The sequence below is a fragment of the Salmo salar genome, chromosome 12 (genome assembly GCF_965601325.2).
Source record: "Salmo salar chromosome 12, fSalSal1, whole genome shotgun sequence".
Taxonomy (NCBI): domain Eukaryota; kingdom Metazoa; phylum Chordata; class Actinopteri; order Salmoniformes; family Salmonidae; genus Salmo; species Salmo salar.
This window is the reverse complement of record NC_138302.1, coordinates 63,679,736-63,823,914: the sequence shown is the minus strand read 5'-3', so window position 1 is coordinate 63,823,914 and position 144,179 is coordinate 63,679,736. Positions and strand designations below refer to the sequence as shown.

General features: G+C 42.0%; 3 protein-coding genes and 1 pseudogene across 5 annotated transcripts in view; 2 read left to right on the top strand and 2 right to left on the bottom strand.

Moving 5' to 3' along the window:
• LOC106565449 (arf-GAP with GTPase, ANK repeat and PH domain-containing protein 1) overlaps positions 1 to 23,703 on the bottom strand; it is a 75,149-nt gene extending 51,446 nt beyond the window's left edge. For both annotated transcript variants that reach the window (XM_014132599.3, XM_014132600.3), the window contains exon 1: positions 23,304 to 23,703. In XM_014132599.3, coding sequence (XP_013988074.1) covers positions 23,304 to 23,508 — 205 coding nt within the window. In that variant the 5' untranslated portion in view covers positions 23,509 to 23,703. The remainder of the gene's footprint in view (positions 1 to 23,303) is intronic.
• A 24,560-nt stretch (positions 23,704 to 48,263) lies between these two features.
• Positions 48,264 to 59,264, bottom strand: LOC106565448 (cyclin-dependent kinase 4). Of its 2 annotated transcripts, XM_014132594.3 has the most exons (9): positions 58,984 to 59,264; positions 56,647 to 56,715; positions 56,159 to 56,379; positions 52,972 to 53,107; positions 52,554 to 52,721; positions 52,279 to 52,388; positions 51,670 to 51,720; positions 51,344 to 51,479; positions 48,264 to 51,114 (listed from the first exon to the last, which is right to left on the bottom strand). In XM_014132594.3, the coding sequence occupies exons 3-9, from the start codon at positions 56,374 to 56,376 to the stop codon at positions 51,016 to 51,018; spliced, it is 918 nt and encodes a 305-aa protein (XP_013988069.1). In that variant the 5' UTR covers positions 56,377 to 56,379; positions 56,647 to 56,715; positions 58,984 to 59,264; the 3' UTR covers positions 48,264 to 51,015. The 2 variants fall into 2 exon arrangements, with proteins under 2 accessions (XP_013988069.1, XP_013988070.1); XM_014132595.3 differs by lacking the exon at positions 56,647 to 56,715 and having other exon boundaries at positions 58,984 to 59,242.
• A 10,562-nt stretch (positions 59,265 to 69,826) lies between these two features.
• On the top strand, positions 69,827 to 102,678 carry LOC106565447 (E3 ubiquitin-protein ligase MARCHF9-like). The gene is made up of 4 exons (XM_014132593.3): positions 69,827 to 71,618; positions 98,847 to 99,002; positions 99,353 to 99,545; positions 101,547 to 102,678. The coding sequence occupies exons 1-4, from the start codon at positions 71,280 to 71,282 to the stop codon at positions 101,879 to 101,881; spliced, it is 1,023 nt and encodes a 340-aa protein (XP_013988068.2). The 5' UTR covers positions 69,827 to 71,279; the 3' UTR covers positions 101,882 to 102,678.
• A 7,286-nt stretch (positions 102,679 to 109,964) lies between these two features.
• Positions 109,965 to 127,668, top strand: LOC106565497 (tRNA (guanine-N(7)-)-methyltransferase B-like; annotated as a pseudogene).
• The last annotated feature ends 16,511 nt before the right edge of the window (positions 127,669 to 144,179 follow it).

Below are 144,179 nucleotides of genomic sequence, written 5' to 3'. Positions count from 1 at the left end.
GCTGCTTTGGCAGAACTAATGGGGATCCATAATTAATACAAATACTCTTAAGGAGCCTAACGTTACGGTCACGTCTACTCCCGCTCCGCGGCACACAACGTCGCTGGTCTAGTAACCCATCATTACGCACACCTGCGCCTCATCATTAGGCACATCTGGACTTCATTACTTCCCTGATTCCTCTCCCTTTATCTTGCACTCTGTTGTATCACCCATCAGGCAGTATTGTTTCTGTGTTCATGTTCAGACACTACGCTTGTTTGTTTATTCACTCTACGTTCGTTCTTATTAAACTCACCAACTGCACCTGCTTCCTGACTCCCTGCGTCTTCGTTACAAAATACTGCCTCACAAAATGGAAGCAGCAGCCAACCAAGACATCTCCCAGATGGTCGGCGAACAGGGAGACCTACTTCGCCAACACCACACGTTCTTCAACGTCTAGATCTTCCTCAAGGGGCAGAGGATCCTCTATCATGAGTCGACCCAGTGCCCCCACAACCAAGAGGTTCAAGGTTTCCACGGTTATTTCCCTGCTGACCAGGCGGGCGTTGGAGTGGGCTACGGCCGTCTGAGGAGGCGAGGAGGAACTGGGTTCCTATGATAGGTTCTTTGCTCTATTCAGAGGACTATTCGATAATCCACTGGAGGGCAGAGAGGGGGTGAGCGTCTACTCCAACTACGGCAGGAGGGCCAGACCACTACGGAGTACACCCTCACCTTCTGTACAGTGTCATCATCCAGAGGATGAAATGAGCTGGCACTCTGCACCTTATTCAGAAGAGGATTGCACGAAGAGGTCCAGACTGACTTGGCATGCCTAGACGACACCCTCTCATTGGACACACACCGCGATGGCCATCCGTCTGGATAACCTCCTTCAGGATGGTCGGCACCCCCATCAACTCTCCCTCCTTCGTTGACAGTTCTGAGTCAGAGCGTAACAGCCACTCAATGTTAGTGATGGCTGTTTAACAGTCTGATGGCCTTGAGATAGAAGTTGTTTTTCAGTCTCTCGGTTCCAGCTTTAATGCACCTGTACTGACCTCGCCTTCTGGATGATAGCGGGGTGAACAGGCAGTGGCTCGGGTGGTTGTTGTCCATGATAATCTTTTTGGCCTTCCTGTGATATTGGGTGGTGTAGGTGTCCTGGAGGGCAGGTAGTTAGCTCCCGGTGATGCGTTGTGCAGACCTCACTACCCTCTGGAGAGCCTTCCGGTTATGGGCGGAGCAGCTGCCGTACCAGGCGGTGATACAGCCCAACAGGATGCTCTCGATTGTGCATCCGTACAAGTTATTGAGTGTTTTTGGTGACAAGCCGAATTTCTTCAGCCTCCTGAGGTTGAAGAGGCGGTGCTGTGCCTTCTTCACCACGCTGTCTGTGTGGGTGGACCATTTCAGTTTGTCCATGATGTGAACGCCGAGGAACTTAAAACTCTCCACCCTCTCCACTACTTTCCTGTCAATGTAGATAGGGGCTGCTCCCTCTGCTGTTTCCTGAAGTCCACAATCATCTCCTTTGTTTTGTTGATGTTGAGTGTGAGGTTATTTTCCTGACACCACACTCCGAGGGCCCTCACCTCCTCCCTGTAGGCTGTCTCGTCGTTGTTGGTAATCAAGCCTACGACTGTAGTGTCGTCTGCAAACTTGATGATTGAGTTGGATGCGTGCATGGCCACACAGTCGTGGGTGAACAGAGAGTACAGGAGAGGGCTGAGAACGCACCCTTGTGGGGACCCAGTGTTGAGGATCAGCGGGGTGGAGATGTTGTTACCTACCTTCACCACCTGGGGGCGGCCCGTCAGGAAGTCCAGGACCCAGTTGCACAGGGCGGGGTGGAGACCCAGGGTCTCGAGCTTAATGACGAGTTTGGATGGTACTATAGTGTTAAATGCTGAGCTGTAATCGATGAACAGCATTCTTACATAGGTATTCCTCTTATCCAGATGGGTTAGGGCAGTGTTCAGTGTGATGGCGACTGCGTCGTCTGTGGACCTATTGGGTCGGTAAGCAAATTGGAGTGGGTCTAGGGTGTCAGGTAGGGTGGAGGTGATATGGTCCTTGACTAGTCTCTCAAAGCACTTCATGATGATGGAAGTGAGTGCTACAGGGCGGTAGTCATTTAGCTCAGTTACCTTAGCTTTCTTGGGAACAGGAACAATGGTGGCCCTCTTGAAGCATGTGGGGACAGCAGACTGGGATAAGGATTGATTGAATATGTCTGTAAACACATCAGCCAGCTGGTCTGCGCATGCTCTGAGGACTCGGCCGGGAATGCCGTCTGGGCCTGCAGCCTTGCGAGGGTTGACACGTTTAAATGTTTTACTCACGTTGGCTACAGTGAAGGAGAGCCCACAGGTTTTGGTAACGGGCCGTGTCAGTGGCGCTGTATTGTCCTCAAAGCGAGCAAAAAAGCTGTTTAAACCCGCACCCGTACACAAAGTCATACTTGGCCTCGTGTGGCTCCAACACCACGACCCCACCACCTCCTGGTCGAGGATGGAGATCACTGACTGGCTGGGCACGCCGCCCCTTGTCTGGTATGCATTTTTGTAAATAACAACTGGTGCACGATATCTAAGGAAGTCTCGAGGTATTACTCGCCTGAGGTAGAGTATCTCATGATCAACTGTAGACTACACTACCTACCTAGAGAGTTTATCTGTATTTCTCATAGCTGTTTATACATACCACCACAGTCAGAGGCTGGCACTAAGACAGCATTGAATGAGCTGTATTCCGCCATAAGCAAACAAGAAAACGCTCACCCGGAGGCGGCGCTGCTAGTAGCCGGGGACTTTAATGCAGGGAAACTTAAATCGGTCTTTATCAGCATGTTAAATGCGCAACAAGAAGGGAAAAAAATATATAAAAAATGAAAAAATAAACTCTGGACCACCTTTACTCCACACACAGAGACTGATTCAAAGCTCTCCATCTTGCAAATCTGACCATAATTCTATCCTGATTCCTGCTTACAAGCAGAAATTAAAGCAGGAAGCACCAGTGACTAGATCAATTAAAAAAAGTGGTCAGATGAAGCAGATGCTAAGCTACAGGACTGTTTTGCTAGCACAGACTGCAATATGTTCCGGGATTCCTCCGATGGAGTTGAGTACACCACAATAGTCAATGGCTTCATCAATAAGTGCATCGATGACATCGTCCCCACAGTGACCGTACGTATATACCTCAACCAGAAGCCATGGATTACAGGCAACATCCGCACTAGCTAAAGGCTAGAGCTGCTGCTTTCAAGGAGCGGGACTCTAACCCGAAGAAATCCTGCTATGCCCTCCGACGAACCATCAAACAGGCAAAGTGTCAATACAGGACTAAGATCGAATCATACTACACCGGCTCTGACCAACTGGCAAGTGTCTTCACTGACATTTTCAACCTCTCCCTGTCCAAGTCTGTAATACCAACATGTTTTAAGCAGCCCACCATAGTGCCTGTGCCCAAGAACACTAAAGGTAACCTGTCTAAACGACTACCGACCCGAAGCATTCACGTCTGTAGCCATGAAGTGCTTTGAATGGCTGGTCATGGCTCACATCAACACCATTATCCCAGAAATTCTAGACCCACTCCAATTTGCATACGGCCCCAACAGATGATGCAATCTCTATTGCACTCCACACTGCCCTTTTCCACCTGGACAAAAGGAACAACTATGTGAGAGTGCTATTCATTGACTACAGCTCAGCGTTCAATGCCATAGTGCCCTCAAAGCTCATCAATATGCTAAGGACCCTGGAACTAAACACCTCCCTCTGCAAATGTATCCTGGACTTCTTGACGGGCCGCCCCCAGGTGGTAAGGGTAGGTAACAACGCATCCGCCACGCTAATCCACAACACAGGCGCCTCTCAGGGGTGCGTGCTCAGTCCCCTCCTGTACTCCCTATTCACTCATGACTGCACGGGCAGGCACAACTCCAACACCATCATTAAGTTTGCCGATGACACAACAGTGGTAGGCCTGATCACCAACAACGGAGGACGTCAGAGACCTGGCCATGTGGTGCCAGGACAACAACCTCTCCCTCAACGTGATCAAGACTAAGGAGATGATCGTGGACTACAGGAAAAAGAGGACCGAGTACGCCCCCATTCTCATCGACGGGGCTGCAGTGGAGCAGGTTGAGAGCTTCAAGTTCCTTGGTGTCCACATCACCAACAAATTAACATGGTCCAAGCACACCCGAAGACAGTCGTGAAGAGGGCACAACAAAACTTATTGCCCCTCAGGAGACTGAAAAGATTTAACATGGGTCCTCAGATCCTCAAAAGGTTCTACAGTTGCACCATCAAGAGCATCCTGACTGGTTGCATCACTGCCTGGTATGGCAACTACTCGGCTTCCGACCGCAAGGCACTACAGAGGGTAGTGCGAACGGCCCAGTACATCACTGGGGCCAAGCTTTCTGCCATCCAGGACCTCTATATCAGGCGGTGTCAGAGGAAGGCCCTAAAAGTTGTCAAAGACTCAAGCAACTCTAGTCAGACTGTTCTCTCTGCTACTGCACAGCAAGCGGTACCGGAGCGCCAAGTCTAGGTCCAAGACGCTTCTAAACAGCTTCTACCCCCAAGCCATAAGACTCCTGAACTCCAAATGGCTACCCAGACTATTTGCATTGCCCCCCCCCCCCCCCTTTACAACACTGCTACTCTCTGTTGTTATCATCTATGCATATTAATATTAATAACTCTACCTACATGTACATATTACCTCTAACTAACCGGTGCCCCCGCACATTGACTCTGTACCAGTACCCCCCCGCATATAGTCTGGCTATTGTTATTTTACTGCTGCTCTTAAATTACTTGTTACTTTTATTTCTTATTTTTATCCATATTTTTTTAACTGCATTGTTGGTTTGGGGCTCGTAAGTAAGCATTTCACTGTAAGGTCTACACCTGTTGTATTCGGCGCATGTGACTAATAAAATTTGATTTGATGTTGGAAGACCTGCTTTCTCTTACCCTGTGGTTCCACGTCGATTAAGATTATTGTGGTTGCCCTCCAGGCCAACATCTCAGAGGTTTACCAGGATCTCCCGGAGGTTTTCGCCAAGACCCACTCCACCGGTCTCCCTCATTGCCCTCTGGGACTGTGCCATCGACTTGCTTACAGACTCTGCGCATCAAAGCTGATGCCCTGTCCTGTCTCCACGATTCGGGAGAGGTTCCTGTCCTGAGTGCGCCCATCATACTGCCCTCCCGAATCGCTGCCCCTGTGCTTTGGGACATAGACGTGGATATCCGCCAGGCTCTGGAGAGGGAACCCGCGCCTGCTACCTGTCCTCCGGTGCACACCTACGTTCTCATGGAGGTAAGGGATCGGCTATTGACCTGTCTAGCGGCAAGGGATCTCCAGCACCACTCAATCCATCTCCGTTAAGTACTGGTGGCCCACCTTGGTGCAGGACGTCGCCCGCTACGTCAACTCCTGCTCCATATGTGCCCAAACTAAATCTCCCCGGCACACTCCAGCAGGGAAACTCCTTTCCCCTCTCCTCAGCGGCCTTGGTCCCATCTGTCCATAGATTTTGTTACTTATATTCCCCCGTCTTATGGTTTCACCACTGTTATGGTTGTTGTGGACATATTCTCCAAATCCTGCCATTGTATCCCTCTCTGATCTCCCTACTGCTCTCCAGGTCGCTGAGGAACTGTTCCAGCAGGTCTTCTGGCACTATGGCCTTCTGGAGGACATTGTCTCTGACCGTGGTCCCAATTTCATGTCGCGGGTATGGAGACGGGCAGGTGGAGAGGACCAACCAGGAGCTGGGGATATTCCTGAGGAGTCACTGTCAGGACCAGCAAGGGGAGTGGGCCTGGTTCCATCCTTGGGCGTCCTGGGGTACCAGCCGGCCCTGGCCCCCTGGACCCCGATCCAGACCCTAGCCCCTGCGGTGGACTAGTGGTTCCGGCGCACAGAGGTGGCTTTGGACGCTACCCATGTGAGGCTTCAATGCACCATCTGCCACTAGAAGGAGCAGGCGGACCGCCACCGCAGTGAGGAAACAATATTCCATCCTGATGATCGCTTCTGGTTCTCCACCTGTAACCTCCCGCTCTGCCTGACCTGCTACATCTGAGCCCCTGGTATGTGGGGCCATTCAAAGTCCTCCAGAGGGTCAATGAGGTAACTTACCGATTACAACACCCCAGTAACTAACGGATCTCCCCCTCTTCATGTTTCTCTCCTTAGGCCAGTGGTTCCTGGTCCCCTGGCTGATGCCATCCAGTACCTGGTGGACTGGGAGGGGTACGGTCCAGAGGAGCGGTGTTGGGTTTCGGTGGACGACATTCTAGATCCCAATAGCATCAGAGATTTCTACTTTCGCCGTCTGGACCGGCCCGCTCCGTAGGAAGTCCACCTGGCCGGCGTCATCCTGTAGCTGAGGGACCATACAGATAATTGTATGTTTGGGGTACAGAGGTAGTCATTCAAAAATAATGTTAGACACTATTATTGCACACAGAGGGAGTCTTTTGTGACTTGTTAAGCAAATGTTTACTCCTGAACGTATTTAGACTTGCCATAACAAAGGGGTTGAATACTTATTGACTCAAGACATTTCAGCTTTTCATTTTTAAATAATTTGTAAAAATGTCTAAAAACATAATTCCACTTTGACATTACTGGGTATAGGCCAGTGACACAAATTTAGGATGCAACACAACAAAATGTGGAAAAAGTCAAGGGGTGTGAATACTTTGAAGGGATTATATACATACAGTACTAGTCAAAAGTTTGGACACATCTATTCATTCAAGGATTTTTCTTTATTTTTATATATTGTAGAATAATAGTGAAGACATAACAACTATGAAATAATACAAATGGAATCATGTAGTAACCAAAAAGTGTTAAATCAAAATATATTTTATATTCTTCAAAGTAGCCACCCTTTGCCTTGATGACAGCTTAGCACTCTTGGCATTCTCTCAACCAGATTTACCTGGAATGCTTTTCCGACAGTCTTGGAGTTCCCACATATGCTGAGCACTTGTTTGCTGCTTTTCCTTCACTCAGCGGTCCAACTCATCCCAAACCATCTCAATTGAGTTGAGGTCGGGTGATTGTGGAGGCCAGGTCATCTGATGCAGCACTCCATCACTCTCCTTGGTCAAATAGCCCTTACACAGCCTGGAGGTGTGTTGGGTCATTGTCCTGTTGAAAAACAAATGACACTGCCACTAAGACCAAACCAGATGTGATGGCATATCGCTGCAGAATGCTGTGGTAGCCATGCTGGTTAAGTGTTGCTTTAATTCTAAATAAATAATAGACAGTGTCACTAGCAAGCACCTCCTCCTCCATGCTTCACGGTGGGAATCACACATGCAGAGATCATCCGTTCACCAACTCTGCGTCTCACAAAGACACGGCGGTTGGAACCAAAAATCTAAAATTTGGACTCATCAGACCAGAAGGACAGATTTCCACCGGTCTAATGTCCATTGCTCATGTTTCTTGGCCCAAGCAGGTCTCATCTTATTGGTGTCCTTTAGTAGTGGTTTCTTTGCAGCAATTCGACCATGAAGGCCTGTTTCACGTAGTCTCCTCTGAACAGTTGATGTTGAGATGTGTCTGTTACTTGAAATCTGTGTAGCATTTATCTGGGCTGCAATTTCTGAGGCTGGAAACTCTAATGAACTTATCCTCTGCAGCAGGAGATAAAACTCTGGGTCATCCTTTCCTGTGGCGGACCTCATGAGAGCCAGTGTCATCATAGCGCTTGATGGTTTTTGCAACTGCACTTGAAGAAACTTTCAAAGTTCTTGAAATTTTCCGGATTGACTGAGCTTCATGTCTTGAAGTAATGATGGACTGTCGTTTCTCTTTGCTTATTTGAGCTTTTCTTGCCATAATATGGACTTGGTATTTTACCAAATAGGGCTATCTTCTGTATACCATCACACACGCGCGTTACAAGACAAGTGATTGGCTCAAACACATTAGGAATAAAATAAATTCCACAAATTGCTTAACAAGGCACTCATGTTAATTGAAATGCATTCCAGGTGACTACTTCATGAAGCTGGTTGAGAGAATGCCAAGAGTGTGCAAAGCTGTCATCAAGGCAAAGGGTGGCTACTTTGAAGAATCTCAAATATATTTAGATTTGTTTAACACTTTTTTGGTTACTACATGATTCCATGTGTTATTTCATAGTTTTGATGTCTTCACTATTATTCTACAATGTAGAAAATAGTAAAAATAAAGAAAAACCCTGGAATGAGTAGGTGTGTCCAAACTTTTGACTGGTACTGTATGTTTGCTGTTACACTTTTCAAAACAATCAATGTTCTGTTTAGTATGTTATTTGTCCAAAACGAATTACCTATGTAAATATGTCATTTGCAGTAAAAAGAATATAAATAAATCAAATGTCTGGTGATCCTTACTTTTTGAAGTTAGGAGCACCAGTGCTACCAATTAAAAAAGTTAATTATTTATATTGTTATTATTGACTGATGTACTGCATTGTTGCGGGAGCTAGCACATAATAATTTCGCTGCACATTTTATACCTGCTGTATACTGTGCGTTTGAAAATGTAAAATTTGACACACACACACACACACACACACACACACACACACACACACACACACACACACACACACACACACACACACACACACACACACACACACACACACACAACACACACCACACACACACACACACACACACACACGTGGTTCTGTTGAGTGTAAGGTACAGTACTTGAATGGTAAAGCATGCAAAAAACGATTTGTTAACAAAATAGATCAAAAATCCATTGAACACAACAATCAAGTGCAAACTGCACATCAAAGTTCAAAGAACTCATGAGACAAACAATCCAAACATTCCACTGAGGGGTGACGAAGCCATTGTCGTCATTCTTCTTTTATGCTGTTGTGACATTTATCAAGGCAACCACCAAGAAAGACTGCATTCCCTTTCCACTGGGGACCACGGCCCTGTGCGTTCCAACACACCATCTGCATAACTAAAATGCTGCTCTTGAGAGCCACACCACCACTCTAGTTTTGCTAATCTGATAGTTGACATGTTCTGCTTTCTGGTGTAATCGCCGGCATCAGAGTACATTCATTTTGGCCTGAGGTGTGACCTCTTTCTTAAAGGGACACATTTATATTTCTCCAGTTCTGGAAGGGAGGCTAGGCCCGGCTGTGTGACAAGGGCATTATGTGATCCTTCCATAGAGGAATTAAATCAACATTTAGCCTCCCCGGCCACATCATAATGACGATTAACATCCTCCTGCCATAAAGGGTGTGGGCGGTGTGTGTGTGTGTGTGTGTATGCAATGTTAAGTAGACAGGGGTTGGGTGGGACTTAGGAGACCCCTATGCAGGCAATCAGAAATTGGGCACATGCACATACAGAACTAATAACACTTGACTCGTCCGCAATGCAAATGGAATAATGGAAAACACATAAATGAGTGTGTAGAAATTATGTGCATACACGCCTTACACACAGACACTGCAGAATGAAACACACACACACACACACACACACACACACACACACACACACACACACACACACACACACACACACACACACACACACACACACACACACACACACACACACACACACACACACACACACACACACACAGAGAGAGAGAGAGGGTGAGTGGGTTCAGAAATCGAATCAGAGCTCTTGAGAGAAGATCCGGGGTGTTTCAAATTGTCCTAATTGCCTAGTAACTGCAAAATATGAGATCTGCAATAACACAAAGAAAGCAACTAGATGAGACTGACAAGTCTGCATCTGAATGATTAGGACTGGAGATAAGGATATCATCTAACTGCCACACCAGTGGAGAGAAACCAGGTGGTGTGTTGCAGTGAGCTGTGATCTCGGTCTCTTCCTCTGTGTCTCATAGAGATGGTGTTGAAGGTGAATAGTGTCCCTAATGAGGAGTGATACCTGCTGTGAGGAAAGGCTAACTGACAACACAAGGTGGAGGGACAGAAAAGATGAGATAGGATAGACGTAAGACAGAGGGGCGGGAGAGCATTTTTGAGGTGCTTGATTTAGGTTAAGTCCAGGGAGTGGTACTTGAGGAGACACTGTAAAAGTGTGTGATAAAATAAACATTGTGGGAGTAAGGCGAATTTTGAATTGTAAATTAAGTAGAGTACAGGGGAGGGAGAAAGCTGTACCAATACATGCTATGTCTGTCTCCTTGAGGAAGGAAGTGGCTTTGCAGAGAGACAGAGGAAATAGGGCCAACGATGACGAGACTCGCTGCCATGAAAACGTCTCAAGGGGCACGCTATTGGTAACCACAACGTGCATAAATGCACAATCAACCTGATTGCTCATTATATTGTCACGATTGTTAGTTCAGGGCATAGAGGTTTGTTTGACGTTAGATTCAGATACAATACTTGAATAGTAAATCCAACAACATCCTCTACCACATTTACAGTTTTACAGTTAGTAGAATTAAAGTAAACACGGGACTGGTACAGTTGAAGTTGTAAATTTGCATTCACCTTAGCCAAATACATTTAAACTCAGTTTTTCACAATTCCTGACATTTAATCCTAGTAAAAATTCCCTGTCTTAGGTGGCATCTTAGGTGGCACTTTATTTTAAGAATGTGAAATGTCAGAATAATAGTAGAGAGAATAATTTATTTCAGCATTAATTTCTTTCATCACATTCCCAGTCTGTCAGAAGTTTGCATACACTCAATTAGTATTTGGTAGCATTGCCATAAAATTGTTTAACTTGGGTCAAACGTTTTGGGTAGCCTTCCACAAGCTTCCCACAATAAGTTGGGTGAATTTTGGCCCATTCCTCCTGACAGAGCTGGTGTAACGGAGTCAGGTTTGTAGGCCTCCTTGCTCGTACACGCCTTTTTCAGTTCTGCCCACAAATTTTCTATAGGAGTGAGGTCAGGGCTTTGTGATGGCCACTCCAATACCTTGACTTTGTTGTCCTTAAGCCATTTTGCCACAACTTTGGAAGTATGCATGGGGTCATTGTTCATTTGGAAGACCCATTTGTGACCAAGCTTTAACTTCCCGACTGATGTCTTGAGATGTTGCTTCAATATATCTACATAATTGTCCTCCCTCATGATGCCATCTATTTTGTGAAACAGTTCTATTTTTGTTTCATCAGACCAGATGACATTTCTCCAAAAAGTACAATCTTTGTCACCATGTGCAGTTGCATGGCGGTGGCTATTTGCAAAGGGTGGTTATTTGAAGAATCTCAAATATATTTTGATTTGTTTAACACTTGTTTGGTTACTACATGATTCCATATGTGTTATTTCATAGTGTTGATGTCTTCAATATTACTCTACAATGTAGAAAATAGTAAAAATAAAGAAAAATCCTTGAATGAGTTGGTGTTCTAAAACTTTTGACCGGTAGTGTGTGCTGTTTTACTAATTCTGTTAAATGTGTATGTATGTATATGTATATATGTATATATATATAAACAGAATTAGTCAGGAGCCCGTAAAACAGCGCCATCTTTCATAACATACAGCATTGCGGTATGTATCGTCCAATCACAGAGCGGATACAAATCACGTGGTCTGATAATGTTGCATCTAGACGTTCCGCTAGAACGGAAGAGCGTTGCGCGAAATACAAAAACCTCAAAAATGCAATAATTTCAATTTTTCAAACATACGACTATTTTACACCATTTTAAAGATAAGACTCTCGTTAATCTAACCACATTGTCCGATTTCAAAAAGGCTTTACAGCGAAAGCAAAACATTAGATTATGTTAGGAGAGTACATAGACAAAAATAACCACACAGCCATTTTCCAAGCAAGGAGATATGTCACAAAAACCCAAAACACAGCTAAATGAAGCACTAACCTTTGACGATATTCATCAGATGACACTCCTAGGACATCATGTTACACAATACATGTATGTTTTATTCGATAAAGTTCATATTTATATCCAAAAACAGCATTTTACATTGGTGAGTGATGTTCAGAAAATGTATTCCCACCAAAACGTCTGGTGAATGACCATAACAATTTACAAAAATACTCATCATAAACAGCCATTTTCCAAGCAAGCATATATGTCACAAAAACCCAAAACACAGCTAAATGAAGCACTAACCTTTGACGATCTTCATCAGATGACACTCCTAGGACATTATGTTATATAATACATGCATGTTTTGTTCAATCAAGTTCATATTTATATAAAAAAACAGCGTTTTACATTGGCGTGTGATGCTCAGAAAATGTATTCCCACCGAAAACTTCCGGTGAATTTACTAAATTACTCATCATAAACGTTGACAAAATACATAACAATTATTGAAAAAAATTATAGATACAGAACTCCTTTGTGCAATCGCTATGTCAGATTTTAAAATAGCTTTTCGGCGTAAGCACATTCTGCAATATTCTGAGTACATAGCTCAGCCATCACGGTGAGCTATTCAGACACCCGCCAAGTTCGGGGCTCACTAAACTCAGAATTACTATTAGAAAAATTGTATTACCTTTGCTGATCTTCGTCAGAATGCACTCCCAGGACTACTACTTCCACAAGAAATGTTGTTTTTGTTCCAAATAATCCATAGTTATGTCCAAATACCTCCGTTTTGTTCGTGCGTTCAGGTCACTATCCAAAGCGCAATTCGAGATAAAAAATTCAAAATGTTCCATTACCGTACTTAGAAGCATGTCAAACGCTGTTTAAAATCATTTTTTATGGTATTTTTCTCGTAAAATAGAGATAATACTCCAACCGGACAATAGTGTATTCATTCAAAGAGGAAAAGAAAAAAACAGCGTGGTCGCGTGAATGCGCATATCCAATCTCTTTGTCACCAGGCAGACCACTGAGAAATTGAGCTACTATACTCTGCCCAGAGACAGGAGACGCCTCAATCCGCTTTCTGAAGGCTTTAGAGAGCCAATGGAAGCCTTAGAAAGTGCTACGTAACCCCACAGATACTGTAGTTTCGATAGAGAATCAAAAGAAGAACTACAAATTCTCAGACCGGCCACTTCCTGCTTGGAATTTTCTCAGGTTTTTGCCTGCCATATGAGTTCTGTTATACTCACAGACACCATTCAAACAGTTTTAGAAACTTCCGAGTGTTTTCTATCCAAATCTACTAATAATATGCATATTCTCGTTTCTGTGCAAGAGTAGTAACCACTTTAAATCGGGAACGTTTTTTCATCCGGCCGTGAAAATACTGCCCCCTATCCCAAAGAAGTTAACGAACACACGATGTCAATCGATAGCTGCCTTATCGTCCAATCACAGAGCAGATACAAGTCATGTGATCTGTGATACAAGTCATGTGATCCGCTAACAGATCACGTGACTTGTATCTGCTCTGTGATTGGACAATACAGACCGCGAGGCTCATGGTTAGCTTTGGTTTTGGTGCTCGATTTCTCAACACAAAGGTTGAAACATTCATAACCGACAGGCACTACATCAACATAGAATTGTTTTGCAATCTTGGTCTAAGTTACACAGTAATATTGCAATGAAATCACCACGGATTTTGAGGATTGAGAATCCACATCTGGAACCCCTGGTTGCAGTCCTATTCTAAAATCTTTGTCTGAATGCAACATATTGAAATGTAAATAGGGTCCCCTGGGAAACACTGACCAACACTTTGGTTCCTACCCTGTCATAACTCCTACCTGGCTTTTTCATTTTCTGCCATGCCAAACAACAATACCATAGAATTAGAATAATCATTATATGTGTATGCTTCCAACAATTCACTCAAGTGTTGATCTATATTGCAAGTCAAATTGCAATATTTGGTTTGAAAACGTAATTACATTTTCTTGCCCACATTGTGCAGCCCTACTAACCTGAAAACTTTACCACTATATCCTAACATTTGGTGGCACAGAAAGAAAGGAAAATGTATATATTATTCACTAGATGTGTTTCAAAAGTAAGTTGAATTCATATAGGCACAATGTAGGCTACATCTCAATCAATTAAAAAATGTATTTTTCTTGTGGTCCTACATTTTATGTGGAGCTCCTAACTTTTCTAAGTAAGGAGCACCAGTGCTACCAATGAAGCATGTTAATTTAGAACCCTGCACACAGAAGGTAGCAATAAAAGTTGCAAAGACATACTGTAGATGATGCTAGATATGAGGTGTTGTCTGCATTACTTTGAAGGAACATGAATGTCTGTCAACACCTCTGCAAATAGCGTTACATCTCTCTCTCTCTCAATCCGTTTGCTCTCATGTTAGTCTGAAAAAAGGAAGGCTAGTATGTATTGCTCTATGACTACTGGGTGTGCACAGGAGTGAAGCATTTTGGGTGAAGGTAAGCTAAGCAGTGAGCTGGGATATAGGAATTACACTTTCTCAGCAGAAGTGAGGAGACAATGAGATAAAGAGAGAATTAGTGTTCAGACAAGCCTGGGTCCTTCGATTTCTCTTAGTCAAAATAGCATCCCTCAAGGATGAACTATAAATAGAGCGTATCAGTTGATTCTTTGAAGCTGCGCTTCGAGTTCCTAACAGATATTGATAGAGCGTAACAACTACACGTCTCAATGCTTCATATTTATGATATATGAGCATCCATATGAGGGTATGAATATTGGGCGTGCATATTGCATATGCATTTGACTGTATAATATAAGTCCATACTTCCTTCCTTCCCTTTCGGTCAGTTTCTTCCTTAAGTCGATTTAATGGCTCGTCTGTGAATAATTTTTTTGAAAATGTCTAAAACACCATTTTCCACCACCATGCTTCCTGATGTTGCGGTGCGAGTTCAGCCGTGGTAAACAACATCACACGATGTGCAACATCTAGAAGATGTCAGAAAATGGTGATGGAAAATGTTGTTTTATTAAGACAGTACGCATATTTTCTGTGTTCTTTTCCACCGACGAGCCATTAAATCGAGTTAAGGAGGAAACTGACGCTTTTGCAGCCTGAATGGAGGATATTTTATGTATGAGCCGGTCCATGGGGAACACAATCATATTGCCGGCTGAATAACTTGAAGTCATGCCGCATTCAAAACAACTGGGAACTCGGAAATCTCAGACTTCCAACTTCAGTGCGTTCAAGACAACTGGGAACTTTTTTGCTTTGAGTGGGAAAAATTGTTTTGAACGGTCATTCAACAAACTCGGAATTCCAAATTGGAAACTCAAGCATCTTTCTAGAGGGCCTACTTTCTGACCTGAAGATCACTGACCTCATGATTTGACCTTGGAGTTCCCAGTTGTCTTGAAAGTACCATCAGACATTAAAGATGCACTATGCAGAAATCGCTCTGCCATTTTATAGTTAGCCTTATTTCAGTTTGTGACAAAACAAGCTAGTTTAGAGAATCATTATACCATCTAAACCACAGTTAAATACCTTTTCCATAACCAAAATTATTGTATTTTCAGCTGTTTGAAGCTGGTGTACAAAGCCGAAAGTAAAAGACGCAAAAACAAAACTTAAAAACGGGAAGCATAGCAATAGCGCAAATAGAACAGATATACCGCTTCTTAGAATTGCTTTCAATGAGAATGACAAAACTATAACCAGTGCTTGACTTGGACTGAAATTGGTTCCGGTACTCATTATTTGGGTGCTGGCACTGTTTATATTTAGGTGCAGGAGCTCAACAATAATTTTTAGGTAATATTCTATAAGAGGAACAGGAGCTATAGCAGTAGAAAATGTGAGGTCCCAGTACTCAGCTCCGGTGAGCTCCTGTCCAAGTCAAGCACTGTCTATAACTCACATTTCTATGTGAATTTTGTTGATTGACCATAAAGTTACATATTGCAGCTTTAAAGTCAGATGTAAGACGATCAACGACATAAAAGGAATAATAGCGTCAGGTTGGGCTATCCTTGGATTTGAGTTTAGTCGGTTAGGCCAGTGGTTCCTAAACTGTGAGGCGAGGCGTAGGCAGGGGGGGTGCGGGGGTCGTCCCAAGAGAATTCTCTCCGGTTATAGTCACAGCCGTGTATATTCCCCCTCAAGCCAATACCACTACGGCCCTCAAGGAACTACACTGGACTTTGTGCAAACTGGAAACCGCATTTATTGTAGCTGGGGATTTTAATTTAAAGCAAATTTGTGGAAAATGCTACCGAATTTCTATCAACACATTGCCTGTAGTACTCGCACTTCTAAAACTCTACCATTGTTACTCTCCCTTCCGGGATGGCGCAAAGGCCTTCCACCGCCCTCTATTAGGAAAATCAGATCATGACTCCATTCTGCTCCTCCCTTCCTATAGGCAGAAACTCAAACAGGAAGTACCCGTGCTAAGGTCTATTCAAAGCTGGTCTGACCAATCGGAATTCATGCTTCAAGATTGTTTTGACCACGCGGACTGAGATATGCTCCGGGGTGCCTCTGAAAATAACATTGACGTATACACGGACACAGTGACTGAGTTCATCAGGAAGTGTTTAGGTGATGTTGCTCCCACTGTGACTATGAAAACCTACCCAAACCATAAAGCCGTGGACAGATGGCAGCATTCGCGCAAAACTGAAAGCGCAAACCACCGCATTTAACCACTGCAAGATTACTGGGAATATGGTTGAATACAAAGTGTAGTTATTCCCCCCGTAAGGTAATCAAACAGGCAAAATGTCAGTAGAGACGAAGTGGAGTCGCAATTCAAAGGCTCAGACACGAGACATATGTAGCAGGGTCTACAGACAATTACGGACTACGAAGGGAAAACCAGCCACGTCGCAGACACCAAGGTCTTGCTCCCGGAAAACCTAAACACCTTTTTTGCGTGCTTTGAGGATAACACAGTGCTACCGACGCAGCTCGCTCCCAAGGACTGTGGGCTCTCGTTCTCCATGGCCGACATGAGTAATACATTTAAACGTGTTAACACTCTGGAGTGTTTACGGACATATTCAATCTCTCCCGATCCCAGTCGGATGTCCCCACTTGCTTTAAAATGTCCACCATTGTTCCTGTACCCAATAAAGCCAAGGTAACTGAACTAAATAACTATCGCCCGGGAGCACTCACTTCTGTCATCATGAAGTGCTTTGAGAGGCTAGTTAAGGATCACATCACCTCCACCTCAAAACATAGACCCACTTCAATTTGCATACCGCCTCAATAGATCCACAGACGATGCAATTGCCATGCAATTGCCACACTGCCCTATCCCACCTGGACAAGAGAAATACCTACAGTTGAAGTCGGAAGTTTACATACACTTAAGTTGGAGTCATTATAAAACTTGTTTTTCGACCACTCCACAAATTTCTTGTTAACAAACTATAGTTTTGGCAAGTCGGTGAGGACATCTACTTTGTGCATGACACAAGTCATTTTTCCAACAATTGTTTACAGACAGATTATTTCACTTATAATTCACTGTATCACAATTCCAGTGGGTCAGATGTTTACATACACTAAGTTGACTGTGCCTTTAAACAGCTTGGAAATTCCAGAAAATTATGACATGGCTTTAGAAGCTTCTGATAGGCTAATTGACATAATTTGAGTCAATTGGAAGTGTACCTGTGGACGTATTTCAAGGCCTACCTTCGAACTCAGTGCCTCTTTATTTGACATCATGGGAAAATCAAAAGAAATCAGCCAAGACCTCAGAAAAAACATTGTAGACCTCCACAAGTCTGGTTCATCCTTGGGAGCAATTTCCAAATGGCTGAAGGTACCACATTCATCTGTACAAACAATAGTACGCAAGTATAAACACCATGGGACCACGCAGCCGTCATACCGCTCAGGAAGGCGACGCGTTCTGTCTCCTAGAGATGAACGTACTTTGGTGCGAAAAGTGCAAATCAACCCCAGAACAACAGCAAAGGACCTTGTGAAGATGCTGGAGGAAACAGGTACAAAAGTATCTATATCCACAGTAAAACGAGTCCTATATCACCATAACCTGAAAGGCTGCTCAGCAAGGAAGAAGCCACTGCTCCAAAACCGCCATAAAAAGCCAGACTACAGTTTGCAACTGCACATGGGGACAAAGATCGTACTTTTTGGAGAAATGTCCTCTGGTCTGATGAAACAAAAATATAACTGTTTGGCCATAATGACCATCGTTATGTTTGGAGGAAAAAGGGTGACGCTTGCAAACCGAAGAACACCACCCCAACTGTGAAGGACGGGGGCGGCAGCATCATGTTGTGGGGGTGATTTGCTGCAGGAGGGACTGGTGCACTTCACAAAATAGATGGCATCATGAGGGAGGACAATTATGTGGACATATTGAAGCAACATCTCAAGACATCAGTCAGGGAGTTAAAGCTTGGTCACAAATGGGTCTTCCAAATGGACAATGACCCCAAGCATACTTCCAAAGTTGTGGAAAAATGGCTTAAGGACAACAAAGTCAAGGTATTGGAGTGGCCATCACAAAGCCCTGACCTCAATCCTGTAGAAAATATGTGGGCAGAAGTTAAAAAGTGTGTGCAAGCAAGGAGGTCTACAAACCTGATTCAGTTACAACAGCTCTGTCAGGAGGTATGGGCCAAAATTCACCCAACTTACTGTGGGAAGCTTGTGGAAGGCTACCCAAAATGTTTGACCCAAGTTAAACAATTTAAAGGCAATGCTACCAAATACTAATTGAGTGTATGTAAACTTCTGACAGACTGGGAATGTGATGAAAGAAATGAATGTTGAAATAAATAATTCTCTCTACTATTATTCTAACATTTCACATTCTTAAAATAAAATGGTGATCCTAACTGACCTAAGACAGGGAATTTTTACTAGGATTAAATGTCAGGAATTGTGAAAAACTGAGTTTAAATGTATTTTGCTAAGGTGTATGTAAACTTCCGACTTCAACTGTATGTAAGAATGCTGTTCATTGACTATAGCTCAGCATTCAACAGAATAGCACCCTCCAAGCTCATCATTCAGACCCACGGGGCCCTGGGTCTGAACCCCACTGTGCAACTGGTTCCTGCACTTCCTGACAGGCCGCCACCAGGTGGTGAAGGTAGGAAACAACACCTCCCTACGCTGATCCTCAACACAGGGGCCCTACAAGGGTGCGTGCTCAGCCTCCTCCTGTACTCCCTGTTCACCCATGACTGCGTGGCCACGCACGCCTCCAACTCAATCATCAAGTTTGCAGACGACATAATAGGTAGTATGCCTGATTACCAACAATGACGAGACAGCCTAGAGGGAGTAGGTGAGGGCCCTCGTGGAGTGCTGCCAGTGCTGCCAGGAAAATAACCTCTCCCTCAACAAAACGAAAGAGATGTTTGTGGACTTCGGGAGACAGCAGAGGGAGCACGCCCACATCCACAGGACCGCAGTGGAGAAGGTGAAAAGCTTCAAGTTCCTCGGCGTACACATCACTGACAATCTGAAATGGTCTACACACACACAGACAGCGTGGTGAAGAAGGTACAACAGCGCCTCTTCAACCTCAGGAGGCTGAAGAAATTTGTCTTGGCCCCTAAGACCCTCACAAACTTTTAAAGATGCACAATTGAGAGCATCCTGTCGGGCTGTATCACTGCCTGGTACAGCAACTGCATCACCCCCAACCGTAGGCCTCTCCAGAGGGTGGTACAGTCTGCCCAACGGATCACCGGGGACACACTGCCTGCCATCCAGGACACCTACAGCACCCGATGTCACAGGAAGGCTAAAAATATCATCAAGGGGGGGGGGGGGGCTAAATTAGTAAATAATGGTTACTTCTCAGAAAGTATTGAGCTTTTAAGAGGAGTAAAACAATGGCCATTGAAATGCTAGCTATTTAAAATGTATCCAACAAGATAATCAATGGTTTAGAAATCCAGGGGATAAAAACACAAGTGTCAATGTATGCTGATGACTCTAGTCTGCAATCAGGATCCCTGCACAGTCTCATTGAAAATCTTGATCACTTTTCTAGCCTCTCTGGATTAAAATCGAATTATTACAAGTGTACCATATTACGTATTGGATTGTTTAAAAAAAGAGTGTTTACACTACCTTGTAGTTTACCAATAAAATGGGTAAGTATGTGAATACTTGGTAGTCACATCTCAAAAAATATAAATAAACTTACCACAATCAATTTCAATAGAAAGTTAACAAAAATAGATAAGATTCTACAACCACGGAGAGGTAAATACTAGTCTATTTATGGAAAAATCACATTGATTAACTCTTTGGTCCTATCACAGTTTACTTACTTACTAATGGCACTGCCTACTCCAGACGACTCGTTTTTTTAATTCATATGAGCAAAAAATATTTAATTTTATTTGGAATGCTAAGCCAGACAAAATTAAACGTTCCTATTTATATAATGAATGTGAGTTTGGGGGGCAAAAATTATTAAATATTATAGCTTTAAAACCTCTCACTAAAAGCTTCACGCATACATAAGTTATACTTAAACCCAAAATGGTTCTCCAGTAATTATCAAGAAAGGCTCATCCTTTGTTAAAAAAATTGCCTTTATACAGATTACAACTTCTCATTTCCGACTAATTGAAAATGAAATTTTGTTTAAAGTATTGCCTTTTCTTAAAAAAGTCATTCAAAGCTGGTTACAATTTCAGTTTTATCCTCCAGAAAAGATAGAACAAATATTACAACATATGTTATGGTTAAACTCAAATATACTGATTAATAAAAAAAAAATCTTTATGGATTTTTAACATTTTTATTGTATTATATTTATTAATAATATTATGAATAGAAACGGAGGAGTTGTCACATATGCAACTATCAAAAATATATGGGAATATCTGCTCAATCCAAATTTACAACCAACTGATTGCAGCATTACCACAAAACTGGAGGAGGCAAGTGGAAAAGGGAGAAGGTAGGGAACTTGTTTGCCTGCGATATATTAAAAGACACAAATTGTCTGAAAGGAACTGGCATAAATAGAAAAACATACCAGTTTCATTTGAGGACAAAAATGTTAAACAGCTGTGCCATACTGTAAGGTGTGCATACTGGCGGCAGAGAAGTCAGACGCAGGAGAGCAAAAACTGTGTTTCCAACGGCGCAGTTTAATAATAAAAACCCACCGGAAAACAGAACAATCAATAAATGGGTACAAAACCCGACGCACACCAGACATAACGTGCACAAGCACTTACAATAAACAATACCGGACAAGGACATGGGGCGGAACAGAGGGTTAAATACACAACATGTAATTGATGGAATTGAAACCAGGTGTGTGGGAAGACAAGACAAAACAAATGGAAAATTAGAGGTGGATCGGCGATGGCTAGAAGACCGGTGACGTCGACCGCCGAATGTCGCCCGAACAAGAAGAGGGACTGACTTCGGAGGAAGTCGTGATACATACAGGTAGCAAAATAAATGGGAAGAGATATTCGATGTACCAATTCCATGACACATGGTTTATGAACTGGTACAAAAAACACTTGATTCAACACTTCAAGTGTTTCAATATAAATTATTATATAAAAATTCTTGCCACCAACAGAATTCTATATATGGGGCATACAACAATCTCAGCTCTGTAGATTTTGCTGAGAAGAGACAGAATCAATAGAAAATGTATTCTGGTATTGCCCCTATGTAGCTTGTTTCTGGTCACAGGTTCAGGAATGGTAAAAAAAAAAAAAAAGAAGTCACAACATGCACGTAAAATTAACCTTACAAATAACGGTGTTGGGCGATTTGGAAAGAATAGTCAGTCAATAAATAATATAATAATACTCGTAGGAAAGGTTTTCATCTATAGCTCACAATCTGTGGATACTATATGATTAGAATGGTTAAAAAATTATGGAAACATCACAGCTAAATTGAAAAATACATGGAACGTGGAAACCTATGGTTTATGGTGATAGGTGGGATGGGCTGAGAGTGGCTGAGGGTTGGGATTAAAGAGCTTATGTTTGGTAATGTATTATTATGTGACTGCTTTATATAAAAGTACCATGTATGTAAAAGTGTATGTAAAATGTGTATGTGAAATTAGATTTGATACCTATTTATACTTGTCAGAAATGTCCAGATCAACTAGACCAGGTTTCTCCGATCAAATAGCCTAACCTAAATGGCACTAAATCAAATTTTATAAAAATGCTGTCATGTTATAACAGAACACCATATCCTAAAAGCAGGACAGGTCAAAGTAAAATAGACAATACGGAATGGACAATCACAACTGTTGTGTAGGAGTTTCACCCCATTGTCATGATCAGTTGTTTAAAGTTGATCATAGCGAAAAATAAAATACTTCTGCATTTCCCGCTGTGTAAACACATTGCAAATAGGCTCACGATAACTCCTGATAAAGTTGGGTAAATTATATTAAATTACCAAATGGATTAGTCACAGGAATTAAGACTAATAAAGCCAATGCAATGGCCTGTTTTACAAATGGTGGGCCTATAACATGGATTAGCATTGATAAAATTCCATTGTGGCAGACATGGTAGGCTATACCCAAGTATGCACAAGCCAACGTCTATTTTTGGTCCTGTCCGGATATCGTTTCTTGGTGTTTTATAAACGGTAGACAACAAAACATTGATGGGCATTCATAAAATTCAATTTCAGACAACACTGTAGGCTACACCTCAGTAAGCATGTACCGATGCCTACACCTTTTGGACGTCTTTTTTTGTTGCAGTTCCGTACCGGCGTTGATTTCCACCGACATTGGTTTTTGTTCCGTCCAGACCAAATCTGAACCAATCATAGACGTCTATTTTTGGTTCAGATTTTGTCAGGTCTGACCAGCCTTGATTCGGCCCAAACATAGACGTCTACAAATGACTTATTTTCTACTTTTATTCAGAACCGAAAATGAACCCAATTTCAACATCTGGAAAATATGTACTTTCAACGTCCTGAAAATATGCCTTTTCAACATCCTGAAAAATAAGTATTTTAAACATACGGAAAATAGATTTTCACCTTTCATTCAGAACGTAAATTGATCTTAACTTAAACGTCTGAAAACGACACGTTTTAGAAGTCATTTCAAGTAATTTTGCTTACTGGGACTATTCTAGTTTTGCTGGGGGCGCAGGACGTTCTCCAGTGCTTGAAGGGGGACCCGAGTGAAAAGGTTTGGGAACCCTTGGACTAGGCTAAAGGGACATATATAGCCTATCAAGTTGCCAGCACTTTGAAATGACGTTTTAAAGTGGTGTATTTTAATTATAGGTTGGCTATAGTTTGATTTGAATGAAAATGCGCCCACTATTTGTAGGTTGTCAGGACAACTCCTTGCATGATAAACTGGGTTGGGAGCCAATGGCAGGCCATGGGGCTAGGCCTATTGAATTGCTTACCTTGGATGCTGTGAAGGTGAACGTTTAAACCAGAGCGAAGCTGTAGGTCGTCTACTCTCTCCAACTGCTTAAAAAGTTTGGCAAAGTTGTTCTTTACAGTTTCATGGCGCCGTACCTCGGTCCGAATTGCATTGGAAAGCGCTAACTTGTTGCTGCTGTTCATATTGACACCTGTCTCTGGTGAATACATGCGCGAGATTGACATTCGTTATCCATCTGCGCGCACTTCTCCAAACAGTTAAACCAAAGCTAATCGAACCTATGTATACAGTTTAAGAGCTTCTGTCTGCAAAGTAGCCTACATCATCAATCAAAAAATACTTTATTCATTTGAGCAAATTTCTTGTTCCGTTTGTGCCTGACAACGTCTACTTCCTTGTTTTAAAGAGCTGCAAGAAGAATGCTGATGAGTCGGTCTCGTTTTGTCCTCTGAAAAAAATATGACACCTCATGGAGACAGTGTTTCCCACTGGCCACAGACGTCAGTTCAACGTCTAATTTTGATGTACATTTGGTTGAGTTGTGAAATCTCCCCCCAAAAACACTACTAATCACTATATCAACAAAATGTCTTTGTTGTTGACTTTTTGACAATCCAATCTGTTTTCCACGTTGATTCAACATCATCACTTATTTTGGGGGTTTTAAATTACGTGGAAACAACTTTGATTCTACCAGTCTTTTCACAGTGGGTTGTGTGTGTTTTTGTAGCAATACAAGTGAAGTACACCCTACATTTATTTGGACATTGAAGCGAAAAGTTTCATTTGTCTCAATACTCCAGAATGATGGATTTGAGATCAAATGTTTTATATTAGGCGAAAGTACAGAATGTCACCTTTTATTTGAGGGTATTTTCATACATATCTGATTCACTGTTTAGAAACTAATGCGCTTTATATACTGTATCTAGTCCACCAATTTGAAGGTGTTATAGGTAATTATACAAATTCACTATTCCTAGCGCGCAATGATTACATCAAGCATGTGACTACAAACTTGTTGGATGCATTTGCAGTTTGTTTTGGTTGTGTTTAGAATTATGTTGGGCCCAATATAAATGAATCTTAAATAACTTTTACTGTAAATAAGAATAGGATATGTTTCTGAACACTTACATTTTACACCCCATGACAAAATGTATAGAGTTGCAGGAAATAAGCTTTAAGAGGTGTGTAAACAGTTTTTGTCATGAACAGTCATGGCCGGCCAACTCATTAGGCAGGATTAGACGGGTTCTTATGGCGGCAGATTGACGAGGGTGGCATTTTCTGAACTAAACTGGCCAAGACGCACCTCAAACAACAACACATAAAACCTCACTTAATTCTGCCCAAAAACAATGAACATTTTTCTCAACCAGTGGCATATGGGCTTTTTAGGTGAGTGCTGATGCCACCCTTTGATATACAGTGCCCACTTTGTCAAGGCAGAGGCGTAAAATATTTTGCTTGTCCATTCCCAGCGCGCCTCTCCAGGGTGCGCTGGGAATGAGGGGACCCCGATGTATGATATTAATGCCTCTGTAACTTTCTCAATCATAATTTTTCCCGATTCATTCATGATTACCCGTAATCATGGTAGCGTCCACATTAATCTAGAAGTGTTCAAAAACATATTCTATTCTTATTTACAATAAAAGTGGCTCCAAAATGACCCAATACATTATTTATCATAAATTTCTATTGGGCGCAACATAACCCGACTGACAACCAAAACAAACTGCAAATCCATCCAGCAAGTTTGTAGAGTCACAAGCTTGATGTAGTCATTGCGTGCTAGGAATATGGGCCCACAAATGTAACTTTTGACTAAATTGAATACACAGTAAGTGAATTTGTCCAAATACAGTGAACCCTTTGGAATTACCTGGATTTCGCTTCTAGCTAAATATTCTGTGGATAGATTAAACTAAGGTTGCGTTGTTTGGAAGGAACACTATGTGTGGAGAAAAAAGTCACAGCACAGAAACATCAAAACCTCATCCCAATGGTAAAATATGGATGGAGCGAGCATCATAGTTTGGGGCTACTTTGTTGCCTCAGGGCCTGGACAGCTTGCGATCATCAATGGAAAAATGAATTACCAAGTTTTATCAAGACATTTTGCTTGAGAATGTAAGGCTATCTGTCCGCCAATTGAAGCTCAACATAAGTTGGGTGATGCAACAGGACAACAACCAAAAACATAGAAGTAAATCAACAGCAGAAGAAAATACACCTTCTGGAGTGGCCAAGTCTGAGTCCTGACTTCAACCCGATTTAAAATGCTGTGGCGTGACCTCAAGAGCGGTTCACACCAGACATCCTAAGAATATTGCTGAACTGAAACAGTTTTGTAAAGATGAATGGTCCAAAATTCGTCCTGACGGTTGTGCAGGTCTGATCCGCAACTACAGAAAACGTTTGGTTGAGTTATTGCTGCCAAAGGAGGGTCAACCAGTTATTAAATCCAAGGGTTCACATATTCTTTCCACCCTATACTGTGAATGTTTATATGTTGTGTTCAATAAAGACATGAGAACATATAATTGTTTGTGTGCTATTAGTTTAAGCAGACTTTGTCTATTGTTGTGACTTAGAATTTGATCTGATCTTCATCTATGACCAATTTATGCAGAAATCCAGGTAATTCCAAAGGGTTCACATACTTTTTCTTGCCGCTGTACTTATAATACCTTGAAACGGGGGACCAGATACATAAAGTGCTTTCATTTATACACGGTAAAGCAGCAGTGGTGTAAAAATACTTGAAAGTACTAGTTAAGTAGTTTTTTGGGGGTATCTGTACTTTACTATTTATATTTTTGGCAACTTTACTTCACTACATTCCTAAAGAAAATGATGTACTTTTTACTTTATGTACATTTAATATTTCATTTTTAATACATTTGCAAACATTTCTAAAAACCTGTTTTTGCTGTCATTATGAGGTATTGTGTGTAGATGAGATTTTTTAAAATGTATTATCCATTTTAGAATAAGGCTGTAACGTAACAAAATGTGGAAAAAGTCAAGGGGTCTGAATACTTTCCGAATGCACTGTATCTATGAATTTGAGTGGTTACATTTCTCCAGGCCCATTTTTCAGCGTATTAACAAAGCAGAGACGGGGTGGCACTTTGTTATTGTTTCAGTTAAGTATTCTAGCTTTAACTGCTGCTAATTTACACATTTTTATGCTGTGTTCATAACATGGGAAGGTGGTCTTACCACAAATGACTGGGGAAAATCCAGCCCTCCAACGTAATTACTAGTGGGAAACTTGTTTATCATCCCTGATGTCCCGTTCAAGACAACTCAGAAACTCTGAATCTTTGAGTAAAAACGTGCATATGTTTTTACTGTCATGGGCGTTGTAAGGATTGGACCAAGGTGCAGCGGGAACGTGTATACTCATCTTCTTTATTTATTGAAAAGAAGGAAAAAACAAAAGAAACACGTATACAAAACAATGAATGACACTAAACAGTCCTGTCAGGTGCACAGACACAAAACAGGAGACAACTACCCACAAACCCCCATAGCACAATACCCCTATACATAGGACCTTCAATCAGAGGCAATGAGGAACAGCTGCCTCCAATTGAAGGTCAATCAACAAACCCTAAACATAGAACTAGAAAAACCAGACGGAACATAGAAAAACACTAATCTAGAATATAGACCAAAAACCCCGGAATACTCTAAACAAACACCCCTCTTACATAATAACATAGCCCAACAAACCCCGAAACACTCTAAACAAACACCCCCTGCCACATCCTGACCAAACTACAATAACAAATAACCCTTTTACTGGTCAGGACGTGACAGTACCCCCCCCCCCCCAAAAGGTGCAGACCCCGGATGCACCTAAAACAACAAAACATAATCCAATAACTCTAAACACAAACAAAAAATTATCCCCAACTAAAGGGAGGCAAGGGAGGGTGGCCACCGTCACCGACGGTTCTTGAGCTACACCCCCCCTCCCCAACCCACCTACTATGGAGGTGGATCAGGCTCCGGCCTAGGTCCCCAACCTAACCTGTCCACCCCCGTTGAAGGCTCCGGGCTAAGATGCGTCGCTGGAGACCTCGGGCTGATGTGCGACTCTGGGAGCTCCGGACTGGAGGGCGACTCTGGCTGCGCCGATTCCGGACTGGAGGGCGACTCTGGCTGCGCCGATTCCGAACTGGAGGGCGACTCTGGCTGCGCCGATTCCGGACTGGAGGGCGACTCTGGCTGCGCCGATTCCGGACTGGAGGGCGACTCTGGCTGCGCCGATTCCGGACTGGAGGGCGACTCTGGCTGCGCCGATTCCGGACAATAACGAATAACCCCTTTACTGGTCTCGACCCGCTCCACTACAGCCGTGTCGATATGAATGGGGTTGCGCTCTGCCCTCCATTTCCTGTAGTCCACAATCAGCTCCTTTGTCTGCTGATGTTGAGAGAGAGGTTGTTGTCCTGGTACCACACTGCCAGGTCTCTGTCCTCTTCCCTATAGACAGTCTCATTGTCATCTGGGATCAGGCCTACCACCGTCATGTCGTCTGCAAACTGCAAATGATGGTGTTGGAGTCGTGCGCGGCCATGCAGTCGTGGGTGAACAGGGAGCACAGGAGGGGACTAAGCACGCACCCTTGAGGGGCCCCCATGTTGAGGGTCAGCGTGGCGGATTTGTTGTTGCCTATCTTCACCACCTGGAGGCATCCTTTCAGGAAGTCCAGGATCCAGTTGCAGAAGGAGGTGTTCAGTCTCAGGGTCCTTAGCTAGGTGATGAGTTTTGAGGGCACCATGGTATTTAACGCTGAGCTGTGGTCAATGAACAGCATTCTCATGTAGGTGTTTCTTTTGTCCAAGTGGGAAAGGGCAGTGTGGAGTGCAATAGTGATTGCGTCATCTGTGGATCTGTTGGGGCGGTATGCGAGTTGGAGTGGCTCCAGGCTGTCTGGGATGATGGTGTTGATGTGATCCATGACCAGCCTTTCAAAGCATTTCATGGCTATAGATGTGAGTGCTATAGTCATTTAGACACGTTACATCGGCGTTCTTGGGCATAGGGACTATGGTGGTCTGCTTTAAACATGAACATGAAGGTATTACAGACTGGGTCAGGGAGAGGTTGAAAAGGTCAGTGAAGACACTTGCCAGCTGGTCAGCGCATGCTCCAAGTACGCGTACTGGTGATGCCTCTGGCCCTGCGGCCTTGTGAATGTTAACCTGTTTAAAGGTCTTAATCACATCGGCTACAGAGAGCGTGATTACACAGTCGTCTGGAACAGCTGATGCTCTCACGCATGGCTCAGTGTGCTTCGAGGCAAGGCATTTAGTATCACTGGGCAGCTCTCGGTTTGGTTTCCCATTGCAATCTGTGATAGTTTGTAAGCCCATGCCATATCCAACGACAGTCAGAGCTGGTGTAGTAGGATTCGAGCTTAGTCCTGTATTGATGCTTTGCCTGTTTGATGGTTCATCGACGCACTTATTAATGAAGCTAGTGACTGATGTGGTAAACTCCTCAATGCCATCGGATGAATCCCGGAGCATATTCCAGCCTGTGCTAGCAAAACAGTCTTGTAACTTAGTATCTGCCTTATTGGACCGCTTCCGTTTTGAGTGTGTCACTAATACTTGCTGTTTGAGTTTTTGCTTGTAAGCTGGAATCAGGAGGATAGAGCTGTGGTCAGATTTTTCAAATGAAGGGAGAGCTTTGTATGTGTCTGTAGTAAAGGTGATTTTGAGTTTTTTCGCTTTTAGTTGCACAGGAGATAAGGTAGCAAAAATTAGGTAAGACGAATTTCAGTTTTCCTGCATTAAAATCACTGGCCACTAGGAGCGTCAGCCTCTGGATGAGCACTATACAGCTTGTTGAGTGCGGTCTTAGTGCCAACATCGGTTTGTGGTGGTAAATAGACAGCTACGAAAAATAAATAGTGGTAAATTGTATGGTCTACAGCCCTCAAACTCAACTCTGGATCTCGAATTCAGTGCCACAGCATTTTTTAATTGTTCCCATCTAATCAGGGACTGATTTATACCTGGGACACCAGTTGTGTGCAATTAATTATCAGGTAAACCAGAAAACCGGCAGGCTCCCGACCTCGTAGTGTAAGAGTTAAATACCCCTAGTCTAAAGCTTGTCATTATGAATACTAACTCAATGTAGCTAGTTTGACCATATTGTCAATGTTAAGCAAGCTAGCTAACTGTATTAATAGCAATGTAAGCTAGCTTACAATTTCCCAGTTTCCCATGAGGAAGTGAAGCCAGCATATGGTTGACACAGTTTGTTTGACATTAGCCAATCAGCGTTTCTCAACAAGTTCAAAGCACGTGACTGCATTCAACTAATTTTACGACTTTCCAACTGGTAATTACCATCTTCCTACTTGGTTATGAATGCAGCATTAGCTACAACTTCAGAGTCCGTTGGAAAGGATCAGATAGAGCAAAGTGAGGTGTGCAATCATTGATCTACAAATCATATTCCCTGACAAATAATAGGTTTTGTGCGATTTAAGATTCGCAGAGCTACGGCTCCCCTGTCTCAGGCAATCCCCCAGCCATGCACACACACACAACCAGACATTGATTCTGTAACGGCCGTCGTATGAAGTGGACCAAGGCGCAGCGGGTTGAGTGCTCATTTTAAACTTTTATTGAACACCTAGTAAAGAAAACGAACGAACAGTAATGCAGGCTACACACAGCAGTGCAAAAAGAACTTCTCACAAATCCCATCAACTAAACATAGAAATAGAAAGACTAGACTAGAACATAGAAATATACTAACAGAACACTAACCAAAACCCCGGAACACTCTAAACAAACACCCATCTACGTAAACACATATCCCAACAAATCCCGAACCACATAAAACAAACACCCCCTGCCACGTCCTGACCAAACTACAATAACAAATAACCCCTTTACTGGTCAGAACGTGACAGATTAATTGATTGGAGACAGCTTGTGTCAATTACAGAACATTTCCGAGGATTTTCTACCTGCAGCAACACTGGTGGGTAATGCTGGAAAACGGTAAATGCACAGTGCCTCCATTTCCACACCAAAAAGCAGGGCCTAATGATATGTGAGTCAGTTAAAAATTCCAATGCAGCCATTTCTATCTCAATATCTAATAATTTCCAGGTGACAATGAAGTACATTACTGTGATTGTTTTAAAGAAACAAAAATACTTTTTTAGCAAAGAGAAATTTCTCAAGCAAGAATTTAGCTAGGACTGTCTGGGAGTGGTTTGAGTGTGGAGGGGAAAACTAGCCGTTATAGAGTACCACAGTATGAGTCATAATAACTATTAAACTTAACAGTCAAACAAGGAAATGGTTCCAATCCAACCATTCATTTTTCTCATAGGGGATTTAAAATAAGGGCTGTGTTTCGTGTAGGCTTACCCTGGTGTGACATTTTGATAACCGTGTAAATCTCTCTTGGACAAGGTGACTTTTCTCAATATATTTGCTTGTATTTACCACCCCAAATGAAATGCAAATTAGCAACTAATGTGGCTATCATAAAAGAACTACAAATGCCATGATGACTGGCCAAGACTGACGAACCGAGGTGAAGGTAAGAATCTCTGGATTAGCTATCTAAATTTAGTAATTAGTAAATTGTCAAAATGTCTTTAAATTGACCATTCGGTGAACTGTCTTGTGCACATTTTTAATTGACACAATACCTGTTAGCAAAGGTGTCAGCTTGAGATGATGTGCAGGGGCTTGCAGGGATTTGTAGTCTTGCATGATGTCTACTTTGCATTTTCAAATCTGAGAGTAAATAGAGCCGAATATATTGATAAAAGTCACCTTGTCCAAGAGAGATTTACATGGTTATCAAAATGTCAAGGGAGAGTAAGCCTACACGAAACACAGCCCTTACTTCAATAATGTTTTTAAAAAAACTATTGGAACCCTTTCCCTGTTTGACCGCTAGGTTTTCTGGGTATTATGACACCTCCACTGTGGGGCTCAATAAGCAGAGATGTTTGGAACTCTCTTTTGTATTGGTCTATTAACTAATTTACCGCCTGGTGTTGTCACAAGGCAGGCCAAAAATCCCTCCCACCAAAACAGGTGAAATTTCAGGCGGTGATATCAAACAGCTCCTACACTAAAATTGCATTATCATAACAGCCTCAATTTATCGGTGCGTGGACTCTACAAGGTGTCAAAAAGTTCCATGCTGGCCCATGTTGACTCCAATGCTTCCCACAGTTGTGTCACATTGGCAGGATGTCCTTTGGGTGGTGGACCATTGTTGATACACACAGGAAACTGTTGCGTGTGAAAAACCTAGCAGCGTTGCAGTTCTTGACACAAACCCTGGCACCTACTATACTACCATACCCCGTTCAAAGGCACTTAAATATTTAATCTTGCCCATTCACCCTCTGAATGGCACACATACACAATCCATGTCGCAAGGCTTAAAAATCCTCCACTTCATCAACACTGATTTGAAGTAGTTTTAACAAGTGACATCAATAAGAGAACATCGCTTTCACCTGGATTCACCCCGGTCAGTCTACAGTGCATTCGGAGAGTATTCCGACCCCTTAACTTTTTCCACATTTTGATACATTACAGCCATATTCTAAAATGTATTAAATTGTTATTTTTCCTCATCAATCTACACACAATACTCCATAATGACAAAGCAAAAACAGGTTTTTAGACATGTACAGTTGAAGTCAGAAGTTTACATACACCTTAGCCAAATACATTTAAACTCAGTTTCACAATTCCTGACATTTAATCCTAGTAAAAATTCACTGTCTTAGGTCAGTTAGGATCACAGCTTTATTTTAAGAATGTGAAATGTCAGAATAATAGTACAGTGATTTATTTCAGCTTTTATTTCATCACATTCCCACTGGGTCAGAAGTTTACATACGCTCAGTTAGTATTTGGTAGCATTGCCTTTAAATGGTTTAACTTGGATCAAACTTTTCGGGTAGCCTTCCACAAGCTTCCCACAATAAGTTGGGTGAATTTTGGCCCATTCCTCCTGACAGAGCTGGTGTAACTGAATCAGGTTTGTAGACCTCCTTGCTCGCACACGCTTTTTCAGTTCTGCCCAAACATTTTCTATAGGATTGAGGTCAGGGCTTTGTGATGGCCACTCCAATACCTTGACTTTGTTGTCCTAAATTCATTTTGCCACAACTTTGGAAGTATGCTTGGGGTCATTGTCCATTTGGTAGACCCATTTGCGACCAAGCTTTAACTCCCTGACTGATGTCTTGAGATGTTGCTTCAATATATCCACATAATTGTCCTCCCTCATGATGTCATCTATTTTGTGAAGTGCACCAGTCCCTCCGGTAGCAAAGCACCACACAACATGATGCTGCCACCCCCGTGCTTCACGGCTGGGATGGTGTTCTTCGGCTTGCAAGCCTCCCCCTTTTTCTTCCAAACATTTCTATTTTTGTTTCATCAGACCAAATGACATTTCTCCTAAAAGTACGATCTTTGTCCCCATGTGCAGTTGCAAACCGTAGTCTGGCTTTTTATGGCGGTTTTGGAGCAGTGGCTTCTTCCTTGCTGAGCGGCCTTTCGGGTTATGTCGATATAGTACTCGTTTTACTGTGGATATAGATACTTTTGTACCTGTTTCCTCCAGCATCTTCACAAGGTCCTTTGCTGTTGTTCTGGGATTGATTTGCACTTTTCGCACCAAAGTACGTTCATCTCTAGGAGACAGAACGCGTCTCCTTTCTGAGCAGTATGACGGCTGCGTGGTCCCATGGTGTTTATACTTGCGCACCATTGTTTGTACAGCTGAACGTTATACCTTCAGGCTTTTGGAAATTGCTCCCAAGAATGAACCAGACTTGTGGAGGTCTACAATTTTTTTCTGAGGTCTTGGCTGATTTCTTTTGATTTTCCCATGATGTCAAGCAAAGAGGCAGTGAGTTTGACGGTAGGCCTTGAAATACATCCACAGGTACACCTCCAATTGACTCAAATTATGTCAATTAGCCTATCAGAAGCTTCAAAAGCCGTGACATCATTTTCTGGAATTTTCCAAGCTGTTTAAAGGCACAGTCAACTTAGTGTATGTAAACTTCTGACCCACTGGAATTGTGATACAGTGAATTATAAGTGAAATATACTGTCTGTAAACAATTGTTGGAAAAATGACTTGTGTCATGCACAAAGTAGATGTCCTAACCGACTTGCCAAACTATAGTTTGTTAACAAGAAATTTGTGGAGTGGTTGAAAAACAAGTTTTAATTACTCCAACCTAAGTGTATGTAAACTTTCGACTTCAACTGTGTGTGTGTGTATATATGTGTGTATATATATATTTTATTCAAGTTTTACAAAATGTACATCAATGTAAATAGAAAGATTTCCCATATCCCAACCTTCCTTCCTTCCTGCTTTCAGACCCTTTACTCAGTACTTTGTTGAAGCACCTTTGGCAGTAGATACAGCCTTGTGTCTTCTTGGGTATGGCGCTACAAGCTTGGCATACCTGTATTTGGGGAGTTTCTCCCCATTCTTCTCTGCAGATCCTCTGCACAACTATTTTCAGGTCTCTCCAGAGATTGGGTTCAAGTCTAGGGTCTGGCTGGGCCACTCAAGGACATTCAGAGACTTGTCCCGAAGCCACTCCTGCCGTGTCTTGGCTGTGTGCTTAGGGTTGTTGTCCTGTTGGAAGGTGAACCACCCCATTCTGAGGTCCTGAGCGCTCTGGAGCATGTTTCATCAAGGATATCTCTGTACTTTGCTCCGTTCATCTTTCCATCAATCATGATTAGTCACCCAGTCCCTGCCTCTGAAAAACGGCATAATGCTACCATCACCATAGGGATGGTGCCAAGTTTCCTCCAGATGTGACGCTTGGCATTTAGGCCAAAGAGGAGTTCAATCAAATTGTATTGGTCACATACACATATTTAGCAGATGTTATTGCGAGGTGTAGCGAAATGCTTGTGTTCCTAGCTCCAACAGTGCAGTAGTATCTAACAGTGCAGTAGTATCTAAAAACAATTCACAACAATACACACATCTAAAAGTGAAAGAATGGAATTAAAAAATATATAAACATTAGATAGAGCAATGTCGGAGTGGCATTGACTAAAATACAGTAGAATAGAATACAGTATATACATATGAGATGAGTAAAGCAGTACGTAAACATTCTTTCGGATCAGTGTCCCTTCCACGGGACGGTTGGGCTAATGTAGGCTAATGCGATTAGCATTTGGTTGTAAGTAACAAGAACATTTCTCAGGACTTAGACATATCTGATATTGGCAGAAAGCTTAAATTCTTGTCAATCTAACTGCACTGTCCAATTTAGAGTAGCTATTAGAGAGAAAGAATACCATGTTATTGTTTGAGGAGAGTGTACATTTTGAACATAAAAAGATATTAATAAACATTAGGCACATTTGGGCAGTCTTGATACAAGATTTTGAAATGAAACGCAATGGTTCATTGGATCAGTCTAAAACTTTGTACATACACTGCTGCCATCTCGTAGCCAACATCTAAATTGCACCTGGGCTGGAATAATACATTTTGGCCTTTCTCTTGCATTTCAAAGATGACGGTACAAAAAAATACAAAAGAACAGTTTTTATTCTTTGTATTATCTTTTACCAGCTCTATTGTGTTATATTTTCCTACATTCCTTTCACATTTCCACAAACATCAAAGTGTTTCCTTTCAAATGGTACCAATAATATGCAGATCCTTGCTTCAGGACCTGAGCTACAGGCAGTTAGATTTGGGTATGTCATTTTAGGCGAAAATTGAAAAAAAGGGGTGGATCCTTAACCTGTTTGGGATAGGGGGCAGTATTTTCACGGCCGGATAAAAAACGTAACCGATTTTAATCTGGTTATTACTCCTGCCCAGAAACTAGAATATGCATATAATTAGTAGATTTGGATAGAAAACACCCTAAAGTTTCTAAAACTGTTTGAATGGTGTCTGTGAGTATAACAGAACTCATATAGCAGGCCAAAACCTGAGAAGATTCTATATGGGAAGTGCCCTGTCTGACCATTTCTTGGCCTTCTGTAGCCTCTTTATCGAAAATACAGGATCTCTGCTGTAACGTGACATTTTCTAAGGCTTTCAATGGCTCTCAGAAGGCGCCAGAACGTTGAATGAGATCTCTGCAGTCTCTGGGCGAAAAACAGCAGGGGTTTTGGAGAGTGGTACTTCTGAGAACAATGGCACTGGTGCGCGCGTGCATGTGATGACTCCATTTTCTTCTTTCAGTGTTTGAATGGATACAACGTCTCCCGGTTGGAATATTATCGCTATTTTACGAGAAAAATCGCATAAAAATTGATTTTAAACAGCGTTTGACATGCTTCGAAGTACGGTAATGGAATATTTTGATTTTTTTTGTCACGAAACGCGCCGGCGCTTCACCCTTCGGATAGTGACTTGAACGCACGAACAAAACGGAGCTATTTGGATATAACTATGGATTATTTGGAACCAAAACAACATTGGGTGTTGAAGTAGAAGTCCTGGGAGTGCATTCTGACGAAGAACAGCAAAGGTAATCCAATTTTTCTTATAGTAAATCTGACTTTGGTGAGGGCTAAACTTGGTGGGTGTCTAAATAGCTAGCCCGTGATGGCTGGGCTATCTACTCAGAATATTGCAAAATGTGCTTTCACCGAAAAGCTATTTTAAAATCGGACACCGCGATAGCATAAAGGAGTTCTGTATCTATAATTCTTAAAATAATTATGTTTTTTGTCAACGTTTATCGTGAGTAATTTAGTAAATTCACCGGAAGTTTTCGGTGGGTATGCTAGTTCTGAACAAAACATGCTAATGTAAAAAGCTGGTTTTTGATATAAATATGAACTTGATTGAACAAAACATCAATGTATTGTATAACATAAAGTCCTAGGATTGTCATCTGATGAAGATCATCAAAGGTTAGTGCTGCATTTAGCTGTGGTTTTGGTTTTTGTGACGTATATGCTAGCTTGAAAAATGGGTGTGGGATTATTTCTGGCTGGGTACTCTCCTGACATAATCTAATGTTTTGCTTTTGTTGTAAAGCCTTTTTGAAATCGGACAATGTGGTTAGATAAAGGAGAGTCTTGTCTTTAAAATGGTGTAAAATAGTCATATGTTTGAAAAATTGAAGTTTTTGCATTTTTTAGGTATTTGTAATTCGCGCCACTCTATACCATTGGATATTGGTGAGGCGTTCCGCTAGCGGAACGTCTGTCCCTAACAGGTTTAAGAGGTGACTAGTGTTCACTTATTAAAGTGGCCAGTGATTCCAAGTCTATGTATATACGGCAACAGCCTCTAAGGTGCAGGTTTGCGTAACCAGGTGGAAGCCGGCTAGTGATGGCTATTTAACAGACTGATGGCCTTGAGATGAGAAGCTGTTTTTCAATCTCTCAGTCCCAGCTTTGATGCACCTGTACTGAACTCGCCTTCTGGATGATAGCGAGGTGAACAGGCTGTGGCTCTGGTGGTTGATGATCTTTTTGGCCTTCCTGTGACATCGGGTGCTGTAGGTGTCCTGGAGGGGAGGTAGTTTGCCCCCGGTGATGCGTTGGGCAGACCGCACCAACCTCTGGAGAGCCCTACGGTTGTGGGCGATGCAGTTGTCGTACCAGGCGTTGATACTCTCAATTGTGCATCTGTGAAAGTTTGAGGGTTTTAGAGGCCAAGCCAAATTTCTTCAGCCTGCTGAGGTTGAAGAGGCACTGTTATGCCTTCTTCACCACACTGTCTGTGTTGGTGGGCCATTCCAGATCGTCATTGATGTGTACGCTGAGGAACTTGACGCTTTCCACCTTCTCCACTGCTGTCCCGTCGACGATGTTAGGGGCGTGCTCTCTCTGCTGTTTCCTGAAGTACCAGATCAGCTCCTTTGTTTTGTTGACGTTGAGTGAGATGTTATTTTCCTGGCACCACTCTCCCAGGATTTCATCAGATCAGAGAATCTTGTTTTTCATGGTCTGAGAGTACTTTAGGTGCTTTTCGTCAAACTCCAAGCGGGCTGTCATGTGCCTTACTGAGAAATGGCTTCCGTCTGGCCACTCTACCATAAAGGCCTGATTGGTGGAGTGCGGCAGAGATGGTTGTCCTTTTGGAAGGTTCTCCCATCTCCACAAAGGAACTCTGGAGCTCTGTCAGAGTGACCATCGGGTTCTTGGTCAGGGAGGTGACCAAGAACCCGATGGTCACTCTGACAGAGCTCCAGAGTTCCCCCGATTGCTCAGCTCTAGGAAAAGTCTTGGTGGTTCCAAACTTCTTCCATTTAAGAATGATGGAGGCCACTGTGTTCTTGGGGTCCTTCAATGCTGCAGAAATGTTTTGGTACCCTTCCCCAGATCTGTGCCTCAACACAATCCTGTCTCGGAGCTCTACAGACAATTCATTCGACCTCATGGCTAGGTTTTTGTTCTGACATGCACTGTCAACTGTGGGACCTTTTATATAGACAGGTGTGTGCCTTTCCAAATCATGTCCAATCAATTGAATTTACCACATGTGGTTGTTGAAACATCTCAAGGATGATCAATGAAAGCAGGATGCACCTGAGCTCAATTTCGAGTCTCATAGCAAAGGGTCTGGATACTTATGTAAACAAGGTATTTCTGTTTTTCATTTGTAATAAATGTGCAAACATTTCTAAAAACCTGTTTGTATATTGATTAGGAAAAAAGGTAATTTAATCCATGTTAGAGTAAGGCTGTAACGTAACAAAATTGGAAAAAGTCAAGTGGTCTGAATACTTTCCGAATGCATTGTACACTATGAACACAATAAGTGGGAGGTAGCCTAGTGGTTAAGAGTGTTGGGCCAGTAACCGAAAGGTCACTGGTTCAAATCCCAAGCCGACTGTGAGAAATTGTTTTGTGCCCTTGAGCGAGGCACTTTTCCCTAATTGCTCCTGTAAGTTATCTACTAAAATGTAAACAAATAGCTAAATTATGCATATCAGAGAGTGCAATGTGCAGTTCTGGGATGATAGTGCAGCATGAATAGTGGAAAGTCCATGGATGAGAGGACCAGGTGGAAGGTTTGGTGAGGCCATGCCACAGGGGAAGAAATGGTTCAGGTGGCAGGAGGTTTTGGGGCTGAAGGGGTCGGCGATTATCTTTCCTGCACGCTTCCTTGCCCTGAAGTCATGCAGGACTTCGGTGGAGAGCAGGTGGCAGCCAATGACCTTCTCAGCAGACCCGACAATCCGTTGCAGTGAGGATGGACTTGATGATGGTCGTTTAGAACTGTATCAGTACACATAGCATTCAAAGGAGGACTGAGGACAAAACAACACCATGCATTCACCAAACATTGTACTGAGGAAAACAGATTTGTTTTATAGAAATTGTCTGATTGGGAACTACCATCGTCTATCAATTACAGAATCCCAAATGAATAAACTGCTCACTGAGTGTATGGCTGTGTGGTTTTCCCTTGCCTTGTGTTTTGCTGTCTCTGCCATTCTGCAGCATTCCTGTCGCTGTCCTCAACTGTGTATGTTTAGTCTCCAACCCTGGTGACGCTTTTGAACGCTACCTGGGGGTTGATGTGCAATGACACGCGGGAGGTGGTGACCATGCTGAACACCATCCAGGAGGTGGTGACCTACTGAACACCACCCAGAGCCAGGAGCAGTTCAATGAGAACGTGAAGCTCTATCAAGCAGTGAGGGATACACACACACACACACACACACACACACATACATACCAGTATGTCACTCACCTCGTGTTTAATGGTCTTGGTCCAGGGAAGAGTTCCATCTTTTCTAGGCAGTGTGTATATACCAGCAGATTTCCTGTATCAAACTAAATACTTTGTTCATTTTCAAAGTCCATTAAGAAAGCATGTGTGGTTTCTGACCCTAAAATGTCCCTGCTCTCTCTGTTCTTAGCCTTTTTAAAGTCCTTTCTCTCTGCATGTGGTTTTAGACAATCTGGTTACTCTCTGCCCTCAACAACTCTCCCCACCCGTCTTAACCATTATGGGGCAAAGAGCAAAACCACCACTGCACTGCCTGTCATGGGTAAAAAGAAAGTAGATTTTAATATCCATTTGTATGTTTTTTTACCTTTATTTAACTAGGCAAGTCAGTTAACAAATTCTTATTTTCAATGACAACCCACTGTTCCTAGGCTAACTGCCTTGTTCAGGGGCAGAATGACAGATTTTTACCTTGTCAGCTCGGGGATTCGATCTTGCAACCTTTCGGTTACTAGTCCAAGGCTCTAACCACTAAGCTACCTGCCGCCCCATATGTATGTAATGTAGACTGTAATCTTATTGTTGGCCTTTTGCTCATTATGCAATTGTAGTTGTATGCGTGGTCTTCCTGGCTTTATGTTATTGAAGGCTTTCTTTCTCCGTGTGCGTTGGTGTTGTCCTGTAAGTTGACCGGTCCCTTTTTCAACTGTGGGGGCATGATGCTACAGCATGTTGCTGAGGTCCTGAAGATCCTGGGTGGAGGTGGACTCTTCAGCTTCACAGAGGTCAGGAAATACCCAGACTCCCTACAAGCAAATACACACAACACTCACTCATCCATAAATGCTCATATAGGTCAACACTACCACCTCATATCAGCATTCACGTACACACACGCGCACACACACACATTTCTCATGACTATTGTTCTGTTTCAGATCTTGGGTGTGTGGTTGGTGGCCTGTTACAGGAACCTAGAAGAAGAGTCAGTAACCGAAAGGTTGCTGGATCAAATCCCAGAGCTGACAAGGTAAAAATCTGTCAATCTGCCTGAGCAAAGCAGTTAACCCACTGTTCCCCAGGTGCCAATGATGTGGATGTTGATTAAGGCAGCCCCCCGCACCTCTCTGATTCAGAGGGGTTGGGTTAAATGAAGAAGACACATTTCAGTTGAATGCATTCAGTTGTACAACTGACTAGGCATCACCTTTTCCCTTCCCCATTCCTATAGAAGCTGAGAGTGAAGAGTCCCACAATGTAACGCAAGCATTATATAGACATACACCAGGGCACCAAACATACAAACAAAATACAACATTGAAGATACATGTACACATACACACAATGTGCCAGTATGAAAAGAAAAACACACTCCAGCCTGATGCTTCTGGTACCTTCTGGTTATTACATGTGAAGTCATACAAACTCACATCGTGCTGCACACACACACTAGAAAGCCCTGGGAAAGAGAAGGCAATGTTGGTCTGTACAGTTTCTTGTCTCATGTATGATAGGATGGTTCCACAGCTGTCTAACTCCATATAACTCTACTGTATGTCAGTGTGTCTCAACTTATGGTCTGTGCAGCACCTGCATTGCTTCCTGGGATAATGCTGACCGCTCCTTCAGACGCTATATGAATTCAATCTGTTCTCATTGGATTTTTTTAATCAACACAGTTCTCCAAAGAGGTATATCTGGGTTTATATTCACCAGGCACCAAATGGAAGAAAACAGACTGAAGCAGGGAGGGACTACCTGAACCTTTCCAATAAGAAACAGTTGTTTTCATTATCTGTTGCAAAACATTTTTCTGCTATGGGTACTAATGAATATGACCCTGTACTTGTTTGTCCCTGGGACCAAACTGGTTGAGAACCACCCCAGTGGTTCTGTCTGTCTGATGAGGGTAGATCAGAAACAGAACCCTGAGCACCAACTACCAGCATTGCACTGTGTGTGGTGACATACAGAGAATATTTATTTTTACAAAGAACAATCTTTTATAATTTAAGAGGTTTTGTCTATGCCACAGAAAGTGTTGCAGTTGTGCTGATTTTACAGCGAGGGGAAAAAAGTATTTGATCCCCTGTTGATTTTGTACGTTTGCCCACTGACAAAGAAATGATCAGTCTATAATTTTAATGGTAGGTTTATTTGAAAAGTGAGAGACAGAATAACAACAAAAAAATCCTGAAACCGCATGTCAAAAATGTTATAAATTGATTTGCATTTTAATGAGGGAAATAAGTATTTGACCCCCTCTCAATCAGAAAGGTTTCTGGCTTCCAGGTGTTTTTTATACAGGTAATGAGCTGAGATTAGGAGCACACTCTTAAAGGGAGTGCTCCTAATCTCAGCTTGTTACCTGTATAAAAGACCCATGTCCACAGAAGCAATCAATCAATCAGATTCCAAACTCTCCACCATGGCCAAGACCAAAGAGCTCTCCAAGGATGTCTGAGAAAAGATTGTAGACCTACACAAGGCTGGAATGGGCTACAAGACCATCGCCAAGCAGCTTGGTGAGAAGGTGATAACAGTTGGTGCGATTATTCGCAAATGGAAGAAACACAAAAGAACTGTCAATCTCCCTCGGCCTGGTGCTCCATGCAAGATCTCACCTCGTGGAGTTGCAATGATCATGAGAACGGTGAGGAATCAGCCCAGAACTACACGGGAGGATCTTGACAATGATCTCAAGGCAGCTGGGACCATAGTCACCAAGAAAACAATTGGTAACACAATACGCCGTGAAGGGCTGAAATCCTGCAGTGCCCGCAAGGTCCCCCTGCTCAAGAAAGCACATACAGTGGGGGGAAAGTATTTGATCCCCTGCTGATTTTGTACGTTTGCCCACTTACAAAGGATCAGTCTATAATTTGAATGGTAGGTTTATTTGAACAGTGAGAGACAGAATAACAACAAAAAAATCCAGAAAAACGCATGTCAAAAATGTTATAAATCAATCTGTGCAAAAAACCTGAGGTGAATTCTGTATTTATCTTTGTTCTAACTATTTTGTTTCCTTTATTGTTGTGTGTAATTGTTTTGTAAATAACTTGAAAAAGTGTTTTCCTAGTGACTTTTTTTTTGATTACCTTATTTATTTGTCTGTCATTGGAGGAAATGATTTGCTAATACCAATGGTGTAAAGTATTTAAGTAAAAATATTTTTAAATACTACTTAAAGTACAAGTTAAATAAATGTTAAAATACAAAAGTAGTTTTTTGGGATGTCAGTACTTTACTATTTATATTTTTTAAACATTCCTAAAGAAAATAATGTACTTTGTACTTCTAACATTTTCCCTGACACCCAAAAGTACTCCTAACATTTTGAATGCTTAGCAGGACAGGAAAATGTTCCAAATCACACACTTATCAAGAGAACATCACTGGTCATCCCTACTGCCTCTGATCTGGCTAAACACACATGCTTAATTTGTAAATTATGTCAAGAGTGTTGGAGGGTGACCCTGGCTATCCGCAAATTAAAAAAACAAGAATGGTGCTGTCTGGTTTGCTTAATATAAGGATTTTGAAATGATTTATACTTTTACTTTTGATACTTTAGTAAAGGTATTTGGTTTTAAATATACTTAAGTAGTATTTTAATGGATGACTTTCTCTTTAACTTGAGTAATTTTCTATTAAGATATCTTTACTTTTACTTAAGTATGACAATTGGGTACTTTCCTCCACCACTGTCTAAGTCAGCCTTTCTTAAAGATATGGGTCAGGACGTGTAAACATTTTGAAATAAATATAGGGCACTCATTAAGATATCATATTAACATGGCTTAAGTCATGGCAAAATGGGTAGAATTGTAGGAAATTTGCTGTAAAACTGAAGAAATAAATATCTCTGCGGGATGGCAAAATGAGTAGAATTGCATGAAATGTGATAAAATTGCTAAATGTTCTCTCCACCCAATGGCATGTGTAGAATTGCAGGAAATTAACACTTAAATGTATCTCCACTGTCAAGAGCAGTGCCACTAAAATGTTTTGCCCGCAAGGTGAAGAGGGCCTCCTCACCAAATCTCACATAGGGCCCCCAAATGAGGCATATTGTCATGAGCTTGAGTTCCAGTAAAACACTGAGTTTCTCATTTGGGTCCCAGGCTGAAAAAGTTTAAGAACCCCTGGTCTCATTGATCCTATCTTGGAGGAAGTTTCAAACTAAGGATATGGCTTTTAACCACCTGTCTAAATACTTAGCATACTGTTGATTTGTCACTTTCACAAAACAGCCAATAGGACACACATTTTAGAGCAAAGAGTTAAGGAACGAGTTCCATTCAGTATTAAGTACTGCACTTGATGGTAACCCTGCTAAAAGCCCTTGGTTGGACAGTACCTATGCACAGCAGTGGGTTGGAGTTAGTATGTTCAGACAGTCCCCTAGCTGTCACTTAGGCTGCGTTTACACAGGCAGCCCAATTCTGATGTTTTCTTTCTCCACTAATTGGTCTTTTGACCAATCACATATCTTTTTCAGAGCTGATCTGATTGGTCAAAAGACTAACGAGTTAAAAAGAAGATCAGAATTGGGCTGCCTGTCTAAACGCAGTCTAAGAATCAGTGACCCTAAGCTTCCAAAGGCTCCAAGACTGCTGCCACTTCACATCCTCTGACTCAACGCTCTCACTTCACTTGTTTTGACCTTAAACATTTGAAAGGTGTTACTTCCCCTGAAGTTTAAACATGATTGACAGAATGACTCACATCTGTCTTGATGAGGGTGGGCTCAGCCCTGGTATTGACTTCCTGTTCTAGATTGTGGCAATGTCTCAGCTTCCTGCTGCCTTTCTCTGACCCAAATGGCACCCTATTCCCTATATAGTGTACTACTTTTGACAAAGGCCCGGTTTCCCAAATGCATCTTAAGGCTAAATTCATCGTTAGAACCTTCATAGGCGCATCGTTATATCTCCTTGCCATTTCCCCAAAACCATCGTTATTAACATTGCACTTAAACGCTTGTAATCTAACGCCTGCCTCAGACCACTCGTAGAACAGCTAAGTGCGTCGTTAGATGCTTTTTTTTCCCTCCTGCGTCACTTTATACACAGAAGATCTATGCTAAACATAGAATCACATGGTTTATCCGTATCTGTGACCGCTGTTAACTTCAGAACAAAGTTGACTATAGTCGCCAATGTCTTTGCAATTGATACAAACAAGCGACGTATAAAACAATGCTTCAAATGAAAACCGAGGTGACTGTATTCAAATAAACAGTAGGCTATAGGCCTATTGCAATCCTATTGAAATACATTTAATGTTCAATCGAGTTCTATTTTGATAATTCTAGTCTGTCTATAATTTGTCTCAATATATTTAATGTGTAGCCTAACATGAGCAATGTTGTTCCAAATTAATATTTGCAGCCGTAGGCAGTAATATCTCTGTAGGAGCTGATCCTTCATCAGTATTGTGAAATCATTTAAATGTTAAGGAAAGATTTGAATGGAAAAAGCTGATCTGAGCACAGCGCTCCCTTTCTTTTGATCCTATCAGCATCGATACATGCTCCAACGACATTCTGTGTGGTATTTTGGGAAACGCATGTTACATCTTCGGCCGTTGTAGGAAAGATGCATTGTTAAAACACTAAAAGCCTAATGCCCCGTTTACATCGTGACACATTTCATTACGCCATCTTCAAGTAGTCTTTCCCTGCTACTGAACGGACAAGTGTAGTGTTTGTAACACAAGATGGAGGAGAGCCTGTCTCTTCATATATTGCATTTATTTTGGGAGATTGCTAAATATGACCTTTTCATTCAAGACAGAATAAATATGTTGTTTCAGGTGACAATAAACATGTTTTTGTTTAGTTACTTTTTCCTCAACTTGTTTCTCTAATTTTATAGCAAGTCAAGCTAGCTAGGCAAGGTTGAAGATAGCATTGTAGCTAGCGACCTCCATTAAATAATGATTAAACAAACATCATTAGCATCAAACTTAAACGGTAGGCAACAGTCATAATATAATTGGTTTAACAGCCAATGTGTATTATTTAACAAGCGGGCGTTGCGTTTCCACTCCGTTGTGGACATCCCCACTGAAATGCATGACATCTGGCGCAACGTAGTCGGAGTGCTTATTGGTAATGTGAAGAGGCTTTGGAATCGCAGCGCCCCCTTGCGGTTGAAGGTTCCGTTACGTCGTCTTTACTCCAGCCAGAGTCAGTCAAAGAACAGGAAGTTATCAAACACAGAAGATGAAAATGCGGTTTTCGGTCATGGCTTAATGGGATAGCTAGTAACTTGTAAACAATTACCCATTCCTATAAGTGAGTACTATTTTAATCATGTTAAATAAACATTGGCTGTTAAGCCAATTACAAACTCAGCAAAAAAAGAAACGTCCTCTCACTCTCAACTGCGTTTATTTTCAGCAAACTTAACATGTGCAAATATTTGTATGAACATAAGATTCAACAACTGAGACATAAACTGAATAGGTTCCACAGACATGTGACTAACAGAAGTTGAATAATGTGTCCCTGAACAAAGGGGGGGTCAAAATCAAAAGTAACAGTCAGTATCTGGTGTGGCCACCAGCTGCATTAAGTACTGCAGTGCATCTCCTCCTCATGGACTGCACCAGATTTGCCAGGTCTTGCTGTGAGATGTTACCCCACTATTCCACCAAGGCACCTGCAAGTTCCTGGACATTTCTGGGGGGAATGGCCCTAGCCTTCACCCTCCGATCCAACAGGTCCCAGACATGCTCAATGGGATTGAGATCCCGGCTCTTCAATGGCCATGGCAGAACACTGACATTCCTGAAATCACGCACAGAACGAGCAGTATGGCTGGTGGCATTGTCATGCTGGAGGGTCATGTCAGGATGAGCCTTCAGGAAGGGTACCACATGAGGGAGGAGGATGTCTTCCCTGTAACACACAGCGTTGAGATTGCCTGCAATGACAACAAGCTCAGTCCGATGATGCTGTGACACACTGATAAGGGAATTATATGCTTAAAGGTAATGATTAAAGGATTCCACCCTGAAACGTAACTATTAGTGATTATTAGTTTATGTAGCATGTATAATGAATGATTAAAGTACTAAACATAAGTCCAATAAGGTTTGGTAGAGACAGGTGAGGGATAGAAGTGTGTGTGTGTGTGTGTGTGTGTGTGTGTGTGTGTGTGTGTGTGTGGTGTGTGTCTAAGAAAATACAGAGCACAATTCAACTGTGTTTGACCCGACCTGGCTAGAACTCTGAGAAACTTATGATAGGGCAGGGAGTCCTTTCAAGGTTCCTCTAATCTCGGGGGAATGGAACTGTCGGCTTGGTAGTGATAAACAGTGGATACAACTCACCTACTGTTTGTGTGTATGTATGTGTGTAGGACATGTGATTAGGATATCTACTGTTCGTATGTATGTGCGTAAATAGGGAGTGAGTTATAAAATGGATGTCTTTGTATTATGGACTTCAGAACATTCTCTGAATTAACTGTACAGACCTTTTGCAGAAGCTGAGTCTTTGCCTAATTATTATTAAACCCAGGGTCTTACAAACCTCGGGGATTGGTCAAAGCTTATTGATTGTTAGTTATTATCATTGGGATTGAAAATTCTCGTGACACACACCGCCCCAGACCATGATGGACCCTGCACCTCCAAATCGATCCCGCTCCAGAGTAGAGGCCTTGGTGTAATGCTCATTCCTTCGACGATAAATGCGAATTTGACCATTACACCTGGTGAGACAAAACTGCGATTCGTCAGTGAAGAGCACTTTTTGTCAGTCCTGTCTGGTCCAGCGACGGTGGGTTTGGGGCCATAGGCAACGTTGTTGCCGGTGATGTCTGGTGGGACCTGCCTTACAACAGGCCTACAAGCCCTCAGTCCAACCTCTCAGCTTATTGCGGACAGTCTGAGCACTGATAGATGGATTGTGCTTTCCTGGTGTAACTCGGGCTGTTGTTGTTGCCAATCTGTACCTGTCCCGCAGGTGTGATGTTCGGATGTACCGATCCTGTGCAGGTGTTGTTACACATGGTCTGCCACTGCGAGGATGATCAGCTGTCCGTCCTGTAGCGCTGTCTTAGGCGTCTCACAGTACGGACATTGCAATTTATTGCCCTGGCCACATCTGCAGTGCTCATGCCTAAGTCACATTCACGCAGATGAGCAGGGATCCTGGGCATCGTTCTTTTGATGTTTTTCAGTCAGTAGAAAGGCCTCTTTAGTGTCCTAAGTTTTCATAACTATGACCTTATTTGCCTACCGTCTGTAAGCTGTTAGTGTCTTAATGACTGTTCCACAGGTGTATGTTCATTAATTGTTTATAGTTCATTGAACAAGCATGGAAACAGTGTTTAAATCCTTTACAATGAAGATCTGTGAAGCTATTTGGATTTTTACAAATTATCTTTGAAAGACAGGGTCCTGAAAAAGGCGTTTCTTTTTTTGCTGAGTTTATGACTGTTGCCTCTCGTTTAAGTTTGATGGTAATGACGTTTATTTTTTTATGATAATCATTAGGTGGAGGTCGCTAGCTACAGTGGCATCTAAAACTTAGCCTATCTAGCTAGCTGGCTGCTCTGCAGTGCAAGCTAGCTTGACTTGCTATAAAAGGTAAAGAAAGAAGTTGAGGAAAAAAATGTAACGTTACCACCCAAAACAATATATTGAATGAAAAGGTAATATTTTGCTATCTCTCCTCCATCTTGCGTTACAAACACCAAACGTGTCCGTTCAGTAGCGGGGCAAAATCGGAAGATGACATACCGTGTAATATGTCAGGATGTAAACAGTGGATCAGTTCCGTTGCTATTGTGAAACCGGGCCCAGAGCTCTATGGACCTTGGTCAAAAGTAGTGCACTGTACACAGAATAGGATGTCATTTGGGACTGTCTGACCTTATCTCTCACACTTGTTCCTTCTGCTGTTGTACCTGCCTTTCAACTCACTGTGGAATTGATTACTTGTTGAACCTTAATGCTTCCTTCTCCGCTACAACAACTTTCCTATTAAAATGTCATGATTCAAGAGCTTGGCTTATACTATACAGTCCTTTCATTCTTCACTTCTCCAAGTTGATGTGAACCTGTAGTCATTTCAGATAAAAGAAACAAAAACAAATTAGCGTACAAGAACGAGATTTCTTAAAACACACTTTGAATGATCCAAGAAACTGAAAACAAGGGATAGAAAATGTGTTTCCCAATTACACCTAGGGCATTTCTGGTATACAAAAGGTACGATTAGAAACGGCTGTTTTAGTTGATGATTGGAGCAGCTTTATTAGTCTTTGCAGCACTTAAACATTGCAAGGTGTTCTTGGAATGAAAGGGAGGGATACTTAGTACAGAACAACACATTATTTGGCCCGTAAACACGTAACAAATGCCACTTAGCTGCTGTGTCCTTCCATGTGCACTTTTTATTTAAGGCCCAGTACAGTCAGTGATTTTCCAGTGTTGTGTGCGTGTACACACACACACGAAAGTGTGTGAACCCTTTGGAATTACCTGGCGTTCTATATAAAAATTGGTCATCAAATTTGATCTGATCTTCATCCAAGTCACAACAGAGAAAAATAGTGCGCTTAAATTAACACAAATTGTATTTTTCTTGTCTATATTGAATACATAATTTAAACATTCACAGTGTAGGTTGGAAAAAGTATGTGAACCCCTTAGGCTAATGACTTCTCAAAGCTAATTGGAGGCCACTAACCTGGAGTCAAATCAATGAGACGAGATTGGAGATGTTGGTTAGGGCTGCCTTGCCCTATAAAAACCTCACAAAATTTGAGTTTGCTATTCACAAGAAGCATTGCCTAATGTGAACCATGCCTCAAACAAAAGAGATCTCAGAAGACCTAAGATTAAGAATGGTTGACTTCGATAAAGCTGGAAAGGGTTACAAAAGTATCTCTAAAAGCCTTGATGTTCATCAGTCCACGGTAAGACAAATTGTCTATAAATGGAGAAAGTTCAGCGCTGTTGCTACTCTCCCTAAGAGTGGACATCCTGCAAAGATGACTGCAAGAGCACAGTGCATAATGCTCAATGAGGTTAAGAAGAATCTTAGTGTCAGCTAAAGACTTACAGAAATCTCTGGAACATGTTAACATCTGACTAGTCTACGATACATAAAATACTAAACAAGAATGGTGTTCATGGGAGGACACCACGGAAGAAGCCACTGCTGTCCCCCCCCAAAAATACTCTGCAAACCACAGAGGTGCAGCAATGTGCACCTGGATGTTCCACAGTGCTACTGGCAAAATATTCTGTGGACAGATTAAACTACAGTTGAGTTGTTTGGAAGGAACACACAACACTGTGTGGAGAAAAAGGCACAGCACACCAACATCAAAACTTTATCCCAACTGTAAAGTATGGTGCAGGGAGCGTCATGGTTTGGGGCTGCTTTGCTGCCTCAGGGCCTGGACAGCTTGCTATCGTCGATGGAAAAATGAATTCCCAAGTTTATCAAGACATTTTGCAGGAATAACGTTAGGCTATCTGTCCACCAATTGAAGCTCAACAGAAGTTGGGTGATGCAACAGGATAATGACCCAAAACAGAAGTAAATCAACAACAGAATGGCTTCAACAGAAGAAAATACACCTTTTGGAGCAGCTCAGAGTCCTGACCGCAACCTGATTGAGACATCCCAAGAATATTGCTGAACTGAAACAGTTTTGTAAAGAGGAATGGTCCAAAATTCTTCCTGACCGTTGTGCATGTCTGATCAGCAACTATAGAAAACGTTTGGTTGAGGTTATTGCTGCCAAAGGAGGGTCAACCAGTTATTAAATCCAAGGGTTCACATACTTTTCCCACCCTGCACTGTGAATGTTTACACGGTATGTTCAATAAAGACATGAAAACGTATAATTGTGTGTTATTAGTTTAAGCAGCCTGTGTTTGTCTATTGTTGTGACCTAGATGAAGATCAGATCAAATTTTAAGACCAATTTATGCAGAAATCCAGGTATTTCCAAAGGGTTCGACATACTTTTTCTTGCCACTGTGTGTGTGTAAAAATATATTTCCACACAGAGGTTGGAATAATACTGTGAACGTGTGAAAATAATAATGCCCTTTTAGTGTAAGAGCTGTGAAAGTAAGAGCCTGAAATGTCAGCCTTTTTTGGTGGAATGGAATTTTGGCCTACCTGGTGACATCACTAAGAAGCTATTTTGGTAGAAAAATATCACAGCAAGGTACTTCAATTGTTAAACAGAAAAGACTTGATATTGTAATAAAAATGTATGCATTGGATCTTTAAACTATATTAAAATAACCACACAGGAGGACAGTTATTCCATGTTGTGTGTGTGTGTGTGTGTGTGTGTGCGCAACCTGGTCTCAGAGCATTTCTTATTATTCTGTACATAAAACCGAGACACTCCATTTAATATGATGAGTCACGTTTCGTATGGTATGAATTAATTTGTGGACTTCAAATGAAATGTTACGAATTGGAAAAATGTATGATATGTTAGGAATTCTATCTAGGTGGCTAATGTTAGCTCGGCTAGGGGTTAGGGTTAAGTTTAGGAGTTGGAGAAGGGTAGGTGGAAAGGTTAGCTAACATGCAAAGTAGCAAGGAGTTGAAAAGGTGCTAATTAGCTCAAAAGTTGTCGGTAACGAGATTTTAAATAACTATCGGTCTTATGTAACCATACCAAACGTAATATATTATACTAATTTGAGTGTCTCGTTTTTAAGTTTATTATGTTATGTCTAGTCTATGAGACCAGGCTGGGGAATTCATTTGAGGAATGCGAGGGGAGTCAAGCCTTCTTCAGGTTCATATCCATATTGGTCCTTGAACTCCACTTCTCTACTCCTATACATTCTCAAGGGGTGCAACTGGCTTCTGTAGTAACATTTTTAAAAAAGGAACCACAACAGGGATCTGGCCTGAAATGCACTGAATGACAATATACACCAAAATGGAGTCAGGGTTACCATTCCTCACGGTCCCATCCTTCAATGTCATTCACTGCATTTCAACCATTTGTCACTTCCTCCTCATCCTCCTGGAAGTAAGGATGTTCTTGAGCGTTTAGGGCAGAGATTCTTCTTAGAGGGTCAAAGGTTAGCATTTTCTGTGGGAACAAACAGAACGGCTAGGTTTACAAATGTGACTCAAGTAGAAATTAAAAGTAGGGTTTGTCCTATCTTTATCATAGCTTTTACAGGTGTTGGTCTGGGTAAATAAATACACTTTTAGCCAGGATTCACATATACAATTTTACCATTTAAACACTCCCAAAAAGTTATTTTTTGACCAAACAGAATACACCCCACAGCTGGTTAGAAAACCAAAAGTTTCACCAAAAGCAGCTCTGCCCCCTGCTCATTGATCTCAGGAACGTAGTCTGTGATTGGGCGGGGGCTGATAGGACTGAAGTTGTGTCGTGAGAGGGTGACATCAGCAGGCCACTCCTCCATGGGTGGCAGGCCAATCACACTGTGGAATGGCAGACAGGAAGGAACAAGCCAACCAGTCAGACAAGTGTTTCAGAAAGAATGAACAGAAGTTAGACTGATCCAAAGTGGCAAGGACTGAGTCCCGAAATGCCCTGGTCAAAAGTAGTACACTATATAGGGAATAGGGTGCCATTTGGGATACAGGAGTGGACATTTCTGCCCATACTCACTTGAATATCTTTCCCAGTTGGTCCATTTCAGAGTCTCCAGAGAACAACGGTCTACATGAGAAAGTTTGGATTTTGATTAATGTGATGTTGGCCAACTTCCCCTGCTGTGACAAGCAGTACCGTCTGTCTCTCTGCCCCCATATAGTCTTATTTTATTGTGCTGACCTACAGCCATGTCTGTGGGAGATTACAGGGGCCAGGGCTGACCCTCCCCTGTGTACACTGGTGTGGCCTGGCCGTTAGCGTGGAGCCATAATGATAAGAGAAGAATCCCTGAGTCCTAGTTAATTGGAGTGCCACAGCAGTAGACTGCTATACTTCGATTTGACCACCTGGTGGGAGCATAATCACAGAAATGAGAGCTCGGTCACACTACAGTCAGAAACAAATTAGGTTTTTCTTGCTCCGTTTCCAATGCGGTAACTTGCTGGGTGGGATATAATCTATTAATCCAGTGGGCATCTTTTAGAATATCAGACTCACACACACACACATATATATATATATATATACACATACACATATATAATTTATATTGCACAGAGAAAACTATTTAAAAATGAATGTCCCAGTATGTCAAATAAGCCTTCTCTAGCCCTGACCACTCACTTGCGTCGGAACATCTCAGCAAAGATGCAGCCCGTGCTCCAGATGTCCACCGGCGTGGCGTAGGTGGACTGGAGCAGGACCTCAGGAGGCCTGTACCACAGAGTCACCACCTAGGGCAGACATGGAGGAGACAGACGTCAATGGAGGGGCAGTTGAGAGAGGTATGAATATCTATGCCAACTGCAAAGCATAAGTAAGCATTATGGTGAATGCACAGAGACCCTTTCCATTCTCAACCAGTGTGTGTGTGTGTGTGTGTGTGTCTGTGTTCCTACCACAGGGGTAAGGGCCATGTGGCAACTGTAGATCCTGGCCAGTCCAAAGTCGGCCAGCTTCACCTGACCACGGCTGGTGACCAGGATGTTCTCTGGCTTCAGGTCCCGGTGCACCACACGGTTCGAGTGTAGGAATGACAGGCCGCACAGCAATTGACGCATCAGGTCCTAACACACAGGGGGACACATTTAACATGGGTACCAGGCTCGCTCCACACAACGGTCCAACATATCCAGCCAGATAGAGGGCGACCTGTAGACCTGCCAAACACTGAAGGGCAGGGGCCAGTCAAGTGACAACAGCCAAGGTAAGATCATTTAAAGGTTTGTTTTGGATGTACCTTCCCTTTAACATGGTTTACAGGGACCTACTATGTTTATTTAATGTGGTTTACAGGGACCTGAGGGGGCTTCTTACTCTGATGTGGCTGGGGGGCAGTCCTGGTGCGGGGGCCTTCTCTAGGTAGGTCTTCAGGTCCTGGTCCACGTGTTCAAATACCAGGGTGACTTTAGTCTCCTGATCTGTCCTCAGGGTGGCACACACGTCCATGAGCCTGATGTACAAACACACACACACACAGAATGAGCCTAGCGTACACATACAGTCAAACATCACACACAGACACGTCCATGAGCCCAGTGTACACAGAGTGTGTGTGATAATTCGTCTGAACGTTCCATGGTTGAATTTAGAATTCCTCAAGGTTCTGTGCTTGGACCCCTTTTTTTAATTCTTTATACATGCTACCCCTTGGTAATGACATGCACTTTCATTGCTATGCTGATGACACCCAATTGTTTTTATCTTTTAAACCAGACGAAACTTTAAAGTCAGCCCGCCTTGAGGTGTGCATCACAGACGTCAAATACAGTTATAGTGCACTGGCACTGTAGCGTTTTTGTACTTGTACATTTTATTTAATGATCTCGAGAATGGATGTGCTCATGATGGCATTTAATGTCTGTTTTTATGTGATGAAGCCAAACACAAATTTCCACGTTACGTTGACAATAAAGTTTCTAATTAGAAAACATTCTACTTCTTGCTTTTAAATTCTCGCAAGACTGAAATGATGGCACTTGGCCACAAGAAACTCAGTGTCAGACCTCACCCTCAACATTGATGGTTACCTCATTACACCAAACATGGTTGTTAAAAATCTTAGTGTCACCTTTGACCCCGGCCTCACTTTTGACAACTACATAAAAAGCATATCCAAAACAGCATCCTTCCATCTCAGGAACATTTCCAGAATGACACTATCTCTCAAACAGATGCAAAAAAATTGGTCCATGAATTTGTTTAATCTCCAGTTGCTCAGACTGCACTATTAAAAGCCTACAACTTGTACAGAACACTGCAGCTCGCATTTTAACCAACACTAGAAGGCACAACCACATCACTCCAGTTTTATCAGCACTACACTGGCTGCTTGTAAAGTATTGGTTTGATTTTAAGATCTTACTCTTAACATTTAAAGCACTGCATGGCCTTGCCCCCTCTTATCTGACAGACGTGCTCGTTCCACACAATCCAGTGAAGGTGCTCCGCTCCCAGGAAGCCAGTTTGAGTTGATGGATCTTGCACATCCCCAACTTTTAAATTAGTGCTCGTCCACAACAACACCGCTAAATTAATATAGGGGAAATACTGATGTGTGGGATCTCTTAATAATCAGTCAAACAGACAAGCTCATGGTCAATCACCATAATTTGAATGAGAGGTGAGGCATGCCATGGTGAGCCAGTCACTAGCTAATAACCTTTATAGAACCTGCTTATCACAGACATACCAGTCAGTTTTTAGGCATTGCAGAGTTCTTATGTAGGGTTTCACAAGATACAGGTGATCAGGTCAAAACTAATGTCACAGGCTACAAGTCACAACAAAAACAACACAATGTGTCAATGAAAGCGTTTGACTGTGTTTGTTCATGTTTGTGCATGTTTACGCATTTCAAAAGGTGCTATTATGTGTGAAGTAGAAACAATGAACGTGCATGCGTGTATTCCATTCGTTCCCTTTTTACCATTACAATTGTATGGTTGAAAGTGAGACTGTGCGGTTTTGTCAGTTAATCCTAGATCTACACAAAAGTTGGCGTGGGACGTGAACTAATCTCAAAACTAGACCTCTTTCCTGGCTGGAGAACATCTGACAATCTACGAACTATCACTATAAATAAAGGTTCAATGATTAAATGTGTTCTTCAAACCTCTTTAGAATGGCATGATTGCCAAAGTTTTTGTATGCATTTTCAGCAATACCAACTACCCACTGAAGACATTCTTTAAAAGATAAAAAATAAATAAAAAAGTACACTTGGTCATAAGACTTTATATGGGCAAATAAAATTCATAGAATGAACACACAACCCAACCCGTTTACTTGCGACATATAGTTAAATGCACTAAAGAGGAACAATGGGAACATATTAAAGACGTGCACGCTCATCCCCAGAATCTTTTCACGTGTCTATTTCCAAAGGATAAAGCTAAGAACATTAACAACTTCATAGTTAAGAACATTACTATAACAATATGGAAGAAAATAAACATATTCTACACAAACCAATATCACTTTCTAAAACCACAACCTTATGGAACAATCCTTGGATATCTTTTCAGAATTCACAGATAAAAATGGTCCACATGGAAAACTAAAGTCATAGAAACTGTAAATGACTTGGTAACAGGAAATACATTTATTTCCATAACAGAATTCAAAAGTAATTTTGGACTGACCAATGTAGATCATTTCAAATACATGCAACTTAAAAAGTTACATATCACTATTTTTTTCCCTTTTGGACATCAGAGCAACCTTGAGGGAATCTTATTTGAGTCAGAAAAAGGATGTTCATATGATAGGTTTTGTATATCTTCCCTTGCAGAGAGTATATCCAACTGACAATCTCTTAGGAAAAAAAATGAATTATTGGAACCAAGACTAAAGAACTGATGTTGGCACAAGATGGAGGGAAAGTTGGAGCATAACTAACAATCACAGTTAACGAAAATGTACGCCTAATCCAGTATAAACTAATCTATAGGATGTATTATACAAGAGACAAAATGAACAAATTCTACAACAACGGCAGAGTCATGTCTTAAGTGTAAAACTAATAATAACTCAATAATCCATGCTTTCTGGGAATGCTATAAAGTCCGGAAGTTGTGGGCAGAGCTAGAAAGTTTGTTGTCAGCAGTATTACAATGTAAACTTACTTTTAATCCGTCTGTCTGCATATTTCAAGACATGGCATATGGGGGTGTAGTGAGATACCCGATGGGTTGGACGATTCTCTTCTCATCACTCATCTTGAAAAAACATATACTAAAAACTTGGAAATCAATCAATCTGCCATCATTAACACAATGGAAAAATGGAATGATTTATTTAAATACTGAAAATGTGTGGGCTACGGAGAGAAACAAAATGGTGCAGTTTCAGGCCATGTGGCGGAAAGTTATGCGGGCGCTGGAGATGGGGGTGTGTGCTAGTGGGTCTGTGTAGGCGTGATGTAGTTGATGTTTGTATGATGTTGTCGTTTGTATTGTTTATAAAAAAATAGTACAAAAAAATTGAATAAATGTGTTCATACTTGACCACGTTGGGATGATCAAACTGCTCCAGTCTCTTCAGCAGGGCCACTTCTCGGACCGTGGAGATAGGGAGGCCATCTTGGTCCGTCTGGACGCGAACACTCTTCAGAGCAACAAACTGGCCGCTCTCCAGGTCCCGAGCCTTGTACACCGTTCCGTACGCACCCCCTCCAATCTCTGCCACTGGCTCGTACTGGACCCCACTGCCCTGGGCCATGTTCTGGTTGACAGACAGGCAGGCAGACAGAAAAATAGGTACGTATGACTACATTTTCCTTCTACAGTAAGACACTGTCCCCTCCAATCCCCTCTGTCACCGTGCTCTTCAAAATGGAGGTCCACCTGTCTTAGATCCAGGCCCCTCCTACGATCTTTCACCTTCTTGTGCACTAGACCTCATTAGCTGGGGTCACCTCTGCATTCCAGAGCGGAAGAGGCTGTCGGAAAGTGCGTGTGTGTATGTGACTGAATGGGGTTGGAATCTGACCTGATATTCAATGAGACAAGACTTCAGTCAACAAGACATTCCAGTGGTCAACCACACAGCACAGGCTCCCTGCAGACATAAGTTCGAGAGGGGGAGAGAGAATGACTCAGAGACATTAGACAGGAGACAGAATGATGCCAGCACCATGGCGCTTTGTATTCCATACAGAAATGAAGTAAGTTGTGATCAGTCTGCATACTGTACAAAGTATGTAAACAAGGAAGGAAGTAGGCTAAATGCAGGAAGAGTTGCCTAAGTCACCTTATAACTAATAATATATGGGTAATAATGTGGCCAATGTTATATTGACAGGGTGTATGCCATCTAAATTATGTTAAATAGGGGTGCAAACAGAGGTAGTTCCACTGAATGGAGCAAAATGGAGGTTGGTTTCTCAGACAGAGATTAAGACCAATCCTGGACTAAAAGGCAGATTCTCCACTGAGAATGAGTTAGGAAGACTAGGCTTGAATCCAGGATTAGTCTTAATCTGGGTCCGGGAAACCAGCCATAAATGCTTTTACCAAATTGCCATCCTTAGCTCCTCCCAGAGCCAGCAAGTACACAATAGGTGCATGCTCAGCCCCCTGCTGTACTCACTGTTCACATATGACTGTGTGGACATGCACGCCTCCAACTCAATCATCAAGTTCGCAGACAACAACAGTAGTAGGCTTGATTACCAACAACGACGAGACAGCCTACAGGGAGGAGGTGAGGGCCCTCGGAGTGTGGTGAAAGGAAAATAACCTCACACTCAACATCAACAAAACAAAGGAGATGATCGTGGACTTCAGGAAACAGCAGAGGGAGCACCCCCCTATCCTCATTGACGGGACAGCAGTGGAGAAGGTGGAAAGTTAAGTTCCTCAGCGTACATATCACTGACAAACTGAAATGTTCCACCCACACAGACAGTGTGGTGAAGAAGGCGTAACAGTGCCTCTTCAACCCCAGGAGGCTGAAGAAATTTGGCTTGTCACCTAAAACCCTCAAACCTTTACAGATGCACAATTGAGAGCATCCTGTCGGGCTGTATCACCGACTGGTACGGCAACTGCACCACCCACAACCGCAGGGCTCTCCAGATGGTGGTGCGCTCTGCATAACGCATCACCAGGGGCAAACTACCTGTCCTCCTGGAAACCTACAGCACCCGATGTCACAGGAAGGCCAAAAAGATCATCAAGGACAAGGACTACCTGTTCACCCCACTACCATCCAGAAGGTGAGGTCAGTACAGGTGCATCAAAGCTGGGACCGAGAGACTGAAAACAGCTATCTCAAGGCCATCAGACTGTTAAACAGACATCACTAGAACAGAGGCTGCTGCCAACATACAGACTTGAAATCATTGGCCACTTTAAAAAAAATGGAACACTAGTCACTTTAATAATGTTTACATATCTTCCACTACTTATCTCATATGTATATACTGTATTCTATACTATCTATTGCATCATCGCCTATGCTGCTCTGACATTGCTCATCCATATATTTATTATTATTACATTCCTTTCCTTAGATTTGGGTGTATTATGTATTTGTTGTTGACTTGTTAGATTACTTGTGGATATTGTTGCACTAGAAGCACAAGCATTTCGCTACACTCTCAATAACATCTGCTAACCATGTGTATGTGACCAATAAAATTTGATTTTGTTTAAAGGTGGTCAGTCACATGGTTCACAGGTGTATATTATCAATAGGCCATGATGGGGCATATGACAAATGTATATTGTTCTATATGCAACGCTACATCAAAGACCATCTGAAATTTGTTCTGAATTATTTACTGGTGTGGTCCTATATTCTACCCAAGAAAAAAAAGGTAGGACAACTTTCATTGTTAAATCTACATACCTCCAATAAACAATTTAATTATATGTAGTTGTCCTAGTATTTTCTCATCAAATAAACTTCTAAGCAAGCAAAATTAGCTAATGCTATCAAAATATTGGACAGAGCTCGTGGCATAAAGCATGAAAACGAAAGCACCCCCTCGACACGTGGTGTTCCTCCATAGTTCTATTCTCAGACAACACAGAGAACAGGCCACAACACTTTTCAAACGCAGTTTAACATCTGACGTGGCAAAAAGTCGTATATGTTAAAACATGGTTCTATGTTTATTTTTGGCATAGCAAAACATGGTTTTAGCGGCAATAGCAAATTCATGCAACAAGTTGTGTAGAACTTGTGTGATTATGACTTGATATGTAAACAGTGCCCCAAACTAGCAGGAATACATTGCAACAAGCGACATTTCTTTAAGAAGTATTTTACAAGATGATGTGAACATAATTTTAACTAAATTGTATGTAATAGGCTACTTACCACGTGTCTTTACGTTTTATTTAACGTTAGCAGGCTATACTGCTACATTTAGTGCATGAACGAAATCATGTTTTTCACTTGGTTCTTCTTACCAAACCACATTCGAGGTAGGTCACACAGACTTTACACCAAACTGGCAGAAACTGTTGCGGATGTCTTCGATCAAATCATTCGATTTAACTTCGGCCTTACTTCTTTTTTCTAAACACTCTGGCAAATCACTAGGTAAAGTGGAGGCGCTTCCTGTAGCCATGCAAGGCGGGGCCAAATATCCATATACCCTCTTAAAAAATCATGACAACTTTGCAGCATGTTTTTTATTTAGGTGGCCATCCACTAGTACATTACACTCTGTTGAATGATACATCTGCCAATTACATGTTAAAGTGTTCATAAACATTATGAATGAATGAGTGCACAGTGCAGAGAGAGGCAATAAGTGGATATTTTAAAGTATTGGATTCTATTATGTGCTAATTCTTAGTATTTTTCCTCATGTAAGACTAATAATTTGGTTTATTTCCTCCAAAGACAATGTATATTATATACATTGAAGAAGAGGGTGTGACTCCTTCGCCCCGGGCGCGCGCAGAGCTCCATGGCTTGGTGAATGAGGACCGTGCACCAAACCCCTCCCAGCTCTTTCTCACGCTGCGATTGGCGGGGAACTGCTGTTGCTAGGCTCATCCACCAGCCATGCATTCCAAATGAAGTATTCAGAATGAGTAATTTGACTTTTAGTTAAATAAAATTAATACTATACCGTATTAACAGAAACACAATTCATAGTAAAGGGATATAAATCATGCCCTAGGCCTTTAGCAATAAAGTTAATCATCATATAAAAAAAGAAACCTGAAATTACCAGGCTTGGGGATATTTTTATATACTAGGCTAGGCTATAATGCATACTGCAAGATGTTTTTAGTGAAAATCTTTCAATGCATAATTCTCCAGTCCATACAAATAATCACATTCTTTACCCATCTGCCACTGAAGTCAATGGTCATGTTCCTGCCCCACTATGCTGCGTTCAAGACAACTCGGAAACTCTGACATTTCCAACATGGAAACTTTTTATAGAAAGATGAGCTCTGAGTTTCCCACTTGGAAAGTATCAGAATCAACCAATAGGAAGCTCTACGCAAAAGAGTCACAAAAAATTGAAATCGGGAGGCTTTGAGTTTCCGAGTTGTTATGAAAGCACCACTAGAAGTTATATTGCATCAACCAATTGTTGTGCCACATCATCGACTGTGCAGTCGGCATCAGATTGCAATATCATATGATGGGTTTAGCTGATAGATACACGTATCCAAGCGTTGTGATATCTGGCAGGCATCTGCAATGTAGTTGGACAGGAAAACAACCAATGTCAGAGTCCCAGATTACTTTTTTTGTTCGATTGAGATGACTACTTCAAACTAAAGGTATTCCAGGGTCCAACCCGGACCCGATATGCATGTATACATTTTTACGTATAGAGACCTGTTCTGAACGGACCCGAAGACAACTAGACCCGGTCAGATCCAGACCCGATCCGATCAGAGTGAGGGAAGCAAAAGAAAATTAATTTTTATGCCTACTTTATTAACCGGGAACTGATAAAGTGTGAGAGGAGGGATAGAGGTGCCACTCTAGCAGCCAGGAGGGGCCGTACTGTGAGGTAGTGACAGGGTGAGCAGGGAGGGAGAGACGAGAGACACCAACCAACTAAGCCAACTCGCGCAATAGTAGACTAATAGCTAGGTTATTTATCATCAAATATGATTATGTAGTACCTGTCTTGACTGCATCAAACCGAGAGAAGATCGTTGAACTAGCTAACGTTAGCTAGCTAGGCTAATTGAGGCTACAGTACATGCACTTTCTCATCCTACAGTTACACATAACAACAACTCCATTCAGAATATTAAGTAGCAGCCTACCTGTTGACTCTTGGTCGTTGTTGCCTGTCCTTCTCCTTTAACTTTTAATTCCGTAATTTTTATTCCATCTTCCATTAATTAGTTACAGCGGTTAGAGTGTTTGGACAGTAACCGGAAAGTTGCTTGTTGGAATCCCCAAGGCAGCAAGGTGGAAAAATCTGCCGTTCTGCCCTTGAGCAAGGCAATGAACTCCCACAACAACTGATCGGTTGAATGCATTCAGTTGTGCAACTTACTAGGTATTCCCTTTCCCTAACAGTTTATAGGTTATTATAGGTAGTTGATTTCATCAATAGGCCTGATTGACAGTAAGCATTAAGTGATTCTCTTTATTTTGATAACATTGACATCTGAAAGGACCACGTCCATGTTATTCATACTCTTCTCATCCACCTCCTGTTTACTCATAAAAAGGACTTCCTTTCTCAGATTATCCAATAGTAAATCATCAGGGAAGTTGATCAATTGTAATAGTTCCCCCCTAAAGCCATTCATTCAGCACTGGAAGTTTTGGTGATACTGTAGACAAAGATGCAGGGAGGTACAGTATGCTTCTCCATTAACCTTTAACTGCAGTGAGCTAAATCAGGGTCACACAGAGTGTTTCTTGGTATTCTTAAGCAAATCTACTTTGAAACAAAAGTATACACCTCATACACATGGTTATGGGCTTCAAAAAAAGAAGACACCTGTTCCATGTCAGATATAGTATAGAGTTAACATGTATTACATTTTGAGTTTGCATCCCAACATTACGCTTTAAGTACAGTACCAGTCAAAAGTTTGGACATACCAACCCATTCAAGGGTTTTTCTTTATTTTACTATTTTCTACATTGTAGAATAATAGAGAAGACATCAAAACTGTGAAATAACACTTATGGAATCATGTAGTAACCAAAAAAGTGTTAAACAAATCAAAATATATTTTATATTTTGAGATTCTTCAAAGTAGCCACCCTTTGCCTTGATGACAGCTTTGCACACTCTTGGCACTCTCAACTGCGTCATGAGGTAGTCACCTGGAATGCATTTCAATTAACATGTGTGCCTTGTTAAAAGTTATTTTGTGGAATTTCTTTCCTTCTTAATGCGTTTGAGCTAATCAGTTGTGTTGTGACAAGGTAGGGTGGTATACAGAAGATAGCCCTATTTGGTAAAAGACCAAGTCCATAGTATGGCAAGAACAGCTCAAATAAGTAAAGAGAAACGACAGTTCATCATTACTTTAAGACATGAAGGTCAGTCAATCTGGAACATTTCAAGAACTTTGAAAGTTTCTTCAAGTGCAGTCGCAAAAACCATCAAGCGCTATGATGAAACTGGCTCTCAAGAGGACCGCCACAGGAAAGGAAGACCCAGCGTTACCTCTGCTGCATAGGATAAGTTCATTAGAGTTGAGTTTGGGGCAGCAGGTAGCCTAGTGGTTAGAGTGTTGGGCCAGTAACCGAAAGGTTGCTAGATCTAATCCCTAAGCTGACAAGGTAAAAATCTGTCGTTCTGCCCCAGAACAAGGCAGTTAACCCACTGTTCCTAGGCCATCATTGTAAATAAGAATTTGTTCTTAAGTGACTGCCTAGTTAAATAAAGGTTAAAAAAAAGAGTTCACTGCATATCAGATTGCATCCCAAATAAATGCTTCACAGAGTTTGAGTAACAGACACATCAAGGCACACTTAACCAGCATGGCTACCACAGCAATATGCCATCCCATCTGGTTTGTGCTTAGTGAAACTATAATTAGTTTTTCAACAGGACAATGACCCAAAACACACCTCCAGGCTCTGTAAGGGCTATTTGACCAAGAAGGAGAGTGATGGAGTGTTGCATCAGATGATCTGGCCTCCACAATCACCCGACCTCAAACCAATTGAGATGGTTTGGGATGAGTTGGACCGCAGAGTGAAGGAAAAGCAGCCAAAAGCAGCTCAGCATATTTGGGAACTCCTTTAAAACTATTGGAAAAGCATTCCATGTGACTACCTCATGAAGCTGGTTGAGAGAATGCCAAGAGCGTGCAAAGCTGTCATCAAGGCAAAGGGTGGCTACGACCCTGCCTCACACAGGAAGCGGCGCAGGTCCTAATCCAGGCACTTGTCATCTCCCGTCTGGATTACTGCAACTCGCTGTTGGTTGGGCTCCCTGCCTGTGCCATTAAACCCCTACAACTCATCCAGAACGCCGCAGCCCGTCTGGTGTTCAACCTTCCCAAGTTCTCTCACGTCACCCCGCTCCTCCGCTCTCTCCACTGGCTTCCAGTTGAAGCTCGCATCCGCTACAAGACCATGGTGCTTGCCTACGGAGCTGTGAGGGGAACGGCACCTCCGTACCTTCAGGCTCTGATCAGGCCCTACACCCAAACAAGGGCACTGCGTTCATCCACCTCTGGCCTCCTCGCCTCCCTACCTCTGAGGAAGCACAGTTCCCGCTCAGCCCAGTCAAAACTGTTCGCTGCTCTGGCACCCCAATGGTGGAACAAGCTCCCTCACGACGCCAGGACAGCGGAGTCAATCACCACCTTCCGGAGACACCTGAAACCCCACCTCTTTAAGGAATACCTGGGATAGGATAAAGTAATCCTTCTAACCCCCCCCCCCCCCCCTAAAAGATTTAGATGCACTATTGTAAAGTGGTTGTTCCACTGGATATTATAAGGTGAATGCACCAATTTGTAAGTCGCTCTGGATAAGAGCTTCTGGTAAATGACTTAAATGTAAATGTACTTTGAAGAATCTAAAATATAACGTGTTTTGATTTGTTTAACACTTTTTTGGTTACTACTTGATTCCATATGTGTTATTTCATAGTTTTGATGTCTTCACTATTAATCTACAATGTAGAAAATAGGAAAAAGATAGAAAAACCCTTGAATGGGTAGGTGTGTCCAAACTTTTGACTTTTGTGTATAATATATAATGTCTGTAATGTCTACGTTAGTGTTTTAATTGTATGTCAATTGTAAGGTACTTTTGTCTGTAATGTCTTTTTTCGTTATGTGTCGGACTCCAGGAAGACGAGCTTTCGCCATTGGTGTCGGCTAATGGGGATCCTGCACCTTCAGTGCTATTCTATTTGTACTTAACTGGGCTTCTGAATGGTCCCATTATATAGTTCATTATCACCCAGTTGGGTACGAACACCTATAACGGTTACATTCTAAAGGTGGCGAGCTCTTGTCTCAGTAAGTTTTTAGCACCATGGTAAAGTTGGACGCTCTCAGGCAAACGAATGCAGGACTCCATCCTGTCTGGTGCGTCCAGAGGGCTCTCTGCCAGGACCTTCCCCACGATGCGGGCGCATATGCCGGGTATATTTCACTCAGAATGGCTGGGTGCACTAACGGTAGCAGTAGAGCCACTGAGTTGGGATGACCATCTGTCCACCAGAGAGCTATCAGAGCCTAGACAGCCTGCAGCCTGTCGGCCACTAGAGCAGCGATCAGAAAGATCTCCACGATGTTTGAGGGGGCAAGATTTCCTTGCAATGGCTACTTTTAAGGAGACTTATAGGTCAGGGTTGTGGGGAAAACACCCTTATTAAGAACAACCTCGACCTCTTGTATCCTATTTTGTGTCACGGTCACTATTATAGTCGATTATTCCACCACTCTATGTGTCTGTTTCCGATGGCAATATCTCAAAACAGAAGCCAATGACAAAGTGGTTGGGCTAATTATTGATTTGTAAGGACTAAGGTTATTATAGTTTTTATTTTTATTCGTTTTTTGATTTTATTTTGAAATTCAATCTTAATGTGACTTGGATTTAAAATGAATAGCACAGAGACTGGTGCAAAAAAAAATATGGTGGAAGAAAACTATTTTGCTCATGTTTACATCAATCCAATGCTATTTAATTGTAATAGTACAGATGTTCTATCTTAAATTGACCAGTTTCTCACAGCAGGAAAATAATCCTGCTGCAACAGAAAATGGGAATTATTATGTGTATTATATTTGATGTACATTTTTGTAAGGGTTGATGCATTTTTCGTTAGTGCAAATCAAGTCTGAAATGTTAAAGTCGAAATTACAAACTTTAGAAGCCTTTTTAAAACTTGATTACATAGAAGTTTGCATTTCCTGCTGAGCAAGAAAATTCCCTGCCACAACAGAGTGATAAAATTAAGATATTATATCTGTACACATAAGAAGAATCAAGTTCGCTACCGAGACGATTTCCCACCCTGTTATTAGTGATAGCTTGTGATTGCGACGCACAAACTAGGCCTATTTGAAAAAGCGCCATCTCCTGGCAGCATTTACCCACACGATTCAGTAGTTTGAACACCCCCACCCCAAAAGCTTGAAAACCATTATTTTTTATGTGAAAAATAACTGTAACTGAACAAATGTTATTATGGTTCTTATTTTATTTTGAAGCCAAAGATAATACTTTCAGTATAGTTTTAGTTTTTCAAACGGGTTTGTTCATTATTTTATTTCAGTTTACTAAATAGTTTTTTCATGATTCGTTTTCGTTTCAGTTTTCTTTTACTATAATAACCTTGGTAAGGACCCAGTGTAATGGGGAAATTATTATTGGATGTGAACTTAATGACCAGGGGAAAACAAGTCTTGGTGAATGTAATATTTCTGGTAAACAAGCTAGACAGCTGAACTGAGAGAGTTCTCTTAGTTTAAACCAGATGCCTTGCCAGCACAATCTGTGTGCATTTGGTGTGGGTGACGTGGCTGAGTGCATAGACAGACTGTGCTCAGCCAGCGGGGGTGGTCATTGTGTATGTGTGCGTGTTTGTTTGAGTGTCTAAGTGTCTGTTTTTGTGTACCTGTGTTTGTACCGTGTCAGTGTGTGTGTGTGTGTGTGCATCTTTATGAGAATTTTAGTGTGTTGGTGTGTGTATGTATTTTGTCTTTGTGGGTTTTTGTAGATGTATTATTCAGACTGATGGTCACCAAAGCTGCTCAGCCCTCTGTAGATAACCAATGACACATATTGCTAATGTCTCAGTGACACAACCATGGCCCCCTTCCACCCTCTCTCTTTGTCCCTCTACCTTTGAATGCTACACCATCTTTCCCTCGTCTTTCTCTCTTAAGTTGCTTCTGCTTTCTCCTACAGTAGTTATCTCCCTCTTAGTTAGCTAACATTGTGTGCTGTAGTAGTGTCTCAGAGTTAGCATGCCTGGACAACCTGCTGGACGTTTCACAGAACATTACGTTTTACATTTACATTTTAGTAATTTAGCAGACGCTCTTATCCATAGCGACTAGTGACACAGTCCTGCCTAGCAGTTGTTTCTTCTTCTTTTTTCTTTTTTTTTACACTCGTACAGACAGATAGAGCAGTGGTTGTCAATTTACATTACCTAAATCTCTTTTTCTTTCATACATCTGGGCCTCACTGTCCTTTTGTGGCTCTTGTCCTCCACACAAATGATCTAATTTCAGTACTAATATGTCAGCAGATAATTGTACTGGTTACAATTCTATTCACAGTGCTGCACAATCTGACTGCTCATTTTTGCCTATACAGTTCCAGTCAAAAATGTGGACACCTACCCATTCAGGGGTTATTCTTTATTTTGTCTATTTTCTATATTGTAGAATAATAGAGAAGACATCAAAACTATGAAATAACACAAATGGAATCATGTAGTAACCAAAAGAAGTTTTAAACAAACCAAATACATATTATATTTTAGATTCTTCAAAGTAGCCACCCTTTGCCTTGATGATAGCTTTGCACACTCTTGGCATTCTCTCAAACAGCTTCATGAGGAATATTTTTCCAACAGTCTTGAAGGAGTTCCCACATGTGCTGAGCACTTGTTGGCTGCTTTTCCTTTACTCTGTGGTCCAACTCATCCCAAACCATTTCAATTGGGTTGAGGTTGGGTGATTGTGGAGGCCAGGTCATCTGATGCAGCACTCCATCACTCTCTTTGGTCAAATAGCCCTTACACAGCCTAGAGCTGTGTTTTGGGTCATTGTCCTGTTGAAAAACAAATGATAGTGGGACTAAGTGCAAACCAGATGGGATGGCGTATTGCTGCAGAATGATGTGGTAGCCATACTGGTTAAGTGTGCCTTGAATTCTAAATAAATCACTGACAGTGTCACCAGCAAAGCACCCCCACACCATCACACCTCCTCCTCCTCCATGCCGAGATCATCCATTCAACTACTCTGCGTCTTACAAAGACACGGCGGTTGGAACCAAAAATCTCAAATTTGGACTCATCAGACCAAAGGACAGATTTCCACCGGTCTAATGTCCATTACTCGTGTTTCTTGGCCCAAGCAAGTCTCTTCTTCTTATTGGGCCTTTAGTAGTGGTTTAGTAGTGGTTTATTTGCAGCAATTCGACCATGAAGGCCTGATTCACGCAGTCTCCTCTGACCAGTTGATGTTGAGATGTGTCTGTTACTTGAACTCTGTGAAGCATTTATTTGGACTGCAATCTGAGGTGCAGTTAACTCTAATGAACTTATCCTCTGCAGCAGAGGTAACTCTGGGTCTTCCTTTCCTGTGGCAGTCTTCATGAGAGCCAGTTTCATCACAGGGCTTGATGGTTTTTGCAACTGCACGTGTAGAAACTTTCAAAGTTCTTGAAATGTTCTGGATTGACTGATCTTCATGTCTTAAAGTAATGATGGACTGTCATTTCTCTTTTTTTATTTGAGCTGCTCTTGCTATAATATGGACTTGGTATTTTAACAAATAGGGCTATCTTCTGTATACCACCCCCACCTTGTCACAACACAACTGATTGGCTCAAACGCATTAAAAAGGAAAGAAATTCCACAAATGTACTTTTAACAAGGCACACCTGTTAATTGAAACGCATTCCAGGTGACTACCTCATGAAGCTGGTTGAGAGAATGCCAAGAGTGTGCAAAGCTGTCATCAAGGCAAAGAGCGGCTACTTTGAAGCGGGCCAGTGGCCATCGAAGGTGAGCATTTGCCCACAATAGTCGGTTACAATGCCAAACTGCAGGCAGGTCAAGACCCTGGTGAGGACGATGAACACGCAGATGAGTTTCCCTGACACGGTTTCTGACAGTTTGTGCAGAAATTCTTTGGTTATGCAAACCCACAGTTTCATCAGCTGTCCGGGTGGCTCATCTCAGACCATCCCGCAGCTGAAGAAGCTGGATGTGGAGGTCCTGGGGTGTCATGGTTACACATGGTCTCTGGTGGACATTCCTGCAGTCAGCATTCCAATTGTAGCATTGTGTGAAAAAAACTGCACATTTTAGAGTCACCTTTTATTGTCCCTAGCACCAGGTGCACGTATGTAATGATCGTGCTGTTTAATCAGCTTCTTGATACACCACACTTGTCAGGTGGATGGATTATCTTGGCAAAGGAGAAATGCTCACTAACAGGGATGTAAACAAATTTGTGCACAAAATTCGAGAGAAATAAGCGTTTTGTACGTATGGAACATTTCTGAGATCTTTTATTTCAGTTAATGAAACATGGGACCAACACTTTACATGTTGTGTTTATACCTTTGTTCAGTATGAATGGAAGAGGAAATACACCAAAAGGCCTAACATAAATCTCTCATGGATAATTGTTTGATTCCCTAAACAAATCTGCTGCTGAGATAAACAGTTTTCTTGTCATGTGATTATGGAAATCATGTGTCATGTGACCATATTTTCAATGCATTATTATTGTTTATTTTAAACGAGCTTATACTTGTTTGTTTCTTTCCTATCTCCGTAGGCTAGTTTAAGTATCCGCCCCTTTTTTCAATTTTCGCCTAAAATGACATACGCAAATCTAATTGCCTGTAGCTCAGGCCCTGAAGGAAGGATCTGCATATTCTTGGTACCAATTGAAAGGAAACACTTTGACGTTTGTGGAAATGTGAAAGGAATGTAGGAAAATATAACACAATAAATCTGGTAAAAGATAATACAAAGAAAAAACTAACCGTTCTTTTTTTTGTACCATGATCTTTAAAATGTAAGAGAAAGGCCATAATGTATTATTCCAGCCCAGGTGAAATGTAGATGTTGGCTACTAGATGGCAGCAGTGTATGTGCAAAGTTTTAGACTGATCCAATGAACCAATGCATTTCTGTTCAAACTTTTGTATCAAGACTGCCCAAATGTGCCTAATTTGTTTATTAATAACTTTTCATGTTCAAAATTGTGCCCTCTCCTCAAACAATAGCATGGTATTCTTTCACTCTAATAGCTACTGTAAATTGGACAGTGCAGTTAGATTAACAAGAATTTAAGCTTTCTGCCAATATCAGATATGTCTATGTCCTGGGAAATGTTCTTGTTACTTACAACCTCATGCTAATCGCATTAGCCTACGTTAGCTTAACCGTCCCGTGGAAGGAACACCGATCCTGAAGAATAATTATTTTTCGGCTCATTTATTATTGAGTGAAAATCTTCTGGCTGCTGCACGTGAAGCCGATAGAGCGCATCCGGCCCCTAGAGAGTTCGACCCAGGGTGACTCTCCGCGGGGGTCCGGCCGGGCCAGACAGCGTTCATAATACACACAAGGCTTTACCCTCGCTTCCATATCTCTATGACTAATGTTTTCATCTGGCTGTGATTAAACTCTAATCTAGTTATGGCATGATTAATCTATTCAGTCGTCTGATGCTGCTTGGCCGAGTTCTTTGAAATTTGTTAAACATTTTATTTGTGGCATCAAGTACCACCTGGCTGAACTTCATGAAAGAACACGCCAGTGGTGGGGTGGCCAGTGAAGCAATGCGCATCATTACAACATCCATGTAAGCCAAGACCCTGGTATCCGTTTAGGTGATAGGCCTAGACTTGTTTGAGAAAGCTTTGAATAAACGATGCATAGACACATGTTACAAGAGAGAGATATTTGATAGAAGACACACACCATTGCAGTGGCAGACTACTAATGTCCGTCCTTGTCCATACACCGTTTAGATTTCCCGGGATACTCTGACTAACACGTGGCCGCAACGTCACATGGAAATCAGCACCTCGGACAGCGGCTTCTGCCAACGCGCAGCAAAACGGTGAAGCTTTTTTCCTTTACCGATAGGAGGAAGGAATAATCATAAGAAAATGAGTGGACAACAACAATATAGATGAACACATCTGTGTTTCAATTCGGCTAGCATGCATTTCCATGGCAGGATCCTCCAGTTCTCAGATTTCGATGGAGGCACGTCTGCTGTCAGAAGCAAGTATTTCAGCGCAACCATGTAAATTAGCGTCTTATTGTTATTAATTGAACTGGTGTAATTAGTTATTGGTAGTAAACGAACCCGTTATTTGATGTCAAAGTTTAACTGGCATAGCGAAGTAATCGTTTTGCTTCGTTCGCCTATTCTGGGGGGTTCTTCCCTGGCATCTTCGTTCTTCCTGGTTTGTGTTGTGCAGGAATGATTGCAGAAAGAATAAAAAAGCAGCATGGAAATTCAATGGCAAAGTGATGTGCGTTTTTCTACACATTTTTGGTGTCTCGTCCGATCCTGTTTAAAATGTAAACACGTTGGATAGTAGTGTCTCTCGGACTTGTGTGGAGGGGGAACAGTGTGGACGTAACCTATTCTCTATCTATCAGCCAGAATAAACACGGTAAGGAAACTGGGGAAGAGAAAAACACGGTGATCTGATGGCTAGCATGCCATTGAGGGACAAACAAGAGAGATGATTGCCATCTCGTTTTAATTTCAACTGGCCTTTTTTTGTATGGACTAAACAGCTGAAAGCAACACCCAAAAATGACTCGGTGGAATTACTCATGCCATAGCATTAATAAAATGTTATATTATACCTGAGACTCCAAAGCTCCTCCTGCAATAGAATATCACATTTTCGCTCAGAACCATGTTAAAGGTTCCCCTTAAATACAGCTCCCGTTAAATTCAAGCTTTGGCATTGTCCCATGAGTGACTGGGTCGAAAATGAACGTGAGTGGATTTCGTTTGATCTTATTGCTGTTTGGAGATGGTAATCGCTCACACTGAAAGCCATCGTGATGATTTTATATTGGCATCCGTTGACTCCCGAAAGAAACAGTCTCTGCCCATCCATTAAAAAACTTCCGCATTGGCTATCATAGGCTACACCTGGTAACAGAGAAAATGTATCATGGCGAGATACAATCTATTTACATTGTCATATTTGGATTTCTATTGACCAAGATTTGTGCCCGGCAGCCATACTTTTTATAGACACCTCTGATATTTTGTTTTGATACCATAGCCAATAGCTAGAGAAGGCTACTTGAACCAAATAGGCTCGCACTTGGCAACAATAATAATAATACTAACAAAGCCACTTTTGGCTCCCAAATCATGCAAAGTAAATGCCTGATTCATCAAACTCCCTTTATTGATACCTTCTATTTAACCCTACAGCTGCATTGTGCCTATGTGGGCTAGTTCATGATGTTTAAGTACCGGATCCGTATGTTTTTCAATGAACTGAAAGTGCTGGTTTTCATGCGGTCTGACTCAAGACGGGGGACCGATTCAGACACAGACGGACAGACGAGCAGCATGCGAGGGCTCGGGGTAGGAGGCTGCGGGTGGCCACGCTTCGACTGCTCTACGCGGGACGATGAGGAGGAGTACTATGGCACCGATCCCCGGCCGCGCAGCCTGGCATTCGAGGAGAAGGATCCGAAGCTCCAAGCAGGCCTGGACGCTGTGTCGCTCACAAGCAGCTTGGACAGTGGCATGCGCTCGCCGCAGTGCCGGATCTGTTTCCAGGGCCCCGAACAGGTAGGCTCCCCTGTCCTGATCCGTAGCCCTGCACTTCATCTATCTATCCAAGTCTAGGCTACCCTTCCCCCTGCTCGTTGTGATTTACCCATTGTTTCCAGGGTTATTTCTATAAGTTTCTTCAAGGCTTATAAGTTGGTTCTTTGCATGTACTGTATTTCAGGTCTATACATAAGCACTCACTGCAGGGAAGCTCAGGTATCCCTCTACTAGGCTATGGCAAACAAGCATGTCTTTTATCAGTTCAAAGATCAAATTGTTTGGATCAAGCCAACCTTTGTCTCCAAAGACCCCATATTGGCAGGGCCTCCCGAGTGGCGCAGCGGTCTAAGGCACTGCCTCTCAGTGCTAGAGGCATTACTACAGATCTGGGGACATTCCTGGGCTGTGCCACAACTGGCCGTGGCCAGGAGTCCCATAGGACAGCGCACAATTGGCCTAGCGTCGCCCATGTTATGCGAGGGTTTGGCCGGGGGGGGGGGGCTTTACTTGACTCATCACGCTCTAGCAACTTCTAGTGGTGGGCCGGGTGCCTGCAGGCTGACCCCGGTTGCCAGTTGAGCGGTGTTTCCTTCGACACATCGGTGCGGCTGACTTCCGGGTTAAGCTGCCGGGTATTAAGGAGCGCAGTTAGTCGGGTCATGTTTCGGAGGACACATGACTCCACCTTTGCCTCTTCCGAACCCGTAGGGGAGTTGCAGCGATTAGACAAGATTGAAATTGGGGGGTAAAGTATATTTTTAAATAATAATAAATAATAATAATAACAATATAACTGTTACATTTTCCTGGAACCCAATTACTAAAGCGGATACAAACCTTTTAACTTAACTTTGTTGACACGTTTCTGCATCATCATGCTCCACATGCAGCCAAATCAGACAGTGAAACAGGTTCCTTCTATTGAGGAGTTTAAACAGGATTTTGGTTGAATTCAAACTTTGCCATTGTGACGCTATTAGGGTGCCAAAAGTCTAATTTCAGAAAGCAACACATAGAATATGGAAATGTCTCCAATGGGTAAAACATTGTTGTTTTGTTGTGTACATTGTTCCATACACATATTGTTCCATACATTGTTCCATACATACATCTTGTTCCAATACATTTTTCCATACACATGTTGTAAAAATAAAGGAAGGAATGCACTGCATGCCGAAACGTTGGTTACATTAAATGTTTGGGAGCATAATTAGGGTATGCGACTTACGTTCTTTATTTTTATAATTTACTCCTCATTAGTCAGCACCTCTATAACGTTTTTGGTGGGTGTGCGTCAGTTTGTCTTTTACTAGACCATACACATGTTGTTCCATACATTGTTCCATACGTACATGTTGTTCCATAAATTTTTCCATACGTACATTTTGTTCAAGACATTGTTCCATACACAATTTCAGGGTAAAACAGGCAGTGGTTTTACCACCAAGAACCAGATACAAATGAATACTGTAGGTACATACCATGATTTTAACAGAAGTGCTTTCAATATTAATCTGATTGTTGTGATTTGATTCAATGTCAGTCTGAACCTGACACTACTGTATGACATCAAAGGTTTTTCATCCATCGCAAACCTTTTCAGGATTTCATCACAGGCAAAAAGGAAAACACAAATAATGTGAAGAGGTGTACAACATGTTAGGGAGCAACAATGACATACAGTAGTTTTAACACAGTAGGACATACCTAGTCCGTTGCACAACTGAATGCATTCAACCGAAATGTGCTTCCGCATTTAACCCAACCCCTCTGGATCAGAGAGGTATGGGGGGCTGCCTTACTCAACGTCATAGGCGCCCAGGGATCAGTTGTTGTTTGGGGGTTAACTGCCTTGCTCAAGGGCAGAACAGACAATTTTTCAACCTTGCCAGCTCGGGGATTCAAACCAGCGACCTTTCGGTTACTGGCACAACACTCTTAACCACTAAGCTACCAGTAGATAAAGTGAAATACAGTTGTAAAGTGCATCCTGGGTAATGCATTTAATGACCTTTGCCCTTTTATAATGACATCCAATCACAATTAATCAACAAGGATTATTGTTTGCGCAAAATATTTTAAACATTGTTAAGAAATACTGTACGTATAAAAACAAGTCTAATTCAATCTATTAGTGATGGTAGAAAATGTCTGTTACTCTAGCAAATCAACTTCCTGTATTCTTGAGTAAATGAAAATATATTTTGTTTGAATTGGGCTATTTGTTAAAGAGCTCAAAAAAAAAAAAAAGGCCCAAGCTAAGTCTAGCTTTGGGCTGTAGTTTTATAGATAGGAACAGTCTCTGTTGCAGCACCATGTCCCGTGATATAGGGATCCACTGAGGGAATCAAATGAGACAGGACCCTTGAACACTTTTAATTAGGCTTGGTGGTATCCTTTGAAAGGAGGCACGTGGGTCCATTAATAGAGTGGAGATGACAACATTGCATGGAGTTGATTTATAGGAGTGTCGTGATGGGGACTTACTGTGCAGGAAAATAAGAGATGAAGAGAGGACTGTGGAGTCTGCAAGACAAAAACCATGTAGCTAGGGGTATAGTGCCCTAACCTTATCACACATCTACAGTCAAGTGTATTATTCCACCTTTGCACTGGGGAATGATATTCCTTCCAAACCTGTAACTGTACATGTATATTAAACGGGTCACATTTTCTCATTTAGCCGAAAGACTGCAGATAAAGAATAGCTTAGGAAATGGGTTTCGAATGGGAGGTCGAGGAGTCTTTTATCCTAGATGACAATTCATTTTCAAAGTGTAGCAAGTATGGTTCTAAGAATATCCTTGAAACGGCAGGCTATAGCTCTATGTTATTTGCAGTGAGGTAATGGTGGTGGTGCACGTGTATGGACCCAGGCTCTGCTGGTTGGAAAGTGCTGATGTGTAAGGCATTGGACTGCAGGCAGATTCTGACATTCATCCAACATCACTGGAGAGACATGCTCATGGAACCAAGAGTGCCCACAGTGGATTGTCTAGATGGACAACTCCCACATGCAATCCCAGGGTTTTAGCTGAAACACACCATGAACACTGTATTCCACTCCATTACATTAAAGATACAACTTGAGTCAGTTGAATCGCATTCTTCCATCTACCTGTGTATTTGTTCTCTGAATAGAAACTATACAGACAGTGGTCATTACCATATGGGTGAAAGAATCTGATCACCTTGTGCATGAATTCATATACGCTGTTTTTTCACACTGGTCTAGTCAGAGAGGAATGTTGTAAATCATGTCTGAGACCAGAGACGATAACAACCTATCTGTCACCGTCAGGTGTTTCTGGAGCACTAACTGTGCAATTGTGCACATGTCAACATATGTGTATGTGCGGTTGTGTCTGTGCACGCATGCGTGAGTCCGTGTGTGTGCGTGTGCGTGTATGTGTGTGTGTCTCATTATGTAGTACATCCTAAATGATATAAACCAAGCAGAGAGCAAGATCATAAAGGAGCGATGATAAGAGATGGAGAAAGACAGTGGGGGAGGGGAAAGAGACAAAGGAGAGCGAGGGATAGAGAGAGGGGGAATTGAGATGGACAGTTAGGTAAAGTGTAGTATGGTGGGAAAAGAACAATAGAGTGGGAAATAGGTGATGAAAATAAAATGCAGCTTTGAGGGATTCTGTTATCTCTTAAAACCACATGGTTAATTGAGAACGTTCATTTTTACATGTACCTTTCTAGCTTTTGAGGTTTTATTATGATGATTCTATGTAAGCTATTCACAAAAAGGCTATTCTTTGGCTTTGATATTGGTACAGTATGACATTTTCAATTTTCATACATCAGCCCTTTCTATAGCCAGATTATATTCAACTTGATAAACACTTGAATGCCAGTTGTGTTTTCAATTCAGTCAATTCAGAAGGTAAACTGGAATTCCAATTATCCATATCCAAATGTTTCTAATTGAATGCCATTGAGGAAAATATACACTACCGTTCAAAAGTTTGGAGTCACTTAGAAATGTCCTTGTTTTTGAAAGAAAAGCACATTTTTTGTCCATTAAAATAACATCAAATTGATCAGAAATACAGTGTAGACATTGTTAATGTTGTAAATGACTATTGTAGCTGGAAACGGCAGATTTTTTTATTTATGGAATATCTACATAGGCGTACAGAGGCCCATTATCAGCAATCATCACTCCTGTGTTCCAATGGCACGTTGTGTTAGCTAATCCAAGTTTATCATTTTAAAAGGCTAATTGATCATTAGAAAATCCTTTTGAAATGATATTAGCACAGCTGAAAACTGTTGTCCTGATTAAAGAAGCAATAAAACTGGCCTTCTTCAGACTAGTTGAGTATCTGGAGCATCAGCATTTGTGGGTTCGATTACAGGCTTAAAATGGCCAGAAACAAAGAATTATCTTCTGAAACTCGTCAGTCTATTCTTGTTCTGAGAAATGAAGGCTATTCCATGTGAGAAATTGCCAAGAAACTGAAGATCTCGTACAACGCTGTGTACTACACCCTTCACAGAACAGCGCAAACTGGCTCTAACCAGAATAGAAAGAGGAGTGGGAGGCCCAGGTGCACAACTGAGCAAGAGGACAAGTACATTAGGGTGTCTAGTTTGAGAAACAGACACCTCACAAGTCCTCAACTGGCAGCATCATTAAATAGTACCCGCAAAACACCAGTCTCAACGTCAACAGTGAAGAGGCGACTCCGGGATGCTGGCCTTCTAGGCAGAGTTCCTCTGTCCAGTGTCTGTGTTCTTTTGCCCATCTTAATCTTTTCTATTTATTGGCCAGTCTCCGCCATATGTCTTTTTCTTTGCAACTCTGCCTAGAAGGCCAGCATCCCAGTCGCCTCTTCACTGTTGACGTGAGTTTTATTGCTTCTTTAATCAGGACAACAGTTTTCAGCTGTGCTAACATAATTGCAAAAGGGTTTTCTAATGATCAATTAGCCTTTTAAAATGATAAACTTGGATTAGCTAACACACCGTGACATTGGAACACAGGAGCGATGGTTGCTGATAATGTGCCTCTGTATGCCTATGTAGATATTCCATTACAAGTCTGCCGTTTCCAGCTACAATAGTCATTTACAACATTAATAATGTCTACACTGTATTTCTGATCAATTTGATGTTATTTTAATGGACAAAAACTTTTGAACGGTAGTGTACATTTCAGTTAATGGGGGCAATTGAAATGGAATTGATCCCAACCATAGTTATGGTCAGCCGTTTACCCAAATGTAGTGAGAGGTAACTGTTGGCCTTGAAACCTCTTCAGGAAAAAGCTGAGGATTTTGAGGAGCACAACATTAATCACATACAGTACAATAGCACTACACCTATATCACACGTCTATCACAGTTTCTCTCTTCCGTCTCCTCATCGATTCTTCAGGTTAAGTGTCTCAACAGGTGATGGCCCGGCCTCCGTGGCGCTTGCCATTTATCTTCGACAAACACAATTAGCCACCTCGTCAGGAGGTATCAAATATTCATGATCATTAGCAGGCCGTCCTCCAGGGGCTCGGTGATGGGGGTGACTCCCTGTTGACATTGTCAACCTGAGATGGAGAGATGAACATGCTGTGTCACTGTGGGTCAACCGGCCTGGGCCTGTATTCACAAACTGTCTCAGAGTAGAAAATTGGTTGTAAGTGGTGAGAATAGAGACATTTTACTCCTACTGTTATGGGTAAAAATAAAAGCTATGCATGAAGCTTCTTTAGTCATTAGAGTCATACCTAGTCTAAATATATTTAGGAGACCTCATGAGCTGTCGTAACCAGTTAAGAGTTACCAGCAGGTGTCTTGATTAGGAACATGCAGCGAGTCAGTGATTCCTGCACCACATGCAATTGAATTGGAGTTGTTAAAATAATGTTTTGATATTTCTATGAGAACCATAAATAATCTAGACCTACATGCAATGGTATCATTTTCGCTTTGACAATGATTTCACACAAGGCCTATTTCACATCATATGCCTACATGTACCTATAACCCCTACCCACTGGGCACAGAAGTCAGTTCAACATCTAGTTTTGGAGTTGTCAACTAATGTGAATTGAATAAAAACATCACCTTGTCATTGGATTTAGGTTAAACGTTGGGTAAAAAATATGAAATGACCCTACGTTAATTACTTTTTTCAAATTCAATCAGTTTTCCAGGTTGATTAAACATCATAACAATATATTGTTTTGTTGAAATCAATCACATGGAAACAACGTTGATTTAACCTGTCTGGGATAGGGGGCAGTATTTTCACGGCCGGATGAAAAACGTACCCAATTTAAACAGGTTACTACTCTGGCCCAGAAACTAGAATATGCATATTATTAGTCGATTTGGATAGAAAACACTCTGAAGTTTCTAAAACTGTTTGAATGGTGTCTGTGAGTATAACAGATCTCATATGGCAGGCAAAAACCTGAGAAAAATCCAAGCAGGAAGTGAAAGTCTGAGAATTGTAGTTCTTCTTTTGATTCTCTATCGAAGCTACAGTGTCTGTGGGGGACGTTGCACTTCCTAAGGCTTCCATTGGCTGTCTAAAGCCTTCAGAAAGTGGTTTGAGCATTTTCCTGTCACTGGGCAGATAATAGGAGCTCAGTTACTGAGTGGTCTGCCTGGCAACAAAGGGATTGGATATGCGCAGTCACACTGTTCCTTCTTTTTCTTCTTGAATGAATATGCTATTGTCTGGTTGGAATATTATTGCAATTTTACGTTAAAAATACCATAAAGATTGATTTTAAACAGCGTTTGACATGCTTCTAAGTACGGTAATGGAACATTTTGACTTTTCGTCTCTCGTTCCGCGCTCGCGTGTTATGCATTTGGATAAATGATCTGTACGCACGAACAAAACGGAGGTATTTGTATATAAATATGGATTATTTCGAACAAAAACAACATTTGTTGTTGAAGTAGCAGACCTGGGAGTGCATTCTGACGAAGATCAGCAAATGTAAGAGAATATTTCTAATACTAATTCTGAGTTTAGGTTGCCCCGAACTTGGCGGGTGTCTGAATAGCTCACTGTGATGGCTGAGCTATGTACTCAGAATATTGAAAAATGTGCTTTCTCCGTAAAGCTATTTTAAAATCTGACACAGCGGTTGCATCCAGGGGTAGTCTATCTATAATTATTTTAATAATTGTTATATATTTTGTCAACGTTTATGATGAGTATTTTTGTAAATTGATGTGCACATTCACCGGACGTTTTGGTGGGAATACATTTTCTGAACATCACGCGCCAATGTAAAATGCTGTTTTTGGATATAAATATGAACTTTATCGAACAAAACATACATGTATTGTGTAACATAATGTCCTTGGAGTGTCATCTGATGAAGATCGTCAAAGGTTAGTGCTTCATTTAGCTGTGTTTTGGGTTTTATTGACACATGTCCTTGCTTGGAAAATGGCTGTGTGATTATTTTTGTCTATGTACTCTCCTAACATAATCTAATGTTTTGTTTTCGCTGTAAAGCCTTTTTGAAATCGGACAATGTGGTTAGATTAACGATAAGTTTATCTTTAAAATGATGTAAAATAGTTGTATGTTTGAGAAAGTTGAATTATGACATTTTGTTGTTTTTGAATTTTCCGCCCTGATATTTCACTGGCTGTGTCCCGCGTCCCACCTAGCCCATAGAAGTTTTAAGCAGTTTTTGCCAAGTGGGTAGGCTATAATAAATACGTTTTTCTTTTGATGATTTAATTACCTGCCTTCCAATCGTTTTTCCGCCATTCATTTTTCCCATAGGGGACTTTAGAAACACTTAAAATAAGGGCTGTGTTTCGTGTAGGCTTACCCTGGCATGACATTTTGATAACCATGTAAATCTCTCTCGAACAAGTTGAATATTACCAATATATTCATGTTTATTTACTCTCAGATTCGAAAATGTTCATTAGCGTCAAAGTAGACATCATGCAAAACTACAAATCCCTGCAAGGCCAGCTCCTGCATGTCATCACTAACTGAAACCTTTGCTAACAAGTATTGTGTCAATTGAAAACTTGCACAAGACAGATCGCAGAATTGTCAATTTTAAGAAATGTAGCCAATTTATTAATTACTAAATTTAGCTAATATTAGATAGTTAATCCAGAGATTCTGACCTTTGCCTCTATTGGCAGTCTTGTGTAGGTCATCATGGCATTTGTAGTTCTTTATGATAGCCACATTAGCAGTTAATTAGCATTTCATTTTGGGGGGGTAAATACTTGCGAATATATTGATATGGTCACCTTGTCCTAGAGAGATTTACACGGTTATCAAAACGTCACGCCAGGGTAAGCCTACATGAAACACAGCCCTTATTTTAAGTGTTTCTAAAATCTCCTATGGGAAAATTAATGGTGGAAAAATGATTGGAACCATTTCCCTGTTTGACTGCTAGGTTTTATGAGTATTATGACTGATACTGTGGTACTCTATGTCATCATTGGTTCACCTGTCTCTCTTTAACATCCCATTAACAAATAAATCATTGGTTACTTAGCTGTCTACATTATTTGATTCATAAGGTGTTATGTGCAAGGAGTAGATTCACTTACCCTTGAATTAGCCCATTTAATGTTGTTGGTTCTTTTCGGACCCAGCTACTTTGGTCCTTGCCAATTGAACCATCAACTGGTGTGGATATTTATATGCCCCGAAACAAATCTTATTTATATTAAGTTGTTGTGATGGGCACTCTGTGCGTGTTTTGGGATGGGAATCAAGTTTGGTCCCACCCATGCTCAATACTCCATACTTCATCCGCCAAAACATCATAGTGACAGAGAGGCAAAGATACAATCCAGCTAACAATTGTTGGCTCCCAGAATATTCCTAGGGTATTCCAATAATGTTCATGACAGACACATTCCATGAATTGTTCAGGAACGTTTTCAGTACTCTGTGGAGACATTCTTTCAACATTCAATTTGTATATGAAAATGTTTTGTCCATGTCTGTGATCATTAGCTGTTAGCTGAGAATAAGTATTGCTTGACGAGGAATTCACTGCTGCTCAGTTATTGCATCCAGATGTCTTACTTTATTCTTACTGAACATCAAGACTGAGATACTGTAACGGCCATCGTTAAAGGTAGACCAAGGCGCAGCGTGTTGAGTGCTCATACTTGTATTTATTATACTGAAACACTATAAACAAAACAAGAAAATGACAGCCAGCAGTTCTGTCAGGTTAACATGAACTAAAGAGAAAATAACCACCCACAAACACAATGAAAATAAAAAACCTACTTAAATATGGTCTCTAATCAGAGGCAACGAGATTCAGCTGCCTCCAATTGGAGACCAACCCCAAACAATTCCAAAATAGAAATAGATACCCTATAATAAACATAGAAATAGAAGAACATAGAACATAACCCCAAAACACACAGACAAACACCCCCTGCCACGCCCTGACCAAACTACAATAACAAATAACCCCTTTTACTGGTCAGGACGTGACAGATACACTTGGTTGCAGGATTCAAACACAATATAATGTTCATAGAATGAACTACAGAGACCAATAACACTACTCAATGTATAGAACAAAATCTAGGCAATAGGGGTGAGAGAAATTAGTCCTACTATTTTGGATGAATTAGGATGTATCACAGTGGAAAGAATCACTGTGATTGAATGAAGGAAAATACCAAATCAGAGCACCAGCACTGACTGACTGTGATTACTCCACATACAGTGCCATCAGAAAGTATTCACACCCCTTTACTTTTTCCACATTTTGTTCTGTTACAACCGGAATTTAAAATTGATTAAATTGAGATTTTGTGGCACTGATCTGTACACAATACCCCATAATGTCAAAGTGGAATTTTGTTTGTAGAATTTTTTTGGTCTCAGCTGGTAGAGCATGGTGCTTGCAAGGCCAGGGTTGTGGGTTCGATTCCCACGAGGGGACCAGTAGTAAAAAGTATGAAAATTAATGCACTCACTAACTTTAAGTCGCTCTGGATAAGAGTGTCTGCTAAATTACTAAAATGTAAATGTAATAAAACAAATAAAATCTGAAATGTCTTGAGTCAATAAGTATTCAACCCCTTTGTTATGGCAAGCCTAATAAGTTCAGGAGTAAAAATTGAAAGTATGTCCATGAAATGGACCGCATAAAAGCTCAAGAGTGTTTTGTAAGTGTGCGTAATTGTAAAGTGTTTTTATCCTAAGTGGACACTGGCACTACATAATTTCAACATGGAAAATTGGGTAACATTTGGTTGAGACATTGATCAATGAGATTACAACCTATATTCACCCACTTAAAAAGACATTTGAATTTCCAATGCTTATAACCACCTAAAAGCACAACCAAATTCCAATGGAAAAACAATGTCTGATATTTTTTGGTTAAGTTGTCACACAAACATCTTATCACTTCACTTTCAACCAATTAAAAGCACAGCAAAGTTCAAATGGGAACAAAATGTCATATATTTTGTTAATTTATACGGTACAAAAGAGGAATGGGATATCACTGTGCTTCAACTAATATGAAAAACAAATAACCTGTATTGCAGTTGAGATTACATTAAAAGTACATGGTGCAAGTGATCAATGCCGTTCAAGATTCTGCGTAGATTATTACAGCGATTTTGAAGATCTCCACAGACCTGCGATGACCTATGTATGCTATTTTGAACATGCATGCTTTATATGATCACTTAAGAAGAAATGTATAGTCACAGTAACCTCAAAATTTGCCCATGGATGTGTTACTCATTTTAAGGTCAAATGTTACATTAGTTTGCAAGATAGCCTTAACTTTTATAAGGGCACAAGGCGAGACCCAAATGCAGACACAGGAGGCAGACGGTTGAGCTCCGATATTTATTACACCAAAAGGGGTCGGCAAAAGGCAGGTCGGGGACAGGCGAGAGTTCATAAACCAGGTCAGAGTCCAAACAGTACCAGGCGATAGGCAGGCTCGAGGTCAGGACAGGCAGGTGTTCAGTGATCAGGTCCGAGTCCAAACAGTACAAGGGGATAGGGAGGCTCGAGGTCAGAACAGGCAGAGTGGTCAGGCAGGCGGGTTCGGCGTCAGGACAGGAAAGGGTCAAAACCAGGAGGACTAGGGAAAAATAGGAGCTAGGACAAACACTGGTTGACTTGGCAAAACAAGACAAACTGGCACAGAGAGACAGGAAACACAGGGATAAATACACCGCTGATAATAAGCGACACCTGGAGGGGGGTGGAGATAAGCACAAGGACAGGTGAAACAGATCAGGGTGTGACAACTTTAGGCTATTTACTGTATTACAAAATTAAAATTGAATTGTGCTTGCTTGTCAATGCAGCAAATAACAACATTTGAAGGAGATGCATCTTCTGCTTGGATTGTTCCGTCTGTGCCACTAACTTAGTCTGGCTTTAATTCTAGTTTGTCAACAAATTAATAATTGACATGTTGGATTCACGTCTCCATCTCAACCTAAATCAAATCAAACTTTAAATCACTTCAAATAAAGTTTGATTTGATTTAGTCCTATTCTTTAACTTTGATATGTTGGATTCATGTCTCCATCTCAAACAAACATTTAAGTTATAGAATAGGAATACATCAAATCAGACTTTAAATACACTTTAAATCAAGTTTGATTTGATTTCTTCCAATTCTTTAATTTAGATATTTGGTTGAGATGGAGATGAGAATCCAACATATAACTGTTTTATTTGTAGACAAACTGGAATTAAAGCCAGACTAAGTCAGTGGCACAGATGGAACTATCCAAGCAGAAGATACAGTTGAAGTCGGAAGTTTACATACACTTAGGTTCGAGTCATTAAAACTCGTTTTTCAACCACTCCACAAATTTCTTGTTAACAAACTATAGTTTTGGCAAGTCGGTTAGGACAACTACTTTGTGCATGACACAAGTAATTTTTCCAACAATTGTTTACAGACAGATTATTTCACTTCTAATTCACTGTATCACAATTCCAGTGGGTCAGAAGTTTACATGCACTAAGTTGACTGTGCCTTTAAACAGCTTAGAAAATTCCAGAAAATGATGTCATAGCTTTAGAAGCTTCTGATAGGCTAATTGACAACATTTGAGTCAATTGGAGGTGTACCTGTGGATGTATTTCAAGGCCTACCTTCAATCTCAGTACCTCTTTATTTGACATCATGGGAAAATCAAAATAAATCAGCCAAGACCTCTGGTTCATCCTTGGGAGCAATTTCCAAACGCCTGAAGGTACCACGTTCATCTGTACAAACAATAGTAAAGCAAGTATAAACACCATGGGACCATCATACCGCTCAGGAAGGAGACGCGTTCTGTCTCCTAGAAATGAACGCACTTTGGTGCGAAAAGTGCAAATCAATCCCAGGACAACAGCAAAGGACCTTGTGAAGATGCTGGAAGAAACTGGTACAAAAGTATCTATATCCACAGTAAAACGAGTCCTATATCAACATAACCTGAAAGGCCGCTCAGCAAGGAAGAAGCCACTGCTCCAAAACCGCCATAAAAAAAACAGACTACGGTTTGCAACTGCACAGATCGTACTTTTTGGAGATGAAACAAAAATAGAACTGTTTGGCCATAATGAACATCATTATGTTTGGAGGAAAAAGGGGGACGCTTGCAAGCCGAAGAACACCATCCCAACCGTGAAGCACGGGGGTGGCAGCATCATGTTGTGGGGGTGCTTTGCTGCAGGAGGGACTGGTGCACTTCACAAAATAGATGGCATCATGAGGATGGAAAATGATGTGGATATATTGAAGCAACATTTCAAGACATCAGTCAGGAAGTTAAAGCTTGGTTGCAAATGGGTCTTCCAAATGGACAATGACCCCAAGCATACTTCCAAAGTTGTGGCAAAATGGCTTAAGGACAACAAAGTCAAGGTATTGGAGACCTCAATCCTATAGAACATTTATGGGCTGAACTGAAAAAGTGAATGCGAGCAAGGAGGCCTACAAACCTGACTCAGTTACACCAGCTCTGCCAGGAGGAATGGGCCAGAATTCACTCAACTTATTGTGGGAAGCTTGTGGAAGGCTACCCAAAACGTTTGACCCAAGTTAAACAATTTTAAGGCAATGCTACCAAATACTAATTGAGTATATGTAAACTTCTGACCCACTGGGAATGTGATGAAAGAAATAAAAGCTGAAATAAATAATTCTCTACACTAAATTATTCTGACATTTCACATTCTTAAAATAAAGTGGTGATACTTACTGACCTAAGACAGGGAATTTTTACCAGGATTAAATGTCAGGAATTGTGAAAAACTGAGTTTAAATGTATTTGTCTAAGGTGTATGTAAACTTCCAACTTCAACTGTACATCTCCTTCAAATGTTGATATTTGGTTGCGTTGACAACCAAACACAATTCATTATCCATAAATATCATGACATTTTAAATCAACCGGAGCTTGAAACCCTAGGCCTACTGTATGGTATATTGTTTGTTGAATTCTGGGTTGAATTCAAACAATTGGTGTTGATGACTTATACAATATGCCTAGGGTTTCAAGCTCTGGTTGATTTAAAATGTCATGATATTTAGTGATATTGAATTGTGTTGTGGACTGTATAGCATCATTGATCATTGGTCACATTTCATTTGATCTGTTAAACCTACCCTTTGGAATTACTTTGATAACAACAAAGAATCTATTTTGTTTTTAAGTGGAGATCTCTCAACAATCATTCTAACGATAGCTTATTGGTAATAGTCAGTGACAAATACCTAAGCTGGGCTTGGTTAAAACCTTGGATGGGAGAACATGGGGTAGCTGTAGTTTGGTAAATTCTCCAGTAGGAGGTGCTGCCCAGCCTATTGTTTTTTTAAATGAACATAGTGGGTATAACCTTGAAAAACTATCATTGTTTTAAAGGTACAAATTCAAAATATTTTATACAAGGTCTGTCTATGTTGAAATTTGGTTACCATGAGGGAAAGGGGATACCTAGTCTGTTGCACAACTGAATGCGTTCAACCAAAATGTATCTTCCTCATTTAACCCAACCCCTCTGGATCAGAGAGGCGCAGGGGGCTGCCTTAATTGACGTCATCAGCGCCCAGGGAGCAGTTCTTCGAGGGTTAACTGCCTTGCTCAAGGGCAGAATGGCAGATTTTTCCACCCTACCAGCTCAGAGATTCAAACAGTGACCTTTCTGTAACTGGCCCAACGCTCTTAATTGCCAGGTTACCTGCCGCCCATGTGTGCAGATCAAATCCTGTCGTTGAAATTTCACCCTCAAAACAAGAGTTGACTACTTTTTTCAAATCCAATGCATTTTCCATGCAGATTCTAAATCACAATACATTGAAACAACGTTGATTTAACCAGTTTGTGCCCAGTGGGATGCCATTGGCTTTCTGGATGGCGATGCCATGCCGGCAAACAGGCAGTGAGACATCCGCTGACTCACCGTCCACCCCTCCTTCCCATCACCGTCCTCCCCTCCACTCCTCTTTCCTCTCCGTCTCTACAGCAGCCCTGTGGCTATCTGGAATCTGAGCACACAAAAACACATACGTATACTCTCTCTCTCTCTCACACACACACACACACACACACACACACACACACACACACACACACACACACACACACACACACACACACACACACACACACACACACACACACACACACACACACACACACACACTGCAAAGACAGAGCTTTAACTAAACTCACAACAACATAGGCTTGCCAGAGAGGAGAGGAGATATAGAGGAGAGAGAGAGAGTGTGAGAAAGGTAAACAATGTGAGGGGGGAACACAGCAAGCGAAAGAGAGAGAAACAAAGAGGAGAAGGAAATGGGCAGTGGGGAACCGTAAGGGCCGTCAGAGAAGGGTTAGGGTTATAATTGTTGTATTTTTTAAAAGTACATTTAGTTCCAATTTTTATTTAATTCCTATCTTTTCAATAATATTTAAATAAAATTCTGATTTAATGTCTTCAGTTTGTTTTGGAAAGAAAAGGGTTCATATTGAAGAGAAAAAAAGATCCAGTCAGGATTTTTATTTGGTGGTCTCTGGGGATATAAATCTAGCTATCTAGCTTAGCTGTTGGCTAGGCCTTCAGAAGCTAGACAGAAGGCCTCTGCAATTCAACTGTATTAGAGCAGAATTCGGAAGTCAAAGTGGAATCAACCAATCACATTTTGACTTGCAATAGTTGAGACTAAAAAAATGTAATAATTGGAAACGGATGCCATCTCGAAGGCCTAGAGACACGTCACTACCACATATTATCCATTATATTGACCAGATACTCAAGTGGCCGCTCTAACAATGGAAAGAAATGTATATATTTGTTTAAGTCAGTTGGGAGGAGACCATTCTAGCCAATGAGATCACTGCACCTGTACATAGCCAATCTGTAAACAGCCCATCCAACTACCTCATCCCCATACTGTATTTATTTATTTATCTTGCTCCTTTGCACCCCAGTATCTCTACTTGCACGTTCATCTTCTGCACATCTACCATTCCAGTGTTTAATTGCTATATTGTAATTACTTAGCCACCATGGCCTATTTATTGCCTTAACTCCCTTATCTTACCTCATTTGCACTCAGTGTATATAGACTTTTTGTTTTCTTTTTTTCTACTGTATTATTGACTGTATGTTTGTTTATCCCATGTGTAACTCTGTGTTGTATGTGTCGAACTGCTATGATTTATCTTGGCCAGGTCGCAGTTGCAAATGAGAACTTGTTCTCAACTAGGTTAAATAAAGGTGAAATAAAATGTAAAAAATTAAATGAGAGGGCAGATATGCGTGTGAACAACAGGCACAACTGAAATATAACGTTTTTTATTTTTCACGGTTGCCTGGATGTCTTGTGTCATACTTATATCAGTACACTCGTAGCAACCTAAGCAGTACGAAACTTTTATTCAATCTAATAAGCCAGTATATTTTTTGTTGACCAAATTCTCAGTAACCAGGTTTCCATCCAACCTTTTTATGCTAGTAAAGTACATGTCGGATTAAAAATGTTTTGACAGGTCTGATGGAAACAGAAAATTTGTCTGGAAACTTTCCAAATGTCGACAAAACTAAATACGCTAGACAAGGTGGGATCTTTTTTGTGTCTGTAAAATAAATTATGCAAGAAATGTAGGTGGGAAGTTTTATGCGCAAATATTGATATAATAACCATCATATCGAAGTAAACTTGGAGTCAACTCATCAGGAAAGCATAACGTTCATTAGGCGTCAGATTAAATAAATGATGATGAACTTCACAGGGTGGTGAAAGTGCAAGGTGGCCTCCTGAATGGCGCGGTGGTCTAAGTCACTGCATCGAAGTGCTAGCTGTGCCAATAGAGATTCTGGTTTCGAGTCCAGGCTCTGTTGCAGCCGGCCACGACGGTTGGGTTGTGTTTCGGAGGACGCACGGCTCTCGACCTTCGCCTCTCCCGAGTCCGTACAGGAGTTGCAGCGATGAGACAAGACTGGATGCCACGAAATTGGGGAGAAAAAAGGGTAAAAAAAAGAAAAAGTGCAAGGTGATGAGCTTGATGCTCCTTTCTAATAAATATTGAGGGTCTTATTCTGGTGACATGATCATCGATGCTTGGCTGCCGTTTGACAAATAAAAAGAATCTCACTCTTTTGTCCATAATAATCTCATCATGTAGACCATACCCACCTGTATCTGCGAGCTGTTAGCTAGAGCGCATGTGCCAATACCAGAGTGGGCACACTCACTATGTAATGCACAGTGGGGAGACCCACTGAAGGCCTGGTCCGAGGAGGAGGCACAGGCTTAACCAGGATGGGGAGACCCACTGGAGGCCTGGTCCGTGGAGGCGACACAGGAGAGCCCAGGATGGGGAGACCCACTGGAGGCCTGGTCCGTGGAGCAGGCACAGGACTGACCAGGATGGGGAGACCCACTGGAGGCCTGGTCCGTGGAAGCGGCACAGGAGAGACCAGGATGGGGAGACCCACTGGAGGCCTGGTCCGTGGAGGCGGCACAGGACGGACCAGGATGGGGAGACCCACTGGAGGCCTAGTCCTGGGAGGTGGTACAGGACGGACGAGGCTGGAGAGATCCACTGGAGGCCTGGTCCGAGGAGGAGGCACAGGATAAACTGGGCTGTGGGGGAGCACTGGAGTTCTAGACTTTACACTCTTTACCCATACTCCAGGCTGAATGCCCACTTTGGCCCGGCACGGGCGGAGCGCAGGCATTGGGCGAACTGGGCCCTCCCAGCGCTCTGGAGACACAGTGTGCAGCGCCGGCGCAGGATAACCTGGACCGAGGAGGCGCACTGGAGACCAGACGCGCTGAGCTGGCACCATTCGCCCTGGCTCGATGCCCACTCTTGCATGGCACTTGCGGGGGGCTGGAATGTAGCGCACCGGGCTATGCACGCGCACTGGAGACACCGTGCGCTCCACAGCATAACACGGTGCCTTACCAGTACCACGCTGCTTCCGGTAAGCACGGGGAGTTGGCTCAGGTCTACCGCCTGACTCCACCAATCTCCCCGTGTGCCCCCCCAAAAAATGTTTTGGGGCAGCCTCTCGTGTCTGCTGTGCTCCCTTTCCTCATACCAGCGCCTCTCAGCTATCGCTGCCTCGATCTCCCACTGCGGGCGGCGATAATCCCCAGTTTGAGCCCATGGTCCACCTTCATCCAGTAATTCCTCCCATCTCCAGGAATCCTGAACGATCCTCTCCAAAGTCCATGAGTCCACATTATTCTTCTCCTGGTGCCTCTCCTTCCTCCGCTGCTTGGTCTTGGTAATTCTGTAACAGCCGTCGTCAGAATTAGACCAAGGTGCAGCGGAGGATGTGTTCATCATTAGTTTTAATGAAAAAGAGAACACTACAAAAATAAACAAAAGACGACAGCAAAACAGTCCTGTCAGGATTAACTCTACACAAGACAGAAAACACTAGACAGAAACAATTACTCACAAAATCCAAAGGAAAAACATGCTCCTTATGTGTGACTCCCAATCAGCAACAACGAACTTCAGCTGTGCCTGATTGGGAGCCACACACGGCCCAAAACAAAGAAATACAAAAACATAGAATAAGGAACATAGAACGCCCACCCAATGTAACACCCTGGCCTAACCAAAATAAAGAACAAAAACCCCTCTCTATGGCCAGGGCGTTACATTTAGATATACTGTCTTGGCCTAATTCCAATACTTCCAAAGTATACAGCAAATAATGGCATTATTGTCACCATAAAAGGTGATGGGCGTTATTGAGGCAGAGTTATAATGCTCATTCGCGTGCGCAGTTTCATGACAGGTCTGATTTTATATTGGGAAACATGGGTATGTATAGCATGCGCCAAGTTGATAAATCTCAAAAATGTTTGCGTACACCGATATTTAGTGTAAAATTTACGCAACGGTTATAAATGAGGCCTTTTCAAGATTAACTTACAACATGAAGTTAAGTTTCAAATGATAACTTAATTTTAACTTTACCTGTTGTCTGCCAATTTTTTGTGATGTTATCTTTGATACCAGAGTTCCGAGGCATGCTAAACAGTATACTTCGAAGCAGTGTGTCCATGCCTGCATCACTTTATCAGAAGCATGTGATCAGTTAAGTCCGAAGCAACCACCTGATTGGTTTGGTAGAAGACAAAAATGCAACACTGAGCACGCGCTACGGAGTGTGGGACATCATCTATAACAGTGGTCACCAACCTGTCGATCGCGATCGACCGGGAAGGCAAAGCGTTCCCATTTTGAACCATTTCATGTGTCTGAAGGTACAGTGAGGGAAAAAAGTATTTGATCCCCTGCTGATTTTGTATGTTTGCCCACTGACAAAGAAATGATCAGTCTATAATTTTATTGGTAGATTTATTTGAACAGTGAGAGACAGAATAACAACAAAAAATCCAGAAAAACGCATGTAAAAAATGTTATAAATTGATTTGCATCTTAATGAGGGAAATAAGTATTTGACCCCTCTGCAAAACATGACTTAGTACTTGGTGGCAAAACCCTTGTTGGAAATCACAGAGGTCAGACGTTTCTTGTAGTTGGCCACCAGGTTTGCACACATCTCAGGAGGGATTTTGTCCCACTCCTCTTTGCAGATCTTCTCCAAGTCATTAAGGTTTTGAGGCTGACGTTTGGCAACTCGAACTTTCAGCTCCCTCCACAGATATTCTATGGGATTAAGGTCTGGAGACTGGCTAGGCCACTCCAGGACCTTAATGTGCTTCTTCTTGAGCCACTCCTTTGTTGCCTTGGCCATGTGTTTTGGGTCATTGTCATGATGGAATACCCATCCACGACCCATTTTCAATGCCCTGGCTGAGGGAAGGAGATTCTCACCCAAGATTTGACGGTACAAGGCCCCGTCCATCGTCCCTTTGATGCGGTGAAGTTGTCCTGTCCCCTTAGCAGAAAAACACCCCCAAAGCATAATGTTTCCACCTCCATGTTTGATGGTGGGGATGGTGTTCTTGGGGTCATTGGCAGCATTCCTCCTCCTCCAAACTCAGCGAGTTGAGTTGACGCCAAAGAGCTCCATTTTGGTCTCATCTGACCACAACACTTTCACCCAGTTGTCCTCTGAATCATTCAGATGTTCATTGGAAAACTTCAGACAGGCATGTATATGTGCTTTCTTGAGCAGGGGGACCTTGCGGGCGCTGCAGGATTTCAGTCCTTCACGGCGTAGTGTGTTACCAATTGTTTTCTTGGTGACTATGGTCCCAGCTGCCTTGAGATCATTGACAAGATCCTCCCGTGTAGTTCTGGGCTGATTCTTTACCGTTCTCATGATCATTGCAACTCCACGAGGTGAGATCTTGCATGGAGCCCCAGGCCGAGGGAGATTGACAGTTATTTTGTGTTTCTTCCATTTGCGAATAATCGCGCCAACTGTTGTCACCTTCTCACCAAGCTGCTTGGCGATGGTCTTGTAGCCCATTCCAGCCTTGTGTAGGTCTACAATCTTGTCCCTGACATCCTTGGAGAGCTCTTTGGTCTTGGCCATGGTGGAGAGTTTGGAATCTGATTGATTGATTGCTTCTGTGGACAGGTGTCTTTTATACAGGTAACAAGCTGAGATTAGGAGCACTCCCTTTAAGAGTGTGCTCCTAATCTCAGCTCATTACCTGTATAAAAAACACCTGGGAGCCAGAAATCTTTCTGATTGAGAGGGGGTCAAATACTTATTTCCCTCATTAAAATGCAAATCAATTTATAACATTTTTGGCATGCGTTTTTCTGGATTTTTTTGTTGTTATTCTGTCTCTCACTGTTCAAATAAACCTACTATTAAAATTATAGACTGATCATTTCTTTGTCAGTGGGCAAACGTACAAAATTAGCAGGGGATCAAATACTTTTTCCCTTACTGTAGAACTCCGCCCTCTCTGGCAGGCCCAGAGAGCAAATCAAATCCACCTGTAAGCCTACCGCTGGCCAATTAGATAGCTCAGATCACCGTGTCTGTGCAGTTTCCTCGAGCCATAGACTGTAAAAAGAAACTTCGAACCCACAGCAATGTTGATACTGTGAGATTTCAGAACTTTTAAAGCCATGATTAGAGAGAGACTCAGCGAAGACTGTGTCCCCTTTTTCTCAGCGGAGGGAGGGTGAGCGGAGGGACGGTGAGTCGGGTGAGCAGAGGGACGGTGAGTCGGGTGAGATCCAGCCGCTCCCTCCCCTCAGATGCAGGCTTCATACAACAAATTATGTATTACCAGTGTGATCATATTGCTATCATATAGCAGGATGACACACACTCTACAGTGCAGTCAAGCAGAGCAAAAAACTTTGGTAGGGCTCTTTAAAATCTGTATTTATTTTTGGGCTAATTCTTTTTTTTCTTCTTTTATATTCAATTTTCTTGGTTTGGTTTTTCCAGGTTTCAGATTTCCCAAAGTTTTTTCCTGGTTTTCCCACAGTTTTTTCTAACTTTTTTATATAAAAACAACACATTTGGATCTTTTGGGATTTTCAGTGTTCACAATAAGGCTTAAACCACATCAGAGGACCACCTTTGAGGTCTGGAAAAAATATAAGAAACTTAGATTTTTTTTTGTGTAGTTACCTTTATTTCATTGTGCATGCGCTGTTTGTATGTGTATTTATTATGGATCCCCATTAGCTGCTGCCAGGGCTGGGGTCCGGGAAGAGTGGTGTTTCTGGTTAGCAGTGTTTCTGTAGCGCAGTAAGCTCATATGTGATGGAGTTTGCAAATCAAATGCCCACTTGTGGTGCCACTGGACAGTGAAAAATGAGTAAGTGAACCTTTATTTATTGTCATTTAAATTAGTTTGCAGTAGTTATATAAGTGTTGAGTTAGATTATATAGCTACCTCAATCATTATTTCAAATGATTTTAGTGACTTTACTGCAATTGCTAGTTAGCTAACAGACCTGCTAACTTTCTTTGGTGTTACTTTTAAGGTTGGAACCAACATGATGTATCTCCAGCTGGCAGAGAGGCAAGAACCATTCGTCAGCCAGATCATGGACAAGCTACACTACTCACAGCCCTGTGTAATGTTCAATATAACTGCATTGCTGGACTTTTTTAAACTTAATGTATTTGTATTGTTTAAAAAATATATAAAGGAAATATATACACAACCGTTCAAAAGTTTGGGGTCACTTAGAAATGGCCTTGTTTTTGAAAGAAAAGCACATTTCTCTCTCTTTGAGTCAACTACTCACCACATGTTATGCACTGCAGTGCTAGCAAGCTGTAGCTTATGCTTTCAGTACTAGATTCATTCTCTGATCCTTTGATAGTGTGGACAAATTGTCAGTTCATGCTGCAAGAGCTCTGATAGGTTGGAGGATGTACTCCGGAAGTTGTCATAATTACTGTGTCTATGGAAGTCTATGGAAGGGGGTGAGATCCATGAGCCTCCTAGGTTTGGTATTGAAGTCAATGTACCCAGAGGAGGACGGAAACTGTCTGTCTTCCGGCTACACCATGGTGCTACCCTACAGAGTGTTGTTGAGGCTACTGTAGACCTTCATTGCAAAACAGTGTGTTTTAATCAATTATTTGGTAACGTGAAGTAGTTTTACCTAAAAATGAGAGCTTTTTAAGTGTTTCACTATTTGAATTTTTATGAAATTTACTGAGGAGGATGGTCCTCCCCTTCCTCGTCTGAGGAGCCTCCACTGGTACAGCATCATGTGATATAAGGCATTTATGCATGTGTTATGAATGACTGAAGGTGTCTGACTTTAAAGTAAGTACATTGTCAGGTGATATAGAGTCTTTATGGATGTTTTATGAATGACCGAAGGTGTCTCACTTCAAACAAAGTATTATACGGCACTACATGAAGTGTCAATAAATAGGTTATAAACATTCTGCCAATTTATTAAGGTTCTCATGATCCACAGGTTACTGTAAGATGTGAGAGGTATTTAGATGGCTTGATGGAACTGAAAAGCTTGTGTTTGTGTGTGAGCAGTGTGACAAAAACAACAACACAGAGTTACTGTCACGACTTCCGCTGAAGTTGGTCCCTCTCCTTGTTCGGGCGGCATTTGGCGGTCGAAGTCACCGACCTTCTAGCCATCGCTGATCCACTTTTAATTTTCCATTGGTTTTGTCTTGTCTTCCATCACACCTGGTTCCAATTCCATCAATTACATGTTGTGTATTTAACCCTCTGTTCCCCTTCATGTCCTTGTCGGTAATTGTTTATTGTAGTGCTTATGCATGGTATGCTGGTGTTTACCAGGTTTTGTTTGACCCAGTTATTGTATTGTTCTGTTTACAGTGGTTTATGGATATTAAACAACACCGTTGTAAATCAGTTTTCGCTCTCCTGCGCCTGACTTCTCTGCCGCCAGTACGCACCTCACTACAGTTCCACATGGGATAAACAAACGTACAGTCAATAACACAATAGAAAACTCTGTATACAGTGTGTGCAAATGAAGTAAGGAGGTAAGGCAATAAATAGGCCAATAGTGGCAAAGTAATTACAATTTAGCAATTAAACACTGGAGTGATATATGTGCAGATGAGGATGTGCAAGTAGAAATACTGGTGTGCAAAAGAGCAGAAAAACAAAAACAAATATGGGGATGAGGTAGGTAGTTGGTTGGATGGGCTATTTACAGATGGGCTGTGTACAGCTGCAGCGATCGGTAAGCTGCTCTGACAGCTGACGCTTAAAGTTAGTGAGGGAGATATAAGTCTCCAACTTCAGTGATTTTTGCAGTTCGTTCCAGTCATTGGCAGCAGAGGACTGGAAGGAAAGATGGCCAAAGGAGGTGTTGGCTTTGGGGATGACCAGTGAAATATACCTGCTGGAGCGCGTGCTATGGGTGGGTGTTGCTATGGTGACCAGTGAGCTGATATAAGGCGGAGCTTTACCTAGCAAAGACTTATAGATGACCTGGAGCCAGTGGGTTGATTACAACCTGTTAACAATGGTGCCAACATTTTGTGGCTGATCTTTCACATCACCAACGAACTATCATGGTCCAAACACACCAAGACAGTCGTGAAGAGGGCACAACAACACCTTTTCCCCCTCAGGAGACTGAAAAGATTTGGCATGGGTCCACAGATCCTCAAAAAGTTCTACAGCTGCACCATCGAGAGCATCCTGACCAGCTGCATCACCGCTTGGTATGGCAACTGCTCGGCATCTGACTGTAAGACGCTACAGAGGGTAGTGCGTACGGCCCAGTACATCACTGGGGCCAAGCTTCCTGCCATCCAGGACCTATATACTAGGCGGTGTCAGAGGAAATCCCAAAAATTGTCAAAGACTCCAGTCACCCAAGTCATAGACGGTTCTCTCTGCTACCGCACAGCAAGCGGTACCGGAGCGCCAAGTCTAGGACCAAAAGGCTCCTTAACAGCTTTTACCCACAAGCCATAAGGCTGCTGAATAATTAATCAAATGGCCCCCTGGACTATTTACATTGACCCCCCTCCCAATTGTTTTTACACTACTGCTACACGCTGTTTATTATCTATGCATAGTCACTTTACCCATGCCTACATTAACAAATTACCTCGACTAACCTGTAACCTCACACATTGACGCGGTATTGGGATACCCCCTGTATATAGCCTCGTTATTGTTATTTTATTGTGTTACTTTTTATTCTTTTTTACTTAAGTTTATTTGGTAAATATTTTCTTAACTCTTTCTTGAACTGCATTGTTGGTTAAGGGCTTGTAAGTAAACATTTCATGGTAAGGTCTACACCTGTTGTATTCGGCACATGTGACAAATAAAGTTCGATTTTTATTTGATTTGAATGTGTCAAAGACCTAACTGGGTCCAGCACCGCACGGTATGGCTTGTTATACACTATACATGTATATACAAAAGTATGTGGACACCATTTCAAATTAGTGGATTCAGCCACACCTATTGCTTACAGGTGTATACAATCGAGCACACAGCCATGCAATCTCCATAGACAAAAATTGGCAGTAGAATGGCCTTACTGAAGAGCACAGTGACTTTCAATGTGGCACCGTCATAGGATGCCCTGCTAGAGCTGCCCCAGTCAACTGTAAGTGCTGTTACTGTGAAGTGGAAACGTCTAGGAGCAACAATGGCTCAGCCGCGACGTGGTAGCCCACACAAGTTTACATTGTCTGTCCTCAGTTGCAACACTCACTACCGAGTTCCAAACTGCCTCTGGAAGCAATATCAGCACAAGAAATGTTCGTGGGGAGCTTCATGAAATAGGTTTCCATGACCGAGCAGCCACACACAAGCCTAAGATCACCATGCGCAATGCCAAGCATCAGCCATTGGATTCTGGAGCAGTGGAAATGCATTCTCTGGAGTGATTAATCATTCTTCACCATCTGGCAGTCCTATGGACGAATCTGGGTTCGGCGGATGCCAGGAGAACGTTACCTGCCCCAATGCATAGTGTCAACCGTAAAGTTTGGTGGAGGAGGAATAATGGTCTGGGGCTGTTTTTCATGGTTCGGGCTAGGACCCTTAGTTCCAGTGAAGGGAAATCTTAAAGTTACAGCATACAATGACATTCTAGACAATTCTGTGCTCCCAACTTTGTGGTAACAATTTGGGGGAAGGCCCTTTCCTGTTTCAGCATGACAATGCCGCCTGTGCACAAAGCGAATTGTATGTTGAGATCAGTGTGGAAGAATTTGACTGGCCTGCACAGAGCCCTGACCTCAACTCCATCGAACACCTTTGGGATGAATTGGAATGCTGACTGCAACCCAGGCCTAATCGCCCAACATCAGTGCCCCACAGCAATGTTCCAACATCTAGTGGAAAGCCTTCCCAGAAGAGTGGAGGCTGTTAGAGCAGCAAAGGGGGGACCAACTCTATATTAATGCTCATGATTCTGGAATGAGATGTTCAACAGGCAGGTGTCCACATACTTTTGGTCATGTAGTGTATTGTTGTCAAAGACCTGACTGGGCCCAGCACCCCATGGTATGCCTTGTTATATTGTTGTATGCATGTTTGTGTACTGAGGAACATACTGAGGAACAAGAAAGCCACTTTCAATTTCATTATGTTGGGGGCTTTCATGAAAGTAGTTGTTGCCTGGTGTAATGTGAGTAACATTATATCTCTTTAGAGTGTGTGTCAACCTGCAGCACAACATGTCACCCTTTATAAAGCACATGTTTGTCATATTCGACATAGTGGGTTATGTCACATTTGACATTGGTGATTATGTCAGACAGTTATGCCACATTTATGAACCCTTTATAAAGCATGACATATGGTTATAGATGCTTTGTAACACATGTATGTAGTGCTTAGGAAGGCATTATGAAGGCTTTATGAAGCCTTTATAAGCTGAACGTCATTTAAAGAGGGACCGTCTTTTCACTCATTATCTCTGTTACATTTACCTGTAATCGTCACAGCCAGCCCTTACCATTCCACTCCATCTCTCTTCTTCTTTGTACCTCACCTGCCCTAAGTCCTCTTTCTCAAATCCAGCCAAACAACGACAACGACAACAACAACAACGATAGTGTACAGCATAATCACCAGAATTGTACTCCAAACCACTCTAGACTTTCACTGCTATGAACAAATACTGATTACATATTTTGGAAACATATCCTCTGGTGTGTGTGTGTGTGTTTTTTTAGGTTTTCTGGAATGGTTATAGTTATATAAAAAAGAAATTGTAATGTGTTGTACTGGACAATCCTGGTTATAGTTATATAAAAATCCATTTTGTAATGTGTTGTACTGGACAATCCTGGTTATAGTTATATAAAAATCCATTTTGTAATGTGTTGTACTGGACAATCCTGGTTATAGTTATATAAAAATCAATTTTGTAATGTGTTGTACTGGACAATCCTGGTTATAGTTATATAAAAATCAATTTTGTAATGTGTTGTACTGGACAATCCTGGTTATAGTTATATTAAAATCCATTTTGTAATGTGTTGTACTGGACTATCCTGGAAAATGTATACCATCTTATTACCATGGAAATGCTTGTCCTCTTCCATCCTCCATCCAGACTCTACCACAGTGAGTAATGTCCTGGACTAGATGGCAGGACTTGATGGAAGGGAATAAACCACAAGATGATGCTGATAAGCCACCTGACCCTGACCTCTAACCTCAGCCAGTGGCTATATGAAATGACATTGATATTCATGTTGATCTCATGTTGAAGGGAATCAAAAATATGTCGGAAGTCCTATTTTAGATGGCAATCCAGTGATATTGCTAGATACCAAGGTGTAGGTGTACTCATGTTTGTCTCAAATGACTATTCAAACAACACCCTTAAGAAAACCCTGTACCCAGAAGTGCCTCTAGAGATCCAGGTGAACACTTGTTTTTGAACATCCGTGTCAGCTTCACCGACGATTCAGTGCTTAGTGCCTGGTCTCAGGGTTTGAGCATCCGTGTCAGCTTCACCGACGATTCAGTGCTTAGTGCCTGGTCTCAGGGTTTGAGCATCCGTGTCAGCTTCACCGACGATTCAGTGCTTAGTGCCTGGTCTCAGGGTTTGAACATCCGTGTCAGCTTCACCAATGATTCAGTGCTTGGTGCCTGGTCTCAGGGGTTTGCAGGCTTTTGTAGCAACCCATCACTAATACACTTGATTCAACAAATCTATGAATCATCCACATCATGCTTAGCTGAATCAGGTATTTTAGTGCTGGTCTGGACCAAAGGTCTAGGATCAAAAGACCGGAGTAGTTGCCCATGCCTTCAGTAGATATTTAGAGAGATGTAACTGAAGCATATCTCTCTGTTTCCTTCTCTGTGTCCTGCAGGGGGAGTTGCTGAGCCCGTGTCGCTGTGACGGCTCTGTGCGCTGTACTCACCAGCCCTGCCTCATCCGCTGGATCAGCGAGAGAGGCTCCTGGAGTTGTGAGCTCTGCTACTTCAAGTACCAGGTCCTGGCCATCAGCACCAAGAACCCACTGCAGGTACAGGATCTGTTTGTTTGTGCATGTGGATGTAAGTGACTACAAGTGCTGCCCTATACCTCAGGGTTTCCATACCAAATCCAAGGTATTCTGTGAATGCTGAAGCATCGCACTCCAATGCTCCAAAAATACATACAAATGTAACAAAACACCTTTTCACGTCTTCCTGCCTGCAACTGCGTAACATCAGTGCACAGATAATTATCTCCACCAAAAAGACACACACATTGATCCACCTCTCCCTCCCCTCTCTCCTTCTACCTCCCTCTTTCTCTCTCCACCGCCCCCTCTCTCTCCCCCTCCCTCTCTTTCCCTCTCTCTCTCTCTGTATATCCCCCCTCTCTCTCCAGTGGCAAGCCATCTCTCTGACGGTGATAGAGAAGGTGCAGATAGCAGCCATCATCCTGGGTTCTCTGTTCCTTATCGCCAGCATCTCCTGGCTGGTGTGGTCGTCCCTCAGCCCTTCGGCCAAGTGGCAGCGCCAGGACCTGCTCTTCCAGATCTGCTATGGCATGTACGGCTTCATGGACATTGTGTGCATAGGTAAGCTAGAAGGTTCTATAATGTAGACCTCACTGATATACTATCAAAGATAATCATAAGCTTTTGTGATTGCAATTGCAGGTATGTGTAGAGTTGCATATAACAACAAAGGAGAATACCTACATGCTTCCATACTTTGACATAGTGAAGCATCTTACAGTTTTAAAAATTTCAGTGGTGCAATTTTCACAAGTATGTGGTACATTTTCATAACTCTTAGCACAAAACTAAAGAACAGTTCATCATAAAGGCAGTTGTTTCAAAACTCAAAGCACACTTTCAATTGACTAAGTACAACACACAAAATCATACAGTCACTTTTTCCCCAGACTTAATCAGTGTTTCATCTACTGTAGAAATACATGTTTTGTTAAACAACATTGTACTGTTACATAATCTGATCGCTTAAACGTTTGGTAAACCTAAAGATTGTACATGTAAACTGGTTTGTCTACTACAGATTTTGAGAACTACATAATGAAAATGTATGTCTGTAATGTAGAAACATAAAAGTATGATATATATACTCAAATGCACTACTACTATGATCACTGTTATGATTTTACTTCACAGTAAGTTTTAAAAAAATCAGATATTGACAAGACCAGATATGTGCAACAAATCTAATTTTATTGGTTGCATAAACAGATTAGATGTTACAGCAGGTGCAGCGAAATGCTTGTGTTTCTAGCTCCTACAGTGCTGTAACTCAATTTCAATACAGTACCAATATGCAAATAATCCAGAAAGTCCAAAACAAGAAAGAAATGCATCCCTACGGCCAATACCAGGGGTAGTCAACAGTGGTCCTGGAGTGCTGCAGGCACTGCATGTTTTTTTATTTAACTGACCTGGAAGACCAGGTGTGTTGAATTTAGGCAATCACTGAACTGATTAATGAGCTCAGTTTGTCAAGTGTGGGATCTAGTTGGAACAAAATATTTCCTGCGAATCCTGCCCATCACCGGCAGCTAAAATCAAATCAAACGATGTGTGTGTCACCCAACACTCTCTCTCCTCCTCCACTGAAGTAATGTATCTGCTCCTTGGTGCACCTTGGAAGGAACCACTTATTATGGAGAATAGGGGGGGTACTCTTTTCCTGGTCCAGTCAGTGTGCCCCCTCCGCAAACTACTGCTGACAGATCTTTTTATAAATAAATGTTATCAAATGTGGGCTTAAAAATTAACTTTAGTTATTAATTTAACATCTGAAAAATAAATAAAAAACAGGACATATCTGATTGCCTAGCAATCTTGCACAACGAAAGGTTTTGAATGTAAGACTGGCTGCATTACAAGTGTTACCAGTTTGGTGTTTTGTAGTAAGAGTTTTGAAAATTCACCACATTCTTCTGAAAATAGTACCAAAGCAATAAAAAAACGGTATTAACTATTGATCATTTTAGCATTCATGGTCAGTTCTCCTTGTAGTTGTCAGCTGTGTGTGTGTGTATAATTTAGTTAGTGAGAGCAATTTGTTTGTTTTGCTCGTTTCTGTTTGGGCTTTCATCTCACTTAGGTCGTAGTCTGTGTGACATGTAATGCTGAAAATGTACAGCCACTTCTCAAGAGCCTTGTGCATCCAGACTGTTTAAATATTTACAGCATACTTGTGCAAAGGTAGCCGACAGTCATTTCTGCTTTAAAGTTTTTTTCCCCCCAGAGTGCGTTCTTACTTTCTCTCCTGTCCTTCTCTTTCTCTGTGTCCTTTCATCTGTTTCCCTCTTTGTCTGGCTATTCACACTCTGCAATCTTTCACTTCTCTCCATCTACTTGCCTTCCTCCTCCCTCCGTCTATTTTCTATTCACTGTCTCTCTATCTCCTACCTCTTGTATCGCTCCTGCATCCCTCACGTTCATACCTGTCCTCTCTCTTTCTCCCTTTCTCTCTCTTACTTGCCCATGTCTGTCTGCCCATGTCTGTCTGTCCATGTCTGTCTGTCCATGTCTGTCTGTCCATGTCTGTCTGTCCATGTTTGTCTGGTTTTCTCTGTCCAGGTCTTATAATTCATGAGGGATCGTCTGTATACCGGATCTTTAAGCGCTGGCAGGCGGTGAACCAGCAGTGGAAAGTACTGAACTATGAGAAAGACAAGGACCTGGGCGACCCCGTCAGCTCCAGCGGCAAGGGTGGGGGGCGTGGGGGTCGAAACCCTCCCCACAGTTCAGCCGGGGCAGACAGGGGAGGCCGGGCAGGCCAGCGTGTTAGGACTATTCTCAACCACCACTGCGGCTACACCATCCTGCACATCCTCAGCCAGCTGAGGCCCAATGATGCACGCATCAGCGCCACGACCAACCGTGAGGTGGTCATGAGGGTCACCACCGTATGAGACCGGACTCTGCAGGTGGGAGGGATTTGGACAACAGCCAACAACCACCCAGATCCAGCTCCTTAACCCCCCCCCCCCCCCCCCCCCCCCCCCCCCCGCACTGAGTATCTCCCTAAGCCCAAAGTGTGGCGCAGTGAGAGTGAACAAAAACACAACGGCATAGACGCAGAGATCCTGCTTCTGATAACCCTCCTATGAGACACGAGGGGAGGGAGAGCAGCACAGTTAGAGTGTTGTTGAAGTTACAGACACAGACTGTAGGACAAAACCATGAATAAAAAAAGACAAAAAGGAAATGGCTTCGATTAAAAAAAAAAAGATGGAGGTCTTTCTTTCGCCAGGTGAAATACACAAAGTATTGTCATTATTCCTGTTCTTCTATTTTCTGAAGAAAAACTCAAAGTATTGTTCCTGATTTAGATTTTATAATCGAGAACATGTTGAGGAAAAATGGCAAGGGACATTTTCTTACATCTGCCCCCCAAACCCATGCCACCAATTATGACCCACATCTCCTTCTCCTCCTCAACTCAACTCATCCCTGTATCCCCATAACCCATAAACCCCCCGCTCTTTCTCTTTATTTTTCTTCACGGTGTCTGTGAAAGACATTCTCTGTCCACCTGTAACACCTACACTGTCCCTTTGGCGCAAAGCAGACATGGAACCCTCTAAAGAATACGAGCAAAAAGGTGCAATAAAACTATTTAAAGAGATATGACTGACACAACTGAATGAGATTCCAACATTACAATTCATCTTCTGCAATAAAGAAACCTGTACATGTCATGGTGAAACCCTGTGTGATGTCATAGTTTTATATTGTACACAATATTTGGTATCAATATTGTATGTTGTATTGTTTAGTTACTGTGTGAAGTTTTGAGATTTGTACCTTGGAATATTTGAATATGTTAAAGTTAACAATACAAGGTAGGTCAGCATCAATAATTAGAGTTGATCAACAGGAACAGATTTCATTTTTTCTTTAATGGTTTGAATATAATATAAGCTGACCTCAATCGAATTAAATTGACATGGAATCAGCCCCATCTGCCAATGGGTAGGGTAAGGATTCAATTGCAGAACGGTGTGCATAATAATTTTGGCCTTTCACAAAATAAATTGTGAAGCTTTGTGAACCCACTATTACCATTTTCTGGATTCTGACTGTAGTTTACAGAATGCAGGAAAGTACAATGCTTATGCATTCGAGTGGACTACTTATACCCTCATTGTTTGTGAAAAGTAATTATTTATAATTCAGTAAATGCGGAGTAGGCCAACAGATGGCGACAAATGACCAATATTAAAGATTGATGGTCTTTGATGGTCTATGGGCAGCAATAAGCATTTTGATATCTTTAAAACAGATTAAAACAGCCACAATAAAAAGAACATGCTCTTTAAGTTGAACCTTTTACTGCAGTGGGCTGAATCAGGGTCACACAGAGTGATTATTGGTAGTCTTAAGCAAATCTACTTTATAACACCTCACACTTGGTTCTGGGCTTAAAAAAAGAAAACACCTGTACCATGTCAGATATAGGGTGGAAATATATATAAAAAAATTGTTTGCATCCCAATATTACACATTATATACATCACAGAAGACTGAAATATAACAAAATTGTTTAACATAGAAACACCGGATTTTCGTCAGGTTTTCTGAAATAATATGTATTAAATATGATTATTTATTAAATATTAATAACATTCCACACATGAGGCCAAAAAGGGCGCTTTTGGTCATTGACTGCAGGAAAGGGCTACCGTATCCATAATATAGAACAGGTGAAATAGAATAATGTCCAAATAGATGTGTCCCGTTGCAAATAAACTGGTAGGCATAATTTGTCTTTCATTGAAGTGAGACACATCATGCAAACATTTTCACAGTGGTGAAAAAAGTACTAAATTGTCATACTCGACAAAAGTAAAGATAACTTAATAGAAAATGACTCAAGTAACAGTAAAAGTTAACCAGTAAAATACTACTTGAGTAAACGTCTAAAAGTATCTGATTTTAAATGTATTTAAGTACAGTGGTGGAAAAAGTACTCAATTGTCATACTTGAGTAATAGAAAATGCTATACATCAAATTCCTTAAACCAGAGAGCACGATTTTCATGTTTTTTTAAACACTCCGACACTCAGACATCATTGACAAATGCAGTATTTGAGTTTAGTGAGTCCGCCAGATCAGAGGCAGTAGGGATGACACTGCGATATATTGATAGGTGCATGAATTGCACCATAATTCTGTCCTGCCTGAGCATTCTAAATGTAACGAGTACTTTTTGGTGTCAGGGAAAATGTATGGGAGTAAAAAGTACATATTTTCTTCAGGACTGTAGTGGAGTAAAATTTTAAGTCATCAAAAATATGAATAATAAAGTACAGATACCCCCAAAAACTACTTAAGTAGTACTTTAACATATTTTTACCTAAGTACTTTACACAACTGCATTTGATTTGATACAATACAGCAGTAAATCCATATATACAGTTGAAGTCGGAAGTTTACATACACCTTAGCCAAATACATTTAAACTCAGTTTTTCACAATTCCTGAAATGTAATCCTAGTAACAATTCCCTGTCTTAGGTCAGTTAGAATCAACACTTTATTTTAAGAATGTGAAATGTCAGAATAATAGTAGAGAATGATTTATTACAGATGTTATTTCCTTCATCACATTCCCAGTGGGTCAGAAGTTTACATACACTCAATTAGTATTTGGCAGCATTGCCTTTAAATTGTTTAACTTGGGTCAAACGTTTCAGGGAGCCTTCCACAACCTTCCCACAATAAGTTGGGTGAATTTTGGCCCATTCCTCCTGACAGAGCTGGTGTAACTGAGTCAGGTTTGTAGGCCTCCTTGCTCCCACACACTTTTTCAGTTCAGCCCACAAATGTTCTATAGGATTGAGGTCAGGGCTTTGTGATGGCCACTCCAATACCTTGACTTTGTTGTCCTTAAGCCATTTTGCCACAACTTTGGAAGTATGCTTGGGGTCAACGTCCATTTGGAAGACCCATTTGCGACCAAGCTGTAACTTCCTGACTGATGTCTTGAGATGTTGCTTCAATATATCCACATAATTGTCCTCCCTCATGATGCCATCTATTTTGTGAAGTGCACCAGTCCCTCCTGCAGCAAAGCACTCCAGAACATGATGCTGGTGTTCTTCGGCTTGCAAGCGTCCCCCTTTTTCCTCCAAACATAATGATGGTCATTATGGCCAAACAGTTCTATTTTTGTTTCATCAGACCAGAGGACATTTCTCCAAAAAGTACGATCTTTGTCCCCATTATGCAGTTGCAAACCGTAGTCTGGCTTTTTTATGGCGGTTTTGGAGCAGTGGCTTCTTCCTTGCTGAGTGGCCTTTCAGGTTATGTCGATATAGGACTCGTTTTACTGTGTATTTGGATACTTTTGTACCTGTTTCCTCCGGCATCTTCACAGGGTCCTTTCCTGTTGTTCTGGAATTGATTTGCACTTTTCACACCAAAGTACGTTCATTTCTAGGAGACAGAACGCGTCTCCTTCCTAAGCGGTATGACGGCTGCGTGATCCCATGGTGTTTATACTTGCGTACTATTGTTTGTACAGATGAACATGGTACCTTCAGGCGTTTGGAAATTGCTCCCAAGGATAAACCAGACTTATGGAGGTCTACAATATTTTTCTGAGGTCTTGGCTGATTTCTTTTGATTTTCCCATGATGTCAAGCAAAGAGGCACTGAGTTTGAAGGTAGGCCTTGAAATACATCCACTGGTACACCTCCAGTTGACTCAAATTATGTCAATTAGCCTATCAGAAGCTTCTAAAGAAATTATATTGTTTTCTGGAATTTTCTAAGCTGTTTAAAGGCAAAGTCAGCTGTCACGTCCTGACCATAGAAAGCTGTTATTTTCTATGGTAGAGTAGGTCAGGGCGTGACAGGTTTAGTTTAGTTTTTCTATGTTGTCATGTTCTAGTTTTGTATTTCTATGTTGGGTTTTGTTTGGGATGATCTCCAATTAGAGGCATCTGGTCATCATTGTCTCTAATTGGAGATCATACCTAAGTAGGTGTTTTTCCCACCTGGGTTTGTGGGAGATTGTTTCTGAGTTAGTGTATGTTTCACCTCTGCGTCACGTTTTTTTTCTTTTTTTTTCTTTAGTTTCACAGTGAAAATAAAATGTGGAATGACACACACGCTGCACTTTGGTCCGCTCCTTCCTACAACAACCATGACATCAGCTTAGTGTATATAAACTTCTGACCCACTGGAATTGTGATACAGTGAATTATAAGTGAAGTAATCTGTCTGTAAACAGTTGTTGGAAAAATGTCTTGTGTCATACATAAAGTAGATGTCCTAACCAATTAGCCAAAACTGTAGTTTGTTAACAAGAAATGTATGGAGTGGTTGAAAAACGAGTTTTAATGACTCCAACCTAAGTGTATGTAAACTTCTGACTTAAACTGTAGTAGATTGGCTCCACTACAGGGTACATTGTACCATAAAGGTTTGGGATTGTATCAATGCATTAGGGACAAGAACTCAGGAAGGATTGTTGCAGCTGAGATATTCTTCGTATTGCGGGATGTCACAAGCAAGGAGCTACATGAAGTAATGGCTGGAGCAGTTCCGTCCTCTCAGTTTCCCAGACCTGTGTAGCTCTGATTGAATTGTGAATGAATGAAGATTACTTTTGTTCTGTAATTTGGTTTTAAATCAAATCAAAACTCAAATCAAATCATATTTTATTAGTCACATGCGCAGAATACAACAGGTGTAGACCTTACAGTGAAATGCTTACTTACGAGCCCCTAACCAACAATGCAGTATAAAAATATATATTTTTTATAAAAATAAGAAACAAAAGTAACAAGTAATTAAAGTGCAGCAGTAAAATAACAATAGCGAGACTATATACAGGGGGATACCGGTACCGAGTCAGTGTGCGGGGGCACCAGTTAGTCGAGATAATTGAGTAATATGTACATGTAGGTAGTTATTAAAGTGACTATGCATAGATGATAACAACAGAGTAGCAGCGGTGTAAAAGAGGGGGGTGGGGTGGCAATGCAAATAGCCTGGGTAGCCGATTGATTAGATGTCTTTGACAATTTTTAGGGCCTTTCTCTGACACCGCCTGGTGTAGAGGTCCTGGATGGCAAGAAGCTTTGCACCAGTGATGTACTGGGCCATACGCACTACCCTCTGTAGTGCCCTGAAGTTGGAGGCCGAGCAGTTGCCATTACAGGCAGTGATGCAACCAGTCAGGATGCTCTTGATTGTGCAGCTGTAGAACCTTTTGAGGATCTGAGGACCCATGCCAAATCTTTTCAGTCTCCTGAGAGGGAATAGGTTTTGTTGTGCCCTCTTCATGACTGTCTTGGTGTGCTTGGACCATGTTAGTTTGTTGGTGATGTGGACACCAAGGAACTTCAAGCTCTCAACCTGCTCCACTACAGCCCCATCGATGAGAATGGGCGTGTGCTCGGTCCTCCTTTTCCTGTAGTCCACAATCATCTCCTTTGTCTTGATCACATTGAGGGAGAGGCTGTTGTCCTGGCACCACATGGCCAGGTCTCTGACCTCCTCCCTATATGCTGTCTCGTCATTGTCTGTGATCAGGCATACCACTGTTGTGTCATCGGCAAACTTAATGATAGTGTTGGAGTCGTGCCTGGCCGTGCGGTCATGAGTGAACAGGGAGTACAGGAGAGGACTGAGCACGCACCCCTGAGGGGCCCTGTGTCCCAGGGCACTATGGTGTTGAATGCTGAGCTGTTGTCAATGAATAGCATTCTCACATAGGTGTTCCTTTTGTCCAGGTGGGAAAGGGCAGTGTGGAGTGCAACAGAGATTGCATCATCTGTGGATCTGTTAGGCTGGTATGCAAATTTGAGTGGGTCTAGGGTTTCTGGGATAATGGTGTTGATGAGAGCCATGACCAGCCTTTCAAAGCACTTCATGGCTACAGACCTGAGTGCTACGGGTCGGTAGTCATTTAGGCAGGTTACTTTAGTGTTTATGGGCACAGGGATTATGGTGGTCTGCTTAAAACATGTTGGTATTACAAACTCAGACAGGGAGAGGTTGAAAATGTTAGTGAAGACACTTACCAGTTGGTCAGCGCATGCTCGCAGTACAAGTCCTGGAAATCCGTCTGGACCTGCGGCCAGGTGAATGTTTACCTGTTTAAAGGTCTTACTGACATCGACTGCGAAGAGCATGATCATAGAGTCTTCCGGAGCAGCTGGTGCTCTCATGCATGTTTCAGTGTTATTTGCCTCGACGCGAGCATAGAAGTAGTTTAGCTCGTCTGGTAGGCTTGTGTCACTGGGCAGCTCTCGGCTGTGCTTCCCTTTTTAGTCTATAATGGTTTACAAGCCCTGCCACATCCAACGAGCATCAGAGCCGGTGTAGTACGATTTGATCTTAGTTCTGTATTGACGCTTTGCCAGTTTTATGGTTCGTCGGAGGGCATAGCAGGATTTCTTATAAGCTTCCGGTCCCGCTCCTTGAAAGTGGCAGCTCTAGCCTTTAGCTCAGTGCAGATGTTGCCTGTAATCCATGGCTTCTGGTTGTGGTATAGACGTATGGTCACTGTGGGGACGACGTCATCGATGCACTTATTGATGAAGCCAATGACTGATGTGGTGTACTCCTCAATGCCATCGGAGGAATCCCGGAACATATTCCAGTCTGTGCTAACAAAACTGTCCTGTAGCTTAGCATCTGCTTCATCTGACCACTTTTTTATTGATCGAGTCATTGGTGCTTCCTGATTTAATTTTAGCTTGTAAGTAGGAATCAGGAGGATAGAATTATGGTCAGATTTGCCAAATGGAGGGCGAGGGAGAGCTTTGTATGCGTCTCTGTGTGTGGAGTAAAGGTGGTCCAGAGTTTTTTTTCCCCTCCGCTTCCACATTTACCAGATTTCTATCAGCATGTTAAGACTGATTTAAGTTTCCCTGCATTAAAGTCCCCGGCCACTAGGAGCGCCGACTCTGGGTGAGCGTTTTCCTGTTTGCTTATGGCGGAATACAGCTCATTTAGTTCGGTCTTAGTGCCAGCATCAGTCTGTGGTGGTATGTAGACAGCTACGAAAAATACAGATGAAAACTCTCTAGGTAGATAGTGTTGTCTACAGCTTATCATGAGATACTCTACCTCAGGTGAGCAAAACCTTGAGACTTCCTTAGATATCGTGCACCAGCTGTTACTTACAAAATACATAGTCTGCCCCCCCTTGTCGTACCAGACGCCGCTGTTCTATCCTGCCGATACAGCGTATAACCAGCCAGCTGTATGTTGATAATGTTTTCGTTCAGCCACGACTCTGTGAAGCATAAGATATTACAGTTTTGAATGTCCCTTTGATAGATTAATCTTCCGCGTAGGTCATCGATTCTACTTTCCAAAGATTGCACGTTTGCTAGCAGAATGGAAGGTAGTCTGGGTTTATTCAATCGCCTACGAATTCTCAGTAGGCAGCCCCCCCTCCAGCCCCTTTTTATCCACCTTCTCTTCACACAAATGACAGGGATCTGGGCCTGTTCCCGGGAAAGCAGTATGTCATTCACGTCAGGCTCGTCGGACTCGTTAAAGGACACAAAGGATTCTGCCAGTTTGTGGTGAGTAATCACTGTTCTGATGTCCAGAAAATATTTTCGGTCATAAGAGTCGGTAGCAGCAACATTATGTATAAAATAAGTAAAAAAATAAGTTACAAACAACGCAAAAAAACGAACAAAAAAACATAATTGTATAGGAACACGTAAAACGTCAGCCTTCTTCTCCGGCGCCATCTAAGTTAAAAGTTGTACCCTTTATCCAAATTGGAGTTCCCCCCATTTCTTTCCAGTAGTGGGTGGCAATATAACTTTTGGGATGTAGCCCGCCTTAAAACCCCAACGAAGAAGAAGAATCAACACATTTGATACGTTGCAACACCACATCCAATCAGAATCTGTTATCCAAATTTTGGTGACGTGAAAGGGAAGCGACTGACAACAAACGTGGGGGACATCCGGAGGGGTTCTTGCTGATTGTACGAAGATTGTGACAGCCGATTAAATGGCGTCCCTTGAGAAGGTAAGAACAAGATGTACGTCAGGAGACATGCAGTATTATCATAAGGAGACGTATACTTGGAATATGTCGGAGGAATGGAGGGAAAAAGAGAGGCAGAGGAGGTCTAAGAGAGAGAGAGAGAGAGAGGAAGAGAAATGAAGGATAAATGGAAGTAAATGATTTCTTAGTATCATAGGTGGTAGGTGTGGTGAAGTTCTCGGAGCCCGAGGCTTGCACCGGGGGTCAGGATAAAGATGAGTCTGTGACAGTAGGAAGGAAGTTTTTAGAAAAAGTGGACCCTTGCCTTTTGGCTGATCCATTTGTGGTTTCAGGGTGGGTGAAGTCAGAGTTGGGTGCTGTGGAATCGGTGAGGGTAACCAGAAGTGGTCTTGTGATAATTGTTTGTGTTTCTGCTGGTCAGAGGCTCTCCGCATTAAACGAATGGGGGCAAGAAATGTGAATTGTTTTGCTCTCAAGAAAAGGGCTCCATTGAAAGGACTGATTACTGGGGTAGCAGTAAAAGTTGACCAACTGAAGGGGAAGATTCCCGGTGTTTGTGATGCTCGTCGTTTGGTGCGACGCAGACAGGGTGAAGGTGTGAAACAGAGTCATTGTGGTGAAACGGAGTCATTGTTTGTTCTTTTGAGTTTTGATGTTAAGTCTTTGGCTGACAAAGTGATGTTAGGATATATAAGTTATCCTGTACGAACTTTCGTGCCGAATACATTAAGTTACAAATCAAATCAAATTGTATTGGTTACATACACATAGTTAGCAGATGTTATTGCGAGTGTAGCAAATGCTTGTGCTTCTAGTTCTGACAGTGCAGCAATATCTAAGAAGTAATATCTAACAATTCCACAACAAATGCCTAAAACACACAAATCTAAGTAAAGGAATGGAATAAGAATATATAAATATATGGATGAGCAATGTCAGAGCGGCATAGGCTAAGGTGCAATAGATGTGTAGAATACAGTATATACATATGAGATGAGTAAAGCAAGACATGTAAATATTATTAAAGTGAGTAGTGTTCCATTTATTAAAGTGGCTAATGATTTCAAGTCTCTATGTAGGCAGCAGCCTCTCTGTGCTAGTGATGGCTGTTGAACAGTTTGATGGCCTTGAGATAGAAGCTGTTTTTCAGTCTCTCAGTCCCAGCTTTGATGCACCTGTACTGACCTTGCCTTCTGGATGGTAGTGGGGTGAACAGGTAGTCCTTGTCCTTGATTATCTTTTTGGCCTTCCTGTAACATCGGGTGCTGTAGGTGTCCTGGAGGGCAGGTAGTTTGCCCCCGGTGATGCATTGTGCAGACCGCACCACCCTCTGGAGAGCCCTGCGGTTGTGGGCGGTGCAGTTGCCGTACCAGGCAGTGATACAGCCCAACAGGATGCTCTCAGTTATGCATCTGTAATATTTTGTGAGGGTTTTAGGTGACAAGCCAAATTTCTTCAGCCTCCTGAGGTTGAAGAGGCGCTGTTGCACCTTCTTCACTACACTGTCTGTGTGGGTGGACCATTTCAGTTTGTCAGTGATATGTACACCGAGGAACTTAACTTTCCACCTTCTCCACTGCTGTCCCGTCGATGTGGATAGGGGGGTGCTCCCTCTGCTTTTTCCTGAAGTCCACAATCATCTCCTTTGTTTTGTTGACGTTAAGTGAGAGGTTATTTTCCTGACACCAACACCTCCTCCCTGTAGGCTCTCTCGTCGTTGTTGTTGTGCCGTCTGTAAACTTGATGATTGAGTTAGAGGCGTGCATGGCCACGCAGTCATGGGTAAACAGGGAGTACAGGAGGAGGCTAGCACACACCCTTTGCGGCCCCAGTGTTGAGGATCAGCGATGTGAAAATGTTATTTCCTACCTTCAGGACCCAATTGCACAGGGCTGGGTTAAGACCCAGGGCCTCAAGCTTAATGATGAGCTTGGAGGGTACTATGATGTTGAATGCTGAGCTATAGTCAATGAACAGCATTCTTATGTAGGTATTCCTCTTGTCCAGACGGGACAGGGCAGTGTGCAGGCGATTGCATCGCCTGTGGACCTATTGGGACGGTAAGCAAATTGAAGTGGGTCTTGGGTGACAGGTAGGTGGAGGTGATATGATCCTTGACTAGTCTCTCAAAGCACTTCATGATGACAGAAGGGAGTGCTACAGGGTGATAGTCATTTAGTTCAGTTACCTTTGCATTCCTGGGTACAGGAACAATGGTGGCCATCTTGAAGCATGTGAGGAAAGATTGAATATGTCCGTAAACACACCAGCCAGCTGGTCTGCGCATGCTCTGAGGATGCGGCTAGGGATGCCTGCAGACTTGCGAGGGTTAAAATGTTTAAATGTCTTACTCACGTCGGCCACGGAGAAGGAGAGCCCACAGTCCTTGGTAGTGGGCCGCATTGGTGGCACTGTATTATCCTCAAAGCAGGCAAAGGTGTTTAGTTTGTCTGGAAGCAAGATGTCGGTGTCCGCGACGTGGCTGGTTTTCTTTTTGTAGTCCGTGATTGTCTGTAGACCCTGCCACATACGTCTCGTGTCTGAGCCGTTGAATTGCGACTCCACTTTGTCTCTATACTGACATTTTGCTTGTTTGATTGCCTTGCGGAGTGAATGACTACTCTGTTTGTATTCTGCCATATTCCTAGTCGCCTTGCCAAGGTTAAATGCGGGGGTATGCCCTTTCAGTTTTGCGCGAATGCTGCCATCTGTCAGTGGTTACAACATCTCCTATACACTTCCTTATGAACTCACTCACCCCATCAGCATATATGTCAATATTATTCTCTGAGGCTACCCGGAAATTATCCCAGTCCACCTGATCAAAACAATCTTGAAGCGTGGATTCCGATTGGTCAGACCAGCATTGAATAGTCCTTAGCACAGGCTCTTCCTGTTTGAATTTCTGCCTATAGGAAGGGAGGAGCAAAATGGTGTCGTGGTCAGATTTGCCAAAAGGAGGACGGTGGAGGGCCTTGTATGCATCGTGGAAGTTAGAGTAACAATGGTCCAGTGTTTTTCCAGCGCGAGTGTTAGTCGATATGCTGATAGAATTTAGGTAGCCTTTTCCTGAAATTTGCTTTAATAAAATCCCCAGCTACAATAAACGCACCCTCAGGATATATGGTTTCCAGTTTGCATCCAGTTCCTTGAGGGCCGTCATGGTTTCAGCTTGAGGGGGGATATACACGGCTGTGACAGTAACCGAAGAGAATTCTCATGGGAGATAATACGGACGGCATTTGATTGTGAGGAATTCTAGGTCAGGTCAACAAAAGGACTTGAGTTCCTGTATGTTATTACAATTACACCATGAGTCGTTAATCATGAAACATACACCCCCGCCCTTCTTCTGGGAGAGATGTTTATTCCTACTCCAACTGTAGGAAGCGCGCCGAAAATTTCACGGCGAAAAGTCAAAAGAAGTTCTATTTACGTTAGTTCAAGCATGTCAAACGTTGTATAGCATCAATCTTCAGGGCCTTTAACTTAGAACTTTAACTTAGAACTTCAATAATATTCCAACCGGACGATTCCAGTGTCTTGAAAAACGTTCTGGAACACAGCTAACTCTCACGTGAACGCGCGCCAATGAACTCATTTGCTTTCCTGAGTCAGCAACTTCTAACTTCCTCTGTTTGCTCTCTGTTCATCATAGACGCCTCAAACAACTTTCTAAAGACTGTTGACATCTATTGGAAGCCTTAGGAAATGCAAAATGAACCCTAAGTCACTGTGTGTTCGATAGGCAATGACTTGAAAGGACTACAAGCACAAGACTTCCCACTTCCTGGTTAGATTTTTCTCAGGTTTTTGCCTGCCATATGAGTTCTGTTATACTCACAGACACCATTCAAACAGTTTTAGAAACTTCAGAGTGTTTTCTATCCAAATATACTAATAATATGCATATTCTAGTTCCTGGGCCCGAGTAGTAGGCCGTTTAATTTGGGTACGTTTTTCATCCGGCCGTGAAAATACTGCCCCCTACCCTAGCCCTCTGTCTCGCTACAGGTGTCAAGCTTATGGGCATGTGGCAGCAGTGTGTAGGAGGGAGGTTCCTAGGTGTGAGAAGTGTGCAGAAGGGCATGAGACAAAGGAATGTGTAGCATTGGGGATAGTAGTTGTATGTGTTAATTGTAAGGGTGCCCATGGAGCTGGGGATCAAAAATGTCCCGTGCGAGAGAGGCAGATTGAGGTTTCCAGGGTTAGAGTAGTGCAGAAGTTGTCATGTGCTGAGGCAGTGAAGAAAGTAGTGGAAGATGGGTTAAGGGGGAGGGATCCTGAGAGTCGTGGTGTGAGTAGTAGATCTGTACCAGTACATAGGGACAGGCCAACAAGTGATATGTTTCTGTCTATATTCCTGGATTAACCAAAAGGATGATCTTGTACAGTATTTTCGCTGTATTGAATGAGTCTTGTATAGCGATTAATGCAGGAAAAGCATTCAGAATCAGAATAGGGCTTTTCAACATTCAGTATCCTCTCCTTTTCCACAGCCATCAGAATCATAATAGACTTTATTTTAGTGGTTCTTCCCACTCTGTATTAGCCACCTGTTCCCAGGTGTGATTAATAACCTTACTCCTCTCTATCTCTCAGTGGAGTTATCCCTGCTCTTCCCAAACCAACTGATCCTGGGCCTGGAGATCTGTGTCAGATTAGGTCCAAGAACGTATCCGCTCCCTGCATGCTGCAGCTACCGGAACATTTCCTGCCTACGGAGCAACGCCATGAGGTACCTGCCCAACTTCTTCTCCAAGGGACAGGTATTTAACTGTTTTCCCCTCCACTGTTCCACTTTTTTGTCTCCTTTTTCCCCTCTTTCTTTTTTGTGTGAAGTGTATTGTAACAAAATAGTTTTTTTTATACACTTCAATGTTGATGATGAGGTAGCCAAAGACAGTCTAAGGTTGTCACCCACATAACAGTTCTGCTTTGTATTTATTGTGTTTATATTTATTTGTAGACACGTCTGTCAAACATCTCACCTCTAAATAATACAGCACTTGATCCCTTCAGCAAGTTTTCTAAATGTTTTGATTCCTGGTGATGAGGCTCAAATTCAAATGGTGTTTGCTACAATTTTGTACAGCTTTCTGACCATTGGGCATTGAGGGTATGTGAAGTTATCCACCTTAGTAATGATTAAATAACGTGTCGTTCCTTCCTATCAACCACAATATAAATATTTCTGTAAATCACAAGATAGTGGATACAAACAGAGTGAAAGAGGCGAACTGAGACGGATAACTCGGCCCAAAATGTGTCTTCTCCAATAGGTGGCGTTCTTTCTTTTTTTTTCGTTTACCAAGCTTACCATGGAGGTCAATGAGAGTGTTGAATTTGGTCCAAAAAAATGTAATGACTTATTTGCTACGTGATTATTATTTGGTCGGATAGAAGTTTTGTAATGCTTAGGTTGTACTGATACAAGTAGGATACATGATATCCCGGAAAAAAAACACTTAATTCCGGAGTTGCGCTATCTGGTATCCTTGGGATGTCCCTACCCTAAACCGTAACTCCAACCGGTACCTTAACCATTTCCAACTTCAATGGGGTACGGACGTCCAAAGGATGCCGGATAGCACACGCTTAGCTGCCCTCTCATTCACTAGAATGGTCCCACCTGATCTTGCCTCCCCCGGACTGCTTTCCATTTTGAAGACATTTATTTTCATTGTTAGAGTGGCCAATGGCGTATCTGGTCAATATAATGGAACATCTGTGATATAAAATATGTTCATAACCTTACAGTGAGTAAAATCACCCTGTCTATATCAGGTAGTTTACAACCCTCTAGTGGCAACAATAGGAAGTGTTTGATCAGCACCAACAGGGACCAACGTGACCAGTACAGCAGCTTGGTTCTTATCTCTATAACCGGAGAGTAACAATAGATAATGATTTCCAACCCTTATGTCACAACACAGAGATTTTAGCCTCAAATGAATCATTTGTATTTTGGGTAAATCCAGGATTTTTCAACAAAGGAGACACCGTGCCAGTGACCACATCAGGCGTTACATCAGCTGAGTATAGGACCATACACTAATCAGTATTTTACAGCCGACTAGTGGAGGGTTTATCCTTTCAATTTTGTATTTGTATTTATTATGGATCCTCACTAGCTGCTGCCAATGCAGCAGCTACTCTTCCTGGGGTCCAGCAAAATGAAGGCACACTTTCACAACACACTGTGTGCCCTCAGGCCCCTACTCCACCACTAGCACATATCCACAGTACAAAATCCATGTGTACGTGTGTGTATAGTGCACATGTTATCGTGTGTGTGTATGCATGTGTCTGTGCCTATGTTTGTGTTGCTTCACAGTCCCCGCTGTTCCGTAAGGTGTATTTTCATCAGTTTCTTTAAATACAATTTTACTGCTGGCATGAGTTACTTGATGTGGAATAGAGTTCCATGTAGTCATTGCTCTATGTAGTACTGTGCACCTCCCATAGTCTGTTCTGGACTTGGGGAATGTGAAGAGACCTCTTGTGGCATGTCCTGTGGGGTATGCATGGGTGTCCGAGCTGTGCGCCAGCAGTTCAAACAGACAGCTCGGTGCATTCAACATGTCAATACCTCATAAAAACTGGTAGTGATGAAGTCAATCTCTCCTCCACTTTGAGCCAGGAGAGATTGACATGCATATTATTAATATTAGCTCTCTGTGTACATCCAAGGGCCAGCTGTGATGCCCTGTTCTGAGCCAATTGCAATTTTTCTAAGTCTTTTTTTGTGGCACCTGACCACACGACTGAACAATAGTCCAGGTACGACAAAACTAGGGCATGTTGGACCTGCCTTGTTGACATTGTTGTTAAGAAGGCAGAGCAGCTCTTTATTATTGATATACTTCTCCCCCATCTTAGCTACTGTCGTATCAATATGTTTTGACCATGACAGTTTACAATCCAGGGGTTACTCCAAGCAGTTTAGTCACCTCAACTTGCTCAATTTCCACATTATTTATTACAAGATTTAGTTGAGGTTTAGGGTTTTGTGAATGATTTGTCCCAAATACAATGCTTTTAGTTTTTGAAATATTTAGGACTAACTTATTCCTTTCCACCCACTGGAATTCGTGATTCTACCTGGATTATGTTGGAAAGGCTTCCATTAAAGAACACTCTCTGTGTTCTGTTAGACAGGTAACTCTTTATCCACAATATAGCAGGGGGTGTAATGCCATAACAAGTTTTTCCAGCAGCAAATTATGATCAATAATGTCAAAAGCCACACTGAAGTCTAACAAAACAGCCCCCACAATCGTTTTATCATCAATTTCTCTAGTCAGTCATTTGTGTAAGTGGTGTGCTTGTTGAATGTCCTTCCCTATAAGCATGCTGAAAGTTTGTCAATTTGTTTCCTATAAAATAGCATTGTATCTGGTCAAACACAATTTTTTCCAAAAGTTTACTAAGGGTTGGTAACAGGCTGTTTGGTCGGCTATTTGAGCCACTAAAGAGGACTTTACTATTCTTGCTTAGCGGAATTGACATTTGCTTCCCTCCAAGCCTGGGTGCACACACATTCTAGTAGGCTTAAATTGAAAATACGGCAAATAGGAGTGGCAATATCGTCCGCTATTATCCTCAGTAATTTTCCATCCAAGTTGTCAGAACACAGTGGCTTGTCATTGTTGATAGACACCAATAACTTTCTCACCTCTTCCACACTCACTTTACAGAATGCAAAATTACAATTCTTGTCATTCTTTGTTTCATAGTGTAGTTTCTTCTTCTTTTTATTCAGTTTAGTCACATGATTTCCTAATTTGCAATACGTTAGCCAATCGGTTGTGTAGCCAGACTTTTTTGCCATTGCTTTTGCCTCATCCCTCTCACCCATACAATTTTTCAATTCCTCATCAATCCACATGGATTGAACTGTTTTTACAGTATTTTCTTAATAGGTGCATGCTTATTAGTAACTGGAATAAGCAATTTCATAAATGTGTCAGGTGCAGTGTCTGTTTGCTCCTCTTTACACACAATCAAATATTTTTTACATCAACAACATAGGGCGAGTAACCTAAATTAGATTGAATCAAACTTTATGCATTTAAAATCGCAACACACTTTACAGGGAAAACCAATCAAATGGAAAAAGTAAAAGCAAACAAGAAATTATAAAACGTCTCATTTTCTTTCAACTTCTTGCATTGGAGCAAAGCTCCTAGGCTGAATTTGAACAGATGCATTGACATGATGACATATGAAAAGAGACAGAGTAGGCAGTGGAAATTTCACTCATGACATGCTATAGTGTATTGCTGTCCTAAGAGGGAGTCATTCTGAGTGTGGGCTCCTGGGGCTGACAACTGAAAGCGATGCAAAAAGTGTCTGTCGACTTGACTCGCTTACAAGTGTTAATAAAGTTTCGGAGCACCACAAATATCCAGACAATGATGTCATTAAGACCTGCCCATTTTGTGCCGAGGATTAGGTGTTTTGGAAAAACACACAGACCGACTAACACACTTAAATACACTTTCAGTCATACGGACACACATTAACGGGAGCCCCTGAGTGATATTTGTGCACCCACACGCATGATGTAAGTGTGGGTATAAACGGCGCTATACTCCCCAATATGTCGTCGTTCTTTTTTTCCTCTGTGCCAGAGCACTAATTAAAGTGTGAAGTTTTTTCCACCTTGTGAAGTGTGGCCCAGTCGAAACCCCCCTGGGGCAACGGCAGTCCCCCATGATTATCCCCCTGTTTTTCTGTCTTTAGTTATTTCAACTAATAAAAAAAGAGTGAACTGGAACAGTTTTACTAATAGTAGTAAGTTGTGTACACCTTGTCAACGAGAAGGACTTTATTTTAATAAAAATCCCTTAGAGAATTTCCACCTTTACATCCCGGGCTGCCTGACAACTGACACCAACATATTATGAGAACTACATAGCGCTAACTCATTTCACAAATATAATAATCCTTGATAGACTGGTTTGAATAATAACCACATTGATACAAGAGAATATTTAGCGGCATAGTTTTCTTGCTTTCACAGTAAAAGAAGTACCAGAGGAAGCAACAGCAGGAGGAATTTGTTTCATAGATCTGTGGCCTCAGTCTGTCTAGTCGTGTCTGCGTTGTGATCTATTTGTTTTGTTGATTTCTCTCCTCAGCTCAGGAAGATGTTTTTCCTGAGCCGCACTTCAAGAAGACCAAGCGGCAGTAGCGGATCGTCAGTCCCACTCTGTTGGCGGGGTACGCCTACACACTGAGAGAAGAGGTAAGGATGGAGCACAGCGTATGGGGGGGGGGGGGGTTCATCAAGGGAACCCAAAGACAGCAGTTGTGGGACAGCAAGACATATGATACATATGAGAGAACAGTACTGGCTACATTGCGTACATGGAGAGAAACAAGGAGAGACTGCGGATTGAGAGAACAATGGGAGGCTTGTGCATGTGGGATCTTAATCTGCTCACATGTGCGTGGGTGTGTCTGTAGGCGCTACCTGCACACTCAGCAGCACTGACACAGGACCCATGCCAGACCCTGATCTCCTCTGGGGGGGAGGAGAGGAGAGCGGTCTAGAGAATTTTCCACTATGGCAGTTTAGACTGCAAAATCGATCTGCCCAGAACACACATGCACACACCTCCGTCACACACACCCTCCCCCCGCCTCCACACCTCCCCATTTCCTGGCCTCAATGTGAACACAACATTACTGAGCTAACACACAGCTGCTATGCTAATCTGTGCCATCGCTGTGTTTTCCAAGAAAGCCCTGTTCAAATGACACTATCTCTCCGCAATCCAATGTAAACTACAATGACACAGGTGATAAACCTCTATGTTGGTTTTGGGCTATATCTGTCCATTTGGGGGGGGGGGGGGGAGAGAAACCTTTGCTCTTCAAAGCATTTAAAGCCACCACACCAAGGCATGTTTTGTGAAAAATGTTGAAAGATCATAGGAAAATGGGAGATCAGGGTCAAATGTATTAGTGCACACGGATTCATTAGTGCAACTTCTTATTGGACAGGTCCAGGTAGTCCCTCCCTGTTTTGGTTCACTATCTCGGCATGTAAACTGGTGCTATGGCATTTTGCATCCTTTGTGCCAGGTTTGGCAATTTACCTGGCTAACATCAGCTCACTTGCGCTGAGGTGGGAGGGGTGGCAATATTTGAGGTATGTCTTAGCAGTAACGAGGTTGGTTATGGCATGGATTTTGACAGCAGAAGCTTAGCCTATCCAGCCATGACCAAATCTATATGCATTTTGCACACAACCTGCATGCATTCTGCGTGCCATACACACAATTTGAGGTCAAAGTACACAGGTATGAACATGGCAGAGAAATTACCCCTAAATTTAACATATAAAAATCTGAAAGTGGAATTTAGACCAGCTCAATTTAATTTAGGATCAAACATAGACTAATGTGCTGGCTACATTGTTTTATATAATGTAAGACTCTAGGTTTCAGGAAATGCCAGTTACAGGTAAAAAATAAATAAAAATGCTACCCCTTACCCAGCCTTAGGCCTACATCACTACCACCTTGTCAGAAATTCCTAGGTAAAGCCCTGATTGTACATTCAAACTTATTTATAGTTAGCTACTGAAGAGCAACTAATTACCAAGTACACATATCAGTCTGGTGTCAGGAAAATAACCTCTCCCTCCACAAAATGAAGGAGCTGACCGTGGACTACAGGAGACAGCAGAGAGAGAACGCCCCCATCCACATCTATGGGGCTGCAGTGGAGAGGGTCAAAAGTTTCACGTTTCTACATCACTGACAACCTGAAATGGTACCTTCACACAAACAGCATTGTGAAGGCGGCGCACCAGCGCCTCTTCAACCTAAGGAGGCTGAAGAAATTTGGACTCTCTTAAACTTCTACAGATGCACCATTGAAAGCATCCTGTTGGGCTGTATCACGGCCTGGTACGACAATTGCACCGTCCGCAACCACAGGGCTCTCCAGAGGGTGGTGCGGTCAGCCCAAAGCATCACCGGGGGCACACTGCTTGCCCTCAAGGACATCTACAGCACCCGGTGTCACAGGAAGTCCAAGAAGATCAACGACCTCAGCCACCCGAGCCACAGCCTGTTCACCCCGCTACCATCTACAAGGCGGAGACAGTACAGGTGCATCAAAGCTGGGACCGAGAGACTGAGAAACAGCTTCTATCTCCAGGCCATCAGACTGTTAAACAGTCACCACTAGCCTTAGTCACTGTTCTAGCTGGTTACCACCCAGCACTCTACTCTGCACAATAGACTTTTCTATTCATATACTGTCCATACACATCATTAAATGTATAATATATTTATATACGGTACCAGTCAAAGGTTTGGACACACCGACTCATTCAAGGGTTTTTCTTTATTTTTACTATTTTCTACATTATAGAATAATCATGAAGACATCAATACTATAAAATAACAGACATGGAATTATGTAGTAACCAAGAAAGTGTTAAACAAATCAAAAATATATTTTACATTATTCAAGGTAGCCACCCTTTGCTTTGACAGCTTTGCACACTCTTGGCATTCTCTGAATCCAGCTTCATGAGGAATGCTTTTCCAACAGTCTTGAAGGAGTTCCCGCATATGCTGAGCACTTGTTGGCTGCTTTTCCTTCACTCTGCGGACAACTCATCCCAAACCATCTCAATTGGGTTGAGGTTGGGTGATTGTGGAGGCCAGGTCATCTGATGCAGCACTCCATCACTCTTCTTCTTGCCTGGAGATGTGTTTTGGGTCATTGTCCTGTTGAAAAACAAATGATAGTCCCATTAAGCGCAAACCAGATGGGATGGCATATCGCTGCAGAATGCTGTGGTAGCCATGCTGGTTAAGAGTGCCTTGAATTCCAAATGTCACCAGCAAAGCACACACACCATCACACCTCCTCCATGCTTCATGGGAACCACACATACGGAGATCATCCGTTCACCTACTCTGCGTCTCACAAAGACATGGTGGTTGGAACTAAAAATCTCAAATTTAGACTCCAGACAAAAGGACAGGCTTCCACCGGTCTAATGTCCATTGCTCGTGTTTCTTGGCCCAAGCAAGTCTCTCCTTCTTATTGGTGTCCTTTAGTAGTGGTTTCTTTGCAGCAATTTGACCATAAAGTCTCCTCTGAACAGTTGATGTTGAGTTGTCTCTTTCTTGAACTCTGACGCATTTATGTGGACTGCAATCTGAGGTGCAGTTATCTCTAATTAACTTATCCTCTGCAGCAGAGGTAACGCTGGGTCTTCCTTTGCTGTGGCGGTCCTCATGAGAGCCAGTTTCATCATAGCGCTTGATGGTTTTTGCAACTACACAAAGTTCTTGAAATGTTCTGGATTGACTGACCTTCATGTCTTAAAGTAATGATGGACTATCGCTTCTCTTTGCCTTTTTGAGCTGCTCTTGCCATAATATGGACTTGGTCTTTTACCAAATAGGGCTATCTTCTGTATAGCACCCCTACCTTGTCACAACACGACTGATTGGCTCAAACGCATTAAGAAGTAAAGAAATTCCACAAATGTACTTTTAACAAGGCAATTGTTAATTGAAATGCATTCCAGGTGACTACCTCATGAAGCTGGTTGAGAGAATGCCAAGGGTAGGCAAATCTGTCATCAAGATAAAGGGTGGCTACTTTGAAGAGTCTCAAATATAAAATATACCTTTTTGGTTACTACATGATTTCATAGTTTTGATGTCTTCACTATTATTCTACAATGTAGAAAATAGTAAAAATAAAGAAAAAGTCAATGAGTAGGCATGTCCAAACTTTTCACTGGTTATCACATCCTGACCATAGAGTGCTCGTATTTTTCTATGGTAAAGTAGGATAGGGCGTGACTGGGGGGCTTTGTCTACTTTATTTATTTCTATGTTTGGTTCTAGTTTCTTTTTTCTATGTTGGGTTTTTTGTCTAGTTTACATTTTCTATGTTGTGTTCTAGGTTCTTTTTTCTAGGTTGGGGTTTTCGTATGATTCCCAATTAGAGGCAGCTGGTCATCGTTGTCTCTAATTGGGGATCATATTTAAGTTGTTGTTTTTCCCACTAGTGTTTGTGGGAGATTATTTTGAGTTTATGCATGTAGCACTTCTTCGTCACGGTTTGTTGTTTTGTTTATAGTTTATTGTCTGTCTTGCATAGTTTCACATAGAAATAAAGATGTGGAACGATATGCACACTGCGCCTTGGTCTCTTTCATACGACACACGTGACACTGGTACTGTACATGATGAGATTCTTTTCATTTGTCAAACGGCAGCCAAGCATCACTCATCATGTCACCAAAATAAAACCCTCATTATTTATTTGAAAGGAGCATCAAGCTCATCACTGTGCACATTCATCTTCCTGTGAAGTTCATCATAAATTATTTAATCTGTAGCCTAATAAACTGCATACTTTCCCAAGTCGTAGTGGGAGGACCACACAACATATCATCGCGTGACTCGAAGTTTACTTTGATATGATGGTTATTATATCCATATATGTGCGTAAAGGTGTTTCCTCCACCATTTCTCGCATAATTCATTTTACAGACTCAAAGATCCCACCTTGTCTAGCGTATTTTATTTAGTCAACATTTGGAAAGTTTACCGACAAATTTGCTGTTTCCATCAGGCCTGTAAGTGACTTTTTTTTTTATCCGACGTACTTTACTCGCATACAACTGTTTGATGGAAACCGGGTTACTGAAGGCAGTTTTTGGTCCTTCCCAGTGCATTCGCCAAGACTATCAATAAAGGGTTTGGCTTGTGAGACTGCTTTGAAATACATCTTAATCACCAACGCTTTATTAAAAGATAACGTTTGGGAGCAGCAAAACAGTGAGCGGACATCACCTTTTTTATCTGTATATTGTACATTATTTTAGCCGGCTATTTTGGATGTGCTTAAAACCCACTCCATGTAGGCTACGTGTCCATATGCCCATCATTGAACCAGAGACGAGATGTTGCTGGTGACTCGTATTTTGAAATATTTCAGATATTTTTCTGTAACAATTGTTTCATTGGATAAAAATATATATTTTATTGTCACATACACCGGATAGGTGTGTTGTTTTTCAGGGTCAACCATTGTAGTACCCCGCTCCTGGAGCAAATTGGGGTTAAGTGCCTTGCTCAAGGGCATATCGACCGATTAAAAAAATAAAATTCACCTTGGGTATTCGAACCAGCAACCTTTTAATTACTGGCCCAACGCGCTTATGCGCTAGGCTACCTGCCACCACAATTACAAACCTGGCCATGAATTAGCCAAGTAGCCTATCCATAGAAGATTTCTAAATGGTCAACTTTGGAGGCTTTTGTCATCATGCTTTTGCGTGATTGACAATTCACATAGGCCTACCTACCTACTTCATTTTGCTTGTATCCATTCCCATTTCTAAAGAGCGACTTGTCCAGTTACGAAGGATGCACTCCTCCTAACATATTCAAATTATTCAGTCCTATAATGCCATATCAACGGTGGATAGGCCTATATCTTGTTTACTGCGAATGTGCCTCACACATACACAATACATTACATTTTAAGGGGAGCCTAGTATTTTTTATGTGACTTATTTTTGTATGCGTAAAGACATGTATGGCCTATACTCGTTGAAACAATTACAACAATGTTGACTGCCAACACTCCAAACATATTTAGCAAAACGGGATGTATTTTACTGTTGCTATTATTTGTTACTGTAACCTATGCTGTTTTATAGTTTTTCCTCAATCGCGTAAAAGCATTTTTTTTGGAACAATGTTGTCGATTTACAAGAGTTCACAAGACACACAGTAACTCGGTGGCCTTTAGCAAATTAGTAAATGCATTTTTGTGTAGTTGCCTTCTCAAAACATTAATACATTAATGAAAAATATATTATACCGTCAAAATTGCAAATACATTCATTTAAAGAACACGACTGCCTGCAAAAAGATTAACACAACCATACTTATCACTTGAGTCCAAGCAGACAAAACAGAAAGGTAGTATTCAAAAATATTCAATATTCAAAAAAATCACAACAATTAGATAATCCCATCACCTAAATCTTGGCATATGTTGTACATGGTACAACTGTTGTTGTACCTCTCTGACCCTACGAGGGAAAACAAATGTCCTTGGTTATCTTACAAACCAGTTCTACCACAAGGGCCATAGTCCTATCCCCTCCTCTTTCGGCCCTTAATTAACAAACGGGGATCGAGGGGGGTCAAACTAGACACTTTTTTATGATTAGCATGTGTTACACAGAATTAGTCAACCAGACATCCTGGCACCAAATGTGCAGATTTTAAGGAAGGGGGAGAAGAGAGGAATATTTAGCCTGATGCCTCTTTTGTTCTAAGGAGGGAAATGGCACCAAACACAACGTGGGCCATTTCACCAGTTTTCAAAAAAATGTCTCAAAATGAATGACTCACCACACTGTTGTTCCTATATTATTAAAAGTGTAAAAGTGTATTTCACTATAACATAAAATGTATGTATCTTATTCCAGTCATGTTTAGAATCTATGGGCTCCTTATCACCTTTCAGGAACTAATAACTGTTTTTCTATATAGTAGGGACTTATTGTGTACATTCACAAGCCAATCTCAGGTTTTATTCCAATATTGGCATGCCATATGCTTAACTGTACCTAACTCATTTTCAATCTTAGTCTAGTAATAAAACTTTGAAGTAAATCCGTTGTTGCATTGAAGGCCTTAGTGAGCGATTGGATTCTTGAAGTCTGAGATCTCGATGACCAATTAGAATATAGTAAATTGAGTGTTGATTAAGACTATTGTTGATGGTTAATGATAACTTCTGATAGAGTTACTTCAAGGGGTCTCTCTTTAACAAAACCCATAATGATTAATTCAATTAAGTTGGATAGGATTACCAAATTAATTACACATTGAAGCCATTAATTATTCCACTAATTAATCAGTAAATTATCTTGAACATTCATAGACAAAGTTACAACACTGTAATAAACAGTATCAATATACAATGGACTAGGGCGAGAATATTCCGTGCCCTCCAGCCGAATTGGAGTTGATGACAACACAAAGACAATAACGTACACAACTGCCACACCAGTATTAAGCCATGGAACACGTTGATTGGCCAGTGAAGGGTCAAGCCCTTGTCACACCTACAACTTTTTTATGAATCAAAACCCAGCCCTTTCACACCTCCGCCAGCTATTGCCCCAATAATTCCTGCTGTGAAAATAGCAAAAAAATATTTCCGACCCACCTCTGGACTTAGTGCCAGCGCTAAGATTTACCTTTTGCATTAGGTTTATTAAAGTAGACCCCAGTATTTGTCCCCTGTCTCAAACTAGATTGATACTTAAAGTACAGACCACAGTTGGTATGATGTTTGTGTGTGTCAGTCACCTGCTGCACTATATAGGAGCGTTAAGTGACCGTTCACTCTAAAATCAAAGTTTGTCAGATGTTTAGGTCTAAAAGTGGACCTAAAACCCCAAAATGGAAAACATTTGGCACAGACTGAGCACCATATGGTGCTTGTTTTCCCCATTCCTGTGGAATTGAGTAATATATCTGTATCTACAACAGATTATGTGGGACGTGGACTCATCTCAACATTAGTCTACTTTTGGGATCTGAAAGGTTTTGACAAAGGCTTTCTGTTTACTGTTTATACTTATGAGGACATTGTGTTTAACTCGTTTTATGGGATCCTACCAGGGTTTGGTGTACACCAACACAGACATGGAGGAGCTGCATCATTGGATGGTGAAACACTTCAGTGAGCATCCACTGTTCACGTGGGTCCCTGACACAGAACTGGCATGATGACGCACACTTTAAACAGTCCTTCTCCACAATTCATAGAGATTCAGTTTTGACTGATGTGATACTGTATGTAATAATATTTGTCATATAGCAACCAACCTTGAACCCCATATAAGTAAGCCATAGAGAAATTGATCGTAACAAAAAAGTTAAACTTATGTCAGAGCTTTGCTGGATATGATTCACAAATCTTCCTACCTTCCAATTTGGAAAACATTGTTAACATACTTGCCAGTATCCATACAGTTTGTAACCCAAATATGATGAGTAGGAAACCTGGTAAGAGGCAGTCAGCAAATAGCAGGAGTAGGGTAGCGCTCTTCAGATCCTTCAAAAGTTTCCCTTTGTTTTGCAGGTTGATGATGTCATCATCAGAGGAGGGGAAGAAGGTGCAGAGGAACGGAGGGAAGAACTACCTGGTAGTTTTCCACAGGGTGGCATACTAAACTCCCAGTATTGCAAATATCAGTTGTATGTGAGATGAACTGGAACTCTCTTTGCCTTGCTGATAGGAGCACCAGCTCTCTCCTTGCAAGGACAACAAAATGGACGACCAAAATGACTGCTAGGTTTGCTCCAGGGGTGGAGCTTGGCCTGTCCGTCTTAAACGTAGTTTCTCCCTGAATGGTGGACAGGAATATGAATGGGTCTTCATTGGTCATGGGTTTAAATGGCCAGACTGAAGCATCCCACCATGATCTTTTGTGAACAGGTGCCTGATTTGGAATGATCATGATTCACCGTTAGCTAATTTGACTGCTCTCTACGGCGTCCTGAGTTGGTGATACATCTGCAATGAAGCTGTATTGATTCATTATACTTTCATGAAAGCCTTAATAAATATTTGTTTTGTCATGCATTTTTTATTTGGATCTTTGTTGTGGGATGCAATCACCTGTTCCAACCCTCTGCCAAACCTTAACTGCTGCTTTTGGTTTCTGGTTGAGCCTCCAAGGCTTTCTTTGTTCCAGCTTGATAGGGGAAGTGTTGGTTTTGGCTTAGAGACGTAGTGTTGGAGAATCCCCCCACCCCCAAAAAAGAGGAGAGCAATTGAAGAATAATGGTCATAGATGGTACAGTTTGAGGAGGTTGACTAGGAGGGCTTCAGCTAAAACTTAAAGGCTTCTTCATTTCTTATTGAAGATTTTTTTGAACCTTTTTATTTAACTAGGCGAGTCAGTTAAGAACAAATTCTTATTTCAATGACTCTCTAACCACTAGGCTACCTGCCACCCCAAGAATCTGAAAGCATCTGCATATCACAATGGATGATACAGCTAATGGTAGTCCAAAGTTTTTGCAACTGCACTCTGACAGCAAGAAGTACATTGAATGATGTGTATTGTCTGTAAATGTGTGTACTTAGGACTGCACTTGCTGTCTGAGACCTACACAAATCGGTTGGCTCTGTCCTGAGCAGGGAGAGAGGAGAATGGAGGCATCTGCCTGGAATAGTGGCTTTGTTCCAAATGGCACCTTATTTCCTACATAGTGCTCTACTTTTGACAAAAGTATTGCACTATATAGGAAATTGGGTGTCATCTGGGACACAACTAGTGGGTCCATTTAAACTTAAGTTGACCTTTGGTCCTTTCAATCCACACTGGCATATTATTCCCGAATCGTGATCAAATGTGTTCATTCAGCACAATGTGGACCATATGGTTTGATTCATGTCTGTAGAAATCCAGAAACGGGATGGTGCAGGTTTGAAATGTTCCCTTTTCTACAGCTGCAGGCAGTGTTGGCTAGAAACAGGACAGCACTCGCCTCGATAGTGGAACCCCACAGTCAGGAAACCAGGGATGGATACAGTCTGAAACCTCAGGATCTCTCTTACACACACACACATACCGAGTTTTAAAAAATCCCCCGAAACTCAAAAGGAACCATTGTCTGTTTGACAATCTGTTCATTGTGTATATTCGTTGGGGGCAAAGTCGGGCACGAGGGGTGAATGCCAGGAGTGCATGAGCACACCAGCTCTAAGCAAACAACGGAGACTCATCAGTAGAACTCTGCAAAAGTATGTAGTTGAAAGCACAGTGGGTCAGCATGATTATGTAGTTGAGTGTAAATGACAGTTTTTCAGCACTTTGGATGCCGTGCTGGGGGAAATGTCATCATGATTTTAGCTAGGGAAATAGTCAACGGGTGGAGGCTCTATGTGCCATGGATCCCGAGAGCCCAGACATTTTGGATGTGAACTAGGTCAGGCCATTGTTGGATCTAAACAAAACTAAACCAGTGGAAGCAGAGTTTATTGTGGCTCTCACATTCTTGCGAAGTGAAATCGCAACCATAGCCAGCAACAACAAATGGACCCCACTCAGTGTTTTTCAAAGATACTGTGGTATATTAACAAGCCAAGACACAGCCATGCTGTTTAGCGTCAAGTTTAATAACAGAATGAATTTGCGTGCATTCCCATAATGTACTTTGACCTGACTAAGGTACGGCATCCTGCTCATACCAATATTACTATTAACCCTATAATGTAATACCATAATTAAACCATGTAGTTATTATAGGCTAATACACTACATCCCCATTTTAGTCTTGATAACAAATAATTCCCGGCAAATGCTTCTACTGTACTGTAAACAACTAAAATAGCATTTGTTTTAAACCTGTAACATTTCAATGTGTCATCAAAAATGAACAGTTTGACAACATGTTTCTTTTTTACAACTGTCTTTTTCACAGATTTGTTTTCATCACAAGTAATTTTTTTCAGTCTCTTATCAGTGTGTAAAAGTCTTTAACCGTGTGTGTTTCAGACTGTAACGTTGGTGTGGTCTGATGACCCTGTGAGACTGACGTGGACTTTTACCTGTACAGTGTCGTGCCCCTGTTCGTTCTCACACATTTACCCCTGATCATCAGTTATGTCCGTTGTCAGTAGCAACTCGTGCTCTCAGCTGATCCCAGTGTCGTCTGTAGACTGTCTGCGTTTCTGCATATCACTATGTAATATACTGGACCCGTCTGTGTGACAAACCCAGGTATCCATCTCGGTCCTCCTCCCGTTGTATTTTGCAGGTACTCGGCATCATCCACGAATGAACGTTCCACTGCACGTTGGTCATGGCAGAACTTTTGTTGGTACTGTATCCTGCAGACAGTTTTGGCTGTGCTGGTTTGATGAAATTCTGTCTGGTACGAACAGGTCAGCAGGTGTTTTGTCCTGTTGTGCAGTTCGGTGTGGTGCGGTACTGCAGTAAGAACAAGGAGATCTTGCCCTCGATGTCCAGAGTGGTATCGGCAAGCTTTTCGTTCCATTTTGTTATGTCTGAACATACCCGTCTGCCAGCCCGTTTGAAGCTGGGTGGCCAGGTGCGCTGTTTGAGTGCAGGTTCATGTTCTGCCTCATGAAAGTCTGGAATACGTTTGAAATTAATGTCCGTTACGATTTGCTCAGCCAATGCTTTCCTTTTCACGATGTCCTGAGGTCTTGTGTGAATTTCTTTTAGCACTGCCCTTCTCAGTTTAGTTGGAACTATAACTCTTGTGCCCCACACCTTTGTTCCACTAACAGCTCATTCCTCTGTATGTAGAATGATTTCAAGTTGTCTTCAACCTGTTCAGGCCAAACTTCATGATATATTTGTAGACTTTTGAGTGCTTACTGACCGTGCGTGTTGCTCTGGCTACTTGTGTAGTGTTCAGTGGTGCTTCCTGGAAGTGCTCTGTTAGCAGTGTGTGGATGTGAGCTGACTGCCTCGGTTCCGGCGTCACTGGTCTCAGGTAAAGGAAAGAGCGATGAATCAGTGTTGCTATGGTGTTCCGATTTGCAATAACCAATGCGGTAGTCATACGTTGACAAGATGATGGCCCACTGCCGAATGTGTGCAGCGGCCATCGTGCTCCCCAAACAAGGTAGAGGTTCTTGATCAGTCAATATGCTGTTTGTTTCTACGCGGCTAACTGCCAAACTTTTCACATTTTACTTTTAAGATGTTTTTTTTATCAAACTCTATTTAATAAGTATACCAACTTCTTAGCTTTGTCCCCGGTAAGTAACACTATGCCTTCTCGTTGTACTCATAACATGCAGGAGAACTATTGCCTTATGGTGAGGATAACCGAGTTGCAATCATTAGGCAAGGGCAATTTAACTGTAGGAAAGGATGAAACAGAGTCTGTGCCACCAGTAAGTACAGGTAGTAGTGTTAACCCCCACACAGTCCCCACAGCCGGACAATTTTCTCATGGCTTCTAGAAAGAAATGCTGTTGGCATGCTCAACCGGTGTCGCTGATTCAGCTGATAGAAACTTTTTAGAGGAGCATGCGTGTACCAATCGAAGGCAAGGGGTGTAAGTAGCTGCGTTTTGTACCGACAAAACTGTGGTTACATGTACAAACCAGACAGCAAAGGTTAAATCAAGCCTCTATACCTAATAAATCAACATATCCCCAAGCAACTGGAAAAGCAAACCAATCAGTTTGTAAAACTACGCAGCGGCACGAATTACAACAAGTAAAGAGCAACTTGGAGACACAAACGAGAGTAATAAACAGTTCAATGCTATCCAGGGAAACATAGATAAAATACTCTCAATGCACACCAAAAACAAATGAACTGCTACATTCTGTTAAAGTAGATGCGCTCAAAAAGAATGTAGAGGCTATCGTGTCAGACATGCACAATCAAGGTGTGCCATCAAGGAGTGCGCATGAACGAACAAGTCAACAAAAATAGCGATGAACCGGACCAGCAAAAAAAAAGATTGAGACGTAACAACATGAGAACGTTGTTGTTACCAGAAGACTAGGAAAAAAAGAGACCTTTCCAGCTACTTGGTCAAACTGATATCAGAGGAACTTGGCGTGGGTATATCACCAGAAGATCTGGAACGATGACATAGGATCGGCGTGAAGCAGAAGAACGCTAAACAGCCATGCATGGTAATCTTCAAACTATGGAACTATCAGACCAAAGTCAACGTTCTGAAGGCACAAAGGGGAAAGGAGATCAAAATCCAAGGACAGACCATTCCATTTGTCCAGGCCCTATCTGCTAAGCTGAGAAAAAGACACAAGGAATACCTTCCAATCAGACAGTCACTGGACAAAGAAGGGATTAAATATCAGCTCCACTTCCCGGCAGTGCTGAGGGTATGGAAGGGAATGCAAAGCATGGAATTCACAGGAGCCGGATGAAACCCTAATCAAGCTGCAAGAAACATTTCCAGTCAAAGGCCTACAAACACTGAGTGTAATGGAGACCTTCACGGGCAGAGGAGAGTACCCTGCACCGGGAAGATGATGAAGTGAGAAAAAGCGATGAACATAGTGAGGCCTAAGACCCGTTTATGGTAAATTGAGACAATATTATTTCCCCCTCTCCCAATGCAATCTATACTCTACTTTGCCCAAGTAACTGTTCTTCTCTATGAAGTATCGATAGAAGTAGCCGATGACAATGGGCTACATGGACACTGAAAAGACAATTCAAAGGGGGAAATATAGCATGTATGTCAACTGTTCTCTGTGTGTGTGAATGGATGTGTGAGGGAGGGTGAATATGTGTAAGAGGGTGGGAGAGCAGTTGTGTGGCTGCATTGGGTTCCCCAACTGGTGGCCCGCGGGCCAAATCTGGCCAGCAATAATATTATTATTTTTTACAAAATGTAACTAACATTCTCGGACGACACATGATGCAAAAAGCCGCAAACACAATGTCCCAAGAAGGAAGTTACCCCACCTAAATAATGCAAAAGTTACTTTTTAACTTAATTCATGAGGAGGGAGAATGCATGAGACAGTCAACTAATAAAGCTGGCAGCGGACCATTTTGTGGTGCTGAAACGTAAAGCTGCAAACGCTGCGAAATCAATAGGTGAACAGTGCTTGCAACAATCTTCATTTTAATTTTCAAATAACAAAACGTAATAATTGGAGCCTATTTCGTCCGAGCCTAGGCCTATATAAAACAGCCTACCTCAGCCGGTTTTTATGTGGCTTAACAGTATCTTTCACAAGGGAAGAAAATGTGGCCTAATAGAAGTGTTTTTTTTTAATTATTATTAGGCTTACCTACAATGGCAACTGGCCAAAAATGGAGCATTCTACATAAAACAATAATTGAAAGAAAAAACATCAACGTCTGTAAATGTCTGCGTCTGTACCGGGAGTCTCGGGACGGCCTGCTCCTGTAACAACAGAACAAACAGAAAATACTGTCAGCAGGAGACCTAAATAGCCATAGGACAAGCACTCACAATACTGTTAGTATTTATTAAATAAAGTCATATAGGCTACTAAGTTACTTCAATGGGAAAAGTTGCATTTCTGCTCAGACACGTTCTGGTGGATGTCAAATGAGATGGATGACTTATGTGAAAGCCAGTTCCTGTCGTAAGTCTTGATTGTGTTAAGAAAGGTGTAGTCGCAGGTGTAAGTCGATCCAAACATTGTTAGTTTCTTTATTGTGCTGTATTCCACTGAGCATGCCACCCAAAACGCACACAGGGACTCGGCACTCCTGAGCGCATAGCTGATTTGGCTCGATGTCTAAAATTCAATCAGCTCAGTTTGAATTGTGGCCTCATCCAGCAAGGGTATTGTTTTCTTAGCAAGGGAGGAGAATTCTCCACTTGGGCGACTGAGAGGATCACGTAGAAACGCAATGATATCCTTGGGCCTGCTGTAGTCTTCAAATCTGGTGGAAAAGTTGTCCCTTAGCTGATTGATAAAATCTTCCATCACTCCTGGGACAATGCTGCAGCCTGGTCCCTCTGCCTGTCATTTCTTCAGCGCGCTGAAGTGCAGTAGCCTTCCAGATCACAAGTCCAAATCGAAAAGTAAAGGCCTCCACATTTTTCCACAATGTCCACGACTGTTTTCCCTCTTCCTTGTAACTGCAGATTTAACCTGTTTAAGTGACAGAATATGTCAGCCAGAAAAGCAACATTGGAGAGAAATTCCTCAATTTCCAGTATGTGAAGGTGATCATCCAGCTCACAGAATCCCTCCACCGCTTTTCCTTCACTCAGCCAGCGCACGTCTTTGGGAAGCAGATCATCGTGGGTGGCCTCCTCTGATTCTGCCCCTAAAATTTCGAAGCAAACAGCTGGAGTCAGGGCTTTCTCCTATAGAGGAACATATTTATGGAATGGTCTGCCGATCCATGTGAGAGACGCCAACTCGGTCTCAACCTTTAAGTCTTTACTGAAGACTCATCTCTTCAGTAGGTCCTATGATTGAGTGTAGCCTGGCCTAGGTGTGTGAAGATGAATGGCAAGGTGCCGGAGTGACGAACCACCCTTGCTGTCTGCCTGGCTGGTTGCCCTCTCTCCACTGGGATTCTCTGCCTCTGACCCTATTATGGGGGTTGAGTCACTGGTTGCTCGCGCTCTCCCATGTCATCCCTAGGTGGGGTGAATCAGGTTGTGCCAGGCTTTTTTTGCTATACTCGACTTGAGTGGGTTGAGTCACTGACGTGATCTTCCTGTCTGTTTTTGCGCCCCCTCTAGATTGCGCGGTGGGGAAGATCTTCGTGGGCTATACTCAGCCTTGTCTCAGGGGAGTAAGTTAGTGGACTGTTGATATCCCTTTGGTGTGGGGGCTGTGCTTTGGCAAAGTGAGTAGGGTTATATCCTGCCTGGTTGGCCCTGTCCGGGGCTAACTTTGGACAGCGCCACAGTGTTCCCCGACCCCCAGTATCTATGCTGCAATAGTTTATGTGCCAGGGGCTAGGGTCAGTCTTTCCTATCTGTTGTAATTCTCCTGTCTTATCTGCTGTCCGGTGTGATCTTAGGTATATATTTCTCTCTCGCTCTCACTCTCTATCTTTCTGGGCAGTGAGAGAAAAGCTCATGAAAGCTCATGAAAGCAAATGAACATGTTTAATTCACACAAACTTAATCTGAAAGTTTCAGTATTGATTATTTTAAACCAAAGAACATGTTTTAGAACAGTAATCTTAGTAAGAAATATGCTAACATAATTGCCATTGCTAGCTAGATAGCTAGCTAAAATGGTTACCTAGCAACAAACATTTGTTTTGTAAGAAGATATTTGAGAAGTTCGTAAGAAAATCATTAACCTGTTGAGGACAGACGTTCCGCTAGCGGAACCCTGTTCCACCTGCGGAACCCCTAGCCAACAGCCAATGGCATCGCACGGCGCGAAATACAAAACCAACTAAAATACAACAATTCAATTTTCTCAAACAATCAACTATTTTACACCATTTTAAAGATAAGACTCTCATTAATCTAACCACATTGTTCAAAAAGGCTTTAAAGCAAAAGCAAAACATTAGATTATGTTAGGAGAGTACATAGACACAAATAATCACACAGCCATTTTCCAAGCAAGCATATATGTCACATAAACCCAAACCACAGCTAAATGCAGCACTAACCTTTGATGATCTTCATCAGATGACACTCCTAGGACATTATGTTGTACAATACATGCATGTTTTGTTCAATCAAGTTAATATTTATATCAAAAACCAGCTTTTTACATTAGCATGTGATGTTCAGAACTAGCATACCCACCGAAAACTTCCGGTGAATTTACTAAATTACTCATGATAAACGTTGACAAAATACATAACAATTATTTTAAGAATTATAGATACAGAACTCCTTTATGCAATCGCTATGTCCGATTTTAAAATAGCTTTTCGGCGAAAGCACATTTTGCAATATTCTGAGTACATAGCTCGGCCATCACAGGCTAGCTAATTTGACACCCACCAAGTTTGGGGCTCACTAAACTCAGAATTACTATTACAAAAATTGGATTACCTTTGCTGTTCTTCATCAGAATGCACTCCCAGGACTTCTACTTCAACAACAAATGTTGTTTTGGTTCCAAATAATCCATAGTTATATCCAAATACCGCCGTTTTGTTCGTGCGTTCAGGTCACTATCCGAAGGGTGACGCGCGAGCGCATTTCGTGACAGAAAATTTCAAAATATTCCATTATCGTACTTATAAGCATGTCAAACGCTGTTTAAAATCAATTTTTATGCTATTTGTCTCGTAAAATAGCGCTAATATTCCAACCGGGCAACGTTGTATTCATTCAAAGGCTGAAAGAAAAAAATGGAGTAGTCTCGTGACCGCGCATCTCCAGTCTCACTGTCCCCAGGCTGACCACTTACAAACTCTGCTGCTGTTCTTTGCCCAGAGACAGCAGACACCCCATTCCACTTTCTGGCAGCTTTAGAGAGCCAATGGAAGCCTTAGAAAATGTCACGTTACAGCACAGATGCTGTATTTTCGATAGAGATGCAACAGAAGGACAACAAATTGTCAGACTGGGCACTTCCTGTATGGAATCTTCTCAGGTTTTGGCCTGCCATATGAGTTCTGTTATACTCACAGACACCATTCAAACAGTTTTAGAAACTTTAGAGTGTTGTCTATCCAAATCTACTAATTATATGCATATTCTAGTTTCTGGGCAGGAGTAGTAACCAGATTAAATCGGGTACGTTTTTTTATCCGGCCGTGAAAATACTGCCCCCTATCCCAAAGAAGTTAAATCTTACGAACTATCTTATGAACTTTTTTTTTTCTTAAGACGCTTCTTAAGTTTTTGTGTAGGAAGTGTTTTGTGAATCTGGGCCCAGGTCTTTGACCACTACTTTGTTTCCTTTTCTGTCTCCCTTTCCTCCAACCCTTGCCACTCAGCCCGTCACAATCTTCGTTCTCTCTCTCACCCACTACTCTCTCCTCTTCCATCTTCCTCTTCCATCATTTCTCCCTTCTGCTAAATCCTTCTTCTTCCGGTCTCCTGATTCTGCGTCTACGACCCTACTCTCCTCCCTTTCCGCAACCTATGACTAGCACAGTCCCCTTTCCCTCCGGCCGGTTTGGCCCTCCCCTCCTGCTCCGTGGCTGAGTGACTCATTGCGAGCTTACAGAACAGGATTGTGGGCAGCTGAGCGAAAATGGAAGAAAACTAAACTTCCGCAGGACATATCATCCTTTCACTCCCTCCTCTCTACCTACTCTTCATCTGCTAAAGCCACTTTATTTCACTCTAAATTTCAAGCTTCTGCCGCTAAACTTTTTTACCATCTCCTCTCTCCTTAATCCTACCACCCTGGAGACCTTCTCCCATTCCTCACTTCCCTCATCAACTCATCCCTGACCACTGGCTTCAAAATGGCCCGAGACGCTCCCCTCCTCAAGAAACCAACACTCAACTCATCTGACATCAAAAACTATAAACCTGTATTCCTTTATTTTATTTTCAAAACACTTGAGCCTGCTGTCTCTGATCAAGTCTCGTTATCTGTCTCAGAACAATCTTCTTGACCCTAACCAGTCAGGCTTCAAGACGGGTCACTCAACCGAGACTGCTATTCTCTGTGTCATAGAGGCTCTCCACACTGCCAACGCTGACTCTCTCTCTTCTGTTCTCATCTTCCTAGATCTATCCACTGCCTTCGACACATGAACCATCAGATCCTCCTCTCCACCCTCTCAGGGCTGGGCGTGTCAAGCTCTGCACACTCTTGGATTGCATCCTACCTGGCAGGCCGCTCCTACCAGGTGATGTGGAGAGGATCTATGTCTGCACCACATACTCTCACTACTGGTGTCCCCCAGGGTTCGGTTCTTGGCCCTCTCCTCTTCCCTCTACACACCAAGTCACTCGGCTCCGTCATATTCTCTCATTGCTATGTGGATGACACTCAACTACTTTTCTCCTTCCCTCCTTCTGACACCCAGGTGGCGACGTGCATCTCTACAGGCCTGGCCGATATCTCAGCTTGGATGTCGGCCCACCACCTCTAGCTCAACCTCGACAAGACTGAGGCCTGCCTACTCAAAGACCTCTCCATCTTCACCGTGTTGCCCTCCCAGAGTGCAAAGAACCTTGGCGTGACCCTGGACAACACCCTGTCATTCTCTGCAAACATCAAAGCAGCGACTCCTGCAGGTTCATGCTCTAGAGTACAACACTATCTCACACAGGAAGCAGAGCAGGTCTTAATCCAGGCATTTCTCATTTCCGTCTGGACAATTGCAACTTGCTGTTGGCTGAGCTCCCCGCTTCTGCCTTCAAACCGCTGCAACTTATCCACAAGACTGCAGCTCGCCTGGTTTTCAACCTTCCCAAGTTCTCCCATGTCACCCCACTCTTCCGCACACTCCACTGGCTTCCAGTCAAAGCTCGCATCCACTACAAGACCATGGTGCTTGCTTACGGAGCAGCAAGAGGAACTGCCCCTCCCTACCTTTTAGGCTATGTTCAAACCCTACACCCCCACCTCTGGTCTCTTGGCCCTTCCAGTCCAAGCTCTTCTCTGTCCTGGCACCCCAAAGGTGGAACCAGTTTACCCCTGAAGCTAGGACAGCAGTCGTAAAATGTAAAATGTAAGGGATAGTTTTACTTTCGAGTGAACTAAGACCTGATCACTCGTTAAGTTCTTTGCATTTGTTGAAGGCATCCTGTTCCTGTTGTTTCCAACGTCAGGTCACCTGGTCTCTCAGCAACCTGTACAGTGGCGTTAGAACTGTGCTCCGCTGTGGCCAAAACATCCATTATAGTTAACAAGACCCAGAAAGGCCCTCCGCTCCTTCACATTGGTAGGCGGAGGTGCCCCCTGGGTGGCTTTGACTTTCTCTGTGGATGGATGGATTCCTCTGCTATCCAACACATGACCTAGATACTCGATCCATGTTTTCCCAAACTCACATTTTAACCTTTTTACTCAGTCTGTTCTCCAGAAGAAGTTGCAGTAGCTTTTGAAAGTTCCTCAGGTGCTCCTTTTCGTTCTGGCCTGTGATTAACAGATCATCCAAGTAAGCAACTAGATCAAGACCTTTCATCAGATTTTCCTCAGGTTTCACTAGGATAGTTGCTTTAATGTCTATCTCGTTCTTGAATACTTCAGCATGCATCTCCAACACTTTCTGAATAGATTTAGCATTTTCAGTTCAGCTTTTGTAACCAGTTCCTTCCACATAAAGCTGGTCCAGAACCTTTAACAACTACGAGTGGTAGATCCTCACTTTGATCCTCATAGCTCAGTTTTACAGTAAACTGTCCCATTACAGAAATGTTCTGTCCTGTATAAGTCTTTAGGTTGATGGGTGCATCCTCTAGTGGCAGATGTGGAAATACACTCATACAGTTCCTGTGAAATTATGCTCACTGTAGTGATGCACGGGTTGACCTATGTGGCTATGTCAATGAAGGGCGGGTAGGTGGTGGGCGGATTGAATAAAGAGAAAAGAATACCTTAAAAAATCCATAAATGTATAATTATTGTGCAATTTATATCTATAGGCTACATTTATCCTAAAATAATGAAATAAAAAATCTCTGGCATTAGTGCATAATAAGCCTAAGCTTTAGGGCCTAACTGTACGTGCAGCAAATGGCCTACACGCCAATCGCCAAATACTTTTGGGAACAGGCAGGAAAATCGATCCACAGAGACAAAAAGGACAAGGTCAAAGTTTAATTCAATAAGAGAAAAGATGCTAAATAGAGTTGAAAATAAAGAGAAGGGATGGTCTGAAAAGTCATGTTTGGGAAAGATTTGGTGAAGTGGTAACGGCTATGTTATGTGTGATGATTGTGAGGCGCTATACAAATTCAACAGTCAAGTCAAATTCTACAGTCACAAGATGAGGACTTCCAATAGGCAGATATCATGTCAAGGGAACTGTAGCCTACTGTTCAGATGGGTTAACCTGTCTGGGATAGGGGGCAGTATTTTACCGGCCGGATAAAAAACGTACCCGATTTAACCTGTTGAGGGTAGGGGGCAGTATTTGCACGGCCGGATAAAAAACGTACCCAATTTAATCTGGTTATTACTACTGCCCAGAAACTAGAATATGCATATAATTATTGGCTTTGGATAGAAAACACCCTAAAGTTTCGAAAACTGTTTGAATGGTGTCTGTGAGTATAACAGAACTCATTTGGCAGGCCAAAACCTGAGAAGATTCCAAACAGGAAGCGCCCTCTCTGACCATTTCTTGGCCTTGTTGATCATCTCTATCCAAAACAGGGGATCTCTGATGTAACGTGACACTTCCTACGGCTCCCATAGGCTCTCAGAAGGCGGCAAAAAGCTGAATGATGTCTTTGCAGCCCCTGGCTGAAAAACATTAGCGCATTTGGTAAGTGGTCGATCAGAGGACAATGAGACTGAGGCGCGTGCACGAGGCGACACCATGTTTTTATTTTCTCTGTCTTTGAACGTAAACAGGGTTTCCCGGTCGGAATATTATCGCTTTTTTACGAGAAAAATAGCATAAAAATTGATTTTAAACAGCGGTTGACATGCTTCGAAGTACGGTAATGGAATATTTAGAATTTTTTTGTCACGAAACGCGTCGGGCGCGTCACCCTTCGTCACCCTTCGGATAGTGTCTTGAACGCACGAACAAAACAGAGGATATTTGAACATAACTATGGATTATTTTGAACCAAACCAACATTTGTTATTGAAGTAGAAGTCCTGGGAGTGCATTCTGACGAAGAACAGCAAAGGTAATCCAATTTTTCTTATAGTAAATCTGACTTTGGTGAGGGCTAAACTTGGTGGGTGTCTAAATAGCTAGCCCGTGATGGCTGGGCTATCTACTCAGAATATTGCAAAATGTGCTTTCACCGAAAAGCTATTTTAAAATCGGACATAGCGATTGCATAAAGGAGTTCTGTATCTATAATTCTTAAAATAATTGTTATGTTTTTTGTGAACGTTTATCGTGAGTAATTTAGTAAATTCACAGGAAGTTTGCGGTGGGAATGCTAGTTCTGAACGTCACATGCTAATGTAAAAAGCTGTTTTTTGATATAAATATGAACTTGATTGAACAAAACATGCATGTATTGTATAACATAATGTCCTAGGATTGTCATCTGATGAAGATCATCAAAGGTTAGTGCTGCATTTAGCTGTGGTTTGGGTTTATGTGACATTATATGCTAGCTTGAAAAATGGGTGTCTGATTATTTCTGGCTGGGTACTCTGGTGACATAATCTAATGTTTTGCTTTCGTTGTAAAGCCTTTTTGAAATCGGACAGTGTGGTTAGATAAAGGAGAGTCTTGTCTTTAAAATGGTGGAAAATAGTCATATGTTTGAGAAATTGAAGTAATAGCATTTCTAAGGTATTTGAATAATGCGCCACGGGATTCCACTGGCTGTTGAGTAGGTGGGACGATTTTGTCCCACCTACCCTAGAAAGGATAAAAGCTGATCATTTTCACAGCTTTCTATTTCCTTACAACCGCTGAAACTGATGTCATTTGGAAATTTTGCACAGCAAATCTTTCCCATTTTTTTGTTATTGCATTTTCTCCCCGGTCCCTAATAGTCTTTGCTCTGCGAAAGAAGCAGAGCTCACAGATAACTTTACTGATGTCAACTAGATTGAAACATTAATTCTATCGATTTATGGCACTATTTTGGTGAGCAAGGGTTTATTTAGTCTTCTAAGGCAAAATATATAATGAGAGAAGAAAAGCAGCATGTATCTAATTTTAGACTAGCAAAAAACATCCTGCCACCCTGCCATCTGATTGTAGCCTACAGCATTCAGTGAACACAGATGCATGCAGCATGTTACATCAACCAAAAGCCCATATTGTCCAGCTGGAATTTGAAAGGGACCTGGCAAGTACATTTCTCCAGGAAAGAGAATGAAATCAGAGACTTCTCATGAGGTTCAACACAGCACTGAGGAGGCTGCAACTCTTCTAAATGGTACTGTAAACTACAACCTTTATAGCCCTGGCCATAATGATTAAATAATTGATTTTCCCTCAAACAGCCTAATGATTTTTGAATGTAATGTATAGTGCTTTTTACCTCAATGCATATTTTAGATTGATCTGTGATTGTTTTCCTATTTGTTTTCCTATGGCATATAATCAGACATTCCAAATTCACATAATGTCATATAATGTGCTTGATACATAGTGCCTTGAAAAAGTATGCATACCCCTTTTGTTGTTACAGCCTGAATTCAAAATAGTTTTTTGTTCTCACCCAACTACACACAATACACAAAAATGTTAGCAAATGTATTGAAAGTGTAATACAGAAATCTCATTTACATAAGTATTCACACATGATGTCACATTTTGGCTTTCTGGGTAAGTCTCTATTTGACAATTATTACAGTGTATTCGGAAAGTATTCAGACCCACTGACTTTTCACATTTTGTTACGTTACAACCTTTTTCTAAAATGGATTAAATTGTTTTTCTCCAGCATCAATTTATACACAATACTCCATAATACCAAAGCAAAAATAGTTTTTTAGAAATGTATGCAAATTTGTCAATAACAGCTGGTGTCATGGTGTATTGCTCGTCTGACGTAGAGTACCTCATGATAAGCTGTAGACCACCCTATCTACCAAGAGAGTTTTCATCTATATTTTTCATAGCCGTCTATTTACCACCACAAACCGATGCTGGCACTAAGACCGCACTCAATGAACTGTATAAGGCCATAAGCAAATGAGAAAATGCTCATCCAGATGCAGCGCTCCTAGTGGACGGGGACTTTAATGCAGGAAAACTTACATCCGTTTTACCTCATTTCTACCAACATGTCACATGTGCAACCAGAGGAGAAGAAAAAAACTCTAGACCACCTTTACTCCACACACAGAGATGCAAACAAAGCTCTCCCTCGCCCTCCATTTGACAAATCTGACGAATAATTATATCCCCCTGATTCCTGATTACAAGCAAAAACTAAAGCAGGTAGTATCAGTGACTCGCTCAATACGGAAGTGGTCAGATGACGCGGATGCTACGCTACAGGACTGTTTTGCTAGCACAGACTGGAATTTGTTCAGGGATTCATCCAATGGCATTGAGGAGTATATCACCTCAGTCACCGGCTTCATCAATAAGTGCATCGATGACGTCCCCCCCCCCACAGTGACTGTATGTACATATCCCAACCAGAAGCCATGGATTACAGGCAACATTCGCACCGAGCTAAAGGCTAGAGCTGCCGCTTTCAAGGAGCGGGACACTAATCCGGACCCTTATAAGAAATTCCGCTATGCCCTCAGATGAACCATCAAACAGGCAAAGTGTCAATGCAGGACTAAGATTGAATCCTACTACACCGGCTCTGATGCTCATCGGATGTGACAGTGCTTGCAAACTATTACGGACTACAAAGAGAAACCCAGCCGCGAGCTTCCCAGTGATACGAGCCTACCAGATGGGCTAAATGCCTTTTATGCTCGCGTCGAAGCAAGCAACACTGAAGCATGCATGAGAGCACCAGCTGTTGCAGACAACTGTGTGATGACACTCTTTGTAGCAGATGTGAGCAAGACCTTTAAACAGGTCAACATTCACAAGGCCGAGGTACCAGACAGATTACCAGGATGTGTACTCAGAGCATGCACGGACCAGAGGCTGATTTGAAAGCTTGGTCATGGCTCACATCAACACCATGATTATTCTTCCGATACACAACGGCAAATGGATGGATGAGGTATTGTCAACAGGGTTGTTGTCTCTATTGTGTGTGGGCTGGTTAACACTGGGATAAAGTGATTAAAGTTAACGGTAGAACTAATACAATAATTGGCTTATGGAAGCACTTCTCTAAGTGACAGAAAGGTATATTATATATTTCTATATAAGCTATTTATGCTACCTTTTTATATTCTTGACCCTAATGATATAGGCCTAGGTGCAAAACAGGCGAGGTGCTGGAATAAAAAACAATGTGTAGGGTGTAGAGAGGGTTGGTTTTACAGGTTTACTCACTCTGGATTGTCTGTACTGCATGTGTTCTTAGCTGTCGTGCCTTGCCTGTGTCGGAATCGATTGTGAGTTGAACTTGAGTATGCCTTCCCATAAGGGAGCGGCCGGCTCTGGCACAGCCATGGCACGATACAACAGGATATAATGTGATGCCTAGGACTAATTTTTACCTGCAGTTACTAGCGGCCGTTAGAATCTATGTTCCTTTTTCCTTTTTTTTGTCGGAATACAACAGGATATAATGAGGACTACATGAAATATGTCTTGCATGTAATTGACATTAAAAAAAGGACTGGTCTTCCCATATATTTAGGTTTTCTCTTTTTTCATATATATATATATATATATACACTGCTCAAAAAAATAAAGGGAACACTTAAACAACACAATGTAACTCCAAGTCAATCACACTTCTGTGAAATCAAACTGTCCACTTAGGAAGCAACACTGATTGACAATAAATTTCACATGCTGTTGTGCAAATGGAATAGACAACAGGTGGAAATTATAGGCAATTAGCAAGACACCCCCAATAAAGGAGTGGTTCTGCAGGTGGGGACCATAGACCACTTCTCAGTTCCTATGCTTCCTGGCTGATGTTTTGGTCACTTTTGAATGCTGGCGGTGCTTTCACTCTAGTGGTAGCATGAGACGGAGTCTACAACCCA

Coding starts and splice junctions, on each gene's coding strand:
- LOC106565448 (XM_014132594.3), bottom strand. CDS start 56,376: ATGGCCCAGGGCAGTGGGGTCCAGTACGAGCCAGTGGCAGAGATTGGA. Junction 51,721..52,278: donor GCTGAGATGTTCCGACGCAA/GTGAGTGGTCAG, acceptor TTTCTCATGTAG/ACCGTTGTTCTCTGGAGACT. Junction 51,115..51,343: donor AGGGGGCAGAGCTGCTTTTG/GTGAAACTTTTG, acceptor TTGTTCCCACAG/AAAATGCTAACCTTTGACCC.
- LOC106565447 (XM_014132593.3), top strand. CDS start 71,280: ATGATGTTTAAGTACCGGATCCGTATGTTTTTCAATGAACTGAAAGTG. Junction 71,619..98,846: donor GTTTCCAGGGCCCCGAACAG/GTAGGCTCCCCT, acceptor TGTGTCCTGCAG/GGGGAGTTGCTGAGCCCGTG. Junction 99,003..99,352: donor GCACCAAGAACCCACTGCAG/GTACAGGATCTG, acceptor CTCTCTCTCCAG/TGGCAAGCCATCTCTCTGAC.